The sequence below is a fragment of the Lacerta agilis genome, chromosome 3 (assembly GCF_009819535.1).
Source record: "Lacerta agilis isolate rLacAgi1 chromosome 3, rLacAgi1.pri, whole genome shotgun sequence".
Lineage (NCBI taxonomy): Eukaryota > Metazoa > Chordata > Lepidosauria > Squamata > Lacertidae > Lacerta > Lacerta agilis.
Window position 1 is genome coordinate 71,074,166 of NC_046314.1, and position 144,179 is coordinate 71,218,344.

At 40.8% G+C, this 144,179-nt stretch overlaps 5 protein-coding genes across 8 annotated transcripts; 2 read left to right on the forward strand and 3 right to left on the reverse strand.

The window, feature by feature from the left end:
* Positions 1 to 7,481: 7,481 nt before the first annotated feature.
* On the reverse strand, positions 7,482 to 68,631 carry WDR27 (WD repeat domain 27). The gene is made up of 25 exons (XM_033144218.1): positions 68,363 to 68,631; positions 67,615 to 67,813; positions 66,800 to 66,941; positions 65,433 to 65,557; positions 65,086 to 65,199; positions 64,642 to 64,693; positions 62,752 to 62,822; positions 61,704 to 61,815; positions 60,694 to 60,826; positions 59,650 to 59,753; positions 59,083 to 59,150; positions 57,258 to 57,391; positions 56,576 to 56,643; positions 55,455 to 55,533; positions 54,633 to 54,707; positions 54,270 to 54,376; positions 53,891 to 53,980; positions 50,388 to 50,509; positions 49,403 to 49,536; positions 47,241 to 47,338; positions 46,489 to 46,610; positions 40,517 to 40,614; positions 37,947 to 38,049; positions 31,921 to 32,019; positions 7,482 to 8,053 (listed from the first exon to the last, which is right to left on the reverse strand). Exons 2-25 carry the CDS (start codon positions 67,804 to 67,806, stop codon positions 7,652 to 7,654), a joined length of 2,844 nt encoding a protein of 947 aa, XP_033000109.1. The 5' UTR covers positions 67,807 to 67,813; positions 68,363 to 68,631; the 3' UTR covers positions 7,482 to 7,651.
* Positions 68,632 to 73,963: 5,332 nt separating this feature from the next.
* On the forward strand, positions 73,964 to 77,346 carry C3H6orf120 (chromosome 3 C6orf120 homolog). 3 transcript variants are annotated; one of them, XM_033144222.1, is made up of 2 exons: positions 73,964 to 74,065; positions 75,874 to 77,346. In XM_033144222.1, exon 2 carries the CDS (start codon positions 75,879 to 75,881, stop codon positions 76,437 to 76,439), a length of 561 nt encoding a protein of 186 aa, XP_033000113.1. In that variant the 5' UTR covers positions 73,964 to 74,065; positions 75,874 to 75,878; the 3' UTR covers positions 76,440 to 77,346. The 3 variants fall into 3 exon arrangements, with proteins under 3 accessions (XP_033000113.1, XP_033000112.1, XP_033000114.1); XM_033144221.1 differs by lacking the exon at positions 73,964 to 74,065 and adding an exon at positions 74,441 to 74,534; XM_033144223.1 differs by lacking the exon at positions 73,964 to 74,065 and adding an exon at positions 74,848 to 75,036.
* On the reverse strand, positions 76,615 to 94,254 carry PHF10 (PHD finger protein 10). 2 transcript variants are annotated; one of them, XM_033144220.1, is made up of 12 exons: positions 94,102 to 94,254; positions 91,747 to 91,853; positions 90,893 to 91,023; positions 89,740 to 89,817; positions 89,043 to 89,176; positions 88,775 to 88,924; positions 87,550 to 87,659; positions 86,220 to 86,370; positions 85,635 to 85,787; positions 79,719 to 79,827; positions 79,290 to 79,478; positions 76,615 to 77,535 (listed from the first exon to the last, which is right to left on the reverse strand). In XM_033144220.1, the coding sequence occupies exons 1-12, from the start codon at positions 94,168 to 94,170 to the stop codon at positions 77,450 to 77,452; spliced, it is 1,467 nt and encodes a 488-aa protein (XP_033000111.1). In that variant the 5' UTR covers positions 94,171 to 94,254; the 3' UTR covers positions 76,615 to 77,449. The 2 variants fall into 2 exon arrangements, with proteins under 2 accessions (XP_033000111.1, XP_033000110.1); XM_033144219.1 differs by having other exon boundaries at positions 89,740 to 89,823.
* Positions 94,255 to 96,276: 2,022 nt separating this feature from the next.
* Positions 96,277 to 100,692, reverse strand: TCTE3 (t-complex-associated-testis-expressed 3). Its single transcript, XM_033144224.1, has 4 exons — positions 100,484 to 100,692; positions 99,017 to 99,226; positions 97,875 to 98,033; positions 96,277 to 96,392 (listed from the first exon to the last, which is right to left on the reverse strand). Exons 1-4 carry the CDS (start codon positions 100,577 to 100,579, stop codon positions 96,282 to 96,284), a joined length of 576 nt encoding a protein of 191 aa, XP_033000115.1. The 5' UTR covers positions 100,580 to 100,692; the 3' UTR covers positions 96,277 to 96,281.
* On the forward strand, positions 100,692 to 119,918 carry ERMARD (ER membrane associated RNA degradation). Its single transcript, XM_033144225.1, has 18 exons — positions 100,692 to 100,747; positions 101,955 to 102,123; positions 102,460 to 102,599; positions 103,314 to 103,418; positions 105,926 to 106,015; positions 106,789 to 106,886; positions 107,340 to 107,476; positions 108,281 to 108,395; positions 109,455 to 109,557; positions 110,372 to 110,401; positions 111,008 to 111,076; positions 111,901 to 112,071; positions 113,570 to 113,653; positions 114,306 to 114,385; positions 115,302 to 115,430; positions 117,131 to 117,340; positions 118,186 to 118,299; positions 119,416 to 119,918. The coding sequence occupies exons 1-18, from the start codon at positions 100,742 to 100,744 to the stop codon at positions 119,576 to 119,578; spliced, it is 2,013 nt and encodes a 670-aa protein (XP_033000116.1). The 5' UTR covers positions 100,692 to 100,741; the 3' UTR covers positions 119,579 to 119,918.
* Positions 119,919 to 144,179: the final 24,261 nt, after the last annotated feature.

Below are 144,179 nucleotides of genomic sequence, written 5' to 3' on the forward strand. Positions count from 1 at the left end.
GGTGGTGCCTTCACAATTCCAAATGCAGAAGCTGATTGCACCAGCAGCTGGTCCTTATTTCCATACTGGCAACAGGATAGTATCTAAAAGCAGAAATCTAGGTAGGCGGGCAGAGGAAACGGCATGTGGCCCACAAAGTTCTATACCCTCATAGAAGAAAGGAAGTTGTCTGTCACTGTCCCCACTCCCTTCGTCTGCTGTGTAGGAAGCAGTTGTCTCACTCTACCAAATGGTAGGACCCAGCCTGCTTGAAAGCAGGTTTCAAGACCACCACCATTTCAAGAGTGGCACTTTTTTTTCTATCAAGGGGACAGCTAACATGAACTATGTAATACGGTGAGAATTCAACCTACCACTTACTGTACTTCATCTGTCACGAGGTGAAACTATTCCATGGATGGGCCTTTGTCTGGGCCCTGAAGCATCCAGGGCTTACTTGGCTCTAGCATCACACTTGACCTCACACAAACTTTAAAGATCAACTCAGCAACTGGAACTGTGGGGACTCTGTGGTCTTCCCAGCTAGCTGTAAAATTGTTTTTGTTTTGTTTCCCACTATACATTTATGAGATCAGGCTACCAGTGTTCACTTGCCTTGTAAAAGGCTGACTGGCAAAGAAAAAGAATTAACCAGAACTGGAATTCAAGCAATGTTCAGAACATGGAGGTTCTGTGCCATTTCAAAATTGAAACAAGGCTAATTCTCCCACACTTCTCCGCTATTTTTATTAAGTGTCTTAGAAACAACTTGAGACAATTTATCCTTCATTAGTAGCAGCACACAGGAATTAAGCATTCCTTTCTTTAAAAGGCTACAGTCTTTCCTCTGCTAATTTAATTGTTCTGAGAATCATTGTGCAAGAATAACTAGCCTGATAATTAATTTGGTTTATCTTTGAAAATAATTGGGGGAAATTCAGGTCTTTCGGAGTTTTCTCTGACACACCTTGGAGAAACCAAGTCACAGTGAGTTTGCCTCCACCCTCTCTGCCAACCGCAGCCTGCTATCTTACCAGGCAAGCTTTCTCATGCAAGGGGTACGACTGGCAGAGGGGAGGGTTGCCTAGCAACAGATACGCCATATAGGCTTCACTTTTGAGGCTAGGATGCATGCTCAAGAGCATCTTTTCCTCTTGGGATGCATGGGTCTTAACTTGATCCACCGTGCAGCAGCAGTAAAAAAGTGAATCACATGCTAGGAATAATCAGGAAAGGAACAGAAAAGAAAACTGCCAGTATCATAATATTATTATACAAATGTATGGTGTGGTTACATTTGGAGTACTGTGCACAGTTCTGGTTGCTTCACATCAAAAATAATACTGTTGACTCTCAAAACTCATATGCATGTATCTTGTGCAAATCCAGCTTTTAAGTGCTTAACCAATCTTTTATTTTAAGGGGGGCGGGATAAGAGGGAAGTCAGAGGGGGTGGGAGAGCAGAGGAAAACCTCCTCCCTTTGCAAAGTTAAGTTTGCTTGGAGAGTGGATAATTTATACGAGGGCTGGATTACCCTTGTATTAATACAAGCCTGGGTTGAACTTCAAAGAGAGCCAGTGTGGTGTAGTGGTTAAGAGCGGTAGACTTGTAATCTGGTGAACCGGGTTCAATTCTCCGCTCCTCCACATGCAGCTGCTGGGTGACCTTGGGCTAGTCACACTTCTCTGAAGTCTCTCAGCCCCACTCATCTCACAGAGTGTTTGTTGTGGGAGAGGAAGGAAGAGAAAGGAGAATGTTAGCCGCTTTGAGACTCCTTTGGGTAGTGATAAAGCGGGATATCAAATCCAAACTCTTCAAAGGAGGTCTGGGTTACACTTGTATTGGGGGTGCATTTTCTGAAGTGAAGAAGCTTGCTTTCTGAGCTATTCCAATTCAGTCTGAGTACAGTATTTGCCTTTATAGAACTCTGTGTGGGAACAAAACCAGAATTAGTTAGCTCTGTCTGTCATTGGTTTAGGCTCTGCCAGTCATTTGTTCTGGCTCCACCTACAGTTGGTATCCTTGCATTCCATGATAATGGTCCCAATGAGCAACAACTTCCACTGAATGAGAAAAATGCCAATCCATAGGTGAAAAGCTATTATTGTCCTTAAGCAACTTTCAACATGGTGTATTAAAAACAACAACAACAAGAACTTTGCACTGCCTTTTGTCCTTAGAACTGGACTTCTACTACTCATTTGATGTCTGACTTGTGCAGGCTCTCTTTGAAAGAGACAGGTCTGCCACTGTCACATATCTCTCAGTCATAAATTGATACGATGATTTTCAATCAGGATCAGACCTTAGCAAAGGAAAATTCCAGTGGTGGAAATCAAATGTTTGAACACTGTAGCTAGAGCCATACCACGAGTGGCCCTGAGTAAGTATAGGAAAGGAAGGAGACATTAAACAAATTATTAGTGCAACATGCAAATCATCTCAAGCTTTCCTCGGAAAACATTTCATTACAGAACCACAGTGACTACTGCAAAGCTACCATATTTAAGAAACAAGCCTTCCCAGGAGCCAGAAAAACAAGCTGCTGCCAGTTAATTGCCAGTTATACAATAAATTGTTGATTCATGATGGCGGAGTACTTTCCCTTGAGTTTTATTTGTCCTATCAAATAGATACACAAAGTTAGGCAATGCACAGTATCTGTGGAAAAGGCAATTGTGCATCATCCAGTATTTCTAGTAGTGTCCAGTATGGTGGAGGAGCAGGACTGCAGTTGGTAGGAGTGCTGGAATGGGTTGTCTCCTTGTTGATGCTCTGCCCCATCTCAGCCCCATCCAGGCAAGTATAGCAACACTGGTGTCAGAAGTGTAGCTCGGCAGCTCTGCCCAGCTGAATATTTCAGTTAGGATACTACTGAATATTTCACAGGCAGACATAGGCACTTGCTTCTAACACCCTTATATTCAAAGGAACAGGGCTTAAGCTGCACTCGGGATGGGTGAACCGATCAATTATTTTTTCTTCAGCTTTCACTTTTCCAATCTTAAATCCAGTTTACAAAATTTCTGCATCAGTTTGTGATTTTTTTGTATTAAAAAGCCATCACAAAAAATTGTCAGCATTTTAGTGCATGTCTCCTAATATATATATTTTACTGTATAGACAAAATAATCTAATATACACATTTTACAAGCGATTGCCCCTAATGTATTTTGTATGTTGCTTTCATTTATATATTTGTTTCTGTACATGCTAGTATGCACTTTTTTCTACATTTTCTTTTTGCTGGAGGACTGCATCATAAAATTTGGAGAAATGAATTCTGAAGGATAATGTGTTTTGATTTGTGTTTCAATTTGGAAAGTGTAAATTGACTGAACCAAATTTATTCCCCATTGGCAATCTCTCTCCCCTCCCTCACCAGTATTAACCATTGCTGAAAACTCCACTCCATCTACCTTTTGCTATATTAATTTACTTTGAAACAGCATGACCTGAACTGTTCTAAAACCATGTAGTTTGTGCTTTTGGTTGTAGTTATAATGAAAAAAGTTAAATGTGTACTTAACGTAAATTTCAATTTTCTGTGTTCTAGGACATGCCAGTGTTCAGCATTGGGAAACAGAGAAAGTCATTCATCTTCAGTAATACTAGCAGGAAAGGCTCCCTTTCTTTTTCCAGGACCTGATCTGTCTAGATACAGCAGCAAATGGTCTAGAAACAGCAGCAAACTCTCAAAAAAGGAAAGCCACCAGTGGAGCAGGATTGTCTCTTTGCTTCCCCCATTTTAGCCAGAAACTGGGTATGGGAATTCCTTGCCATTTCCTGAAGCTAGGGAACACCTCCCAGCTTTAGACAATGCACCAATCTCTCTCCCATCTTAAAGGGGCCAAAGCAGCCATATTGCATGAAAAAGATTCACTGATGAACTTCAAGGTGGCATTAAAAGTAATGATTTACAGCTGATTCACTGTCAGCAGCAATCACCTATAGAGTGTAGTGGCACACAAGCTAAATTCTCCTTCTTATTATATTTTATATGTTCATACATTTATATCCCAACTTTCCTATTAATTATCCAAGAAAACATTAAAAATGTAAATCATTAAGTCATCAAGTCATAAAACATTTCTTTATAAAAACAACCACCATACAGCAAAAAATACAATCAATGGGTGTAATACTCAACTAAAGAAAAGGCAGCCAGGAAATTTATTATTTGGCATCTGGTGGAAAGTAGCATAGGCACAACACCTCTTTCCACAATTAGAGTGCCACAACCAAAAAAGGTCCTGTCTTCGGTCACCACCTGCCTAAATCTCTGGTGGCAGGGGCATCTGGAGCAGGGCCTCTAATGAAGAGCACCAAAATGAGTGGGTTCACATTTTTATTTATATCCCATACTGAGATCTTCAGGGTGGTCTGCAATCAAAATATCAGAAAATGTAACAATGGAAAAGGAACAAAATTAACAGCAACAGATGAATTATGGGTAGACCAAAACCTGTCAACAACCCTCCCCATAAGAGACGATAAATTTTTGCAGACACCCTGGCTCTACTCATAGCTATTGTGAATCTGTAGAAAATGTGGAGAGAAGACACTCTGGGATGAGTCAACTGTTCGTGAAATCAATAAGGGCTGGATCCAAGGTTTGCTTTCTCCAGAACGGCACAGGAAGTGGCAGTTGGCAGAGGAAAGAAGAAATTAGCAAAAATCATCTCTCCTATCCTTTCCACTGACAGAAGCATCCTGAGTGGAACTCTTCTCAGAGGTTACTACCACCTGCGAAAACAAACTCTGGATCCAACCTGTGTATTAAACCAGTGTAGTCTATATCCACAATTGCTATTCCACTTTAAAGGGAAAAGAGCCACAATCGTGCATTTGATTGAATGTCAATTCACACCAGATTGCCCTTGTGCGATCAGCAAGTGTAAGAAAGGTTCATATTGTCCACAGAGGAAGTTCCAAAGCCAAAAATTCACCTTTAAGTGAACTAAAACTTCCCTTCTCAGCAGAATTCAAAGACATGTGGGCATTTTTAATGTAACACTGAATAAGCCTAGTATAGCAGACCAATAATATGACTGGAAACTGCTCTTTCGACAAAGATAGGCTTATGAAATGCCACAAATTATCTGAAGCACAGAACCAGATGTTTGACTTTGATCAGTGTACATAAAGGGTCAGAATCATTAGATTGTGTGATTCAGAATGAGTCACTATTACATAGCTCCTCAGAGCTTCAGCTACTTGTTTTACATTATCAGTAATATGCTTTTATAACTCCCTTGAGAAAACCAGCTCTGTCTACCCTGTATCTGCATTGCTCTGCTGAGCTACTATAGACTATTGATTTGTCTCAAAACAGTGAAGCCTGCCACTTGACAAGCGTTCCCAGCTGTAAGAGCAACAGCTGACGGATACTAATCCTAGAGTGAACATCTGACGATAAGAACTTCATTACAAATCATTCTGACAGTTTCCTGGATGTAAAAAATGTAGCAACCAAATGTTCCTTTGGTTATTATGCAATGGTTCAAACACTGGTGTGCAATAACTGTGTCATTATTTTGTCAGAATGTGTTTTTCTGCCCCATAGTCGCTGATATCAATAGAAGCTTTAGGAACCAAATTTAATACCCTTGCTTTCCAGAACAATCAGCATGATTGGTACTGCCAAAATATCAGCCGCCCAGAGCGGCTGGGGCAACCCAGTCCGGTGGGCGGGGTATAATAATGCCATCTAGTTACCCCACTGTTGCCACTGGGATTTTCAGTTTTGCTACACATTTGGGCTCTTGAACCTTCCCCAAACCAGCCGCACAACTTTCAGCATTTAACCACTATTTTCATCCTGACAACCCTTCGGAAGAATTTGTGCACACGCCTACCTATATCGCCCACAACTAGAAGGCAAATAATATAGAATTAAGCATAATTTTCAAATGGTTTGCACCAATGGAATTATAACAACTAGTGTGTATATAACACATCCATCCATAGTGAACTGCTCTGGATAAATGGGGTCTGAAGTGTGGTCAAAGGAATTTGCAAAGAATGCAGAAACCAATTCTACCAAAAAGAAATACTTTTCAAAGTTACGTGTTTTTTTTCAGTGGGATAGTTAAGCACATTCACAATATTGTCCCAGTGAAATAAAGATGGATTAACAAGATGACTTTTGGATAGGTTGGACTTTTTACTGGTATTGACATTCTTATTAGAATTGGGCTTTCTTTTGGGAAACTTTTTAAGAATGGCATTTATTTCATTAGATCTATTCTGAGTATGACTTAGTCAGATCCAACTCAGTGTGTGCAGCTTTTTAAAGATCATCCTCAAAATGCTCTTCAAAATTAGATTAAAGAATTCATGTAAAAGTTGAATATACCACAGTGACATATTTAGCAGCCTGTTGCGAAATAGTGCAAGCCACATTTTCCGTACTGGTTCTTAAGGAGCCAGAAATCCAGTGTGATTTGTCTTCCAGAGTCTTTATACATGACAAGGAGAAAAGGACTGCATAACATTTAGTCTTGAAAGATGTTTGGTATCATATCCACTGGTGTCTGAACTATAGTAAACCTTTGCTTGTATGTCTCGATAATGCTCCGAACCTCATATTTCCCCACAAGTTGAATCAACAGGCAAGGACACAAATGACTGAATCACTTTATTATTGGGCATAAGGGTTTAGCCAAGAACGGTACAAAGGTTTATTTGTTAAATGTCTGGTTGTGGAGATAACTACTGAAATCCCAACAAACTACAACAAAAAGTGTATATATGCTGCTAGACACCAGAGTTCTTAAATCTTACTTGATGTTTCCAGACAAACTGCACTAGGATGGCTAGAGCTATTAATAATGGGATACAACATAATGTTATACATCTACCTATTCTGTAGCACTTCCAAAGCTGCAGTCCAAGGTAGCCTGAATGTAATAATGCTCTGCAAGGACAGTGGCAGAACGGACTCTGTACCCTTATACAAAATGACTTTCCAGCAGAGCAGACCTTGGAGCAAATCCCAGGGCAGACATAATCTGGAAGCCTATATTTAAAACAGAAAAGTGCTGTAACTTGCCCAGTAACCAAATCTCTCCTTTCTGTCGGGGAGCCTTATTCTGAAAGTAGCAGAGCCAAGGAAGTCAAGGCTGACAATCCGGTAGGAACAATTGCAGTTTCCCATCCAGGGTGGCTGTGGTGAGCTGTAATTCAAAACAGAAAACACATGATTGGCATAGAATGCTTTGTGTTGAATAATGGTTGACCAAAAGGCCTAGCTACCTTATTAAATCTCATTATAAAAATTTAAAAGGCATCTGGAATTTACTTTTCATGTATTATGTCCATGTTTGCTTGGGAAGTCTATTTTTTATTCGGAATTCATTTTAGTTGGTTCCTATGGTGTAAATGCCAATTATTACTACCAAGATAAAGAACCGTGATGAGCTGGAAATCCAGTGCTGCCCTTCTGCTTGCGGAACAGCTTTTGATCCAACAGAGTGAACACTACCATAAGAGAACAGGTTATTTTGTCCTATTTCCGCTTCCCCTGCAGCCCTCCACTCCATCTCCCCATGGTATTTAGGTGGTTTCTGACATATAAACGAACCAAATGTTATGCTATATGTGGAGATTGGTTGGGGGCTGTTGTTGTTGCTGCTGTTTGCCATGTAAGTATTTATAAGCTGAGAACCTTCAAAATGGAAATAATAGAAAATCAATTTTAAAAGCCTGAAGAATTTTTTTATTGCTAGAAATTATAAAAGAAGAAGAAAACAGTACAATGAAGCAAATTCCTAAATATGTCTTTGGAACAATTAACTGGCTTGCACTTGCATGGATCATGAAAGTTACTAAAAAGCCAATTCTAATTCTTTTGTATTTTTCACTCCATACATTGGCAGCTGTTATACAAAGGGTTGAGAAAATGAATCTGAGTACATTTTGAATTAATTCACATTTCAGTTCAAATATTCTGGTAAAAAAGGAAGGAAAAGGATAACACTTACTACTACATGTCTGTGACTGTTTTCTAGAATTAATGGCAGTAGCAACATCAAGTGGAAAAAATAAAGTATTTTTCATTGTCCCATGAGGCTAATGAAAAGCAGAACACAAGGAGCAATGGGAGTATTGAGCCCATGGGGTGATGGGTACAGTTGTGATGCAATCTGCTTGTGCTGGTGTAGCCCTCCCTGCCCCCAAAACACCTGCAGGTCATTTTAAGCAGCCAAGCTTGGGCAAGCCCCAGGGTTATCTGGGGTTCCTCATGGCACTGTATTATGCAATATTTGTAAAGGCTAATGCTGTTGAGCAGAGCAGTTGTGCAAGCTCCTAGCCCAGAAATGCAACTTATTCTGTCTCACAGCTGAACATAAGCCTGGCCAGAAGTTGGAATCCTGTGCCAGTGGCACCCTGTTCTTTTACAAATCAGCACAGGCCCAGGAGCTGCTGAGGCTGCTCCAATCATCACATCTGTTGTTGCACAGATGTTGAGTTCTCAGTTGTTTCTGATTTTATCTGTTCACAGTCAATGGGTGCATAATTTGCAATGAGTTTTTTATTAACGTTTTTCACAAAACAGTAAAATAGCTGCAACGAAAAGTCACCGGGTGCATATTAATGGCATGGGGGTTGTGGACCACAACTGAAAACGCCTGCTTCTATTGCAGCATCTGAGACCTGATAAAGAACGCATGAGTCCTTTTTGCAGCTGTTAGACAGTGGTGAACCTTTTACAAAGACTCATGGTCTGAATGATGCATCTTGAATTAAAGAATGTGCAGTATCATTTATAATACTTTCATTTTTAAACTCCATCTCTGCACAGGGCACATAATAACAAAGTTTTGAAATTTACTTCAGGAAAAAGTGCATTGCTTCTCATATTTCTGGGTGTTGTTGGTTTGGTTTGGTTTGGTTTGGTTTGGTTTTTAATTTATGAAGGCTTGTATCTCACCCATCAGTTATAGGAATGGCCATTATAGCTCCATGATATTCATTATGGTATAGTGCCCTCTGCTGAAAATCCAAACATAAGGAAATGCATACAAACACAGTTGCAAAAAGGGAGTGGCAGAGTGGTGCATAAAGGTTTTTATTTAACTCACTTTCCTGTATCTCTCCTTTCCACCCTACAACTATTGAAGAATACTATTGTTTTGTTCAGCTACCTCTCTGCCCAAACAAGTAGCCTGAGAGATGAATGGACTTTTAATATATATCTATATTATTGCTTCTTGCATCTCGATGTTCACCCCTGCTAGTGTTGATAACACTACTTCCAACTCACCAGTCCAGAAATTCTCATACTGGCTTCATGTCAACTTTTTTGAGTTACCGCATTTTACTACTGCTGTTTACATCACATGAAGCAGCAGCACACTGCAGAATTGCTGTTTGGGTGGAAGTGACTTCCTCCTGCAGAACCACTTAGGCCCTTCTCCTCTACCTTCCTCCCCTGCTCCATCTTAAGATGTTACAGTGGATCTGTGGGAAGGAAGTTTACGCTCAACTTTCTATCCACTGAATGGGAATATTAACGGTGCTCATATTTGTTTTGGAGCGGGGATGGTGTATTTCAATGTGCACCTGCCCAGCTCCAGATGTAAAAAAGACTGTTCTCTGCATTTCCTTGAATGGGTGAGGGCTGAACTGCTTGCCCTACTGGAGATGGCAGAGGAAAGAGGGAACAAGGCATAAACAAGCAGAGGGAGGAGCAAGACAGGTCAAATGGCCATGTAATGGGAGGTGGAGGATTAGCAATGGTAGGTGATATGTGGAACCTTGCTTGTCAAGGAGACCACAGAAAATATCTGATAGCTGGCTGCACCATCCCCATAACTATCTAATAACCATTTCAGCTCCATTATGGAATGGCATTCTGTGAGTAATTGCTCTGTTAAGAGTTTTGGTTAATGCTTCATTTCCTTTTGATGTTTCTCAAGCTTCCTGCTTTCTTTATGCTATTTCCTTTGGTTCATTTATGTCTTCTTTTTGTTTAAAGAATTACTTTCATGCATTGCAGATGATATTCAGTTGCATGTCAGGCCAATCCAATAAAATATGGTGGTAGTAGAAAGTCATTTTTGAAGTAATTTGGGCTATGGAAATTGTGTGTGTTTAAACTTTAAAGTTATGAGGCGGCTGAGGGTGTGCGAGTGTTCTTGCTGCAAATTGTCCAGTATTCTAGGGAGTCAGAGACCCTGGAAGGTATTGCTTGTATAGTGCATGAGAGCTGGGTGATTTTCTTGAAAGTATCTTCTTTTAACTTTTTTATTTTTTTATTTCAGCTCTCAGGCACTCTACAGGAAACCTGAGCCAAAGATTCTGCATAATGCCTAGAGAATGTAGAAAACTCTGTTCAGATATGTATGCTACCTGATGTCTCTTAGAGATTATGAATATTGCCCGGAGAATGCATAAAATGCAGTCAAGCTATTATGGGCCAGATTCAACTAAATAGTTGTGCTAGAAGAAGCAACACAACGAGTTCCACCAGCACAACAGGGCTTTCCTTTATCTCCCCATGCACCCCCAATTTGGTTTTGGGGTGGTGGTGAGAGAACCGACAAAAAAGCATGGAGGGGGGAGAAACTGTTCCATCTGGCAATCAGAAATGCTTGTGCTGACAGAATGATCACCTTAGTGCAGAGGTTTTCAATCTTTTTAAGTCCACAGCTCCCTGTGGGGCTCAGGAGCCCAGTTATGTCACTCTTTGCCTGCAGAGCTGACAGGCTCTCACCCTTTTTCAAACACCCTCCCTTGGGGAGTGTTCCCTGAGCCTCCTCTCCTTGGGTGTCCTCTGGGCAGACGCTGCTGCCCCCCCCCCCCCGGTCTCTGAGCTGCCCCCTCCCCCAACCCAAAGACAGGTGCCTCCTCATACTGCCCCACAGGGGCCTGGGACTTGTCTGTCCATTCCCAACAGCAAGGGTTGGAGGACTGGCTGGCTGGACTCCCATGCCTGCTTACTTGCTTACTCTGAAGCCACCTCAGCTCTTGGCAACCAGCACTCCCTGGCCAGCCCCACAGGCACCATTTGCCTGGGAAGCTTATAGCTGGGGCTGCTGCAACAAACAGCTATGCAAGCTTTCGGGAGGCAGAGACATCAGAGCAGGGAGGGAAGGCAAGAGGGACAGAGGCCAGTATTGCCTGTGGCACCCCTGTCTATCATTTAATGCGCCCCAGGGTGCCACAGCACACTGGTTGGAAACCACTGCCTTAGTGCAACACTGAATGCCTCCCTAGTATTCTCCAGGATCGGTGAAGATTATACATATTGCCTGGGGAGTGTACAACTCCCCCAGACCTGTTGGAAAGCATTGGCTGGGAAATGTGCATATTTCCCTCTTTGCAGACAGATTCTGTATACATTCTCCATGATGCATGGTGAATGCACCCAATGGCTGGTTGTTATGCTCATTCGTTATTCAACTCACTTTACCCCAACATATATATGCACAAGCATATCTGCAAATAGAGAGTATGCATCTGACAAAGGTGTCCCCAGCTATAATAAATCTGTTGGTTTTAAAGGTGCCTTGGGACATCTTGGCAAATTTTGCTACAGTAGTTTAATACAGCTACCCATTCAGAATAAGCAGTGACTTGGATCTCAAGATAAATTTACTTAAGAAAGTTAATGTTTCTCACCTGCTTTTTACCCCTGCAGACATCTGTGCCTCCTATAAAAAGTTTCCAGCATAAAAAGGCTTGGGAGGAAAAATGTGAGATGGAGGCTCCTGTGGCTAATTGGACACCCCCCCCCCCATCCCTCATTGTTCAGGAGGGCCTCCAATTCTCTAGAGAGATTTGCAGGGGGGCACAGATGACTGCATGTGGGGGGCAGGAAACTCTCCATGAACTTTCTTAAGATAATTTATGTTAGCATCTAACACTGCAAGTCTAACCATGCCTACCCTTAAGTAAGTCCTAATGAATTTGATGGGCTTGGTTCCTGGTAAGTGGGCTGATTGCAGCCTAAGCCATTTCCTGTCACAATATTGTTCTCATCACCATAACCAATCGCCATCTTCCAGCTAGCATAAATTAGGCTCCAGAGGACATTGTGGTTAATGCAGTCATCATAATTTGCTTGCTATGCTATCTTCTGTTATGTTCAGTAAGCTTCTTGTGTGGTATATGCATTCATATTAGTGTAACCTAACAGACACCTTGAGGTATGTAAATTACTTCAGGTATTTTGCCCACTCTAGTTTTTTCTCACCACAGAAAATTGCCTTCTTCTGTACTACACAATAATTGTGATTCTCCCGTTCTGGCTTGCGGTGTAAAGAGTTTAAAAATATGTAATGGAAACAATGAAAATGTATAATGGTTTGCCACTCACATTTGTAATAGCCATTTGTGAGTCTATAACATGTATTCAAAATTCACATGGCTGAAAAAGTATGGACTCAAATTAAGTTTTTTTTTTAAGATGTGCTTAAAAGAACTCTAATATGTCTTCTCTTTTGGTAAGACAGCACTGTTTTCTAACGCTGTTAATATGACATCATTCTCAACCTGATATTATCTCCCAAGTAATGAGAAAAACTGGGGGAAATTATTTCTAAGAAGGGGTGGCTACAGAGATGATATATAATTTCAAACTTTCACAAATTCTGTCCCTTGATAGCCTTTGCCTGGATACCAGTTGAAACCTAGATAAATGGTGAACTCCTTGAGATCCAACTTTTGTGTCATTCTAAAATTGTTATGACATAATTGCTTAAACAGTAAGGGCTTTTGTGATTATATGTAATTCCAGAAGTATGGTTATATTACTTAGGGCTAATACACAAATCACATTTTGAGGCAGTTTTCATTTAGAAAGAATGTGGCAAATCAGGATCAGACCTTAGCAAAACTTTGAAACCGTTCCATCAGACAGAGGTATTCTTGCTGAATAGAAACATTTTTATGATCAGACATCAGACTACTTCTCTGGACACTTTTTGCAAATCCTAGTGATACTTAGCGGTTGCCTTTTAGCGGCATCTATTAAAGCTGAAGCTTTCTTCAATGTATGATGACAGACATTTGGATTTTGAAACTGCCACTTGGTGAAAATATAGATTGAAAAGTGCATATTGAGATAGAGTGATATTGGTACAGCAAACCACAATAATCTGCACCAATGTGAAGAAAATAAGTTTTATGCTTTTGCTCAAGACTTACATAAGCTCAAGAAAATGCTGTTATTCTAGGAAAGCATAATTCTGCTGAAAAGCATGGTGAAATGGTGGTTAGACCAAAATACCAGGCCTCTTGCTCTTGAAGCTTGATATGACCTGGATTTTCAAATGAACTTGCTAATTTATGCCCTTATCTGCATGTCTGTAAAATGGGGATAGAATCTTGAAAGGATGGGAAAATAGGCACCAAATGAATGTATTCTATGTGTGCACATTGTTGGAAATAAATGTGCTGGGCCAGCATAAAAACTGAAATTATAACTGCTTGCTTCTCAAAAAAGCCAGCTCATCTATTTTTGTTACGATAATATTGAAGAAAAATATTAAAGATGGCATTTCCATCTAAGAATGAGTGATAGCTATTGTTAGTATATGGTAAACTATATTTCTTTCAGCATGAAAAATACAACAAATATTGTAATTTGAGTAAAATGCAGATATATTTTAAGTGATTACTCGTTTCAAAGTAAGAATTATTAATCAACTAAAATCCTTTGAGCCATTTGACAACAAGCTAAGATTCACATATGACTAAAATCTTACAGAGCACTTGACAGCTTGAGGATGGATAATGTTAGAACAGCACCCCTAAATTGTCAAGCAAAATGTGCTCCTGTAAACCACTAAGAATGACTTCATATATTAGCCAAGGAAGACACAGAGCCTGTTATAAGCAGAACTAGCATTTCTGCAGTTTTACAAAAATAAATTAACAGTGTCAATGAAAGCAGTGTCATCTCTAGCAGTCAAGCAACAAAAATGGAATTTTGCTATGCTTCCAAAGTAATCAAAACAATTCAGTCCCATGCTAAGCAAACAACTAAAAAAATGCACAATCTCCTTAATATAGCTTGCTGTATGTTTTCAGACCTTATGGTCTGAAATAACTTATACTCAACAGCAGATGAGGACAAATATATACGGTTTTATATGGCTAAACTTTGTCACTTATATAAAAATAGGTGGATATCCTAAATACATAGTTGCTTAACAGGCATTCAAGGAGCCATAGGGTGCAGTGGATCTTCCCCTCTGTCCATGGAGGGGGAGGTCCACCACTGGAGGCCTCCTTGTTGTGACCACAGAAACCTCTACAACCCCCCCCCCCTCTTCTAATGTCAGATGTATAAGGGAGGAAAAAGAGGCATGCCAGGGGATTGAGGGAGGCCTTAGATCTGCAAGATCCAAAGCCCCCTTGTGCCATTGGCACACCCGCAAAACAGCAAAAATCTATGTACCAGTCATGGATATGGAGTAGTGAATTTCCCTCCCATAGGACCCAATGGCAGGAAAATTTGAAAATCAAAAGAGAGATTACTGTAAATATCCAGGTAAGATCTGCCCTCACCCATGATTTTGCTTTGGCCCATGTAAGCCTGGCAGACTTTGGATATGGTGATTCCTCTGCCTTGGACTCTCCCCTTCCCTTACAGTAGGATTGATCTATCCTGAAATATGCCTTCCCATATTTGTGTGGTAATTACCTAGTATGGTAAAGTAAGGTAAAGAACCCCTGGATGGTTAAGTACAGTCAAATTCGCTTTCAGGCTAAGGGAGCAGGCGTTTGTCCACAGACAGCTTTCTGGGTCATGTGGCTAGCATGACTAAACTGCTTCTGGCTCAATGGGACAACTAGACGGAAGCCAGAGCATAAGGAAACCATTTACCTGCCACAGTGGTAACTATTCATCTACTCACATTGGTATGCTTTTATGATTACCTAGTGCTGAGGTGTGAAGGGAGGGGGGGGGGAAGAAAAATTCAAGGAAAGTGTTTTTGTCATAAAGTCCCCTGAAAACAACCAAACTAGTGGAGGTGGATAGAGAAGCATGTTAGTAACTGCTTTTCCCATCCCAAACCAATCTAGATGGCTTTAAAAGAGGATTAGAGAAATTCATGGAGGAAGAGAAGGCTATAGGTGGCTACTAGCCAGGAGGGCTGTGCTCCACTGTCAGAGACAGTAGGCAGGCTCTGAATGCCAGTTGCTAGGAATCACAGATCAGGAGAATGCTGTTGCACCCAAGAAGATTAATCTGGACAAGATGAGAAGCTGATGGTAGGTGGTAAAATTTCTCTAGGGCATGGTGGTTCCACTATTCTGGATGGAGTCACTAAGTTGTCTTAAAATAATTTATTTTTGTTTCACTGGATTTGCTACACTCACCTGGGGTTCTTACTGGAAAAAATGGCTTAGAGATTAAGTGAATGAACAAATAACTATGCTACATATGTTTCTGCAGTTTATATTTCTAATGTGTGAGTTCACATAGATGTTACTGCTGCTGGACATATATTCTTAGATGTTTCTGTCTGCCTCATTGTGCCCACATCATAAAAATTCATGTTATTACTGAGCCATCCACCTTCCTTAAAGGAAAATATTTTGCAAATCATGGCAGAGTCAGCAGCCAAACTATCATCATATACAGCCCACAAAAATATTGAATTTATGAGGAAAGGGTACTGTTCCAGGAAGAAAAAACAAACTATGTTTAGCAGTGCTGAGCTATAATTATTCCAAACTGCCTTTTGTATAATAGATGCCTTGGAACTGTATATACGACTCTTAGCATCTATCAACTGCAGTTGTGTGAAAAAGTCTCAATTAGTACAGCTTCAGGTTGTGAAGAAGACTTAAAACTTTCCAGCCAACCAATGAAATCCTCAATTCTTCTCTTTCCTAAGTGACAAACTTGCTGGGAGACACAGAATAAACCTATTAGAACAGTCAGCATCTCTGTGTGTGGCCCCAGTTCTGTTAATGAGGAGACCATTTCCAGTAGGGTTTCAGGATTAATTTGACGACTGAAACTCCTTTGGTCCTACTAATGAACAATCGTGGCCAACAGGTAATTTGGAGAAAGTGTCATAACAATAACAGTTTTGCAACCTCAAGAAGCTTATCTTTTAGGATGCCTAGACATAGGTGCAAAAGGCACTCTGTGACTGTCAAGGACTGTTAACCAAAACCCAGGGTCCAGATATTCAGGGTCTGTCACCAGCCCTGGAAGGGATACTGCCACCACTCTTTCTGCCCAACCATCTTGGGTCAGGAGACTCCCAGATCTTTACACCCTCTGATTCTAAAGGAGCACCCTCTGATTCTAAACACAGCTCTCTGCTCCCTGAGCATCAGAGTCACCAAATTACTCAACAGCAAGTGACTAATACTGGATTTAGTATCAAGGCTTCAGTCAGACACTAATTTTAAATGAAGTGGACTTATTAGAAAAGATGGCAGCATAAAATGAAACCAAAATACTCAAAGTCTGATTAACTAAGTAGCTGGGAATTATAAACTGGAACAGAGCTTTCCAAACTTGGATCCACAGCCATTTTTGGACAGCAATTCCCATCTCCCCTAACCACTGGTTCTGCTAGCTAGGGATGATGGGGGTTGTAGTACAAAAACAGCGTAAGACCCAAGTTTGGGAAACCCTGAACTAGACTAAAAGAATAGAGCCAACATTCTAATTCTATACATGCTAAACAAGGCTATTGAAGTTTATGTAAGTCTTGGTAAGTTAGTGAGGAAAAGCCAAGCATGTCTGCCAGACCAGCAGTTTTCTTCACTGCAGAGAGTATCATATTCTGCAGTATAAACAAAAGGTTTTGATGTTGAGTCATTATTCACAAACATTAGGCCAAATATTCATATATAAAATGAGCCTAGATCTAAGAGTTTCTGAGAGTTCACAAATAGGAGAAAAACCAAGAAAGGCTGTAATCCCATATACACTTACAGTGGTAACTCTGGTTGCGAACGGGATCCATTCCGGAGCCCCATTCACAACCTGAAAGGTCCGCAACTTGAAGTGTCGCATCTGCGCATGTGCGTGGTGCGATTCGGCGCTTCTGCACATGACGTCATTTTGCACTTCTGCGCATGTGCAAAGCGCCAAACCCAGAAGTAACCCGTATCCCGTATCCTGTGACGAATGCAACCAGCAGCGATCGTAACATGAGGTATGACTGTACTCAGAAGTATATCCCATTTAACACAGTGGGATTTACTTCTAAGTAGAAGTAATTGCATACAATTGTGCTGCAAATTGCCTGAATTGCTGCACTACACTAGCAAGTGAATGACCCGTTACCAACACAATGTGACCAACATAATCATTCATTGACAAATAAATACAAATAAAACGACTCCAAAGCAAGACCCTGTGCTTAACTAGACATTCATAAATTGCAAGTCAGCACCAGGTCTTTGTAAGAAGTTGTAATATCTACGGTACTTGAATTCATACTTGCCTGTGGCAACACCCTAATGATTTGTTTTCTTTTCAACACAACATTTATCATTTTCTCTTCAATTTCCTTGTCTCAAATGCAACAATAACAAAGTTGCCAAATGAAGCCAGTACTTTAGTGGCTGTTTCTGATTCTGTGCTTTCTTTAAGGATACTCACATTTCCCATTGGGGAATAATCTACTGCAGGCATAGGCAAACTCGGCCCTCCAGATGTTTTGGGACTATAACTCCTACCATCCCTTGCTAACAGGAGCAGTGGTCAGGGATGATGGGAGTTGTAGTCCCAAAACATCTGGAAGGCCGAGTTTGCCTATGCCTGATCTACTGTGTTTTGATAAAGGCATACTCTAAATCACTCCATGTTGACAACACATTCTGCTGATTGTATGCCTTTCATGGGATTTACATTTCAAACATCTCATTGAGGTCTTTTTCTATTCCTCTATGTTTTCCTCGATGACAAGCAAACATGCTTGAAGTTTTTCCATGTTTAAGGGGTGGTGGTGGAATCAAATCCATTGTGCACCACTGCCTGTCCTCTCAAAACTCTGTCCCATACAATTCTTTTGGTAACTCCATCATGTGGTCCTCTGCCATGGAAAGATTCACTCAAATTCCAGGATTTGTAAATGATGAAGTCACTGTGGAATACCTGTTCTTAAAGTGGGCAGCAGCACCATCAGTCCATAGGATAATGGGTCTAATTTCAATGCCATGTTTTGCATTGAAATCTGGAAGAATTCCAGTGAAAGAGAATTGCTCAGTTGCATCAAGGACAGCATACATCTGCACTTCTTCGCCAGTCACAGCAGTGTAAATTATTACAGAAGTTCCTTGTTCTGCAGTCCAATGAGCCTGCACTGCTTCATTCTGATACTTTATGTAATAATTCTCTGCAAAGTCAGTTTGCAGAATCAGTTCACTTTGCCACAAATTTTTCCTTTTGGCGCTGAAGCTCTTTTGCTTGTCTACATATATTGTATGCATGCTTCAATATTTTTCTCGTTTGACTAAACAGCATTTGTTCTATTTCACTCCAGGTAACAGACTGCAGCTCTAGTTTATCTTCATTCCACTGATTTACCAGAATCTTCTCTTCAATACTGCATAGCTTATCCAAGTTGCAACTTTGGAATCTCTGCATCCTACAGTCTGCTGAGTTTTTATCACACACAATCAATTCAATCGGTTCTTTAATTTTCTTTGTTCTGTCTTCAAATTTGCATGCTGCCAAAAGACAACTTAAGTTCTCACAATAAACACAGTAGAAAACTTGATGATCCTTACTAGAGATTTAACTTAACTGCCTCTGGATGTAGTTCACAAACTTTTGAAATCCCAAAGGGGTTTTGGGATGCTCATTACTATATATGTCATTTTCTTCTTTCAACCAGTATACCGAAGAGTTGTTTGTGTACTTCCTCCTTTCCCCCTTTTTTCTGTTTTTCAGTTTTGGTTTCTTTCTTTTTCCTGACAGCTGGCAAGATACACCATCCCTTCTACAGAAACACTGTACAGTGTCAGTAGTTTCCACAGCCCCCATCTTTCTGCTAGGAGCTCGAATATCACTCTTCTTTTCAAAAGCATTTTCTCTTCTAATTAGTTCTCTTACTACAAGTTGTTTTTTGTGGATTGGGGGGGATGAACTAAAGAAACACGTTTTATGACTTTACAAAAGGTTTGGTGTGAAGCAAATGACACTTCAGTAAGGTTTGTTTGTAAAAAAAATAAGTTGCACATTTTGGTGCTATGTTTGTCAAAAGAACTGTTACATGTAAAAACATCTCAGCCAACATCTCAACAGTTTTTTTTTTTTAAATGATAACAAATTCAAAAAAGAAAAAGCTAAAACATTCAGATTTTTATTTTCATTTGTTGAAGGGGCAGGGAGCGTGTGTTTTTTGTGACCTACATAACATGCTGAACAATGTAAGTTTTGTTGTCCTAAGCGTGTCTGATTTTGTTCCTAACATTAAAAAAATTATCTATGTGCCAAAGAAAATTGCAAAACTATCAACTCAATAAAAGGTCATTAATCTATTGTCTATTTTCTTGAAGAAGTCTTTAACTAAACACCGGGGGGAAACTAAATAAATTTTGAATTACCTTGTATGTCATACTTCTGGTTCTTTTATTCACGTGTAAAATGCCATTCTGAAAAAAACTGTTGCCATATCATGAAACTTTGGGAAATTATATATGAATATGAAAAATGAGTCTGTAGGTTGCCATTTTCATGGAATTATGCAGCAATGAAAATGATCCCAACAGAAAATGAAGGTTTTCAGCATAGAATGTCATATCAAACCCAGCAACTTGTCTTATATGTCCAAGACTTGAGGATCACTCAAATACTAGATAAAGCTCAATTCTGCAAGTTTATGCTTTTCTTTCTCTTTCTCCCTTTCTCTTTCTTTCGTTTGAAGGGAAGGTGGAAGGAATGACACATGAGGGGTTACTTTCAATACTTTTTAAGGATTGGCCCAAGATTGGTTGCAATTTTTAAAGGTTTTTTCACTCTACATCTCGACTTCAAGTATCACAACAATGTTCACTACGCCATACTGTAACACAATGAACATTCACAATAATAAATTCAGTAAGTTGTCTCAAACAAACAAACAAAAAAGCAAAATTGCAAAGAAGTCCAGTTTTTTGTATAGACAGGAGCCGGTACAAAATCAATATACTGATTTTGCAAAAGGAAAATATAACTGTCATATAATTCCCACAAGTATATTCTTGGGTCAATAGCCACTAAGATAGGTGACATCTAAAATTAATTCAGAATTTCTAACTCACCCTGCTTCCAAATATTATCTAATCAAGGCCAGTGGTGTTATAATGAACAAACACTTTCTTCAGGATCCTTCTGGTGGGTTCTTGGTTCCCCAGGGAGTCAGAAGTTACAGCTCTCATTCAAATTCTCCTCCAGATCTTCTTTAACACGGGTTTTTAGTGCCCAGACTGTACTTTCCCTGCTCAGCAGGTCACCTGCTGCTTCTCACTTTCTTCACTGATCTCTTTCCCTTCCTTTCCTTCCTTTGTAGCACTTTAAGCCCCTCAGCTCTCAACAAAGCTGTCTCTCCATCCCCTGAAATGGGCTAAGCCGCTCTGCTCCCCCACAACTGATGGCCATTTCTTATACTGCCACAGTGCACATGGGAATGCGTTCCCTGAGCTGCTACCACTCCAGTGTTCTACATCTGGCCCAGCCATGTTTACATCTGGTCAGGCTGTGCAACACAGTGCAGCCCAGAGACTGCCACCAACATGCCTCCAACTCACATTCTTTAAAAATGAAGTTAAGTTTATTTTACTGAATTTAATATAATAATGAATAGTAGAAAATGATTTAAACGAGTACAAATAGCTGGCGAGTCAACTGAAACACAGGCTTGAAAACTGCAGTTCTCACCATACCTACTTTCGTATTTCAGCCACACCGACTTGAGGGAACAGGAAGTAACTAATGAACTGCTTTAAAAGAAAGTGACCAGGAATCAGATACTAATAAAAAGAATAATAGTCCAAAAATCTGTGCAAGTGCTGTGCCAGTCCCTACTGGGAGGTGTGGTGCTGAAATTGCATTTTAAGACATAAAAGTAGCCTGACAAAAAGCCTGGATGGTAATCTCACAATGGAGTTTTTTCATAAAGACATGCAATCTAAAAATGCAATCCAAATTAATACTACAGTTCTATACATGTCTACTCAGAAGTAAGCCCAATGAGCTTAATAAGACTTATTCCCAAATAAGTGTGCATGGAGTTACAGCCTCAGACTTTCATCCATTAGATCAGCAGGTTTGAAACTTTCCTATTTCCAGTAACCCTTTCCCTATCCAGATGGCCATGTAATCTTTATATATGTCTTCCAGACAGCTGGCTAGCTTTTTTATACATAGATTTTTCTATAAAATTTGATTCAGCTCTTCAGTGAAGGAATATTCCATTGACTACCTGTCATTTTGTATGAGTACCAAAAGGTGAGAGCATAATCTTGCAAGGATGGCTGGGAAAATGCTTAGCAGAAATGTTTATGACTATAAGAACACATGTTTTTATTGAGCATTTTATGATCTGTTGACATCGTTTTCAAAAATATTTTTTGTGCCTGGAATAGTACAAAACATTCTAACAAATTCATCATAGTTTCAATTAAGTTTCTTTTATTTTTATATAACCACAAAAATGTATTTATTCAAAAGATTTTGTAACAGTGTTTACAAACAGGGTCAAGCTATTCATTTCATAGAAAATGAGTATGGGGGGATGGAATTAGGCTTACACATTTATTTATTTATTTATTTCTTCTTCTTAAATGAAAGATGAGAGTCCAGGCACCCTGCTGGTGTTGCAAATGCCACCACCTCAACCTCAAATTTACCGCCCCGGGCAATTGTCCCATTTGCCCTCCCATAAATAAGTCTCTGGTGGGGCACAAAACTTAAATCTGCATTTGCTTGTGAAGCTTACTTGATAGTTTTAGAAATCTCGCTACCTGATCTACTTCACAGTGTTATGTCACAGAAAAAATGCTGTTGTTTTCCCTTTGGATGGATATAAATAACATTTGTAGACATGGAACTAGGACAGTTGATATGATGTAGCATAACCAAAGGCTTCTATCCCTTTAAGAATTCACCAAGAAGGGCAAAATTCAGCAGGTGTCATTATTTTGTTCCCTGAAACACTTTAAAGTAAGGTTCTTTCAAAGAATTCTTCTGCCATCTTTCAAACTCCTGGCAGAATCATTGCATATATTGAAATACCTGATTTGAGGTCCCCATAAGGAAATTTTAGGGTACAACTAGATGGGACATGGGAGACCACTCCTGGGTCTGCTAATTTAATTGGGGGAAGTAGCACCAGAGGTGGGATGTGTTTAGTCTCCCCCCCCCTGTGCTATTTCCTATTTCCTAATCTAAACCACACACACAACTAGCTACCTGCTACTAGCTCTGTCGGGCTAAAAGAACAGATACATCAACTGTGGGAACGCTCAGAGATGAAGAAATGCAACCTAAGAAAGTTGTAATGAATTTCTGCTGAAAGAATGTATTTATTAATTGTGGCTTAAAGTGGCATTCTATCTGCATGAGCTGATCTTGGATACAGGGAACATGATGTACCCTAAATTTATCTTAAATTGTTTATGATTATGTAGAATTTTGTCCATTGTCACCTATATGGTCATAATTGGTTTTAAAAGACTTCAATTTAAAATCTGTAAATCTGTACACCTTTCTTGGAATAAATTTGATTGCACAAAGAGGAACATATTTCCAAGTACACATACATGGGATTACACTGCACTTTCCCCCTCTTATTTGCTATTATGTTATAACTGGCATATAAAGTTAGAACATCTGGCAGAAAAGAAAACACAACATTTCAAAACTGTTAAGAGCTGATTCTCTCCAATAAAAGTACAATCTAGCTTGAGAGAAAAACAGCCAACCCAATTGTTTTTGGAAAGATGCAGCAGGGTTTGGCATCAATACTTTTATGTTGAATGATTTCATTTTTATAAGATTTGCAAGGAAAACTGCTTCCTGGTGTTTATTTTCAAGGTAGGATATTGCATGCAAAAATTATATGTGTGCTGCCTCACAAGCTGCACATAAATAATATATTCTAGAGATGAGAATTTGCTTCAAGGCCCCTCTATTTTTCTATCTACTACATTGTAACTTTGCCCAATTGTTAGATCTTCAATTAAGTTTACATTATATGATGTCTAGAGATGCTAGTAAAGTTCTTCCAAGCCAAGCTCAGGTATGAACTTTGGGATTCACGGAAGCCTGCTTCAAACAAGAAGTAACTTTTTTTTGAAACCCTTGAATTCTTCTCCAGCTCAGATGAAAATCCAAGCTGGAGATTCATGTCTAGTTCTCCCCGCATCATCCTTCACCAGCAACAAAAGCCTTCCCTGTTAGTTAGCCCTTCAAACATCTGCCCTACTTCTCTTTGCTTCCTGTCAAGTGGTGATTGTGGGAGGGTAGATAAGGGAGGGTTTCCCCCTTCCCTCTGTTTGTGATGCTCTGGGTAGCTCTTTGCCACAGAACAAATACCAAGGGAATATGGGAATAGTAGTTCTCCTGAGAGCTACAGCAATCTCCCATAATACCCAAGGCTTTGTGCCACAGTGCACTACCACCTAGTGGAACCCGGTAACAGGGGTAGAAGAGAGAAAGGAGAGAAAGGGAATCTTCCTTCTCTCGTTTCTCCCATGTACTGACACGGGAAAATAAAGAGACGTGAAGAAGAGTATTGGGGGTGGGGGGCAAAAAGTGTTTTCAGTAATAACAAGAGCTATTAGGGACATTTTTCTGAAACCTCTGATTGGCTTGGAAAAATTATTAGCGCCCATCCAATTTCCCCTTACAAGAGGTAACTCTGCTAAAGCACTGGAGAAGCAGGAGAACGCAGAGGAAGCGTTGCTAGACACCACTCCAAGTGCTAAACTGGTTTTAAGGCTTTTCCAGTTAAAACCAAAAGCCGCACACTGAGGATCATACAATGTGTCATAACAATATTTTTAACGTAGGGACAATAGCAGTGAAAAAGAATGAAGCAGAAGTTATTATCTGCAATCTCCTTCATTTGGAAAATACAGACAGTAATTGACTTGGGAGAACATTCACAAATTGTTTGCTAATAAAAGTGCAAAGGAACAAACTCAATGTTCTAAATCGCTGTGGAGATTTAGTTGGTCTCTAAGGTACTACTGGAAGGATTTTTTTCATTTTTTGTGACTAAATCGCTGTGTTACATGACTTAGTACCGCAGAAACTAATAAATCCACCATGTACAAAGATTTACTCAGTACAAATATGGTTGAAAGACTCCAAATGGCACACCCTATTGATGTCATATTGCCCTTGGTTTTGTCGCAGCTTAAATAAGCCTCACCCAGAAGGGTTGCAATCACAATGTCAAAGGGAAAGATTTTGTTGTGACATAAATGATAACATTATTAGTAAGCAGTTATTACTGAAAGAAATAAGTAGTAATTTCTGAAAGAAGCAGTATTCAATTTTTACATAATCTAGTCTTCTGATCATATTTCCTTTAATAAATAAGATGATTTAAATTATTCCATGCTGTCTAGTCAAAATATAAATGTTTATTATACTTTAGTTATTGCTTCTGATGTCTTAGCATGCTTAAAGCCTCTGAGACAAAATGTCAAGTGTATACAACCAAGATAACAATATTAAAGATAACAAAAATCATTCCCCAAAGCATTCTTATTTGAGAGTCCTGGTAAAATCATTCCACCTGATTAAAAGCTAGATCTGTCAGTTACACAGCTAAACACCCCAGCTCTTCCTAATCCCTCTCACCCCCCTGGTCTTTTCTTATATGACAAGCTTGGGAAGAAACATTTCAACACTGTGTGCAGTTTTTTAAACACTGAAATCTCCAAACTGGCCTGAATTGCTTCAGAGGTCCCTGATTTTATTTGTGGCAATTCAGAGGGATCCTGCTTCAGGTCATGCAGCTCCTAAATACTATCTTATCAATCCAATTCAGCTCAAGATTCGGAATCTGTCTAAATGCAACGCACATCCCTAATTTATCTTTTAAAAAATGGGTGAATCTGTATGTCCCAAAATGTGTCGTGGCTACTTCTCTTATATTAGAAGGACATTTTAATTAATGCTGTTTTCACCCCTGTCCTTCCCTGTGTTTTCTATTATAAACAGCAATGCTTCCTTTTACTTCCGTCTCTCTACTTGCCACATGCAAAATGGTACTCCATTTCTACTTGATAAATTCTACTTCTTAGAAACCATTACAGTGGTACCTCGGGTTACAGACGCTTCAGGTTACAGACTCCGCTAACCCACAAATAGTACCGAGGGTTAAGAACTTTGCTTCAGGGTGAGAACAGAAATCGTGCAGCGGCAGCGGGAGGCCCCATTAGCTAAAGTGGTACCTCAGGTTAAGAACAGTTTCAGGTTAAGAACGGAACTCCAGAACGAATTAAGTTATTGACCCAAGGTACCACTGTATATCATAAAGGTGACTTAGAGATTCCCTATCTCCAATCTACCCAGTTTAGGTCAGCTGTGAAGAGGCCACATGCAGGGGCGTTCTTAGCCCCTTGGCTGCCGGGGGCGGGAAGCCAAGAGACACCCCTGGGGGGCGGGGCGTGCGTGCGTCATGACGTCATGACGCATGCGACGCCCCGCCCCCGGGGGTGCCGGGCGGCGGATTCAGGAGTCTTTGCGCGCTGCAAAAACTCCTGAAGAAGCCTCCGCCCGGCGGCAGCACCCCTTCTTGCCGCGGCTGCTGGAGCGCGCAAAGACTCCTGAATCTGCCGCCCGGGCTCCCTTGGCGCAGCGCAAGTCAGGGCAGGGAGAGGGACGGGCCACCTCGCTGGCCCGCCCCTTGCTTCCATGCCGAGCTGCGCCGCTGCAAGGGGGGGCTATTTTCGGCGCTGCTGGGGCGGAGCCGCAGGGGCGGCCAGCGAGGGGGGGTGACACCCCTCCTCGCTGGCCGCCCCTGCGGCTCCCCCCCCCCGCAGTGCCGAAAATAACCTACTTTTTTTTAAAAAAAAAATCCCAGTGGGCGGTGTGGCGGTTCGCTCAACCTGCACAGGTCCCCCAGACGTTTAACGGTCCGTTGATACCTGCACTCACCACTTTATTACTTAACCGCTGCCACCAACCAGTTTGTCTGGTATTTACTTCACTCAGTTCAGTCAAGGAGAATATTGGAACAAAACTGTTTTATTTGAAGTTTAGTACATACGCATGTGGTTTCTGAATAAACAGTACTTTCTTGGTTGTGTTCTTGTTAACAACAGTGCCCAACGATTTCTCCCACCCCTGTTCCTACTCCTTCCCTTGCCACCCTTCTACCAGGCACTCAATACCCACAACAAGCCCCCTAGCTAAAGACCAACAACAAGCCTAAAGACTAAAGAACCAAAGACCCAACGACCAAAGAACTAAGAACTAAAGAACTCCTTTCCTTCCCCGGGAGGGGTTTATATAGCCCACATAACTCCGCCCCCTCAAGGTTCTTACTGGTTTTTCCCTTTTAACACCTTCTATGCCAATCCGAAGTTTGGTGAACGCCACATACCTCCCCCCTTTAGAAAGTTTGATTCAGGAGGGTACACTTTGCCAAGTGACCTCCTGATCAAACTGCATGACACCTTAATTTAAACAAACATTTTCTATGCTTACTAACCTTAACCTCTCATATCCTACTGGCATAAAAATTGTGGTTATTTGTTTTTTATTATATACAATAGTTCATGCAACATTAGGTCTTTAGTTCATTGCAAGAAAAGTCGTAACTGTCCATTTTAACCTTTGCCTTTGGGTCTTCGGGATAAGGCATCTGCGATGATGTTCAGGATCCTTTCACACTCCTTATTGTCCTTAAATGCTGCAAGAAGTATCTTTCTCTGACACCAGTCTTTTCTCTGCCGTACCTGATGGGATGCAAGCTGTCTTCCTCTGCTGGATGACACAGTCCACTCCGTTCCTTGCACTCGAGGCGTCTGTAATGATTGTGGATTCCAAGCTGTGTGGAGTCCTTGTATCTCAGGGTCAAAAGCTCTCTTGGACCAACTTCTCCCTCCTTCTGGATCTCTGTTAAGGGTTCACGCTCGAGGTCTTGTACACACATCTCCACGTCATCAACGGCTGCATAAGAATTGGTTGTCTGGCTTTTAAACGTACTGGGAACTGTTTTCATAAGTTTATGGATAGCTTCTTTTTTAGTCAGCTTGCTGAAGCTTTCTATACCAGCGTGATCACTTAATGAAAGTAGGCTAAAAGCTCTGATTGCTTATTGCTCATAACAATCTCCTTTGCTGTCAGTCCATCTTTGCTCTGTATCGATTTAACAGTTCCCACTTTGAGCAATTTGAAGACTACTTTTTAAAGTCTTTGCTGTCTTGGCCACATTAACGCTGTGTAACCACGTTTATCTTGGACATTTATTTGTGTTGCGTAAGCAGCAGGGTACCCATCTTCCCACCACACAATCTCTAGTGTAGGAAACACTTTCACTTTCATAGAAAGTTGATGGGACACCATGTCAGCTATAACTTCCAGGACGTTTTTCTTTCTATATTTCCAACTGCGGAATGGTTTAGCATAAATACGACTAGTTGTTCTAACTGATCTCACAGATAGGTCACTGGTCACACTGCAGGTATACCCTTCTTTACCAACTTCACGGGCTTTTTCAACAACGTGCCTACTGTAGTCTAGATTGGGTTCATGGTTTAGTGACTTAACTGGCTTTGAGGCATTCAGTTGGACACTATGGATTTCATCGTCCATCCTGAATGTCAGGTATTTTGTGCTATTAATCCCCATGGGTGCGCTAAACACACTGCTGTGCGTGTTTTGCAGGATCTTGCCCCTATATTTAGTTGGAACCACCAATCGTTGTTGTAGCTCACCACCACCCCTTGCTGGGTTGATAAGAATTTCTCTATATAATAAACCTTGGTCCAACTTAAATTGTTCTGGACTCTCAGGAGTTAAGGTTTTATTTACCTCTGCCGCCTCAAAATAGGGTTTTAATTCTAAATCCTCCTTTTGTTTTTCCATAAAGCTTGAGGCTTGACTAATAGTCAGGGGAAATAAAGAAGCGTCTCTTGTTTCCATAGACACCCTTCCCCCCAGCTGCTCTCCTTCCTTAGTGGTTACAGCAACTGTATCACTTTGTTCAGGCCTGTGCAACAATAACTTCCCTTGTGCTCTGGTGACTACAAAAGCACTCCGCACATGTTCTACTAAATCCCAACCAATAAGAACTGCGGTGGGAATCTCTTCAGAGATCGCTACTTCCCACTGTCCTGACCAACTCTTATATCCAATTTTAACTTTTGCCATCGGTAGTACCTCAGGTTGTTTGGAAATTCCCTTTATTCTTATAGTCTTCCCGGGAATGATGGCCTCCGATTTTACTATATCAGGGTGAAGGATTGTGATTTGTGAGCCAGTATCCTTCAGCCCACAGTATTTGTTTCCCTCTACCCAAATGTTTTCCCCAGCACTTTGTAATAAGTGTTCATCATATAGGATGGTATAACAATGTAGCACCTTGGCCTCAGCTACCTCATTAGGCCCTTGCTCAACTGTATTCCAGTTGGTTGCCATGACAACCAAATCAGTTGGGCCCTGCTCTACAGCCTGGACACAAAATGTTTTCTTTATAGTTGTGGGACTATTTATTTTCTCTTTTTCCTGCCAACATTTATCTTTCCGATGTCCCTTTTTCCCACATTTCCCACAAAAGATTTCAGGAGGATCTGTCTTGTTGGGTTCATTAACTTTTCCCTCAGCACTTCCTGATTGTAGGGATGTCTTTTCATTGGGCCCCTTCTCTGAGGAGTAATTTCCCTTAGTGGAGTCTGAGGTAAATTTTCCTCGATTTTGTTCAGTTTTATTTTTATTGTTCTCCCAATTCCTCCCCCCATATATGGGTCCATCATACACATAGTCTCGGATTTCATTAATTTCATCTCCTAACCGTGGAGCTACTGCAATGCTTGTGGGATATCTATCTTTATATTCTGGGAAACGTGTTAACTCTATTTTCACAAGTGTTTGCCCATTGGTATTGTTACTGTTATTCTGCTTTTTTATTGCAGTCACTTCCAATCTCCTCATCTCCAATTGAAACTGCATTTCTTTTTCCCACATTCGCTCCTCTTTCTCAGATTTCATTTTTTTTGCTTCTAATTCCTGCTCAGCTTTTAATTTTTCTTTTTCCTGCTCAGCTTTTAATTTTTCTTTTTCCTGCTCAGCTTTTAATTTTTCCAGCTCTAATTTGAAGTTATATTCTTGTACTAATTTCCACTTTTCAAAATCCTCAGAGCTTTCGTATGAGGTTTCTCTCACTGGGTTCTTAGTCTTTTTGGGTGGCATTTTCTTAAAAATAGGAGTTCGAACAGTCTATTAAAGAAAAGAACGTGTTTCTCTCTCTGTTTTCTGGGCTAGGTTCTCCAAGACTATGGTCTCAAAGTCACGCCTAAGGTTCTTTCTCTAACCTTTTCCAGCGTACTTTGCCCCGACCACAACTTAAACCTTTCTGCCAGAATAACTTTTGAGATCACCAGTTCTTAATTCTTTCTCAGCCTCATGGTGATCAAGAGTCTCCACAATTACACCCTAGGACGGGATAATATCCTTTCCAGATTTATCCTCTCCCCCTTCCAGGTGTATTGCTCCTCTCTTTCCAGTCACTGGACTTTTTGATCCCACCGCTGTGCCACCACTTGTGGCGGTTCGCTCAACCTGCACAGGTCCCCCAGACGTTTAACGGTCCGTTGATACCTGCACTCACCACTTTATTACTTAACCGCTGCCACCAACCAGTTTGTCTGGTATTTACTTCACTCAGTTCAGTCAAGGAGAATATTGGAACAAAACTGTTTTATTTGAAGTTTAGTACATACGCATGTGGTTTCTGAATAAACAGTACTTTCTTGGTTGTGTTCTTGTTAACAACAGTGCCCAACGATTTCTCCCACCCCTGTTCCTACTCCTTCCCTTGCCACCCTTCTACCAGGCACTCAATACCCACAACAAGCCCCCTAGCTAAAGACCAACAACAAGCCTAAAGACTAAAGAACCAAAGACCCAACGACCAAAGAACTAAGAACTAAAGAACTCCTTTCCTTCCCCGGGAGGGGTTTATATAGCCCACATAACTCCGCCCCCTCAAGGTTCTTACTGGTTTTTCCCTTTTAACACCTTCTATGCCAATCCGAAGTTTGGTGAACGCCACAGGCGGGGCTGGCCCCCCATGTGTCACCCCAACAGGGGTGCTGCACGGGGCCCCCCCGCCCCCTCCGCCCCCCCTGCGACGCCCCTGGCCACATGTAAATCTCTTGTCTTTAAGAGCTTTCTGCCTCACAACTAATGCATTATTGCAATCACAATACAACTTTGAGAATCAGGATGCTTGTCTTTTAATAAAGAATCTTGCAGTCTTTCACATGATGGAAAGCACACAGCAAGCTCAAGAGGAATAACCTAATTTAATGCCAAGTCAAAGCCAAAATTTGGTGAATAATGAAAAGAAAAACGATTTCCCCCTATCACTACAAAACGTAGCTTACTTGTGGAAAATTACATGCTACTGATGATTAAGTGAACAGGTGGCAATGAACCAGAGAAGAACAATGTTTTCATATATGTCTTTCTTCTAAACTTGAGTTCTCCAGATGTTGTCACCAGGGAAAACAAGCTTTTCCTAGTAGCCAGTAAAAATTCAGTAACTCGTATTTTTAGACCCATCCAATACTACTTATATCCAATTATAAATAATTTTTTATGATTTCAGCCCTAAAATTTTTGCTGTCTAGGAAACTTGTATTGGATGTAAATTTCCCTATTGACCAGTGGGTAGGTACCTCCACAGCAAAATTCAATATAAAACGTCCTCTGTCTGTAACTGAAGTGCAACTGTAACTGAAAGGGGGATTTCCAAAGTTACACTAGCTAAAATGACCCACTTAAATGACAGCTAGATTCAAATATCCTTTCCCTAATGACAAATATTATTACATTAATTAATTAATTAACCATTTAATTCTAAAATAGGCTTCTAAGCAGTTTACAAGCTTAAAAAAATTACACAAGTTTATACAATATAAAGATTCTTAATAAATTAATTTAATTAATTAACATACACAATGAAACACTCCCTTTAAAACATTCATATTGCAATGCCTACTTGGTAATCAGTCAGGATATATTCAATTAAAGTACAGTTGTACCTTGGATCCCGAACGCCCTGGAACTCAGACATTTTGGCTCCCGAACGCCGCAAACCCGAAAGTGATTGTTCCAGTTTGTGAACATTCTTTTGGAACCCAAACGTCCGACGGAATTTCCACAGCTTGATTGGCTGCAGCCAATCAGAAGCCGTGATTTGGTTTTCAAACATTTTGGAAGTTGAATGGACTTCCAGAACAGATTCCATTCGACTTCCAAGGTACAACTGTAACTTTTATCTAAAATACAGTCACATTTCTTACAAATAATCAGTTATATTAAATTGTGAAATGATTGGATTTCCAGAAATGTTGTAAGTCACCAGAAGTGGCATGCTGGGCGGAATGGAGCTGGTATGTTAGCTTCCTGGCAAGTAGTCACTGTTGCTTACTGGGAGGAATAGGGACAAGGTGGTGCAAGAGATTTCAAAATAATTCCGATTAAATATATAACTACTGTAATTAGCTGCACCATAAAAATGACATAACTTAGCCTCTTAAAACCTGACAAAGGCTGTGGTTTTTACCTGACAGCTAAATGAATATAAAATTGGAGAAAGATGCACTTCAATGGGAAAGTCATTCCACAAACATTAATAACTAAGGCAAATATAATTGACCTTTAATGATATTAATAACAGAAAATACGAGGGCACCGGGAAAAGCAATGGGAGAAAAGCAATATCTGATTAATACCGAAAGCAATTAGAAATTAAAATTCATAAATGAGAAACAAAGAAAAATACCTGAGGAGATGAAGGGTTAAAAGCCACATTGATGACAGATTCTGTGTGTCCAGTCAACTTATGGGAATAAGTGCTTGAATGCATCTCATATATATATGCCTGAAAGAAATAACACACAATTAAAGCTGTCAGAAGACCTAATGTAATTTGCATTTTGAAAAAACAACAACAAGCAGGGTTCAGTAGTGTTAAAAAAAATCATATCAATTTCAGTCACTGAATCAAATTTAAGTTTGGTCAGAATGAAAAGTATTTACAGACGCTTTTTCATCACACTTTATGTTACAATATATTTACAATATATAAATATAATTGTAATGTTAGTAATATCTCATGTAATTCCAAAAATAGTAAACTGCTTTTCCATTATTATTTTTTTACAATGACATGATTTTCACCGAAATAAGCTGAGAGAGCACTATTAGTAGCCTCTCGTGGATAAGAAGCACAGCTAGTTAACAAGGAGTCATACCTTCAGTGTAGGTGTTACGTATTCATTGGTCTGTGTTTGCCTGAGCTTGAGTCTAGACTAAGGAATCTGAGCCCTTGTGTTCTGATTTGATACATGGTATCTTATCACAGAACATTTCAGGATTTAGGCTACTGCCATTGGCCCTTAAACTCTGAGTTATGATTCGCAGCTTGGGAATTAAGACAGCCAATCACGTTGAGAGTAGGAGTGGCCTAGGCCTTCAGAGTATATAAGCAGTTGCTTTACCCCCGTTGTTCAGTTGTGTTACTTCAATAAAGGTTCTTGCTGTTATCACTATGGGAACCTGCATACACTTCAGTACGTAACACACAGGAGGATCCAGTCCTTCAGGGAATTATATAGGTAAAAACTATCATCTTGAATTCCATCTACAGGTAAACTGATGGTCAGTGCAGTTGCACAGTCTCTCTGATATATCCTTATCATAAAGGTGGACTTTCAAATGATGCTTTAAGCAGCTCAGTGTAAAACACATTACACATGTAATTTCTTGAGGCTAGAAATATGGTGCTAGTTTCTTTTCAGAAAGAACAAGTTACAGGCTTCACACACTGCTGCCACACACACACACACACAATATTAGAGGAAGACATTCATCAAGTATATTTATACTCTATCTTTTTATCCATCCAAATGCAGAAGACAACTTATCGTCAACTTGTGTCAGTGCTGAGAAATGCAAAGCCTTTTCATAGGCCTTGTGAGGCCCAGTGCATTGAAGAAAATTCCACCTACATGGGATTGTTTGTGCCATATACAACAGATAACCACTAGTAAGATCATGAGGCCTCCTTCATCTTGGTTTCCACTCAGTAGTAGCAGGCATTTACTGCTTTCTGTCCCCCACGTCTTGATTAGTTAGGTTTAGGTTTACGAAATTTATGTATCGCTTCCTGCTAAAAAAAAGACCTCTCAAAGTGATTTACAACCAATGATAAAATCATATGTTGTTCTACAATCATTACTAACCAGTAAGAAATTCTGAGGGATAAGGGTGAGATCCCGTTGTTCGGTCCCAGCTCCTGCCCACCTAGCAGTTCGAAAGCACGTCAAAGTGCAAGTAGAGAAATAGATACCACTCTGGTGGGAAGGTAAATGGCGTTTCTGTGCGCTGCTCTGGTTTGCCACATGACCCGGAAGCTGTCTGCAGACAAACGCTGGCTCCCTCAGCCTATAGAGCGAGATGAGCGCCGCAACCCCAGAGTCGTCTGCGACTGGACCCTAACGGTCAGGGGTACCTTTACCTTTAAGAAATTCTGAAATACTAAATTTTCTGGAATATACTAAATGAATAGCAGTTACTCTGAAAATCCATCAGGTATGTGAATTTAGTGGTAGAAGTTACACATTTCCTTAAAACATCAAGTTATAAAGAGAGGGAAAGAGGCATGAAGGAAATGGAGAAATAGTGAAAATTCACATGTGCATATAAATCTGGTTTACTAAAGCCAAAGTAAATTCACTTTTTCATATTTAACCCTATTCCTAATAATAAAAATGACTGATTCAGAAACTACTGATATTTCCTTTTCATCTTTGCCCCAGTTCAGCTAGAAGTAAAAATAGTTTACTTCTACTATTCACATCCATATGGCCTCCCTGAGTATGTAACCTCACACCTACTTCTGTTTCCTTTTATTGGAAATGTACAGATTGTTCTCAGCACATTTTCAAAATCAGTTAGGTTCAAAGGAGAATTTCCTAGTGTCATTATGTTAGGGCTACAAAAGAGAAGCACCAAGATATAAATTCTTTCTAGAGAGATATATATATATATTTCTAAGTAGATAATGAAATATACCATCTCTGTGAGCTGAGCAGGGACACTATAATACCATATAAATTGAAGATGTGTCCAGTTACCATCCATTTTCTAGTTTAATTTTCTATAACATTGTAACAAGAGGCTGAAGATGGGGTAAACACACAGAACAACACTGTGTATCGCTGAATACAGGCTTGCAGCTCCTCTTTGCATGTGCAGTCAGAAACCTTAGAGCAGTGATGGCCAAACTTGGCCCTCCAGCTGTTTTGGGACTACAACTCCCATCACCCCTAGATAACAGGACCAGTGGTCAGGGATGATGGGAACTGTAGTCCCAAAACAGCTGGAGGGCCAAGTTTGGCCATCTCTGCCTTAGAGGATGATCGATGGGCATTTTAACTATGAATTTTTGAAAAACTTACACACACTCAGGAAATGTTACTGAAACACTGCTTCAATGTTACTGAAGCACTTTCTTAAATGTTTCACTTGTGCAATACAAAAACATGTCGCCTTAGAAGAAACTAAATGGCAACTTCAACCCAGTCAGCTGATTCTCAGACAACAAACATGGAGTTTTGTTTAATAATTCTATTGGCCTACCAACAGAATGCAACACCCCAATGCTTACCATCATGGTTAAGGGATCAGAAGCAGGTTATGGAATCACATGCCACCTATCTCCATGGAATCAATTCTCATCCCTGGCCTTAACAATGGTTAAGGATTATGCCATCTCTAATCCTAACTGCATTACAGTGGCAGTTCTTCAAACACTGGTTCCTGCCAAACTAATGTAAATCGTGTATATGTGTGATTTCAATTGGAAAACAGAAGGTTGTCAAAGCAGCAGGGGAAACAGGCTGTATACTATAGCCGGTGTAGGTTTCAGTCCTTAAGCTGGAGTAGGGCAAGACTGCACAACAGGGGCCGCTGCAGACTCAGGTCCAAAACATGATAGCACCGAGCAGTATAAAGCAGAGGTCAAGCACAAGATCTAGAGGTTGGCAGCTAGAAGACAGTCAGAAGATTCCAGGAGCAAGAGCTGAAGGAATGTTATATAACCAACACCAGATGCACATACTTGAGTCTGTTCTAAAATCCCTTACTCCTGTGGAATGCCATTACTCTCAAGAAATCCTTTACTCAAGAGTCAAGCAGTGACACTAGATTCTCAGGTGTGCACTCTGTTGACCAACAGCTGCCTGGGCTTGGACCTCCTAGCACCATTTCTATTGAGGATTGGAGGGGGATGACTCAACCTTCCCTTGACTTGACTGTGGACTAATCTGCCAGAGGTCCTTCCAGGGCATCTCCTAGAAGCCAACCTTGGGGGGGGGGGGGAGAGAGTCATTCCCAAAGGCTTGCTCATCCAAATCTTGGGTCACTGGAAGGGCAGGGTCCTCACGAAATTCAGGGGTCACCATGACACTGCTAAAGGAAAAGCAGCAAGCAAAGAAAAGGTTCAGCACTCCTTCTTGGCCTGCCATTTTCCCACTTGAAATAATCCCTAAGCCCCCTTTTTACAGGTGTTTGGTGACAACCAGTATTTGAAGCCACAGTTATCACATATTATTCTGGCCTAAACCTCAAATGAGACAATCAAGAAACAATGCATACTTTCCAGAAGTATACTTTCATATCCCAGTTTTCAGTGTTCATGATAAACATTTGTACTTCATGCTGGACATATTTATTCTTTTTGGCTTCTTCTAAGCATTACTTTTCTTCTCTGTAATGTTAGTAATTCTCATTCCTCTGGCCAAAAAAATAGGATATTAACAGTCTGCATGAGGTGAGAATATTCTAGATAATTTAACATCACTATGCATGTCATGGATGACCTCTCAGGTCCCAGGGCAAGGTGAAGGTCATCCAGAATGCTCCTATCCATTATTTAAGTGTGTGTAAATTTTGGAACCAGACACAAGCACACCATCAACTTAACTCCCAGAGTATGGTCCGAAGGCACATGAGACAACAGTAAATCACTTCAGGAAGCAATTTATAAATGAAATGAATAATAGTAACAACCATGGTGAAGTTAAATAGGTCTGAGTTTGGTCAGTGCTCAGATGGGAGACCACCTGGGAATCCTATGTATACTAACACCTTAGAGAAAGGTGGCATATAATTAACTAGACCAACTAGCAACTAAGGTGGCAATTCTAACTACACTTATCTTGGGAGTCAGCCCCATTGAATTCAGTAGGGCTTACTTCTGTGTAGGCATGGTTAGGATTCTGCTGTAATTTTATTTTCCAATCCTCCTCCCCATGAAACACTTATTTTCCTGAATTCTTCTATGGTACTTTTATAATTCACAACATTCATAGAGCTAAGGCTACAACACTAGAATTAAAATAATAGCTTGGATTCAACAAACTACAAATAGAACAGCACTTTTAGACCCCTCTTCTTGGCTGCAGCCCCTGTAGCCTCCCAGTGAATTGGTGGTAGAGTGGTGAGGCTTCCTCAGGAATGGTTTGGAGAATGGAGAACTCTTAGTTTATAGCTCCCCAACCTATTTTTACAAGGAGAAAACAGGAGGCAAAGCACCTGAAACTCTTGTTTACAGTAACATGTCCCTGAATCAAGAGGGAATATGGTTTCCATTTTGTTTTTAAGCAGTGCAGCAAACACATATTCTTCCCCATCCAACACTTGTGGAAGGCAGTTTATGATTAATAGCCCTACTTTTATTGCTTCTTTTGGCTTCTTATTCATTACACATTTCTTTAAAAGAAGAGGTGAAGCACTAAACTCTCTAAATGGAACTGCGTATGTCACAAAAACAATTGTTGAAAACGTAGAGGAAGCTTATATAACAGGATTTCTGGATTCCACTATTTAGAGTCAAGAATAATATCACTGTTGGCCAATAGAATTGATGGGGAGATGGGAGGGAGACCCTTCTGCACAGAATCACATAATAAAATCCATATTGGGTGAACAGGAAGCTATTCCCACTTAATCTGGGTCGGTAAACAGTAATTACAAGAGGCAAAGCTCAGGATGTAGGGCATGCTCCTGCCTAAAAGAGGTAGAAGTGAATTATCACCCATCACCACCTTGAGGAGCATCCTCAATTACATTATTGTTCCCCAAATATACTGAGGAAAACCACAGAACATTCCTCCTAATTACATACATACTAAAATACGTATCTTGCCAATTTGGCCTGGCTCAGTTTCCTCATAGGGGTATCCCAACCCCTTCCCATACTTCAGAGCACATGTAATTACTCTTCAAGAACATGCGTAGCCTAAGCCACAACATCTTATCTTTTAATGTGCTGTTTTTCATTTTATTTTTTACACTATAGTCTTGTATATATCTAGGGTAAAGCTTTCAAAACTTGCTTTAAACTTTCTTTCCCATTCCCTGCACAGAAAGCTGAAATGGCAGCCTATGTTTTCACGATATTTAAATTTCAATTTCCCTTAGTCCTGGTCTTCATCTTTCTACCTACTCCCCAGACTCACACCTGGATTTTCCAGACAAAGGTGTAATTTCATATAAACAGATGCATCCTCTCCATGAAACAATAAAGTAACATAGCTAACTTATGAAATATGCAACAAGTTCCAAAATCCAAATAAACACAAAGATGTGATGGAATTCTTGAATTTAATTCAGGGGGGAAAAGAATCAATTAAAAGGCCAACAATTCCAAATTCCTGTAAGTTCAAAAAGCTATAAGAGGTCACAAAACTTTCTGTATTTACAATAGCATATATACACTAGAAATAAACTACTAATACATACACATTTATCTTCAGATCCACAGGCAATGAATTGTCCACAAGGAGAAACAGCGATTCCACAAGGGTGACAGCGGCTACTATGACCTTTGTAATGACGTTCACACCTTCAGAAAGGGTTTAATTAAATAAATAAAGTACTACTTCTTTTTAAAAAAATAAACAAATTGCATTAGAAGAAGGTTCACAACCTCTGAATATTTCATTCAACAGTCCATGGCGTACAATAGAGATGGTCTAGTGAAGATTAGTATTTTCACACTGAGGGCCCACAGAATTTATAGAATTATAATTCAGGGTCTAAAGTCTCTACAAGCCCTCTAAGCATACAGTGGATATTAAGCCCACTAAGTCAATGACCGCTGGGGATATATCCCACCAACTAACACAATCTCACTATGACATCACATCAAATCAAATCAACTAATGCCACTGAAAGAGACAGTGTGGAAACAGAAATAAGGGAGGAGAAAACAAAAAACAGGAGCGGAAAGAAAGACGCTTATAAAAAAGACTTGACAACATTAATAACACATCATACAGCAAGGCCATTAGCTACAATACAGTTAAACTGCTTACCCAGATTTTACTTTTAACTATTTTACCATTCAACTGCTTTACTTATATTAATGTTTGAAAAGGAGGCAGCAGATAAGTGACCTGTGAAAAACTTTCCAATTTTTCATGAATTGTAGTTAGACCAGTTGATTGCAAAAACATAAGGATGTAACAGAGTCCAACCCCCAAAGTATCTCATTTTATTACTTTTTGACATTTGGTAGGGGTAATAAACCTTTATATTTTGGCACGTTCTTACAAACTCTCTTAAAAAAAATAAGATTAAATTATAAAACAATAACCAAAAAATCAACTGATATTAAGCTGGCCACCATAGTCTTCTAAAGCAGTTTTTCAAACACACTTCACTTCTACATCCTCTACAATTCAATAATTTACACTGTTCTCCCCATATAAGTTTTTCCTGTTCTTCTGCTCTAATTTGCATATGAAATACTTTTCAAGTCAGATAATATGAAATAGGTTTTCAAGATTAACAAGGTGTGTTTCATTACTTAATTCCAAAGTTCCATTGCTTTAGAATAGGATTCACCTCCACATGTGCTCTTAAATATATATAGATTTTAAAATGTGACTTAAACCATCACCCTGGTTAAGTGCACCTGTATTAAAATGTTCCTGCATTTGGGCAGAGCAATCCTAATCTGCCAAGAGGCAGATTTATTTACTTATTTAAGTTATTTATATATCGCCCACTGCATAAACCACGGGGCTATTTAGAACAGGAAAACTGATATTCTAAAATGTTGAAGAAATGTAACATATACACACCAACACCTCTTGTGTAAATTAAGCTGCATCTTAACTGCTCCTGGCTGGGGGAGGAGGAGTGTAAATCTTCATTTTCTGCCCTTCCATTGACTCTCACGGCTTAAATGTCAGTTATACTTGCATTTTTTTATGGTGTACACCGAACTCTGTAGGTGGGACCAATGAATGGAGTTAGGGTGCAGCGTAACTCTCCCTGGCTGTGACACTCTCATTTCCCACTCTTAACAAGCACTGTGTTTGCCCTTTACACTGGCATAACTTTTGCCTTCTTACCTTATGGCAAAAAGGTTTTCTCTCAGCCAGTGTAAGTAGATATACCAGGGTAAGTCACTTACACCAGCTGAAGGTCAATTCAACTAGGCGTGTGGGGATATGCCACAACCTAATCTCTCCCAGATGGTAAGGAGCCATTAGGATGCAGTTTAAATTTACAAAGAACATATACCCTGTTTCTCCTAAAATAAGACATAGCCATAAAATAAGCCATAGCAGGATTTCTATGCATTTGCGAAATATAAGCCGTTCCCCAAAAATAAGCCATACCCCGAAAATAAGCCATAGTGACGTGGTACCTCCCATTAAAACAGCCTGGAGAGGCGTGGCTATGCAGCGTACCGATGCGACACGGTTAAAATAAGACATCCCCTGAAAATAAGCCATACTGTGTTTTGTTGAGCGAAAAAAAATATAAGACGGTGTCTTATTTTAGGAGAAACACGGTACTAGCACATCTGCCTTCTGGCATAATTGACTGGCTGGGATTGCTCTGCCCAGCAGCCTTCCTCAATCTGGCATCCTCTAGATGTTTTGGACTCCATTAGCTCCAACCAGCATGGTCAATGGTCAGGACAGATGTAGTCCAAAACATCTGGAAGGCTTCAGGTTGGAAAAGGATGGTTTGGAGTAAAAATAAATCTGATTCTATATACTGTACTATAGAGAGTCTACTGGTGCTTTGGACTGTAACTGTTATTCTATACAAAACGTAAATTTGCAGAATCATCAGTACATTTCTAGGCATATGCATACACATAAATGTTGAAAAGAATTCACATAAACATGATGGAAAAAGAGACATATAAATTGAACATGAGGAGAAAAAAATGGGCTTCGCTGTTCACAAAAACAGAGATTATCCTAGATTCATAGTGCCTAGTGACAATCCAACCACTTTTGTCACAGTTAGCATTTGCGCACAGGCTCATACAAATAAACTGTTGTTACCTCAGTGTTCTCAAATCCCAGAGCTTGATGCCATCACCAATGGCTGTTGTTAAGAAAAGATTGTAAGCTTCATATTGCTGACTGCTAAAAGCTGATCCCTGCAAAACAATAGTTTAAAATTGCTGAGTCCTACGCAAGAGATAATATCCATTAAGGAAATTGCACTAAAAATTGTATATGCATCATAGCAAAGGCTGAACAACTTCACTTGTTTGCAACAGCTTTCACTTACTGCAGCAACAGCTTCTGAGAAGGCTAGTTGCTTGAATCACCAAATTAGAGGTATTATGCCACAAGCAAAATAAACCAATTCATTCACATTAACAGGAGCTAAAACACAGACAATGCTGAAGTAAAGTGTAGGTAGGGAAAACATTAGGAAGAAACTAAGAGGTTATTCCCAGTATACCAAATGTGGAAAGTATTGGCAATGAGAATTGAGATGTCTTCCAATAGTTGGCATTGACAAAGGGATATTTTCCTTCCTGGTAAAGGTCATATAAATATTAGAAGAAATAAGATCCGGTATTACCAATGTTGTGTTTTCTTACAAAGTACAGTAGTAACTGTGAGCCCTTGCCATTAATAGTTTATAGCCATTTCATACAAATATGCTATGAATTCCTATTGATCTCATTTACAGTGCAATTCTATTTGTGTCTACTCAGAATTAAGTCTCATTGTGTACAATGAGGTTAAGTCCTAGTCATCACTTAAACATTAAAGTATCAGAATTCCAGTGGCTTTTCCAGATGGAGTTCTGCTGTGGGATTGTTGTGAAAGAAAATGGTCCACAAATTCTCCCTCTCCAATACCAGAAAAATGAAATGACTACCTCCAAGTGACTGGTAAGGAAGAGCCAGCAATTATATTTATGATAGTTACTTTAATTTAAGAGACAGTGTGATTCCTTGGCTAATGTTGGGCTTTGAACTGGGAAACCTAGATTTATATTCCTGTTCAGCCTCAGAGACATTGAATAGTATTGTGGAAGCTGTTAGCTGTGATCCATATATAGGACCTACATAAGCAGCATTGGAGGATTATAGAATCATAGAATTGAGGAGTTGGAAAGGACACCCTACAACACAGGAATCTCAGCTAAAGCATCCATAACCGATGGCCATCCAAGTTCTGCTTTAAAACCTCCAAGGAAGGAGAGTCCACAACCAGAGCAAGAGAAAACATGCTCCATGTTACACGTGACAGCCCTTTAGACATTCTGTCTCCTGCAGCATTAGCAACCTCCTAGTTTGCTGTCATCTGCAAAGTGGATGAGCACTCCTCAATTCTTTCCTCCAAGTTGTTGGCCCAGGACAAATCCCTACAGTACCCCACTTGTCACTTTCTTCCAGGATGATGAGGAACCATTAGTGAGCACTCTTTGGGTTTGGTCAGTCAACCAGCTACAAATCCACGTAACAGTTACCTCGTCCAGCTCACATTTTACCAGCTTCTCCACAAGAAAATCATGGAGGACTTTGTCAAAAGCCAAACTGAAATCAAGGTATACTATGTCCACTACATTTCCCTGATCCACCAAGCTTGTAATTCTATTAAAAAAATAAATGAGAATTGTCTGGTATTACTTGTTTTTGAGAAACCCATCCTTTTCTACGTTCTCACAGACCGCCTGTTTAATTATCGGATCTAGGATGTTTCCTGGTATCAACATTAAGCTGACTAGTCAGTAGTTACCCGGGTCTACTCCCCACTTTTTTTTGAAGATGGGGACAACATTTACTCACCTCCAGTCTGCAAGGACATCACCTGTTCTCCAAGAAATCTCAAAATGGTACAGACTCTCTGGGATTACATCTGCAAGCTCCTTTAGTGCCCTTGGGTGTAGCTCATCAAGCCCTGGAAATTTTCATTCATTTAAAGTAGCTAGATGTCCCCTACTTATCCTACCAGAGGGATACTGAACCAAGGAAATTCTGTTGGTAGCCCTAGTCCAACACAGACTGAGGTATGCTTAAGCCCACCAATAACAACAAGCTTAAGAGTGCACTTTACAACTGTGCTGGATCATGGCCTTTGTGCCCAACAACAAAACAATTATGGATTTTATACGTAATGATACCATAAAAGGAAAATTGGGGCATCATGTTGCATTAAAAATGAATGATTTATTAACTACAGGCAGCTCTGATAATTTTACATAAAAGAGATTGTCTGACTTATACTAATATGATGTAAAAGTCAGCATCTCGTCTATCTCATCAACATGTAGTTGTTATAGGCTATGATCCAGAGAAATATCACTTTTGCTTTCGGTGGGATTTCATCTTTTTTATTCCTCTAACAGCAGCCTTGCAAAGCTTTTCCATCTGAAGGGACTTGCTGGAGTGTGGCCATAGAGTTTTACCACTAAGCATTTTACTTAAAAGTTTTAATGTATGTTACAAAACGGCAAAAGTTGATTTAGGATTGTAATCTTCAATTTTCCATAAAAACAAGCTCCAATTTCTCTCCCCATATGAATGTGTGTCCACAGCTTCAAAATGTGCTCTACTTAAATAACTTGAAGTCACTTTGCTGACAGAGGAAAAAGAAAAGCCAGAAGAAGTCAAAGCATCGATGTATTACAAATAATACTGCAGAAGTTTAGTAAAGTGTTATACCAGACCAGGCTCTCAGAAAACCACAAAACCTATGCTAAAGTCATTCTAAGGAACTGCTTTAAAACCACAAAAGAAAAGACATTCAGAACTGAGGACGGATGGCTGTCTGTAGCTTAACCAATGAGCTTAAGCACAGCAGGAAGACAAAACTGGGCACGAGGAACAACTACCGTACAATATCCCAATGTGTCTGTAATCCCCAAACTCCTTGTATATATTGCTAAGACAACTTGGCAAATTAGAAAATGCAGTGAATTCTGTGTCATCTGCCCAGGATTGAAGTGGAGAAACAACCCTTTGTTTAGAAAAAATTACCACTATTCCAAGGTTAAATCAGGGCCTATGGACATAACAAGTCAATATAAAAAGTCAGTTTATTTTTTATACAGAGACATCTTTGTATATAATTGTTTCTGAATAAGTGTTAATAGGGAGGTCTTCTTTTCATTTCTTTCATTAAACACTTATATCAGAATCTTGCACATAATCAGCTCACCCAGCTGCTATAGCTTTTGCAATACCATTCTACTTCCTATGAAGCTTTTCCCTACAGGGTTGTTTCTCTAGAACAACCTTCCCCAACCTAGTGCTTTCCAGGTGTTTTAAAATACAACTTACATTATCACTGCCCATGCTGTCTGGGGCTGATGGGAGTTGTAGTCCAAAACATCATGAGCAAATATATTAGGCAGCCACATATGACATTAATTTTACTCTCCAGTGATTGAACACCACAACTTATGTTCTACAGATCGCAGAACCTGGCAACCACCATTAATGAGATGCCAAGAGCATTTTACACAGGATTACCAATGGCCCCATGCAAATTCCGTTGAATATTGCAAACTCAACTACAAGCATAAAAGTTCAATCGATTCTATATCTAGTATTAAGTAGGACCTGAAGTGCTGAATCACAATGTAAACAATGTCTATTACTGTACTGGATTTATTCCATTATTTCCTAGTATTTTTTAGCTCTTATTATGATTAAATATCTATCCTACCCTTCCAAAGGAGCCCAGGACAACAAACACAAAAGCAAAAAACAACAATTAAAATCCAAAAACAATTCTAATGCAGACGCAGACTGGGAAAGATTGTAAAAAAAAATAACCATAAACCATAAAGGCAGACACATAAATATCAGTACACAAATATCAAATTGAACAAATATGCATCTTCCTTTCACACTTTCCTGCAGGAAATCTGGCATAGCCACAGTGAAGTGTGAAGTGACCCTCAGGGCAACTTCAAACATTTTCCCTACACCTCGGTGGTGTATAATATTTGGAAACCTTGCAAAAACAAGTTCTTCCTCTCCCTTCCATGTGTCATCTTGCTGAACAGCTTCTATGTTTGTAACATGAAAGGGGACATATATTAACAGAACTCCAAACATTAAAAAAGCTTGCAGTTCCTTAACTGTGGAGAAAGCATAACCATTGAAGCAACCAAACAAGGAAAAGTTAAGGAACAACCAGCTCAAATTGATGAGGATACCACAGGTAAACCAGGATGTGGTTCCACGATATCTCCTTGCCAAGCCAAACGTTACCCACCATGTCAAACTGTTCTGAACCTGCGTGCTCACATGGATACCACTAATGTGTCAGGAGCAGGAGGCATGGGTGGAAACAGCAGCAGAAAGCTGCTGTTTGGACTTAGTTTCCTCCACGTGACTGATTATGCAACTTTTTAATGGAGTTTGTTCTGTTAAAATTAGCAGACATCTAAGAGAATGATCTAGTTTCATGTCATTGAAATAAAAAATAAAGTCTACATTACAGAATAATTAATTCTCAAAACTGCATTTAAAACCTTGATTTATAGATTAACAAGAAATATCGGAAACCACAATAACTGTTTTGCACTACTGAAACTTAGAAGGTGGAATCTATTTAAATTAAATTTGGGAACATTTCCCCCTTCTGACTACCAAGCTTCAGCCAAGAGTGAATTTTTATATTCGTTTTATAAATACAAGAAGAAAATTGGGATTAAAATGGAACTGCTGACAGACCATTTTTTATAATAGCAATGTTGTTTTAGCTCTAATGCCTATCCAGCATTTTAAAAATCTTTTAACTAAGATTGTGATCTAAGCATCAAATATTTAGAAATATGCTTAACTGAAATTTACTTCCAAGTAAATATAAATATCAGGGTACAAATCAATGTTTGCAAGCTACTTGTAAGAAGCATACTGAAGTAAAGCATGCCAACTGAGCATGGTGTGGTATGAGTTACATCTCAAGGGACTGAAGATGGTGGCTGAAATCCAGTGAAGCATATGTGTGCCAGATGTGTGTAAACAGCAGAACACAACAGCCCCCACAGTGGCATATCTGAAAGGGATTTCCAAAGTGGTTTACCCAAACAATCCTAACTAGGGCTGTGCAGCAGTGAAGTAAAATAGAGTGGAGCAACAGATACATCACTGTATCCCAAGCCCCGCTACCTCACACCAACCATGGTTAATGGGGGGGCACTCTGCCTCACTATGCCCACCCAAGGCTGGCATAGCTGGTGAGCTTTGGATCCAGCACATCTAAAACTGCTGGTGCCTGCCTGAAACACCATGTTTTGAGGCCTCTCACTTCCTACCACTGGCTTTCAGCACTTGAACTGCACTTTTAATTTTTCAGCATGTTGTTGTTGTTGTTTAGTCATTTAGTCGTGTCTGACTCTTCGTGACCCCATGGACCAGAGCACGCCAAGCACTCCTGTCTTCCACTGCCTCCCGCAGTTTGGTCAGACTCATGTTGGTAGCTTCGAGAACACTGTCCAACCATCTCGTCCTCTGTCGCCCCTTTCTCCTTGTGCCAATTTTTCAGCAACGTGCACACACAATCATATGAGCATTCATAAATGGGATATATGGACCACAATCAATAGGCACTCAAAACTATCCTTATTTAATCCTTAATGTTCTGGAACATATGTGTAAAACATGTCATGATGCTGATTATGCCTCTGGCAAAGCAGATGCCAAATCATACAGCACAACACTGGCTATGCCGCTATATGCCTGGCTAATAGAATATGCAAATTAGCACCAGTTCTCCAACTCACAAAATATTCCCCGTGCTAAGTCATGGTGTTGCTTTTTTATCATAATCATGGTCATCACAGTAGAGAGTAATTCAGATGAACTACTGTAGCAACAGGCTAGAGAACGGTGTGGGTTGAGAAGTAGAGCTTGATGCTTCCCTGTCCAGTTTATCAGACATGTAAGATTCTAAATCTCTCCAAGAAAGGGAGTGTCATTATGAACAGGAGTCTTTCATGCTCGTCGCCATTTAGAATATAAGCTTTAATTAAAATTATTAAGAGGTCTGAAGCTTACCTTGTTTTGGCAAATCTGGTGAACTGATCTAGAATGAACATCCGCTATCACTGCTGCACTACAACCCACATTGAGGTCAAAGACTTCTAGTGCTCGATTGCTACCAGCTGTCAGTACAATATCTGTTATCTCTGTAAGTTAAAGTTCTGTTAATCTGTGTATATATATGTACATCTCGTTCATATGCAAGGAAAATTTACACTACATTTAAATAAATTAAGCAGTTTTGCCTGACTTCACTAGCCAATGTTGTTCAACACACTGGTAGAAATAGCACCAATGACCAAGCTGCATCATCATAATGCATGTTTCTAAATTTATACTAGTAATGATTTTACAGCATGATAATAGCAGCATAGTAAAGCTAATGGTTTTGCTTTTTATATTAAAAGATAAAACTATCATATCATTATATTAAAGAACTGAAGTTAGCTAAGGCTGCAAACCTACGCATGCTTACTTGTGCATAAGTTCCACTAAACTAAATGGGACTAATTTTATTTATTTATATTTAACAAAATTGATATACTGATAGTAATAAAACCTCAAAGCAGTTTACAGAAAAATATAAAACATTAAAATTTATCAATAAAAGATATATTTTTAAAAAAAACATTCAAAACTAATTAAAATGAACAATAAGCTACAGATTAAACCACATAGTAATCGTGTTAAGAGGCTAATGCCAATTGTTCTAAATGAAATGCTTCTCACTGAATGCTGAACATAGGTAATAATTGATAAGAGGATACAAGAATAGAATTCATTTACTGCTGAAAGGCTGGTAATTTCCACTGTAGATGCCATGGGGAATTTCTGTATTGATTTACAAATGCTCTTATTTCGGTATCTACAGAAATAACATCAAATAATAAAAAACAATGAAATAAACAATGAAAGATTTTAACAGTTCTTATACTTACAAACATAAAGTAAAAGATATCTGAGTAAAAATATTTTACATAAATATATTGTTATAATATTAAAATCTAGTGTATATCTCAAAGCACTGCATCAGTTAATTTTCTTTTGTATTTCTGTCTATTCCTATTATTGGGAAAAGGAAGAAGAAATGCTTGAACTCTTGGTCCAAATGCACCAATCTGGCATGTGTGACTATGGCATCACAGATCAAATGCCACAGTTCACTGTTTTTATGGAGGGAAGGAAGAAGTGAGTGGATAATTTAGACTGTGTTAACATGTTCTTCTAATTAAGAGATCTAACACATTCCTGAAGTTTCTGTCTATAGTTGCACTGAATCTTTTCCATGCAAACATTTTTCCAAATCTGACTCATCAAAGAACTGAGTGAAGAATTAGGTGAAATGGGAGTAATAGCATAATGGTACATAACAAGCAAAACTAGCGGGAAAGCGAAATAAAGAAAGCCACAAACAAAACATCAGGACAAATTAAACTTTTTCTTTTTGTTTCTTTACTTATATCAAACTTGGCTGTCAGGATAATTTGTGGGTGTTTAAATTCCTGCCCCCCCTCTCTCTCCTTCTGTGTCTGTGTGCTATTGTTTGTTTGGCATTCAGCACTGAATTAAATCCAGTAAAGGAACTAAGCACAGGCAATGAAATCAGTTGATCTGTTAAGTAAGTGAAAGAAAAAAAATGTGATCCTAGTAGTTATAAATAGCATAATCCCCCCCAAATAAACATCTTAAGACATCTGAAATCAATGAGATTTAAACTTGTGTAACTTTGGTTGATATATGTGTGTATTAACTTGTTTGTATATTTAAAATTCCTCACATCCAACTGCTAATGGATCTATACCCTGATGAAAAGTGCTTCATTACTGTCCACTGATTAAATAATTTTATCTGATTAAGCACCTGCCTGTAAACTGTTTGGAAGAAATCAATACATTAGGAAGGAACTGTGAGACAGCTTTTGTTTTTTACATTATAAGATACTGTTCACTGATGAAAGGCAAGGCCATCTTTAATACCTTCTTTTTCATTCCTTACATTAACACAGGAACACCAAATTAGCCTCAAAAACAGACTAATTAAAACTTGCTCTCATGATTACAATTGATCAAATCATCAACTAAACAGGGTGGGGAACCTCAGACCCAGCACTCAAATGCAGCCCTCCAGGTCTCTTTTTCTGGCCCTTGGGATTCTCTCCAGGCCACACCTCCTCCCAAGCCACTTCTTTCTGCAGACCACATCTTTCACCAGCGTAGCTTCACAGCCTCAACTGTTTCTGCATGCCTGGAATGTGTCGTTGCTCTTCTAGATGTGAAGAGGTATGTGAGGCTGTGTGTAGAAACTCGCCCACTGTGCAAAGGTAATGTTTATATTCATTGATGACCCACCCACTTTTGCCTCTGGCTTCACTCATCACTGGCATGTGGCCCCCAGATGGGAATGTGACCCTAGAGTTGAAAAAGGTTTCCCCATCCTAAACTATAACTTTTGTTGATCAAACTGATCAAGGCTGCAACCCTATACACCTAGAAGTATGCCCCATTGAACACAGTGGGGTTTACTTTTGAGTAAACATGCATAGGCTTGTACTGCAATTTGCAGCCCTAGAAATAACATAGAATAATACTTTAGCAAAATATGCCGAAAAGACAGTAATGATTCCAAAGTAGTGTTGGGCAGAATTAATTCTTAGGTACAATTAGATCAACTGCAATAGAATTGAATGTGACCAGAGGCAATTTTCATGCTAACAATATTCCTCTTTTTATTTTCTGATGCAAGATGTAACATTAATAGCAAAATCTGATGCATGTTTATTAAAAAGTCCCACTCTATTCCATAGCACATTCTGCAAAGAACTATCCATAGGGCTGCAGTTTTATTTTTTCCTTTTTCATTACTTTATTTAGGTGTCTTACAGGATCTAAAGAATACTTGATATTGCTAAGAATCGTAAGATTTTACCTACCGTTTCATCTCATCCTTGCTGGTATCAAGGTAGCATCTTAACATGTGAAACTCTGCTCCACAAGTCAACAATATAAATGTATCTATATAATAAAACTGTGCTGATCGAATGGATTTATGAAACATTTCCTTTCCCTAAAAGTAAAATATATATAATTAACTATGTATACTGTATAATTTTCAGTCAGAAAAATACAGATGGTTTCTTTATGGCACACTGTCAGATTACTTCCTTTGTTAATTTTCTGACTAACAGGTGATTTTTCTAAATTACAAATCTTGATTCATCTTACACTGTTGTCCATTTCTTTATATTAGTCAAGGCCCAAAGCCCTAAGAAAATACAATGTCACTCTGAAAATCCATTCATTTACAAAGAATCTAGTCTGACTTCAGTCCTCTTTCCCACAATAACATTACATCACAAAAATTACAATGTCCTGAATGCCAACCCAAAGGCAATCTCTCCTCAACCTCTTTATGACAACATACAATCAATTTCTTCTTCTTTGCATTCTCTATATTAGAGGAGGAGAACCATTTTTCAGCATTCCCTTCTTGGCAACTTTTATGGAGCCACAAGTGAGCATTGGGTGGGGTCAGAAGCAAACATGGACAAATCACAAATCTAAAATTTACCTTTGTACGTAGACTACACACTCACATACACACCTCTTTCCCCATTCCAGGCAATGGCACATGATGGAAGTGGAGCAAGTGTAACAATTTAGCAACCATTTTGAAATGGCACTCAAGTCATAACGTGCTCATGAACTACAGCACACACAGTTTTATGTGCTTGATAATTTCAGTGCCACCAGTATTGATAACTATAAATGTTAAACTATCCTAGAATTTTTTTCACAATTACTAAGGTGGCAATTGGAATTATATTCCAAACAGATACAATTGGTATGCTTTTGGGGTGCAGGCATCATAGAGAACAGTACCCCAAATCTATCTAACTTGCATGAGATGTTTATTACCAGACATAAAGCAGGTTCTGCACTGCTGACTGACCAGATCCTTAATGTTCTGTCTTCAGAAGATGAAACAAGCCAGTTGTTGTCATGGCTCCAACCAACTGAGTTAATAGCACCATCATGCCCTAACAAAAATAAAGGAAAAATGTTTTTGGAAAACAGGTCTGTCATATATTCCTAATAAATCAGAAGACTCCCCCCCCCCCCGAAAGATCATTGTTCATCTATGAGAATTCTTATATATAATAATGTATGAATTTATGTAGAGATACAAAGAGGGGTTTTAAATAATTAAATTAAAATTTCAATCCACAAAGGAAAATAATGGGTTTTCTATTAACTAATAAGATACCTATTCTTCCCACTGAGGTGGACTTAGGGAGAAATGTAATCAGTGTGGAGTCAGCCATCTCCCTTATTTGTCAAAATTCCCATCCTGGACAACTAAACTGCTTCAAAACTGTCAATTACAGAGATTGTTCACCAGAGCAGGAAGGGCAAAGAAGGGATTCATTGGCCTTACCAATAAATCCCTTTTCTTTTTGTTGCTGTGTACAATTTCACCCTCCAATTTGAATTCCTACTCCCTATAGGCTTAGGTATCATCAGGCCACATACAGGCTACATTTTCCCCTGTAAGCTAAATATTTTAGAAAATTCTTTCTAGTAGCACCTTAGAGACCAACTGAGTTTGTTCCTGGTATGAGCTTTCGTGTGCATGCACACTTCTTCAGATTCTTCAGTATCTGAAGAAGTGTGCATGCACACGAAAGCTCATACCAGGAACAAACTCAGTTGGTCTCTAAGGTGCTACTAGAAAGAATTTTCGATTTTGTTTTGACTATGGCAGACCAACACGGCTACCCACCTGTAACTAAATATTTTAGTGAGAAGAGATGACTTGCCCATTCTTCATTTTGTTAATTCTCATGTCCTGGTACTGTCTTTCTTGTAGAACTTTCTTTGGCCATAGGAGGTTTACTCAAAACTTGCTTGTTCAGAGGAGAGGCCATTAGCAGATCAGAGACTGATCACAACATGCCGTTAACCAAATATTTATATAAATTTCCCATTATGTAGGGAAATCAATTTTCTAGTACTGGAATGCAATCAGTAAAATATGCAATGGCATAATGCTTCTTTCTGGCTCCACTAGGATGCCTGGTTTAACAGGCATGGAAACTGACGTTAAATAGCTAGTATCTATGTATTTTTCCATTTATGCAATTGCAGTCTGAGCTGGTTTATACTGAAAAAAGTATAAACATAAACAATTTTTTTTGTTTGCCCTTCATGAAAATTTCTCAAGGCAATTACACATCCCAGACTTTCCCAGTATTGTCAGCCATTCTTATGGAAAATCTGACACCTGAGAAACCAAGAAAATGGAATTTCCCAACCCTACTTAGAGCATCTCTAAAGCCTGGGATCTGGGGAAAGAAACAAGAATAGCCTGATTCTGCCCACCTGCCCACAGCTGCTCTGACTCTATTTAAAAGCAATTTATTATTATGAAAAATTCTGAGGCAGAGATATAAATACACATAGCAAAAGTATGAGATTTGTGACACACTTGTTCTTGTTTTTTCAGAAGCCTAGGTTTAGAATCAGAGAAGTCTCTGAATGTTTTACTTTATACACTTCAGTAATATGTTTAACAGAATATACAGTGCAGTTGGAATTTTACCATGATGTACAGGAATATATTCCCTAAATTTTATTTCAAGTATAAAGATTGCCTCCGACTACAGTTTTTTTTAGCCAGGCATTCTGATATAAACATACTGCAAGTTGGTAGCAGTATAAAAGCATAGTTAGCCTAAACCTGTTGTTGCTACAGTGTTAAGACTGTATCATCTTTAATTGTGCTTCACATGCAAATCAGAGTTGTAACTGAACTGCAAGTTTCATCAACACTTATGGAAAAAATAAACTTCTCTCTTTACAAAGGGAAGACTGGTATTGTAGAACATTAATTTAGCAACTTCAGTTCAGTGTGGCCACTTCATTTTTCAATCCTATAAACTGTAAACGAATTCAAAGTGTTAAAAGAGCCGATCTAACATCCCATTGTCATAACTCAGCACACATTATTTACAAAGGTGAAAACTGTAAATGTTAAAGATACAGTATTTTAAAGTCCTAGACTGCCCCCTAGTGCACTGAATTTAAATTTGCAATATATATGTATGCATTTCACTTTTAAATTTATACGCTGATTCTCCATTTTTGTCACAACCAATCTCCATTAGCTACGAACGAAGGGTTTGAGTCTCACTAGTGTAAAATAGGGCCAAGCTGAAATACTCCCCTTGTTTCTGTGAGTTTTCGGGGGGGGGGGGTTGAGATGTAAACCTACTGAAAGCAGTGGGAGACCTTCTTCAGGGCATTGCTAACCAACAGCCGTTATTGTTCTTCCCAGGATCCCCTGGAAGTGGTGTCATTCCAAGGCATTCTTGGTTGAGGTGGTGACTCTACTGGCAGCCTTTATTTTTTTTGGCAGCCACAATTTCCCCATGGGATGCCTTAGACAAGGCACTGTTCCCAGGCTTTTGGAATGACAGGGGGTGGCGGCAGAGGATATTGTAGTCCCTGGTGGGCAGGCACTGAGAGCAATTGTGCTGCTGCCGAGCTGGCGAGACTAACAGGGAAAATTCAAAACCAGCAGGACCAGATTTTCCTAAAGGACTGGAATAAATTTATGTTGTATCTGAAAGACAATTGTAATTACTTAACATCACTTGCAGGGTTGCAAGACGTTTTGTAAGGAGGACTTTATAAATTATTGTGAAAAGCATTAAGATTAGCTCATGTAAGATTGGATTTATAGCAATAAGCATAGTAATAAAATGCAAAATCAGAAAGAAATTTAGAAAACTGTTAGAAGGGGTTGAAGGAAGTCTTAGGCTGTGATAGCCAAAGATTTGTTATGCTTTGGAGTTGTTGTGTTGAAAAATTTGTGCAAAAATCAATTTAAAAATTATATTAAAAATAAAATAAAAAAGAGAGCAGCTCTGCTGCTACCACCAGTAAAGATGCCCACACCTCCAAGGAAACTCTGCTTCCACAGCCCCTGTAAGCTCCCTTCAAACCTTTTCAGTGATTTAATCAACCCCTGAAAACAAACAGAAGAAAATTCAACCTTCCAGTCAGGTTTGGCAATATAAGACAAAATAGGTAAATTAGTGGAAATGAAACCGAACATGGTGGCCTTCAATGTTCTAAAATGAAAAAGAAATCATAGCAATAATATACAGTACTAGCGCTAGTAACAGGTAGTATAGTAAAAACAACATTTGCTTAAAATGCTGTATCTTGCACTAATAGGAATACCTGCTTAGGGAAGTTTTAAATCTGTGATATTTTAATGTATTTTAATATTTGTTGGAAGCCGCCCAGAGTGGCTGGGGAGACCCAGCCAGATGGGCGGGGTACAAATAATAAATTATTATTATTATTATTATAAATAGAAGACCTAAGACTGAAAAAGGCTGGAATTAATTTACCTGAATAAACAGTTGGTGTTCCTGTAAGATTTGAATTGAATGCCAGCAAAGTTTTGTCAGCCAAGCCACAAGCCAACAACTCTCCATCCCCTGTAAGAATGAGTATAGGAACTTAATCTGATAATTCTAAACCATGAATATACCAAATCATTTTTTTAAAAAAATATTGTAGTTATATATATGCTGCATTTAAAGAATTCATCAGAAGTCAATGGGATGTATTTCTGTGTAGACATGCATAGGATTGTGTAGTCAGTGCTGAAAATCAAGGCAGGCTTGCTGTCTGAATGAACCTTAATGAGTCCTATGTACGTAAAAATGATTTTTAACAGGTGAATGCTGCAGACATCTAACGTAATGCATGAACATTTTTCTATACCTGAATACTGAATACAGCATATAGAAGTTGGCTTATCAGCTACAATAATCTGTCTCTCAGATTTGTTTGGAGGAAAATTGACATGTGGATATTCTTCTTTATTTCGTCTTCAACAATAAAGAAACAGAAGAACATTTAAAAAGATAAAAGTACAAATTGTGATGTACAGTTAAATGTATTACAATTAAATTTACAATATCCTCTCATTGACAAATGTCAGTGTAAAAGAAGTTACATACTGCTAAAGTAATTTTAATGCCTCTTTTATTTGGAATCCCCCCCACTGTGTAAATGCAGGATAATACTAGTTCTGCTTCAGTGTCATTAATCCATTTGTTCAGAAATATCATTTTTATTGCTTACCGTTTGCAACTTCTCTTGCACTTCAGTTCCAGATTGTTTTGCTTTGCATTGGTCTTTGGAGAGAACATGGTCATTCTGCAGTGGAAAACAGTGAGCAATAGTCCATAGGGCCAAACAAGACCTGACAATAAATGTCTCTTTGCATTTAATGTATAGGTTTGTAAAAGTGCAAACACATCAGCTAGGATACCATGTTTTCCTAGCTCACTAGAGACAAGTGAAAATAATGTAAACGTCCAGTAACTTCATTTTCTATGAATTACGAAATGATTGTAACATTTTGGTGTTACTGTTACAACAGTGAGTTGAATCCAAAAGTTCTCTTCCTCAAAAGGAAACTTCACAGAATCTCAACTTTCATTTTTTTAAAACAGTTTCTAGTCTTTATGGCTGCTAAGCTATGCTTAAAAATGTATAGATAATGCCTGCTGAAACCTCAGAAGTCAGAGATTTCCAGGTGACTGAAAGGTTTCAGTGAACTACATATTTCCTAGCCCCACCCCATCACTAAGAAATCCAAATAAATTATGAAAAATAGTGATATTTGTAGACCAAGCTATGCAGATTTTGCTAAAATTGCATAATTTTAGACTTACAATTTTAATTTATTTGTGAATGTGCCAGTTTCCTGAACAAGCATTTCTTTAAACCTTAGTTTTAATAGTGGCAAGCTAATATTTTTTACTCTGTAGCCCATTTTACATTACATTTTCCATATGTCATATACGCTGTGACAGTCATGCAGCTTCTCTTTCTACAATAAAATTTAAAAATTGATCTCAAAACACTAAAAATAATTATACTGACATAATATGTACTCACTGTGGCGCTGATGTGTAACCTGAGGACTTAATTTTATTATGGAAGACCAGCGGCTGGTCTTTTATTGGGCCTTTTGTACCTGAGTTTAAAAATAAATAAATAAATAAATAAATGTTACAATTAAGGAACAATAAATAAATATGTTTAACACATAGTTACAAATATGAATACCCAGGAAGTTCAGGTTACTTTGTTTCAGTTTTTAAGATGTTGAATTTCTGCTATATAATTCTGTCTTTTAAAAGCATAATTATTTTTAAATTGAACAAACAGGATGCTCTGTGCAACAGGCCTGAGTTCCAGACTGCAAATCTGCAGTCCCTGTTTGTGTAGCCTCCCTCACTGCTTCAATTGAGGGGAATGTTTCCCATACGTACCGGTATTTATTTTGTCTCCAGTGCAGAGAGCATTAATATTATTTGATTTCTTATACACAGCCCTTCCTCTAATGTCCACAGTGACTAATAATAAAAATAATACAAAAACGAAACAATACAAAATATCATACTGTATAATGTCAGCATTACATTATACATAAGATGTCCATCCCTCAATGTTCCAGAAGTCTACAGGAACAAATAGGTTTTAAGGTTTCAGCTGAGCAAAAATAATGTGTGGGTCAGCCTGATCTCAAGACTGAGGAGGTTTTAGAGCCAGGTATCATCAATGACTAGGAAAAATCTTGCATCAAGTAGAACTCCACATGTACATGATCTTGCATCCAGAAATTATTGCTGGATATACTGGAATAATCTGATCTTACATCAACTTACCTGGGAATATCTTCTACCAAAACATTTATTTATAAATTAATATATAATCTAATTCTTCAGTCCAAAAACCTCAAACCAGCTAACAAAGTCAGCAATAAGAACAGAACAGAAAGAATACTAAAAAAAAGAACAGAAAGAATAGCACATCCCCAGAAAAACAAACTAACAGACAAACAAACAAACAAACAAAAGATGACTGGTTACCACCCCAGATACCTAGTCTGGTACCAGCTGTGTTCCCAGGTGGTACTGGGTCTTAACACATCCCTTTTGGATGCTTCTTCACCTCAAACAAAGAATAGCTATTTAAAGTAAGTGCCAAACTAGTTGAAAGTTTACCAAACTTACCTTTTTTACTTACAAGTTGACTTTTTTCTTTCTTCAGGCACAAAGGAGAAGTTGGCAGAAGAGAGCACCTAAGAAGAGACACATTTCTTTACCCTGGCTTTGGACACGGGAGATGTGCATTTTTAGGACCCACCTTAATTTTGTAATCATATGCTATTTTAAATTGTTTTTAACATTGGGCTTCAATTGTTGTAACCCACACTGGGATGGGTGGGTTAATAACAACAAGTCTAACAAATCAGAAGACTCATATATATAAACCATTTATGAAAGAGCAGTATTAGTGACTTTGGGGGACTGCTAGAAACACTGATTTCCAAAATCATGAGCTTGAAAATCAATACTTGAAGCTGATGATTACAACCCATCAACCCAGAAAATCACAGGAGTTTTGTGTTGTAATTTCACTTGATAAAATCTGGGGCAGTATTCTGGTATCCCGTCCTTTCCCACCATTTAGCACAACATGGTGGTATATCAAAAAGCCACATTTTCATTATGCAGCAGGTAATCCCATGTAAAAGGAACATTAGCATCTGGGATAGAAGCACTAATGCAACAATCCCCATATCTAAATGTACCCTATATCTATCAGTTTATCTTCTAACCTGTGACAGATGCTAGCTGTATGGTGGAATGGGTAGAGATTCAAATAAAACCAAGTGACTTAATGATTCATTACCTGGCAACTACAGAAAGGCCTTTCTCACTTCTACTTAAATGGAGTTCACTCTGCTGGGATCTCAACAGGGCAGGAACATTAATCTCCAGTAAGGCAATTCTATTCTCAAACATTGAAGTTAGCAAACAGAACACCTGCAGAGACATGTCCATGAAGCATTTCTCCCTTCAAACCAAAATAATGCCAACATAGTAAACAGTAATCAGTTGTTTGTATCCTAATGTCTGTGGGCGGAGTTCGGCTCATGGAACAGGACTTTCCCATCTCCCCTTTCTGTGCATCCCCCTCAACACCTCTGAAATCCACCCTTCGGGACAATGTGGGATGTAGTGTGCAGGGCTGCAGAAGGGTAGGGAAATTGGTGAAAATCAGGAATCCTCACACAGGAGACCTTTGGATCCAAGCCATTAGAATTTGTAAGACACGGGCTATTTCAGTGTCATGCATGTGTGTATGAAGCTCTGCATTCATTTTACTTGGGACTTGTCTACACCAGAGTTCACTGTGTGTTTGCAGCTGTTTGCCTTCCCATTTAATCTGCACAGTCCACATGACATTACTCTCTAACAGCACCAATCTTGATGCTTTCCCCCTGTAAACTGAGGTTTACCTGATACGGGGATAATCTGATGAACTGGGGGAACTGAACAACAAATTTGAGGTCACATACTATTTGTTTTGATGTTTCTGGGTGGATGGATCAATCCCCACTGTCTACTACTCCCTTTTTCAAACCTATCCAAGCCTTTAAGGTTACCAGATTTTTTTCAATGAATCCAGGGACACTTTTAAACTTCCTACTAAATAGATGGATTTTGTCAGGGGGACTGTCCCCGGGAAATGGGGATGTCTGGTAACCTTACCTACTTCCTCAATTCTTTCATTTCTTTTCCATTTGTACCCCTATTTCCAGCGCACTACTGAACAGAAGACTGTAGGCTTATACATATATTAATTTTTATCCCTCATATATTATTATATATAATATATAATAATAATTAATATATAATATATAATAATTAATATATTTATATTAATTAATATTAATTTATTAATTATATTAATTAATTAATATTAATTAATATAAATATATTAATTTTTATCCCTCATATTTGCACAAAACTAGAAAACTGCACAAGCAAATTCACAATTGTCTGACTGTGTGCTTTTGCACATTTCTTGTTGGGAAAGTGTTTTCTAAAATATAAAAAATAAAGATCTATGCGCAACTATATACACGCACGCCCTGTTGGTACTTTATTATCAAAATAAAATCAACAAATGAGAAGGCAGGGACAAACACAAAAGGGAATGCCTACTGGTATGAATAAGAAAGATCGAAGTTGCTCTGCATATACAAACTTGTGGTGTAGACTAATTCAAATAGGAAAAATGTGGATTGACAGCTAAATAATGCTCAAAGGCAGAGAATCCCAGATACTTTGGATAGCAAAATTGGAAAATATTTATGCCTTAGGTCTGGGAGAACTGTAGCTGATTAGAGCTAACACAACAGAGCTAGTGATATAAACCAACAGCATAATTCTTTTTTTATTAGTATTTCAGTGTGGGATTTTTTTATGACTTCTGTGAAGAATTGCATCACTACTGCTATATTCTCCATCACTGCCCACTATATTCTCAAAAAAATTATTCTTTGGAGAGACAGCATAACCTTATCTAAAAGTGTATCACATATGTGAGGTTTGCTTTCCCCCCAAATTTAAGGTTCCTCTAAATTTTCAGTTTCAAGGAAGAATAATAAAAAACTGTGCTATAAACAATAAAAAATAATATTTAAAAATAATTTCAATACTGTACTCACCTTGCCATTGATTGCCTTCCTCATTAAAGCACATGATCCAGCAAACTGAATGCTGAGGGCACTGAAATCTTTACACACACAAAACCCAATGTTATAAAACGTTTTTTTCCTTTGCTATTATAGAAAAGTTCCACATTAAATTAAATACTGGCTACAAGGCTTTCATCATATGTATGGTAAGTCAATATAATTCCACTGATTTCATCAACCTAATGCCAACGCATAAACTTCCAGTGCAATAACAAGTCAAACCTGCTAGCAGACAAGCACACCTCTGTAATTCTAATTACCGGTAGCTAGTAGAAACAGAAACAAGACAGTCACACATGAACAATGAGCCTTGGGTTAATGTTTGCACAACAGAACTTCTCCCTCCTTTCCTGTCCCCTGCAGCTCTCTGTCCATCAGCAAAATCTGCTCCAAAGGGGCAGACTTTGGGGGAGCACACAGAGAGAGCAGAGAAAGGAGAATTTCTGTTGTGCAAATGGAACTCCGCTTATGCAGTAATGGATGCAAGCCCCTGACTTTCCATATGTAAATCACACCAAGCTGTAATAATAATCATACCTCTGTAATGTAAAACAGCTTCCAATTCAAAATTTGCCATGTTAATTATGAATAAACCAGTAGAGCTTCCTATCCACAAGCATCGGGCATTCATGGTAGGCAAACTAATTGAAAATAAAAAGAGAAATCGTGTGTCTATTTTTTTTTTTAAATGGCATTCTCTTCCTCACAGATACAATGAACACATGAACATGTGTTCTTCCTTTCAATTAGGAACATTTAGGATTTCAGAAAGAAGATATTGATGATTGAACCTAGGACCTTCTGCATGCTATAGCCTGCTAAGCTATAGCCTGCACTTTAAACTATGTTTATGTTTATGTTTAAAAAGAAAGGTGCAGTGTCAAGATGATGAGGGAGGGAAGTTAGGAGAGAATAGAGTGGTTTTATGTGGCTCATCAGCTGCATAGATATAAATGAACACCGACATGAAGATAGTAATTTAAGGTTAGGAGTTATGATGCATTAAGTGTGAAATTTTATTTGTAATTTGCTTATTCAAGGGTTTGACACTACACATTATTAAAATGGCATGCAAGTCCTCCATACAATGTCTTCAGATTACATTAAAAAGTCATCACCTACTATAAAATATTACGGTAAAGGTAAAGGTACTGGACCATTAGGTCCAGTTGTGTCTGACTCTGGGGTTGCGGCGCTCATCTCGCATTAATGGCCGAGGGAGCTGGTGTACAACTTCCAGGTCATGTGGCCAGCATGACAAAGCTGCTTCTGGCGAACCAGAGCAGTGCACAGAAACGCCATTTACCTTCCCGCCGGAGCAGTACCTATTTATCTACTTGCACTTTGATGTGCTTTCGAACTGCTAGGTGGGCAGGAGCTGGTACCGAGCAATGGGAGCTCACCCTGTCACAGGGATTCGAACCGCCGACCTTCTGATCAGCAAGCCCTAGGCTCTGTGGTTTAACCCGCAGCACCACCCATGTCCCTACTATAAAATATTACCTACACAAAATTCTTATTATTATTCTCTTTTACATAACATACAATATCAAGCAGTGAATGAAAACCTAGCGCACTTACCTGTGTTCTTCATCACCTACATTTATTGACCTGTCACAGAGTTCAATTCTGAGAACTGGAAAGGTAGTTTCAACTGTTTCTTCTTCCCTTAAATCATTTGAAGTATACGCCTTAGAAGGTTTCTGAATCTCATCTAGGGGAAACAGACAATGCCTATTAAACTAGAAACAAGTTGTTTAAGACATTTAACGAAAGTTAGAAGCAATAGCTAAGTTCATAGCTATGCACTGCTGCTATATAAAGCCCTAAACGGCCTCGGTCCTGTATACCTGAAGGAGCGTCTCCACCCCCATCATTCAGCCCGGACACTGAGATCCAGCGCCGAGGGCCTTCTGTCTGTTCCCTCACTGCGAGAAGCAAAACTACAGGGAACTAGGCAGAGGGCCTTCTCGGTAGTGGCGCCCGCCCTGTGGAACGCCCTCCCATCACAGGTCAGGGAAATAAACAACTACCTGACATTCAGAAAAAACCTGAAGGCAGCCCTTTTTAGGGAAGTTTTTAATGTTTGATATTGTTGTATTTGGTTTCTGTTGGAAGCCGCCCAGAGTGGCTGGGGAAATCCAGCCAGATGGGCGGGGTACAAATAATAAATATTATTATTATTATTATTATTATATAACTCATCTGGCAGAGCTGTCTAGCCTGGGAAACTTGTGCTAGCAAAACACAGCTCCAAATTAGCTTCGATAATACAATTTTCAACTAGTATAAGACAATTTCTGTGTACACAGCAAGAGATGGTATCATACGGTCAATTGACTGTGACTTGGGAGCTGACAAAGTTCACACATATTCACATTATAAGTAAAGGCCTCCTTCAAGATCAGTCTTTCTGAGCTCTCTATTTCAGACGCTGTCTTTATTTGTGTGCCTGTATTATCAATTCCTATGACATCTGGATATAAAGTTAATCCAGATTCATAAAAAGTATCTATATGAAAAATACATTTTAACCATGTCATTGGCTAACTAGTAATATTTTAAAATATTTTCCAGAAGCATCATGTTACCCAATTGTTCGGATTTCCTTATTTTGTTGTAAAACTTTTCTCTCTCTTTCTTTATATTTATATGCACCACACAGCGATACTGATGCCCACTAATCAAGCTGAAGATCCAAAGCTGAAAGAGAGAATAAAACTATAAACTAGCTTTCTGCACTTCTCTTTTAATAAGTAAATGTTTCTGGTATTATCATCTTAATACAGTGGTGTGGCCAAATGCCAAATCCTATAAATATAATAAATTTTATCTCAAACATAAATTTCCATATTCTCCAACTTGTTCAGGAAATGGTATTTTGGCAACCAACTTTTTTCAGGCAATCAGCTCAAGTTGACTGTCTTTGATTTGGGCTAGATTTCTTCCTATATACCAGGCTTCCTCAACCTCGGCCCTCAGCCCTCCAGATGTTTTTGGCCTACAACTCCCATAATCCCTAGCAGGACCAGGATGGTGGCAATTGTCGTCTCAAAACATCCAGAGGGCCAAGGTTGAGGAAGCCTGCTATATACATTGTGCAGACCCCATTGGAGGATTTGTAATGCCTCATCACAATTTAGGATTTGCATAATGTCTGGGGAGGAGAACAGAGCGAAAGAGAAGTTAGGTTGCACAACAGCAATGGCCATGGCATAGGAGCAAAAAGGGAGGGACAAACAGCAGAAGTTTAAGTAAAGCTGGGATATAGAGGAAGAGAGAAAAATGGCAGTTTTAAACAGCAGAGATTTGAGCAAAGCAGGGATGGAGGGACACAGAGTAAAATGGCAGTTTTAAACACCAGAGGTTTGAGTAAAGCAGGGATAGGGGGCAAACAGTAAAATGGCAGCTGTAAATAACAGCAAATGTTTGAGTAAAGCAGGGATGCAGAAGTTGGAAATGGTGCTTAGTACTTAACATGTGTGTGGGGAGGAAGAGGCAGAAACTTATCATGTGGATAATGCATGTGCAAAGCAGGTTGCACAAAAGGAGGTGAGAAGAAGCAAGAACATAAGGATGTAGATGAAAACAGGGGTATACAACTCAAATTACATGTCAAATTCCCAGAATGCTTCTTACCTGTCCATCTGCACATCCAGTGATAATCTGTTTATTTTCTTCATCAATGAAGAGACTCAGAAGAGGAAATGCTAGAGAAAAAGAGGCAGAAAATATGGGAAAGAAAAAGAAATAAGGAACCAGTGGGACTAAACAGAAAATCCTCACTATCAAATCAATACAACAGTAAAACACAGAAACAAAAAATAATTAATACTCAATATAATTTTGCATCCCAATATAATGATATTTTATGGATACAGGAACTCCATAGCACACATAGCTGCAACATCACATAGCAGATCCAATTGAGTGTTTTCTTTTGAGATCTGCTGTCTCCGCTGAAATTAACAGGATGGCACTTTGGAATGGAGAAATTCTACATATGCATGAAAATATATGTGAAGACTCTGGGTCATGGCAACTAAGTACAATTATTGCTGTCACTGGGAGTAGCATGGAGAATGGGAGTAATGATATGGAACTGAATGTACGGTATATTGCATTGTGTTGTTCTAACAATTTCTTGTTGCTTTGTTGTTTTCATCCAAATACTAATAATGGAATGGATTAAAATGATCATCTCTTAGGCTTTTTCAATTAAAAAACCCAACATGGAATCCAATTGGTTATCATATAGAGAACTTTTGTCTGTGGAAAATAATAGTGTACGGATAAAGCCATATGAAGAACTAAAAAACAAGCTAACGGGCTGGTTAGAGTACCACCAATTGAATAGTATATTTGCAACAGACATGAAAACACAGGGATTTAACCAAGAAAAATCTTGGCTAGAAAAGGAGGTCGTTCAAAATAACACCAAGACGTTATCCAAAACTTATGATTTTCTGCTGGAATGGAATTTAAAGGACGAGGAGATTAAGAGCGTAATGATAAGGTGGGCAATTGACGTCGGTTACAATATTGAATTTAATAAATGGTCGAGGCTTTGGAACAACGGAATTAAATTTACAGCATGCACATCACTTAAAGAAAATTTGTACAAAATGATATACCGCTGGCACCTCACACCAATTAAATTGTCGAAATTATATAAATCAGGAAGTAAAAGATGCTGGAAATGTGAGGAGAAGGACGGGGAATATTTTCACTTGTGGTGGCCATGTGACCAAGTAAAACAGTATTGGCAGAATATATACAATGAACTCAAAAAAATACTTAAATACACGTTCAAGAAAATACCGGAGGCTTTCCTCCTAGGAATGGTAGGGGGTGAGATAAAGAAATGTGATCAAAAGTTTTTTTTGTATGCGACTACAGGGGCGAGACTTTTACTAGCACAGGTCTGGAAACAGAAAACAATACCAACTGTGCAGCAATGGCAACAAAAAATTACAGAATATATGGAAATCGCAAAAATTACAATGAGAGTCAGACAACAAGGGGAAGAAACGTTTAGAAACGAATGGGGAAAATTTATAGATTATTTGGACAAGATTTGTAAGATATGAATGGATGTCATAAAACACTCGGCGTATAGATAGATAAAAGAATATTTAAGAAATAAGGAAAGTTATCTAAGATAAATACCAGAATGTGAGAACAAAAAAGAACCCGATAAGGGAAAACTTTATCAGTGGTAAAAGGAATTGAAGTGCAAAATATAGAAAAATGATTTAGAGAAGACATAAGAGGGAAGAAGGGAAGGGATGGAAATCTTAAGTGTAAAAGATAAGAGCGATATATATTTTTTGTAATATAAGTTTTATACATAAGTTGCATTTATAAGTTGTATGTTGCATCCTGTTCTTTTTTTGTCAAATTTAAATGAAAAATCGATAAAAATTATTTACAAAAATAAAAATAAAAAATGATCATCTCTTATGTCAAGTATTATTCTATATCAAAAAGAGGTTGGTTGATATTGATTCATTATTTTTAAAAGCATACCTGTTATTACTGCTGACTGATATATTAACAGTCCAGTACAATAGTCCCATACCTTTTGGGAGGAAAACATGGTCAGTTTATATAATAATGAATGTAACCAATGTAATACTTTATAAAAGCCACTTGATTTTTCTATTGATTCCATGGAATGGGAACAGAAGCCCACAGACCAAGCAATGGAGAAAAATTAATTATGACTGAACAGTAGCGTTCAGTTTTAATATCTGATCATGGAAAGCAGATGTGAAGATTATATAGTATAGCCAGTCTTTATTTTCCTTCTTCTAATTAGAATATTCTTTATAGTAAAACAAAGCATATTAGCACTATATGGTTTAATATTTGAGTGCTTCTCCTTTTGTCTTAACATCATACTAAGCCTCACAGCCTAAGCCAAAATAAAAATATTTTTTTAAAAAAAACCAAAAAAGAGAATTTCCTTGCCTTAAAACTTCTATCTTCAGAAACTGATATAAGTCTATTTTTTTCCCAAGGACAAAACTCAGCAGCAGTCACTGGAGCCAGGTGGCCCTCCAATTCAGCAAGTATAGCCTCATCCTGCAATTGATCCCAGAAGAAAAACAGTTAAAATTTCAAAATAAAATTGGTAGTGTTTGATCCCAATAAATGTGAGAAGTTCAAGCAATATACTTGTCCATCACTTGTGAAAAATACAGCTACTTGATGGACAAGAGTACAACTTGCTTTCAAATGATTTCTACTTCTTTTATGACAAAGATAGCTATATTACAGTATCACACTGTGGTATGTTTGACAACATAGGCTCTCACCTTTGCATTTAGCATGTATATCCGATTGCCAGCACATACTGCCACTGTCTTATCATCTGGACTAAATCGAACATAAAGCACCATTCCCAAAAGTGTTCCTATAACAATGCCTTCTGGCATTACCCCTGCAATATTTGAAACATAACGCTAAATTATCATGACTATTTGACAAAACTAAAACTTCAATAGTTATGTGAAAGCTAATAATTTTTAATAGCATATAACGTCATATATACATTTTAATGGACTAATTAACACACTGGTGTCTCAAGCAATGTAGGCTGCAATCCTAACCATGTCAGCATAGAAATAAGTCTCACCTAATTCAATGGAGTTTACTTCTAGGTATGTGGGTTTAGGATTGCAACCTCAGTGGCGTAGTGAGCCACTCGGCCGCCTGGAGCGGCAAACGCAGGGGCACCCCCTGGGGGCAGGGTGCCGCTCTATAGCGTGCGTGCGTCATGACGTCACGACGCATGCACTATAGAGCAGTGTTTTTCAACCTTTTTTGGGCAAAGGCACACTTGTTTCATGAAAAAAATCACGAGGCACACCACCATTAGAAAATGTTTAAAAAAATTAACTCTGTGCCTATACTGACTATATATAAAGTAATTTTTCAATTTTTCCCACGGCACACCAGGCAACATCTCGCGGCACACTAGTGTGCCACGGAACAGTGGTTGAAAAACACTGCTATAGAGCACTGTCGGGCGCGAGCAGCCGCCGCATGGACAGGCTGCGGCAGCCCATTCGGGCTGCTGCTCGCGCCCGGCAGCCTTGCGAGTTGCCGCGCGAGCAGCCACCACACGGACGGGCTGCCTGCCGCTCCTGCCCGGCAGCCCGGATGGACTGCACAAATGTGGACATGCACAGTCCGTCCAGGCTGCTGCACATGCGCAATCTGGCCGTGCGGCAACTCGCAAGGCTGCTGGGCGCGAGCAGCAGCACGGACAGGGTGCCGGGCCGCGGGGCTCAGCTTGGGCGTCACAGGGGGGTGCCCAGAGTGTCGCCCCCCTACAGGGTGGAACAGGGGGCAGAGAGCACCTAACGCCCCCACCTTGCTACGCCACTGTGCAACCTATACAATTCTATTCAGAAGTAAACCCTAAATACTCTGAAGTAAGTGGACAGAATTACAGCCAAAAACATACAAAAAAACCTCTGTACCATTGTTCTTTTTTTTCCTTCTGTAATACAGCAAAAAGACAAAACTAACAGAAATTAGTTTAAAACTCAACAAAACCTTCACTCAGCATCTCCTACAATCATGGAATCTTCCCTCTTGATAAGCTCCATTTCACAAGCATAAATCAAGGCTGGTTAGGAGAATCCTGCCCACTAAATTTTTATCACAAAGTGTTCACCTTGTAAAAACTTCTTCATGCATTCATCCAGATTCCACACTATTACGTAGTCACGTGAAGCGGAGCAAATGAGGAGTGGATTGTCTTTGCTCCCAAATGCCAATGCAGTAATTGAATGGTGATGCCCTAGTAAGTGTAATGGCTGACAAAATTTGGTAATTTGAAATAGTTATAAAATATGCAGCTAATCAATCAGTTTCTTCCAAAATATTCATTTTAGTTATACAAACTATCTCTTGATCTCGAGTGATTTATAGAATTTAAATACAAACATTTCAAACATATATTAAAAATATATACAGCTAAAATACCTCCAATCTAATAACCAACTAGCAAATATCTGCCCACTTTTAAAGGCTTAGCTTTTTCAGGGAAAGCAACTCATTATTGAGGACCAACATGGCTGCTAATTTTATTAGTATCAAATATGGCTATCAAATAAATGCTGCCCTTGCTTTTTCACCCCAGATGGTAGTGACCACCCCTTCTGGCTCATATACTATATTGCAGGCATAGGCAAACTCGGCCCTCCAGAGGTTTTGCGACTACAACTCCCATCATCCCTAACACGAACAGTGGTCAGGGACAATGGGAATTGTAGTCCCAGAACATCTGGAGGGCCGAATTTGCCTATGCCTGCTATATTGCCTCCTAAGCAGTTTCCATTCATTTTCAAAGAATTTGCACAGGAGCACTGCACAGTGGATTGCATTCTTTGGAACATTGTTGTTGTTCTTGTTAATAAACATCTTACATGCCAATCTTACGGATTCTTGAACATAAACTAAATCCTCAGAAAGAACTAAGTTTTTAACCTGGCGGTCAGGATCATCAGTAGTATTCAAAATACAAAGCTCATTCCCATTCAAAGGAAAAGCACAATAATGCATGCTACAAGCAAGCTGGACATGTGATTCTGGCACTTTGGATCTAAAAACTTGTTTTTCAAGAACAATGCTGCTGCTACATCCTTCTTCAGCAAAACACAGGTCCACAGGGCTTTCCATTGGACAGCTGAAATAGACACCAAATTAGCATTTAATTAGAAATGCCTCATTCATTAGACTGCAGCTACATTCACAATATTTTAAAATATTAATGATGTTGAAGTAAAATGTTTATGATATTTAATAGGAAAACATAGCTAAATAAGCACATAATTATTGACCCCTTTATTAAAGGATAATAAATATGTAAGAGTAAGACAAGGGCAAAGCCTCATAGAACGCATAGTCATGACTTTGCAGAGAAGAATTCAGACCCATAGACCCATCATCTTGGGGGGGGGGGTAGCTGTGGGAGGATTTAGGTATCCTGTGCCCAGTTCTGCAAGCAGAGTTGCTCAGTCATCAGCAAGGGAGACCCAGCAGCAAGGAGTGCTCCAATGCACCCACCTATTTCAACCTGGTCTGCAAAACCCCCCAAAAGAAATGAAATTTTGCCCAATTTGATTTCAAATCATGTAGGCAAATGAAGTGTTTGTCTTCAGATCAGGGTTTGCAGGTGCTGCTGACCAGCTGATAATTTACAATGCAAATATTTACATCAAACACTGCTGCTTACCAGTTCCAGTTAAAGTACTGTGATGTCTCAAGACAGTCAAACTTTATCCATTTCCAAGAGTGAAGAGTGCAGTGTTTAGGACTGCCATATCACCATGAATGTTTGGTTTTCTGGTTTGTTTTCCTTTCTTGAAAGACCATAGTCATCCAATCATACACAACTGGATGAACATAAAATGCTGGAACTTCAGTTGTGCATTCCATTTTTGCCCATTTTTTATTTTGAAACAAAACGTGGACAAGCTGAGCTTTGTTGCCAAAGATGGGTAACTGTGAAAAGAGAACTGCTGATGATTAAACTTCAAAAAAGCAGTTTAGACAGATTAGACAGTTTCAAGTCCCTTGTTGGCAACAACATAGCAAAAGCTGACAACAAAGGATTTCCATCAGTGTTGCAGGACAGGCAACAATTTTCTTATATGTAAAAGAATTCAGTCTTTTTAAATTTTATCTTCGGTGCCAGTGTTCTACAAGAATTCAGGCTTGTTCAGTGCAATGCTGTACTAAATTATTTTGGCATCAGCTTTGTATGGGAGGACAGAACAGTATTTGCTTCCCAGGGTGGCTGGTGGGTCTCAAGCAGACAAGTGTGTGAGCAGGGGGAGGATTTTCTCTGGAACTGCTGGCAAGGGATTCGCGAATCACTGTGCTGTATGGAATTTCAGCAGCAGAAACAGAGTGCGGGAGAGGGGCTTCCTTCTCTCTCCATCTGTCTAGTTTGCAGGTGCCAATGGCTCCAACTCCCATTAGCTCCAGTCAGCGTGGCCTGGGATGATGGAAGTTAGAGGGCACCACCACAGCTGCACTCATGGGCGTACCCAAGGGGGGGCAGGAGGGGGCACCTGCCCCCCCTAGAAGCAAAAAATAACAATAATTAAATGGTTATTGGCAGCCTAAAAGGAAAAAAAGGTCTCCTAAAAAGATCAACTACCGGTCTTTCTCCCCCTCCCAAAATCTAAATAACAATTGAGCTCTGCCGACTGGCAGCCGGCCACTGCGTGTGGGGGGGGGGGTGTTGCGCCGGCTGATCGTTGCAAAGGAGCTTTGGAAACAGTTCCCCTGCATGGTGAGTTGCGATGGCTGAGGATCCTAGGAAACTGAGTTTTTCAGCCATTTGGGGGCTTTCTGTTTGGGGGGGGGAGTTTTTCTGTTTTTTGAAGCTGTTTTTGTTTGCTGTTTACACAATATGGTCAGTAATCTAAAACGAACTGAACCCCTAAAAAAGGGGGCATTCCTCATCCCCAAAAAGGTCAACAACATTGAGCTGAACCCCAAAAAACAGGGGTAGATCACTGCTGAAAGTAGATCACAGTCTCTTGGGAGTTGGCCACCCCTGGTATAAGACATGTAACTAGAATAAAAATTAAAAAATTCAAGCAAATAATTGTAATAGCTACCGTAATAAAGCACTGCTATAATTATATATAATTTTGCTAAAATTTTGGTTTCATTCGCCTTTCCGTGCTGAAATGTCACAACCTGAACGACCATGGCTTGGCCCCCCCCCCCAGTTTTGATCCTGGGTACGCCCCTGGCTGCACTCACCCCAGGTCAGTGTTTTTCAATCAGGGCTCCACATCTCCTCACACCCAGAGGTCCTAAATAAGAAAAAGACTCTGCATTTTATAATGGTGACATAAATTATTACCAGTTTTCGCTTTGTTTTGTTTTTCTCCTTTATATATGGGAATGAGAAGCAAGAGGAATCGCCGGCTGCTTCCATTGGGCAGTACTGCTGTACAGCAAGACTGCCGCTGAGAGAGTCTAAGGCCTGGCAGACATGAGTTCGAATTCTCCACTCAGCCATGAAGTTCACAGGCCAAGGTGACGTTGCGCCAGTCACAGTTTCTCAGCCTAACCTACCTCATGGGGTTGTTGTGGGGACACAATGGGCTGGTGGGGAGAGAACTGTACACCCCACCCGGAGCTCCTTGAAGGAAAGATCTAAGACTAAGTGCAGGGTCGAATTTAGGTTTGATGAGGCCCTAAGCTACTGACAGTAATGGGGCCCTTTATATGTCCAGCTGTCCTTTGTCAACAACAAACTGTCGCTGTTTTTTTGTGTTGAATATATGGTATATGGTAATTATGGACCTAATAGGTATCTAAAGCCATTTGCACATGTTGCCATGCAACCAGTCCATGCAGAATGTAGGCACCCTATATATAGACATAAGCAAACCAATTATATTTTAGGGAGCAGGCTAGCAGGCAGGGCCCATGACTTACTTCATAGGAGCCTGCACAACACAAAACACTGTTGCTGTATGTAGGTTTTGTTTTGTTTTTTATCTTATATTTTGGAAATGTACATCCAGGTTTTTTTCCTTTAATTTTTTTGGGTAGCCCCAAGAGAGTGGGGCCCTAAACTATAGCTTGTTTAGCTTATACATTAATCCGGCACTGTCTAATACAGAGCCGAAAATACTTGGGGATTCTGGCGTCCTTTTCCACCTGGCAGCGGAGTCCTTCACCATGGCTCGTGGTGTGAGAACTGGAAGGAGAAGAAGAAGCGGCCCCCTTCCCTGAGGTGGAGCAGCCCATGGCCCTCCTGCTGTGGAGGAAACGAGAGCGACGGCGGTTCGTCCGAACGCAAATTGCGCTGAGGCTCTGGCACTTGGCCGTCGCTGGATTCCGCCACCAGACCGTTGGGGGCGTGGCCTCCCGCAGGAATACTTACGTCAGCCCAAGCGCCGCGCAAGGGACGTTCAGTGATTTTCTTCTCGGAGAGCAAGGGGGCGGGGCTTGCCCCTTCCTAGCCCTGCGGACACAGGCGATTAGCGGAGAAGGAGAAACTCGGACTCGAGTCCGCCTCCGCCTCTGCCCCACAACCACCACCCGGGTACAGCCTTGGTCCGTCTCTCTTCGCCGTCCGCGGCTGCTGTGGAGACACCTCGGAAGTGAGGGGCCAGGGAGGAGGTGGTTCTAATCCTTCCCCAGCGAACGGTCGAGTGCGGGGAACAGTCCGGTTTCCTAGGTTACAGTGACGCCTACGGCGAGGCCGCGAGGCCAATTCCAGCCGCCGCCTTCGCGTCGTCCTGCTCTGAAGTTGTCAAATGAACGGAGGTTAGGTGACCACACGTGCGCGCGTCCGCCTGCCCGCCCCTTGTAGCAAGGTTCCTGCAGATTTTGCATCTCCCGCGCCGGGGAGGGAGAGACATTAAGAGGCCGACTTTCGACCATGGCTGCAATCCTATTCACATTTATTTGGAGTATGTCCAAATACTCAACACTGTATAATTTTATATACACAGTGAGAACAAATTAGAAATGCCCATCGTGCTGCTAAATTTCTTGCCCACTCGTATGTCAAACTTTTTAAAATTAAGGAAAGTGAGTTCATTAGTTCCACTGCAAAGGGGGGGAAATGTACAGTTGCAGAGTTGCAACACAGAAAACCACTGTTTTAGATCCACTGCCAGCTGACAGGTAAGAGCTGCATCTGTGCCTACCCATTTCTTCACTTGTATCAGTTTACTCTCCATAGCTATCAAAGTGAACAGCTATAACTGCATGCAGATAGGGGAAGTCATACAAGCAACCAAGGGTGCAAGGAGCTGCTGGAGCAGCTATGGCTGACTTGTTTCTCACTTGAGATCAGATAAACATTTGTTCTTGAGATCAGATAAACATTTGTTCTTCAGGTTGCAGCATAGCAGTGCTAGACTAACAGGGTTGAGGGCATTATATGAATCATTTCATTTACTGTAAACCTGTATTTCTGTGCAATGACCCCGATCCAGAGAGCCACATGAGGCAACAGAAAGCTGTGCACTACATTTTAAGTGAATGGATAAACAGTGCCAATTAATTCTTGGTGTACAGGTATCTGTTGCCTCCTGTGGTTCTCTGTGTATAAACTGCCACAAAGAAATACAGACGCTTTTAGAATAATTCATGAGATGGCGTTTGGGATGGCTGGAAGTGGGGTGCCCACACTCCCAATAAGACATTTTAAATGTACTGGATGTAGCAGATCATATGTGCAACACCTGTTTATTTACATTGGATTCCATTGGTTGGCTCAGGACAACTAGATTTAGGACTTCAGTATACATCCTATTGATTTCAATTAACTTGCATACTTTTAGTAATTGAGTGCAGCACTCTAATACAAAGCAGCCCAAATGTTATGTTTTTCATGTCTAAATTAATCTTCCAAATCTGATTACTGTACCTACAAAAACAAAGGACTAACCTTTTCTAACAGAAACCATATATGCCAAGGAAAGAATATCGAAGTCTAATATTGTGACCATTTATACACCATGAAATTGGAACAACATGTGGCTTCCATCTTCCAATAATATGTACTGATTTAAAATTTATGGAAAGAGCCCATTCTAAATCAGTTGACTTCTAGCAGTGCTTACATATTTGCAATTGCATGCATTTGCCCCCACTATAAGGGGGTGGAGTTGGGCACTGCAACTGCTAATATATTTACCAAGGAATTAAAAAATGAGAACCAGATAAGGAGCACCCAAAATGGCTGGCAGGTAAAAGGTATTGCCAAGAACATTCCTGCCAGTGGTAGACTACAGTAACTCCAGAGGCAAATGTTTTGGAAGCAGAGTTGGACCCTGGAACCTTTGTGGGCTCTTCTGCCATCTCATGATGTCTTTCTTGCTCCCAAATACCCACTTAGCAGTCACAATCACTCAAGTGCTTTATGCAGAAAGCAGGTTGCGCCATACTCTCCAGCAAAAGTTATCCCCTAAGTCTTGCTGGGTCTCTTGTGATTTGTGGTCATCTGCCATCAAGGGTGCTCCATAGATGGAGATGCAGTGCAAATAAAAATATACCTGACATGGGGACATACTGAATATGGGTCTCTGGGTTGTAGTTATTTTTCATATTGAGGGATAGGTTTTTTAAATAACGTTTTTCTGTGCAACATTGTCAGTTTGAAGTCCCACTACTGAATCATGACATCCCTTGACGTTTTTGTTACTGCTTTTGGATAACTCCCAACTTTTTTTTTTTTTTTTTTGCATATGGGAAGACTTCTATTTTCGTCTAAAATCTTTCTATGCTCTTGTACCTGACGTGATGTATTTCGCTGGTCTTTTTCATCCTGGCCCAGACCTGCTATTAGTTCTTGCTTTCTTTGCAACAGCAATGCGATTTCTCTGTGTGAGAAAAAATAAAGTAGCCAGCTAATGGCAGCAGTCCGTGGTGCCAAGCACATCGCAAACAAATCACATGTATCTAAACGGGTTGCATTTGTATAAGGTATTTATTATGTAGTTTTACGTATAATTGTGGTAAACCGCTCTTATTTTCATTGTTACTAATAGCGAGGTATAAATACTTTTATAAATAAATAAAATACACAGCGCACGGGCTATTCTCAAGGTTTCAAATATTTTTGAAAGAGTCCCGCACAGCTGAATCCACCCACGTTGCGTCCCTTTGGGGCCCGGTTACTATGGCGACAGTAAGTTCCGTCCCCCGCCTACCTGCCGCCCCTCACTTGCCCCGCCCCACTTACCAGCCTCGGCGGAACGAAAACCAGCAAGACTAGAAATAGGCCGGGGAGTTTCCAGCCTCAAATCTCGCGGTGTTACATCGCTGCGTGCGTCGCGCGCGGGGGCAGGCGGGCGGAGCTGCGCTCGACACTCTTGTCAGAGGCTCCGGCGGCCTCTTCGATGGTGGCTGGTGGGCGGTGGGCGAGCGGAGTGAGCTGGGGTGCGGCGCTAGGGTGAGCGCGGGCTCGGGTCGGGAGGTCGGCGGTGGGGCGGACGCTTCAGCAGTTGAGGGGCTTCCCCTTCCTCAGATTGCCACTTTTTGCAGCGGCGCTTGAGTGTAGGGGCGGGGAAGCTTTTCGTTTTCTCTTCCTCCCCCCCGGCTGCTTCTGGGGTAGGTAAAGGCCGGTGAAGAAGGGGGGGGGCTCTTCCTCCCGACCCCCCGAGAGATATGTGAGGGAGGCAGGTGGCGGGGGGGGGCAAAGTCTAAGTTCAAAAGTGAGCACGTTCTCCCCGCCCCTTGAGGTTCCCGCCCACAATGCCTTCTCTCTCTCTCTCTCGGCCCCCACCCCCACCCCGAATTCCTTCTCGGAAAGTTCGGATAAATATGTGTGCAGAGTTCCACAGGTGGGGTCGAAGCACCGCTGTCTCTGCTTCTCTTTCGAGACTGGATGGCAACTCTTTCCAGGGAAAGCGAGGCTGCTGGTGGGTTTCCCGGACTTCACCAGTCTCAGGGAAGATTTGCACAGGTTGTCGTGCCCAGTTGAAGGTGCCAAAACATGGATGCAGCGGCACGTGCGGTGGGGCAGAGTTGTGGAGCTGCCAGTGACAACCGATGTTGCCGCTGCTTCTCTGGACAGGGTTGGGGGGGTGACCTCGAGGGGCTCCTGTCCGGATAAGCACAGCAACACTGGTGTCAGAATGACAGCTCCTCCTACCCACTGCATTGGCTGCTGTTGAAAAGCCATAATTGACTTGGGCCCCAAAGATCTGAAGGAGTGCCTGCCAGTTCCCACAGCGACCTGGCCAGGTGTAGCCTTCAGGTTGTGAAATAACTTCATCACTAAGGTGTGTCTTGTGGCATCATTATATGCTTTTGGATTTTTGGTCAAGATGCACCTCTTTATCCAGGCCTTTTAGCCAAGTGGAGGACTTCCCACCTACTATGTTGCTGTCCTGTGCTGCTGGTTTGTTAACTGTGTTATTGGTTAGTTTTGTGGATTTATTGTATGACTAGGGGCGTTTTCATAAACTGCCTGGCTGGGACCTCATGATGAAAGGCAATTTTGTCTCTTCTTGAAGCTGTTGTATACTTGTAGTATTCTGGCCTGTGTCCTTATTTCCCAGTTTTTGTGCTTCTTATAACATTGGCATGTCTTTTTGCTATTCAGAATTTAATGAATTTTAGCCTTTATGTAGGACTAGCCTATCTATGACACCAATGCAAAACCTGATCAATATCTTGTGTAGTATTCTTTGCACTCATGGTAGCTTCAGTTAATGCAGAGACTGCAAAATGGGGCTCTGGGGCAGTGGAGGGAAGACTGAGCCAGCCTAGAATCCAATGAATTCTGAACCACACCCACTGCCATTACTTTACAGTATCAGACCTGGCTGCTGTGCGTGCTTCTGGCTGGCATAGCAGGGTTTTTCCCTACCACCACGGTTTTTCCCTACCACCACCTTTCCATGAGTAGCAGGGCTTTGGATGAGGTGTTGATTGCACTGTGCTGGCTGGCTGCAGTTAAGATTGCTCAGTGTTGTATTTAGTATATCTGCATTATGTGTAGCTTGGCTCTTTGTGCCATTTGGATTACGGTACCTTGTTAACTTTACTGACTGTCTTGCATTGGTGTACCTGTGCAAACTATTATGTGAGAGTAGTAGTGATTGCTAAGAGAGCACAAATTATTACAGCTACTTACAATGAGACAGTATGTTGACTGTCTACAAATATTCATAGCTACTCTTGGAGAAATGGAATCTTATTATTTGACAGTATAATTTCAAGTGACAGAACAAGATTTTTCTATATCCAACACAGGTGTTATGGCAGTCTACTGCAAGAGGGTCCTAGTAATACTGCTTGCTTTTCAAGGACTTCTAATAGCGAGTGCTTATAATGAGGAAGAAGACGTACCTGAAGAATGGATTCTCCTTCATGTGGTTCAAGGTCAGATTGGTGCTGGAAACTACAGCTACTTAAGGTTAAATCATGAAGGGAAGATAGTGCTTCAGATGCAGAGTTTAAAAGGGGATGCAGACTTGTACATATCTGATGTGACCCTTCACCCCAGTTTTGATGATTATGAATTGCAGTCAGTAACTTGCGGTCAAGATGTCGTTTATGTGCCAGCGCACTTCCGCCGTCCAGTGGGAATAGGGATTTATGGCCATCCCTCTCACCTGGAAAGTGAATTTGAAATGAAAGTGTACTATGATCAAACAGTTGTGGAATCTCCATTTGGTGGTGGCTCCTACAACCCAGAAGATACAGATTTGAACCAGAAGCAGTTTCATGCAAGAGAAGATGAGTCTCAGGATGAAGAATCAGTCTTCTGGACTATACTAATTGGAATATTAAAATTAATACTTGAAATTCTGTTTTAGATTCAGAGCTAAACAACTGGTCTGCACATGTGAACAATATAGACAATTGAATGAATGCTATTATGTGAGGGTTAGTACCTAACTGATACTTTCTTTGCCAGGGAGGGGGAAATAAAGCCATAACTAATTTTGTATTGTAAACTTTTCCCACAGGTACACTGCAACAGGCACAGTATTTGTATACGTTTTCTCTTAACTGATCAGGGTCAGATATGAATTACAGTTCACTGTGACTTTGAATAAAACTGATTTTCTATACAAAGATTTTAAGAATAGTAAAAAGACTAATCTCCATATAGTATTTCAGCACATTTCAATTATAAATACTTTAACCTCTTCTGTATGAATACTAGGAGCAAATACCGTTTTTAAAGGCTAGCAGCTTTTGGAACATGAACGCCATTTAACTAAGGCTGCTTTCATATGATATAACATCCTAAAAAAGAAAATATGAATTCTCTTCCTTTTCTTATGGTTTGAAGGGAGAATCATTGACTTAAGAGACATAATTTGGCATGACAAATATAAGGTCTACATGATTTCTTGCTGTAAACCTAAATTCATTATATCATATGACATTTGTACCACTTGATGGGGTTTTTTTTCTTGCCAGGCATTAGTACTCTGCTTAGAGGCAACTCCCATCAGAAAACAGTAATTGCCAACTAGTGATTCAGTCCTTTTCTTTGAGCTGGACAGAGAACACAAGTGATTGCTATGCAATAAATATAAAGTCTGTTGTGCAATGACTGCTATGCAGCAGCACTGTATCCATGAAACAATTGATAGATGTACAGAATTTCAACAGGGCACTTTCCCTCTGCATGGGATTTTCAAGCAAAGCTACTGGAATAGAATGTATCCTTCCCTGTCCTCCTAAAATTAAAAAACTTTATTTGTTGAAAAACATTTTGAGTGGTATTCTTCCTTATACAGAGTGGTAGGTAAAATAGCACCGATTTTAGCACTTGTTTCTGTGCAGTTATATACAAAGAGTGTAAATATTGATTTTAGCCTTCTTTGCTGTTCTTCCCTCTTCTTCCTCTGCCTCTGGGTATTGGAGGTTGTCTTTCGCAACAGTCACAAATCCAGCGACCTACAAAATTAGAGTTGTCAGTTAACAGTAGAGCAAACATCTGCTACTATAAAAACGTCACTCACTTCAAGTGCTTTTGGGGAGCAGAGTACACAAATGTTATTAAGATTGCAATCATATGCCCACTTTCTTGGGACTGTGTCCCAATGAATGATGTGGGACTTGCTTTCAAGCAAACTTGCTTTTAATTTGGCTGTTATTTTTCAATTTCATGCAACTTAAATTTCAGGGACCTTGAAGATTTTTTCCTCCTTCCCCACAGGCTGGTAAACAGATGCAATAGTGGGAAGAAACTGTGCTTGCTTCTCAATTCTTTATATAATATTCTGAAAGCTATTCAAGGTTGCATATACCGGTGACACTCAAGTCATGTGAATTGTTCAAGTAGTATATGCTGGGCCTCTTCAGTTTGTTTACTTAAATGTCAGTACATCACTTAATATTCATGCTGTGGCACTGAGAATGATTCCCTCTGAGATTGAAAAAGCACACTATTGTTCATTCCCTTAAGTAAGTTTGAAACTAGGGACAGCAGTACCCTACTTGATTATTTTCCCTAGGTAAATTTAGATAGGGACTCATTCAATGTGCTATAGGAAAAGAGCAAAATAGTGAATGAGGCACAGTGGGATTGGGTTAGCTTTAATTTCCTTTGTCCAATGAAGAAAACAGTTTGTAAAGTATAATTACATGCCTGAATGGATTTAACACCTGCTGTTTGATAAAGAACCACCTACATTTTTTGCTAGCTTCAAAAACTTGTTCGATTTACGATGTGTTTCTTACCTTCAGAAAAGCTTTCAGTGGCTTTCAACACTGACATTTATACTTGATTAAAGTCACATACAGTGATGCCCCGCTAGACGAAAATAATTCGTTCTGCGAAAATTTTCGTCTAGCGGGTTTTTCGTCTAGCGAAGCGGCAATGACAGCCGCGCTTTCGCTAGACGAAAAAAAAGACGAAAAATTTTCGTCTTGCGAGGCAGCCCCATAGACTTTTTCGTCTAGCGGGGCAGCCTCCCGCTAGACGAATGCCTTCGTCTAGCGAGTTTTTCATCTAGCGAGGCATTCGTCTAGTGGGGCACCACTGTAACCTTAAATTACACATTGGGTGTGGGATTAGAGGAGGGGGAAAAGAGAAGGTGTCAGTTCAATGAAACTGCACTGCCAAACCCATTGAGAATAATTTTCATCAGATGTCAGCTTCTCTCTAGTTAAGTTTCTGACATCAGACTTCCCATCTCCAATCTTTTTACTTCTTTCAATGTTTATTATTACCGTGTTTCCCCGAAAATAAGACACTGTCTTATATTTCTTTTTCCTCAAGAAGACACACTATGGCTTATTTTCAGGGGATGTCTTATTTTTATTACGTCAGTTGCTGCCCGTCTTCTTAACCGCTCCGTGTTGGTGCGCTGCATAGCCATGCCTATCACTATGTCTTATTTTCAGGGTATGGCTTATATCACGCAAATGCTTAGAAATCCTGCTACGGCTTATTTTATGGGTATGTCTTGTTTTCAGGGAAACGGTATACTGTTAAATCCTAAATTGCAAACACTTTTTATGAACAATAATTGAAAGAGTAAATGAAGTGTGTAAGAAATAGCTGCCTCCAAGATTTCACTAAAATAGATACAAATGACATACAAAATGTTGAGATCTGAGCTTTCTAAAAGGAGTAAAGCAAGATTGTGCTTCATTAATCTTGGATCTTGGTTCAATCTCTGAACAAGAGTAACTTATATAATTACCTGTTGGAATAGCACCAAGCCCCACACAAAACGTATGATAGCCACGGTCACACACATCACAGAACATCATTTCTTCCTCATGGTGAGGTTGCCCACATATAATGCATGTTTTACACTCCATACATTGCCAAGGGTAGGTCTTAATTATTGCAACAAGCTCTGCAGACATATCCAGACAGGATGGGTGGCCTAGATCAAAACCAGTATCATTACTAGAATGGTCAAATGAAGCATCTTTAATGAGAATAATTAAAATGGTTTATTTCACAGAACATTTTGAGTTCATTTCAACATGTCAGATATGCTAAATTAACTTATTTTTAAAAATTGCAAAAGCATTAGTTTGATTCTACATTTCATGTTGTTCTTTAAAATGGGTCATCACTTTAAATATTTAGAGATTTATTCAAAGCAGATTCTGTTACTTACCACTGTTATCACACTGGGAGCAGTGTATAAGTGCTTCAGCCTTCCCTTTCTTGTTGGACTCCTTACCCTTCAGACAAATTCCACATATAGCATTTGGAATGGCCTTTGGCTGGAAGGGTAGAAGAGGGCTATAAATTCATTCCAGAAGAATTGAGAACAGGTTTTTGTTTTGTTTTGTTTTTTAAAAAAATGTACTTATTTTAACCTTTATAAATTAATGACCTTTGTGAGTGGTGTGGATCAAAGGGAATGATTAAAAATTGGCAAGCATTGATTATACTGGGAACAGAAATGAACAAACTATTCAAAGCATGTACATGTATAGTTCACAAAATGTATCCCAGCCTAAGAAAGCGTATGTAATTCAAACTCTTTCATTTAAAAATGACAATCAAATGATCAAATTACACAATGAATATGAATTTTACAAAGAAAAATGTGGATAATTTCTAATAATATTACTGTTTGTCTATAGCCTACACATGATGCATGAAAATCAGTAATGTGGGAAAGTGCAATTCATATTATTTGAACTATAAATATAAAATATATATGCTAAATCATATATAATGCTTTTTGCCTTCTACAAAGAGCTTTGGCAAAACATTCTGAACTGAATTAATTAGCAGTTCATAGTGTTGTGTGTTGCCTTAACGCTGAAGTCTTGCAAAGAGCCACTGGCAACAATGTTATTGAGACCAGTGAGATGATACAGTATACAATAGAATAATTCATAGTAGTTTAAAGGTGCTGTCTTAACATCAACTCAAACAAATGACCCAGCCAGCCTAGTATTTCGCTCCTGAAAGGCAGATCTTGAATCTAAAGACTTGAACTTCAGCAAAGCCATAGGCAGAAATGTTTCCCAGCACAGCTGAGTCTTGCTGATTGAAGCCTGCTAGGTTATCTCATATTTATCAGTTGAAGCCAATGCCGAAATGAAGCAAGCTGCAATTGGACACTTAGCTGTGGGCATGTGAAACAAAATCTGACTCCGTCGCTAGCAAATATAAGATCAGAAATAAAGAGCAGGTTTTAAATATATAGCCAATTTAGTCCCACAGACTGCAGCCTGTTTGGTTTGTCCCGACAACTGTCTGCACTTTCAATGTGCAAAACACTGTCCCCTTTTATTCTTTGTCCTTATGTGACAAAGAGATGGAACTCTAGCTCATACCACCCTTGAACAGGGTAGATACCAATTCTATCCCTTATGCAATTGAGTTTGCATACAGTATTAATTTCTGTCTACATACAAGGGCAGCTTCTGCTGGCATTAAGAGATACTGTATGTATCTGTACCTGAAACACCTTGTCATGTTACGCTAGCAGAATGGGAACCTCCAAGTGTGAACTTGCTTATTTGCTATCACTAGAAGTTTTCACTTTGAAGAAGAACCTTATTTACTTAGCAAAACAAGCACCAAAACATCTGAACATATCCCCAGCTTTGAAAGAGAGAGACGTGTGAGCAGGTAGAACTTTGCAAAGCCAATAAGGAAAGAAGGAGGAGCTTTAAACAAATAAATGTGGAATGGTCTCTCATGCTAGTTTTCTAAACATTCAGACAATGAAATGTTAACAGCTACCCTTGCTAAATACATATCCCTGTCAGTAATTTTTTGGTTATGCTGAGAGAAGCAGCATAGATTTGAGATGTTCTGATTGCTGTTAAGTAATGAAAAGTACTGGTTTATAAAAACTTTGCTTATCAAATGCAGAAAAATAGGTTCTTTAGAACTTACTGTATAAGCAAAATAAAAGTGAAAAATCAAACCTTAACACTGATTTTTTTTAACCCAGTATTTCCTAATAATTTCTAAACCACAGAGAAGTACATACTAATAAGCCTTAGTCTGATTCCCTAGAATATTTGAATATCTAAATTAAACTAGGGCTTCAGAGCACTTTAACTTGCCTGGCCTCCAGAGGTTTGTTTAAATACCCACAAGGCATTTATAAACAGCTTGTTTTCCAAAAGATGACAGAAGCATTCATGAATAATTTTTTGCTTATTTATTTTTTAAAAAAAGCATAGTCCACCTGTTTTATACATAAATATAATTGAATGATAAAAGGATACTAACATTCACAAATGTCTCTACAAAATAATAAATACCACGAGAAAGAAAACATACATATAAAAAATTTCTATTACCTATTCTACTCTTACTTTTATACCTTTTTATACCCTGCGCCTACCAACAAAATATTAAACCTCATTCCTGCAGTGATCTCCCTCTTGTATTGCTACATTCTATGAGTAATGTTTGTGTTTTAAGTTATATCAATATAAAACAAAACAACAAGTGCACTTCTCTAATTCTCTTTACCATATGTATATTCTGCTGATGTGGTACACAGTAGCAACCTCTCAGTCACCCAAAGCAAAACAACCTTTGAGTCACTAGATCTGTGCTGTGGTATGTGCAGTTAATACTATGATACTTAAATGCGAAAACACTGGTGAAGGTGCAGTTATTAATAATGTTTTCCCCTAGCCCTAGTTCCACAAAACTAGGAGTAAAATAGTCACAGTGTACTAAAGACCCTTCAAAGACACTGGAGCGTTCCCCTATCAACATGAAATAGAAAGGAAAGCCTGTTCACATTTCAAAGCAATTTTAAGTGAAAACAGAAAAATAAAAATGGCTTTGCGGGAACACTGTTTGACATATTGTTCTCCTAATCATATTCAACTTGACAAAAGAGGTGAGGGGGAAAAAGAGTTCCTGGCTTGCTGCTCCCAAAATTGGTTTTATGACAAAGGCTGCAATCCAGACACAAGATTAAATCCCACTGAAAACACTGGCCTGGTTCATATGTAGCATCCCTGGTCCAGGGTTTAATCCAACTAAATCTTACTCAGAGTAGACTCATTGAAATTAATGAACGTAACATGATTAGGTCCATTAATTTCAAAAGGTTGCTCTGAGTAAAACTTAGTTGACTATCACCCCTTGGGATTATATCTGACCAAGTCATACTTGGAATGGATCCACAGAAATAAATTAACTGCATTTATTTCAATGCTTTGCAGATTCCATGAAGATTTCCTGGTGGGTTAAACTACAGTTTCCAGGTTTGGCAGATGACAGATGGGGAAGATGGAGAGCTCAAACTCTTCGCTTGTTCCCACTCCAAAACCATGGTTTCTTGGACCAGAAATGTTACACTTGAACAAGACCAATGGAATTTCAGCAGCTAAACTGTAGCTAAATCAAAAATAGCTTACAAGCACACCATGTTTCCAAAAATTACTTTGCCAGAAAATAAGTTCTTCCTGTTTTCATAGCAACGGAATGTAAATTGGAAAATTCTGGGATGGGGGAAAGGCCAAGTCAGTCTCTTGCTACATGCTCAACTTAACATATGTGCAAATCTCCCTTATTCTGAGAAAAGAATACTGCATATGCAATTATAACGGCCAGTCCTTCATCAATTGCAGTAAAAATTAATGGCTATATAGGAATGGTATATCATGAGGTGGAAAAAACGTTTCAATAATAGTAAAAGTTAAACAGAAGTTAAAAGGAGAAAAACTCTTAACATTTGCTTTCCGTGGCATAATAACAGTATGCCCAGATATTGTAAATCTTCTTAAGCTTGAATTTTAGTTTTAGAGTGAATATTGTAATTTAAAGACTGGTAAAGGATGATAAATGTGTAGTGCATGTTGCATAATAAAATCATATATTCCTGGGACAATAGTTGAAGTCCCATTTTCAGCACATAATGTATAAAAAAATACCTGTTATAGATAGATAGCTATCTATTTGTCATGTTTTAATCAGTTCCATAAAATCTATCATGTGTTTAAAATCATCCTGGCCTTACATTCAGGGAAGTGTAAGTTATAGTGAGAATAGCCATAAATTGTGAGGGTGGGTGGGTGGGTTGTTGGCATCATTGTGTTTGTGCTGTCTTCCTGGGGCCCAATGCACCAGGAAAGACTTCAACACCAGCACCATTGAAATGAATGGCAGCAGCAAGAGCACAATAAGCATTCATGACAGGAGATCTTGCATAGAGCTTTCCTGTGATTTATCTAGACTTACTAGAATATGCTTTTGAACCAGTGACCAGCAATCAATAGGATCCATTTTTGAATCCAAGTACTGAAAAAAGATAGTTGTATCTTTAGCAGTCACAAGCCTCGATAATCACTTCTTTATGCTATCCCTTCACAATGAAAGACTAGTCAAACATTTGCTGAATCTTATGGACTTTGTTCACATAATACTTAAAGTTCAAAAATGCTACTAAGTCTTTCAAGCTTCATCTTTGGATTTCATAAAATTACATTACTGGCATGAGTTTAAGTCTGTAATAAAGTAAACATTTTGCAATGCAAATATGTAAAAATAGACATGTTCTGCAAAAGTTTAAATCTCTTATTTGCATCATGTAAAATTATTCATGAAATGAGATATAGATGACATATAACATTTCTGTAATATAGTCTAAAAGTATGCATTTATCCTGTTAAAACAATATTCCTGCTGGTCTTTTCCAACAAAAGCTGTGCAATGCAAACTGGAAAGTGAACGGTTTGATTTGGGGGGGGGGGAAGCAATTAAAATAAATGATGCAGTTTGGTAACAGTTCGCAGAACTTTAAAATTAGGTTACTTGTGCTACACAACTTCTCAGGCTAGACATTGTTTAACAATCATGCTGGCAACTCAGAATTACCATCCTTAACTTTCTTCCTGTACCCTTTCCAATCCACATGCCTTATCTTTTTCCAACTATAATATAAAGCAAATATCCCATTGGTTTCAATGGAAACCAAATAGCTTGCTTCTTATTTTCCTTAACACTAAACATGAATTTCCACTGAAATATGAAAAATACTTTTAATCCTAAACTGAAATCCATCCGTTGATAATTACAAAACTGGATGTAATAATCACTGTTCAAACATGACAAGTTTAAGATAAGGTTCTGAGATTCTGAACCTGTTAGATACTGCCGCTTCCCCACTCACCTCTCTGTGCAATGCTATCACAAGCAATCTCAGGATCACATACTTTCTCTCTACCCCCCCCCCCATTGAACACACAACGTGACCGCAGCAGGAGATCCCATTTTTTAGTCCACAATCTCCGCTACCCTATGATACGGAACCATTTTCTAAATTACAGAGTTGGATATCTATACACTGGCAAGGTTAGGGAGATGCTCACATTCAAATGTGGAGACCTTCAAGTTTAGTCATTATTCACACCATTAGGAGAAGTGGTATGGAGGAAGCATGTGAGTCCCAAGAGCAGCTCCTGACCCTCACTGCCCATAGAGGTAAGGGTGAAAAAGTATTGTCTAAATGGGTTCTTACAAGGTTAGTTGAACATTTCCCCTTGCAAACAACACTGTAGTGCTGCTCAAATCAAATCTAGGTTCCCAGCATCCTACATTCTAGGGAAATGTTAAGATTACTATTACCAAATCAATTTCTAAACAGTTAAAATGCTTTTGACCTGTAAATAGTTAAGAAAATATATGTGCAAAGTTTTTGCAACATTTTTAAAGTCCAGTCCACACATGAGCAACGGGATATTTGATATGTAACTATCTACCTTATAATGACAATAAAAGAACAGAACACCCCCCCAACACACACACCCTGCAAAACGAGGGGAAACTTCCTTTATAATGGGGTTTCATGCTACAGTTGCTTAGGAACCAATTTAAGTATAGAAAATAGAAGCCACTCCACAGCCAGGGTAACAAACAGTAAGGCCCCAAGTAAAATAAAGCAACAGGAAGTAAAGAAGCAAACAGGAATGCATAACAGGAGAGCAGCTAGCCAAGTATAGTAAGCAGAAGTTCCATATTTTTGAAAAAACAAAGTTAAATGTTTCAGGGAGAGAGGCTGGTCAGTAAAGAAGCTGAGTCAGGGGCTTTTTTCTTCTACCTTGTACCCAGGAACTGACTTGGATACAGATCGTTTGGAACCCTCTTTTCTTGGTGTAGAGTTTTTCTCTCTTGTTTTTTGTCTTCCCTGAATAGGTTCCTCCTGGTTTTCAGGGGGGCATTCACCTTCAGAAACATTGCCAGATGAGTTGTCCTATAACAAAAGCACCATCATTTTGTTGGTTTGCTTAGAGTGGACAAAGGAAAAATGGATCTCTTTCTAAACTTCAAAGCCAAGAGAACTTGGCTTTCTTTACTCTGAAGAATAGGGCACTTATTCACCACAGAGGTACCCAATGAAATAACTAATAGCCCGGCCCTTCAATCCAGCGCTCTGTTGATGGAGTGCTAGGATCACATTTAACAAGTCTTAAGAATGGCACAAGGTTAATTGATTAGACTTCAACCAGAAACAACAATAGGTATATCGATAAGAATACAATTCAAAATTATCTCTAGTGCTTTATTCTTACAAAACACTTGGATAACAATAGTGTATTTATCCTCTGTATTTTTGAAGTTTCTGTTTATCTATCTAGCTATATATGAAAGCACACATACATAGGCAAACACTACTTTAGCTCACCGAATTGCCTTTGATTTTCCTCTTTTCATCACCACGCTCTTCTGCATCATCAGAATCTCCATCACTATCCAGTGCAGGTAGCTCTGGATCTAAGGGAGGCTCATAAAGAGCTGTATTTAGTGGCAAATATCGAAGCTCATCTGGAGAGTATCTGAAGTGAAGAAGTAATTATTTCCAGTACCATTTATATAGATACTTTGATACACTATGTGTGGCAATAAGGGATAATACAAACAGGCTGTACCTCAAAAACTACTTTTCAGTGATGCAACTATGATGAATAAATTTGTATCTGAAAGGTCATAATAAAACAATTTTATATACAGTTCGACTTCATGCATATGCAAAATCACCACATAGTCAAAAGCTGCTGGGTGGAAGTGGGGGAGGCCCCACATGGAGGACTTCCCTGTGTCTCCACTGCCAGAGGAAGAAGGATGTGAAATAAGTGAGGAAGCAGTGAAGGCACACGGGGGAAGAAGAAATCTGGCTCCCTTGGAGGCAAGATAAGCAGGGAAGCGGTAGAGGCATAAAAAGGAAGAAGAAACCTGGTCTCCTCCGCTGCAGAAGGGAGAAGAAAGGTAGACAGGGCGAGAGGCAGGCAGAAGCTGCAGCTTCATCCCAGATCCACCCCAGCATTTTTTATTCTGCCTACATCTCTCTCTGTCCACCTCTGCTCCATTCCACAACCAAGGGAGTCAGGGTTTCTTCTTCCTCCATTTGCTTCCCTGCTCATCTGCCTCTGTCAGCCTCTCTGTCCCTTCTACCTTAGTCTCTCCCCCTCCTCCACTACAACCATCCCCAGGATGGCCACCGCGTTTGTAACAGAATTCATGCAAGTAAAATGTGTAAAAGCACTGTGTATAAAGAGATATGTTCTGTAGACCCTACGTACTGTACACCATTGCCATGCCATTTGGAGTGACACAGGAATGTTTTCTCATTTGCTAAAAGCCTGATCCTCTGAATCCAATCTAAAGTACATGCTAAACAAGGTAACTCTTATATTTTGTTATTCTATATTTTTATAGAGAGGTAACTAAGCCAGGTTTGCCAAGCTTGCCCTTTAAAAGTATGTCATTCCCTTATATATATTTGGGTTTTTTTATTTCTACAAGCTACATTTTCCTAAAGCAATAAAGAATTAGTGCTTGTTTGCTTTTCCCACCATGTTCACAAGAACTTTTCCTTTTCTGTTGTGACTTTTAGATTGCAAGCTGCTCTGACAGCCTTTCCTCCCCATTGGCTGAACAGCAGGGTAAAATGCTTTCAAGAAATAAAAACAATCAGATTCATCAGAGCAAATGTATTTCATTATTTTTACAATTACCTTTTATAGTACTCCTGAAACTGGCCTGGTATGAGAGACACTGGATAAGGACTAACCTTTGTCCTTTCCGTAGGTAAGATTTTATATTTTCCTTGAGGTACCTGGATAACCTGGATTGTTAACAGAAAAAAATAAAAAGCTCATTTCCTACATTTTAGTGGCTTGCTTTTCCAAATGAGTATTTAGCTAGATTCATTGGAACCATGAAATTTCCGTTGCCAACTCACCCTCATGCATAATGCATCATATAACCTGAGATTCAATTCCAATAGATTGGATAAAATTACCAGATCTTCTATACCCCAAGGAGTGGATCACATCCCAAGGAGTGGAAATTCTGTACAGTGAGGCATTAGTATTGCATGCACCCCCAGGTACATGTTAAATATTGTTGCATGCATGTACAGATATATTTATGTGTTTTCTGGATCACAATGGTATGGCATATGCATATTGTGTAGGAATATCTGTAGTGTGACCCTCCATTCCACATCCCAAAATTTTGCCTTGTAATTGCATCAATCTGCCTAAGAGGGGATTAGGGCAAGCAGATCCATACTCCTAATCGCTTTACACTGTGGCTGAGGGGCAGGGAGAAGGGAAAGAAAATGGTCCAAGTTCCCCACTCTGTGTACAGAATTAAGGCTCAAGAAAAACACCTGAAGTGGCAGTTTTCCTATGTGCTCCCATGTTTAAAATAAAATAAAATTCCTTATCGTTTCCATCAGAATACAAAATAAAACATAAAGAATGAATATTTCTAAAATGCATTAGTGATCTGAAACGCTGATTACTGCATTTTCATATTTCTTTTTATAAACAAAAAGGGAGCAATTGTACTGGAAGTGAAGCAATATAGGGATGACAAAACCTTTTTTGTGCATCTCAAAGTATCAAGAGTAAAAGAGGGTGAGCTCACAGTGATTTCAGTCTGGAGGAATTCAAAACCCAATCAAAATAATGTTTCACTATTGTAAACCAGTGGTGACTACTGGGCTACTCCAGAGGGTAGTGGCAAGATCTGAGAAAGTCAGTTCCCTGCTCAACCAAGAAAAAACTGGATAAATAACTTCCAACTATATTCTCTCTCCTAAGAAATATCTACTCAGTTTTAAATAAAATGCTGTATTTTCCAACACCTCCCCCTCCCCAAATCTGGCATCTTTACTATAGGTAACAAGAAGCTACCTACAGTCATTTGAGCAAAAAAATTAAGCCATCCTACATGTGTCTGTAAATCAAAATAGGCCCTTCTTTCTTCCATTCGTTCCCGGTTTAAGTTGCTGTTGAACTCGGCGGCTTTCTTGGCAGCTTTCTTAATGTATTCTGGAACTTTACTTGCTTCAACTTTCTGTGTGTTCTGCTGTTGCATTTGCTGAAACAGGTTTTTTTCCATTAGTTCACAAGCTGTAGAAGCTATCTATCCCAAAAGACATTTAATATGTTCCAAGACTGTAAACATCTTCACAAGTAAATTTGGAGACAGAACTTACAGAGTACTCTTTATAGTGATCGGTTATTCGTTGGCGTTCTTTTTCTTGAAGTATGACAGAGTACTCAGCATGTTTCGCTGGGTATTCTTTAATCATCAGATCAATTACTTCATCACTGCGTAGGGCTGTGAGACCTAGGTTACATCAAAAAGTAACTTGTGCAATTTCATTACAAAATAAGAGACAAAATTAAGGGCTTTGGGGGTTTTAGTTCTTTTTAAATATTTGTAGCCATCCTAACTTAGAGCATCAGTGCAGTGCAAAGTGTGTGTGACAATTGCACAATGATTGACCCCACAGAACTTTGGAATCAAGTTCTGATATCTCCTGCTCCAACTGCTGTATTGTTTTATTGTCTATTTTAATTATGGATTTTTACATGTTATATTAGCGTAACTGATTTTTATATTTTGTAAACTGCTTTGAAGCCTATACTGGCCTTAAGCAGTTACATAAATTAATAAATAATAATATAATCCTAAAGCTGAGCTAAACACATTACATATTTTCACAGTTTATTCCCAATCCACTTTAAGGAGCAATGAAGTAATAATATTTTGAATAACAGTTTCCACATCTTCAGAAGTTTATTGTTAAAAAGGTAAAAAATGAATAATCTCTCCTACATTTTACTCTCTTGGAAATGTTTACATACTTTATTTTTTTTAAAGGAAAAAAATGCCCCTTTTGTCCTTACCTAAGGTACACTGTGTTTCTGTAATGACATTTAACTCTCTGAGGTAGAGTTTCTCTTTGTGAGATAGATCTCGTCTTTCTAAATCTCCAGGAAAAGGGAAGAAAAGTAGTAAAAAAGAAAGTGTAAAGGATTTTTGCAACCTCTCCAAAAGTATAAAATAAATATAGCTGTGTTGTAGTTAAATTTCACTCAAGTACTTGTAATAGAAAGTTACTGCTTCTGTCACAGGAAACAATAATAAGAAAACCCATGCAGGGAATATTATGCCTTTTGCCTCTACCAAACCTGAGAAGCATGTTGGGCGGGGGGGATGGAAGTCACGACTGCTTTCCCTAGCTCACCTTTTCACCAAGTCAAGCAGGGGCAAGTCTACTTACACACAAAAAAATGAGAATGTGCTGTAAAAAGCCCCCTGCTCAAATTAAAGGTAGCCACAGGAATTCAAACAAGTTGCAACAGAAGAGATGTGAGTGACTTGCCCATTCACCTGTTGTGCTTTTTCTGCAAAGTATGAAGCATGGACTCATACATCATCTATGCAGCAAAATGCACACGTTCCAAGAATACGTGGTGCTCCCACATCCGATCATAAAGTAGATGTGCGATTCCACAATTGCACTGGAAGTACAATCACTTTTGCTTCCTTTGTTGCCACTTATCCTTCATGCTCACAGTCATGTTGAGAGGAATGTCCTCATTGTTCCCTTATTGACACAGAGGGAACCTGAGGTTGAATGACAGTAACTGGCTCAAGACTACCAGCAACAATCTGTGGAAACCAAACAACTGAAATGTTCATTACTGTGAATAACAAATAAAATATTATCTCAATTATTTTTTATTAAAGGGTTTAAAAAATGAAAATAATTGCTTAAAACCCTCATCTTTTCAAAGTATTCCAAGTCAGGCACTCAAGACAGAAGACAAACATTACAAAAAAGTAAAACATGTTTTCATAGATATCAATGAACAAAGAGACAAAAACCAAATGTGCCATTCTCGTATAATACATTCCCAAAGGAAGCTGAGGAATTCTGCAGTCAAGAGCAAAATAATAGGAGCCTCAATAGTCTAGATGAAAACACATTCATACATCCTCTTGGATACACATTTGATTTGTAACACTTCACATAAAGATTTCTAACATTAATACCTGGATATTTTCGCTTAAAGGAGGTCACGCCCAAGTATTCACTGACTTGCTCTTGAAGCATATAGTATTCTCCAGTTTCATCAGGTGGCCATTTGTACTCTATCAGGTTTTCAGCTGGAAAGTAGCTAAAGCTAAACACATAAAGATCAAGCTTGAAACAATCAGTGTTTAATTAATTAATTCTTAAATTTATAATAATTTAACTATACGTCCTTCACCCGTAGATCTCAGAGCAGTTCACAACATAAAAATGAAATACATAATAAAAACAAGAACAAAAAACAAGCAAACCAATAACCCTCCAGTCCACAGTCCATCATTGTATCCCACATGCCGTTTTACTTGCTCCATAGGATTACTTGTTTGTTTATTTAAATTGTTAACCACCTGGACATGCTTCAGGTGGAATTTTTCTTTTTAGAATATAAATTTTAAAAACTGCCCTTTATTTCATGGACTATGTTCCAACTGTTAGATGTTAAACTGCCTCATTTGCAGGTTAGTCATGGTGTCCTATAATATGCTGCTGCTTTTTATAAAAAAACCCCCCAAATTTCGACTTTCTAGGTAGAATGAGGCAACTAAATAATAAGAGGCACAGTTCCAGTGTAACTTTTTGAGAAAGAAAAGTACTTACAATCTATTTTCAAATTCCAATAGTGACCATCTCTGACTGCATGAGTACAAAATTTCAGAGCTCTAGTTCATGGGGAGTTACCCTAACAAGCTTGAGGGTAAGCAAGTGAGGATCAGACATATATTTCCTATCTCTATTTAAATGATCTGAAACATATTGGGAAAGGTTACATACTGAATGCATCTAGAGAAGAAAAAAACAGAATGCATGATAATACCTAAGGTCCTGACTTGAAGTTTCACAACTTCGTGAGCTGTCCCCTGAGCCCATGCGTCGTCTTTTTGATGGTTGGCTGCCATCATTTGAATTCTCTTCTGTATCATCCTACATTAAGAGCAAAGCGACAAATGTTGAAAAGCAGAGCTCCCAGGACTTATAACACATACTCATCAGAGACCTAGATTTTAATTATTCTGGATTTTAAGACCCTAAATCAAGACTGGGGAACGACCTGCCCATGGCATACATCCCCATCCAGTCTGCATCCTCTCCTCAGCCTCAACCCCTCCTCCCTGGCCTACAATCGGCGGGTGTCTCTTGAAGCTTCCTCTCCCTTTTTCTGACAGAAATGTGCAGGAAGCAAGCTCAACTGAGAACTGCCACTTCATGGCCCAGAGCAATTTGAAGCAGCAGCTCCTGAAGCTGGGATGGTGGAGAGAGGCAGGGTGGCCCTACCCACCACCAGAAAGTGGTTTCCAGCAGATTACCACCCTTGGCAAAAAGAGAAAAAGGTTTCCTGGCCTCTGCTTTAAATAGTTTAGGATCTGACTATTTGTTTCATTTATTTACTTACTTACTTACTGCATCTGTAAAGCCATAACAGACACTCTCTAGCTAGCTCACAAAGACGAAACCAAAGATTAAAGTCTAGTACAAAATTATTAAAATAGTAATAAATTTAATAACTGAAACACAATTTTAAAAGTTTAGATTTCAGTTTTGAAATGCTCTCCAACTCCAACAATTTATGTTATTTGTATTACAATTTGTATTCTATGGAATTACAATCACTACAAGAAACAGAAAAATCATTATGTGGTCTGCCAAGCCCACTAGTACTGGTAATTTTCAAGTTGTCTGTAGGGAAAGAAGTTTGGAAACTGTGGGAATAATACACTGTTCAAGAATCTGTGATAATATAACAAGGTATGCTGGGGTAAGAGGGACTTCTTGGATTAAATGCATTTTATGGGATCAGACTACAGCACATATCACTGAGAGTGTGAGATATAATTATTTGCAGAAGCCGAAAATATTCTGAAAGTATCATGCTGCCCCTAAAGGGAAAGATATATGAGGTTTCAGTAAGACATAAATCCTAAATATACAAGCTGGAAAAGAATCCCATCAGTGGGACATACTTCCAGTAAACAGGCTTGCAGAGGTAGATAACCATATGGAAAAGACAGCAACAAGAGAATCTACTATGTATATGAAAGTGAATTACCAACACTAGAGAGACCAAGAAACAAAACTCAGGATAGGGCTATGCAGATGAACTGGCAGGTTGGGTTCTTATTTGTGGGGAGGGGGGTTACCACCAGAAGGTAATTTATCTGCCACCCCATGGTGTCCCCCAAAGTTCTTTTACTTTCTCCTAAGTGAACATGGCCATTCACTCCTATAGGGGGAAATAAAGCACTGCATTTGCGATTCTGTTGCAGTGATGGCAAAACCTATTTTGACACTGCTGGGGAATCCTAACAGGAATCCCACAGTAGGATCCTATGGTGGAGAAGCTCTCTAAGCCACTGCTGTAGATCATTTGCAATATGTAAGTCCACTTTCTCTCTCTCTCTCTCTCTCTCTCTCTTTCTCTCTCTCTCTCTCTCTCACACACACACACACCTTCCATGGGAACATATTGCGAGTGAAATGCAAATGTCGTGGAGGAGTTGTAATGAGGATAAACCAAGGGTGGGCAGGGAAATTGTGGCCCTCGAGGTGTTGTTGGGACTCCGGCTTCCATTAGCCCCAGCCAGCTTGGCCAATGGTCAGGAATGATGGGAGTCCAACGCCATTCGGAGGATCGCAGGTTCCCCATCCCTAGTTATGCAGCCATACGCGCAGCATCAACTCTTTAGTCCCAGCAGCAGTACAGCCTACAGGCTCACGATGAGGAATAATGAAGGGAACCTTGCAGAAACCGAGCAGCATCAGAGCCAATGCGATCCTGGATACAAGAACCACTGGACGCCCCGCGCTCCCCGCAGGTGGGGAGGCAGGGGCGAAATAAACACAAAGCGAAGGAGGCAGTTAAGCGGGAACTTCAAGGAAAGCGCTCCTGCCCATCCGCTTTGGAGGGGGAGGCCGGGGGCGCGGAGGCTTTTGGGAGACTCGTCTCCAAGGCAACGGCAGGGGCGGAGGCTCCTTTCGTTTCCTCAGGGATGAGCCCGGGGGCGGGGAGGCGGCCGAGGCAACAGGGCCGCTCGGTCGGTCGCTGTCGAGAGTCCTTCACAACCTGCCGTTTCTCACCGGAGGTCGCCCGTTATTTATTTATTCTCCCGCCCCAGCAGGCCGAGTCGCCTGAGAGAGGACGGCCGCCTCCTGCTGCTGCTGCTGCCCCGCTCACCTTGAGAGACTGGGCTCCAGGCGTGGCCGGGTCGCTGTCACACACCCGCGGGGACAGGACGGCCGCCATCACCAACACCACCGCAGCCGCCGCCGGCCACGGACGGACTGGCGCGGCTAGAGAGGCTCTTTGTCCCCGCCCCCCCTCCGGTTTCTTTCCTGGAGTCCTGCAGCGCCTAAGGAGAGCGCCACCTGCCCGCCTGGAGGTGGTAGCGCAGCCGCCGTCGTGACATCAGCCCCGCCCCCGTTCGCTTGGCTCTTGGGGGCGGAGCCTGTGAAGCAGATGTGCTCCCTTCGCCTCCTCTACCGTTGGGTGATGGGAAAGGAGGCCTCTCGGGTTATTGGACCAGGGTCCAGAGTTGAATCATAGAATCACAGAATTGTAGAGTTGGAAGGGACCCCGAGGGTCATCTAGTCCAACCCCATAGATAGGATCTCCCCTGTCCCAAAGTTTGCATTTTTATTTCATTGCTTCATTAGCACTTGCAGCCCTTTTCTCCAAACTCTTGTTAATGTTGTTAGTTTGGATCCAGAAATACATGTGTGCAAGCCTGGCTTGCTATGGCCCAATTCTGGGGTGGGGGTTCCCTCCTTCCCTTTCTCACACCTCCCACCCAGCCATGACCCCCACCATCTGGAAGGGGCCCCCAACTTTCAGGAGAGCTTTTCCTGGAGGACTGGCTGGTGGAAAGAAGGTGGTGCAGGGAATTCTATTTCGACAGCCCCTCATTTCTCAGGATTCAGAACCTACTTATTTTATGTTGTCATATTGGACAGGTGGCAAAAATTGGCCCTTATATCCTAGCTCGATGATAGAGATATGCAGGAGGTATGCTGTTTATTGTCGCCAGAGTGGATGAGGCACTCATGGTATCAACGCAAAATCAAGTATTTAGTGCGGCCAGTCCTACAACATGGAATGCTCTCCCCATGGAAAATCTTGTGTTCATATTTCTAGAGACTATTTCTAGGGTCGCCAGGTATTTTGATGTGGTTGGCCAGGTCCTTAAGATTTAATATTTGCTGTATAGTTTCTATCCAAGTTAGTTGTATATAAACATTTGTATAAATACATTTTTAAAATAACATCTATGCATAACTCTGACATACTTCCATGTTACTTTGTTGCAGCAAAAGCAACAAAAAGTATTGTGGCACCTTAAAAACTATGAAATGTTTAGTAGCATAAGCCTAGAAAGCAACATTAATCAAATATGTCACTAATTTGGCAACAGTTCAGGCTCCTTGTCTACTATAGTGGTTTGCACCATATGGGATACTTACAGCCATTTCTCACGACAAGGTGCACAATAAAGCAAATGAAGAACATAAATAGGTTTGGTTTTTTTAAAAATCGAAAAATGTATACAAACCATGCAAAAGAGGAGTCAGCATAAAAAGTGCACAACTAGAATCAAGTTTTGTACCGGTAACTGTTTTCTGAAAGGGCTTGGCAAGCAGCAAAGAATTCTGTTGTGAGTTTGGGGTCTGCATGATGCTTGAATCCCTTCTAATTCTTGGGGTCCCAGATTCAGCAAGGGGTAAAATCTAATGGAGGATTCCATGGTTGAACTAGGCAGGAAGTTCCTTTGTGAGAGTATGGCCATAGTTGCCACTTAAGGACCACCATTAATATAACAAAATAAGTGATTGTGCCCTCTGGGCAAATGGGGGACCTTTCCCCCTCTTCACCTGGCTTGTACTTAGGACAATAACCAGGGCAGTTGCTTGTGAGCTGAGAGCTAGGAGCAGGCAGAAGATATAGAGACACAGCCATGCTTGATTTCTGCTGGAAGCCAAGGCTGTGACTATGGGAGAAGCAAGACCTTTTGGGGTGTGAATGCTGTGAACCCCTCCATCTTAGGCTCAGGTTGTATATATGTGTAAATAAACTATATATCATACAACCACAGTGTGCGCTGTCTCTCATGCCAAGGAAACCAAAACCTGGGTAAGCTCCTGGAATCCCTGGAATCTTGTACCACTCAAGAGATCAGGGTGACATGCAACAAAACTATTAGTATCCAGGTTGTTGTAACACCCTCCTGTGAATTAAAGTCACTCAAACAGCATGTCTAAGGGGGGGAATAACCAATATGAGATTTATTTGAGCAAAATATAGCATATGATTTTACAGAGCCACAGGAGTGTTCTCTTATTACAGTGGTTGTTTGTGATAGGTCACTCATAATAGCAAGCAATGATCAGAGCTATTATAACAAAATCCTCAGTTTCATGTTGAGCTTGAACCCAGGTGTCCATTGCAACATCCCAGACCCATCTGCTGGCAATCTAGAGTGGGGGGAAAGAGAAAATAATTGCTCAATTAGCTCAACAAAAAATTGAAAACAAATACCTTTCTTGCAGCAGGAGATCTTGCACAAGGGATCAACTCCTTTACGGGCTTTTTTTTTTTTTTTTACAAAATTATCTCTGAATTACAAGCACCACCATTTCAGAAGGGATCTTGAATAATTTCACCTGCAGATGGGCATTAATTTGCATTTCCAAAATCAAGCTAAAGTAGTTTTAATAGCCCAAACAATCTTAAATTCTGATCACAGACTAATGGAATTATTTTGCAACATGCACTCAAAATATATGAATCTCTTTGCTTCCATATACAATCATTTGCCATAATGGGCCTTACATTCACTGGAAGAGCTGATCCAATGTGCATCCCTCACTCATAGCTTCTGCTTTAACAAATTAGCTAAAGGAAATGGCACATATTACACAGTTACTTTAGCATAATTTAGAAAAACGCAGGGGAAAGACACATTGATAGATGTTTATGGAAAGAGTAACAGTATAGAGAATGGATGTTGGTCACAGCCACACCATGCATTTAGTTCACATCTCTTCCCCCAAAGAATCCTGGGAACTGTAGTTTATCTCTGCAGCAAACCATGTGTATGGTGTGGATGTGACCATGGAGATGTTTTCCTCCTGCACTGTGGAAGTATTTTTCCATATAGCATGTAATGAATGGAATTTATTTCTAGAATCGCTACAAGATGTGGGGATGGTTTAAAAATACATAGGCTACAATACAAATTCCTGGGCACTACTAATGAGCAAGCAGCAGAGACTGGCCACCATCTGAATGCAAACTCCTAGATACATCTAGCTAGCACCTATCTGGAAGCTAAATGCTGGACTAGATGGGCTTTACTAATCTAGTAAAGTAACTTAATATTTCCATATAACTAGAGCATATCAACAGGTGATCTGTTTTAAATGTTTTAGGTGTGTGTATGTGATGCAAACCACTTTGATTCTTTTGGTGAAACACTGATTTTATTTTTATTGTTTATTTCTTTACCAACCACACATTCATATAGAATATTACAAGGCGGTATGCAAACCAAAAACAACAGTATTTCAATATAAATGCCAAGCACATCAGTAAGAGCCGGTTGGCAACGAGCCTTGGGTTTGAAAGGCCTGTCTGAATGTACACAATTTTTAGAAGACATCAAACAAACAAGCAAAAATGACTCCTGCTGAACCTCTATTGGCAAGAACCCCACAAGGCAGAACCTGCTGCACTAAAGGCTCAGTGCCTGGTAAAAGCCATTGGGGGGGGGACCATCAAAGGTGCCCCATCAGAAGACCTGAGCAATTAAGTGGGGAGCATAAGAAGACAGGTGGTCCTGATGAGCTTTCATCTCAGATGCACTATTTGACATGGCTACAGTGCAGAGGAAAGAAGGATTTCTTAAGCAGTAAGGTTTTTGGAGAGGGTTGTAACAAGAGTATTTCTTTACTCACATTTACTGACTGACCAGTCTTTTCCACAAGAAATACTTGGACCACATACTTGTAACGGTCATAGTTCAAATCCTTGACAGCCGCTAATAAATCTTCTGTAAGGCTTATACATATCATGGAGCCATTCTGACCAGCATATTTAAAATCTTGAAGTTTGCTCTATTGAGAATTAAACACAGAGTTGCCGGTATTTGTATAAAACACATATCTGTTGAAGTTTGACACTCATTTTAACACCCATATTTAACTATAGTTCTCCTGCTAATGATTTTTACAATTTCTTTTTGTAATATTCATAAGGGAACACTCATACCCTCACTCCACGAAGCAGAAACTTAAGAGGCTTGATTCAACAGAAATCTTGTACATTTTTGCAACCACAGTATTCAAATATTTTGTTTATCTCAGTCAGTGAAACTGTATGGGAACCTGCATTAGCTCTTTGTACATGTATCAACTTACGTACTAGCTTATGAGCTGCGTCTTTGTGATCGACTTATTTGTTTGTTCTTCTATCCCAGTGGGGATGGCCTCTTGCCAAATAATGAGTTTCTTGAAGCAACAGGTTACCATAACTTCTCTATAGAAGCATATTCAAGGATTTATAGGGGTTCACATTATCACATTCATTATGGCCCTTTGGGACACTGCCACAAAACTACCTCAAGCAAAGTGTTCTTCCTAGAAGGTGTACTTCAGATTTTTATGCACAATGACTTTTATTTTAAATGGAAAAGTCCACTACCACCTCCTGCACCCTTTCAGGTATTAAGATCAGCAGAGGGAACTCTCTTGGTACCAGTAGTTCCACAGCCCTCAGAAGTTCTGGTGGTGGCGGCCCAGAAGAGGGCATTTTGTAACCTGCCCTGCCTTTCAAATTCATGTAAATATTTTCTTTGAGTACAAAGGTTGTACATAAACCAAGACAATTTGAATTGTTCCTTAAAATCAAATTGCATCATATTAACATATAATAAAAAATGAGACCAATACCTTTACTATAGTAAACAATAGTCTCTTATAAACCAGTTTGCATGGTCAGATAATTTTTGAGGCATTGCGCAACTGCCAGTAGTGAGTTTGTATACTGTGTATAAAGTTTAGAAGCAGAACTAGTGCACCATAACAAATCTTAACTCTACCTTTAAGATCTCTTCAGCTTTCTTCCTCATTACATGAGCCTCACATTTTCTATAGGGTTCCATTCTGTATGTGTTCGCATATTTTGGTCTTGCAAAACTAGCCTTGAACGCCAAGAGCTCATTTCTTGTCATATCTGTAATAGACTCATCATCTGGGTCAAAACCTGGAATCTCATGGCTTGAAGCTCTGTGTCTCCCAATCTGTGAAGGCTGGAATGCCCCGTAATTAATTTAGGAATCAGTTATCACACTTTTAGGCTTCAAAATAATAATAATAAAGTTATAAGCATTATCAAATAAGGCAAGGTAACAAAATTATCCATTTGGCATTCACTGTCAACTCTTAGAATCATAGAATCATAGAGTTGGAAGAGACCACAGGGGCCATCCAGTCCAACCCCCTGCCAAGCAGGAAACCATCAAAGCATTCCTGACAGATGGCTGTCAAGCCTCCGCTTAAAGACCTCCAAAGGAGACTCCACCACACTCCTTGGCAGCAAATTCCACTGTTGAACAGCTCTTACTGTCAGGAAGTTCTTCCTAATGTTTAGGTGGAATCTTCTTTCTTGTAGTTAGAATCCATTGCTCCATGTCCGCTTCTCTGGAGCAGCAGAAAACCACATTTCTCCCTCCTCTATATGACATTTAGTGAAAAGTTTATCTTCAACATATTTATCCACAGTCAAAAAATAAAAAAATAAAAAAATCCTTCCAGTAGCACCTTAGAGACCAACTAAGTTTGTTCTTGGTATGAGCTTTTGTGTGAAGAAGTGTGCATGCACACGAAAGCTCATACCAAGAACAAACTTAGTTGGTCTCTAAGGTGCTACTGGAAGGAAATTTTTTATTTTGTTTTGACTATGGCAGACCAACACGGCTACCTACCTGTATATTTATCCAGTTTCCAACACTGAAATCAATGGGGAGCTTTGTTTGTAGCAGGCAGAGAGGTAGACTCAGGCTGCATACACACCCAGACCCTCCAGTGTCCCTAATTTGCCAGGGGCAGTCCTGTATTTACAGAAGCCATTCCAGTTTCTGATTAGATCCCGGAATGTCCCGCTTTTCCTTAGGACGTCCCTATTTTCATCAGAGAAATGTTGGAGGGTAGGGAGTTATCCAACCCCCGAGCCATCTAAAAGCAGCCGTGTATGGGGAAGTTGCACAAAGTTGCATGGAACCACCTGTGGCATCTCAATACTGCTAAGCTGACTCAATAAACACGTGTTAGTGTGCAGGTCGATCAGGACTCAAATCACCACTTAGTCATGAAGCTCACTGGGTGATCTCAGGGCTTAGAGGAGAACTATGTACGAAAAGTGAGAAAACAATGCAATCGATCACTCAATGAAATCAATAAATATCGCAGTGGGGGAAAACTCATTGAGGAGAACGTTCTGCCCCGCCCCACACTCAACCAATCAAGGCGCATGCGCACTTTGGACAGCCGCGCTCCCCGCCGCTTACCCGGCCCATGAATTCACTATGCTTCCTCGACGGCCCCGAGTGGTGAGAAGCGGTACTGCTCCGTCTTTTCTTGTTTTTGTCCATGGCTTTGTCCATATTCGCTCAGGCAAAACGGGGCGGGGCGGAGGGCGGCAGCCTCTCACCAGCTTTCCGACCAAGCCGCCTGATAGGACGAGCGTTGCTCGAAGGGTTTCCCTTTCCTCGGTGACGTCACCAACCGCGACAGAATTGACCGAGAACTGAAAGAAGCTCAAAGGAATGGAGGTACACTAAATGTGTAGAGCTAGAAAGTGAAGAGTCGCACCCTCCGTCCGGGAAGGGAGCGCAAGTGCGGGAGGGTGGATATTTAATTCGCGTTCCCCTTGCTGTAACCTGTAGCGCTCCACCTGAGGGGCGAGGGCGTATATAGCTGCCTCTGCCTGCAGAGTTGCTATCTTCTGACAGGTGTGGAGATCAGCATAGTAGGTGGTTGTTCACACGTACACCAAGCACAGACTCCTGCACTGCAGGGCTGATGTAAGCCAGGGTCACAAAAGCGGCTCACCGCATTTCCAGGGCTGGACTTTTAATCCATGCTCACTTTACGCAAAATGCGTCTGCATCTTGTACTTGGTTATAAAATGCTGCTGTCCGTTGTGTTGTTTCTCAAACCAGCTTCACACTGACTGACTGACTGACTGCCTGACTGCAGTTCTTAAGCTGTTCCTAATCCAGTCCCTAGTCAAGTTGTGAAGAATTGCATAGGGTAAAGAGAACTCGGTTCCATCAACACAGACAGAAATGAATTGGAACAGCCGGTGGGAAGAGCTGTAAAACAAACCAGGGAGAATAACAACTCCACTGTGCTCTAAGGTGGTCATGTGGATACATTCTTAGTTTGTACAGTCAAACCTCAGTTGTCGAACATAATCCATTCCGGAAGCCCGTTCGGTTTCCGAAATGTTCAACAACCGAGGCGCAGCTTCCGATTGGCTGCAGCAGGAGCTTCCTGCACTCAAGCGGAAGCCGTGTCGGACGCTTGGCTTCCGAAAAACATTTGAAAACCGGAATACTTACTTCCAGGTTTTCGGCGTTTGTGAGCCGAAATGTTCCAAAACAGAGGCGTTTGGAAGCCAAGGTTTGACAGTACACAAATGTGGTATAAAGTAGGATAGCCAACCTTTGGCCCATCATATATTGCTGGACTACAACTCTCATCATTTTTGACTATTTACCCCTTCTCACCACTCGGGGGCATCGAGCTGGGGCTAATGGGAGTTGGGATTCAACAACTTTAGGAGGACCACAGATTAGCCACCCCTGAAAGCAGCAATTTTGGCCATATGCCACATTTTCAAAACATATATTTACAATACAGTACTGATGTTATACAGTGTGTTGTAGCCGTGCCTGTTGTGAGTCTATTTAAGGGAGTACCACAGTAGTTGTGTTGTTTTATACTATTTTCATTATTTTTCACTTCTCATTTCAGATGCTGCTAGTTGATCCAACCTCCACTTGCCTCTCCCCTACAGTGCACTACATGGTTTGTGAAGCTGGATTTGAGATAAAAGCAAACCTTTCTATTAGTAGCATTGTGTCCGACAAAGGTGAGATACACTGGAGAACAATCACAGAACACATACAGTATGGAGAACCAGGTATGTGTTAAAATGGTTTGTGGATTGGTTAGCTAAGGTTGCAATTCCTAAGTATGGTTTTGTGGTGTAGGCCCCATTAGACACAGTGAGACTTACTTCTGAATTAAACACACGCAGATGATTGCACTGCAGATCCTAGAACTTGTCTACAAGTTTTCAGGTAATCATTTTGGGCAAATTTAATGGAATTAAGTGTTAATATAACCATAGCAAACATATATGTCCTCCTTTTACACAGACACTGCCTTAGAAAGAATTCAGGGGAAAACTTTTCTTCATAAGCACATGAGTTTATTGATGCTATCCTTGACTAGGCACTGCTTTTTTGTTTTTCAGATCAAACTGTGGATTATGTAAAAAGTGTGAGGTCTTTAGGACCTTTGTGTGAATCTCTTCACTTACATCTGCAGTCCCTTACCAGGGAGCAATTTGAAGACCAGTTTGTGATCTGGTTCCAGTGGACAAACTGCTCAGAGGTATGACATACGAGTCCAGAGAGCTAGATAGAGACCCTTACCTCTCTCTTTCTGTCCCTCTTGTGTGTATGTGCATGGACCAACACAGCTGCCTGCATTTTTGGACTCTTTTGTGGTGTTGCTGTAGTGTAGGCTTCCTCAACCTTGGCTCTCCAGATGTTTTTGGCCTACAACTCCCATGATCCCTAGCTAGCAGGACCAATGGTCAGGGATGATGGGAATTGTAGTCACAAGACCTCTGGAGAGCCAAGGTTGAGTAAGCCTGTCGTAGTGGAACTTAGTAGCTCTCCCCATGAGATTTACAGATAATTTATTTAATTTAGATCCTGCCCTCTTTCTCAAAGGGCAGTAAATAACATCTTAAAAACATTCTAGTACAGATGCAGACTGGGAAAGATCTTGACTCAAAAGGTCCTTAAAAGAGGAAAGTCTTCAATAGGTGCCAAAAACTCAACTGTGTTGGTGCCTGTTTAATTTTCAAGGCGTGGGAACTCCAAAGGGTAGATTAAACTAGGATACAAATAAATTATGGAGTGGGAAGACTCTTTCCTTTCGTAATACTTGAAATGGTAATAAAGAAATGCTTGTGAATTTTTGTTCTTAACTTTAAACTGCATTTGTAAATTTATATAGGTGTTCTGTTCTCTCACTTTAAATGTGTTGTGGGAAAGTGGCACATGACTACCCTTGGTTTTCATTTCTCCCAAACGGCAGGTATTTCTTGAAACGTTTGCCGCTATAAAGAGTCCACATGCTACTACAGCCATTGCACTGAGCTTAATGAAACTTACAGCATGTTTGGAACGAGCCTTGGGTGATGTAAGTGCTAAAATCTTTGGCTCTGCCAAGCTTTAGGTGAATGAGGTCTTTTTGCACTCAAAGAAACAGTGTCTCCCTTCTTTTTTCTGATAATCTTAAGGTTGCAGGTTGAATATAATTTTCAGCTGGTTTCAATATTTAGGTGTTGTGAGATGCTTGCTTACAGATGCTTACTGTGACCTTGTTCACATGTCACTAATAGTTGGACTAAACTGGTTCAAATGTGAACATGCAGCCTGATGGTACACACTGCTGAAATTGCAGGTGCTTTGCTCCGTCCTTGCTCCTGCCGTTCTGCTGGCAGCTAAGTAATGGTTTGGCTTAGCTTTACATCTTAACCGGGGCTCATGCTTTGTTTCTCCCCAGACAAACCATGAGCGATAAGCCAAGAACAAACCTTAGCTGCTAGCAGCACAGTAAGAAGCTGCAGTTTTGTGCACATTCACATTTTAAACCATAGTTTAGTGTAACTGTGGCTTAAAGGGACATGCAAAGAAGACCTGTAGAAGTGTATGTAGAAAGAACCAAGGATGTCACTTGTTGCCTATGTGAGCAGGGGACCCTACCATCATGGATGAGCAGCAATATGTCTGCCGGTGGTGCATGCCAATTGCACTGTGTCTTCCAGGAGCAGGAGCTAGTGAGGCCTGGGACATTGGCTGTCATGACGAGGAGGAGCAACTGTGAACCTAAGGGGTGGAGGGAAGATGCTGGGCCAGCCCCTTTCCTCAATTCCTTCCCTTGGAACTCTGAAGAATAGACTAGGATTGCTGCATCAGAAGAAAGGGTATGTGGTGGGGCAGAGGGAAGAGATGTCTAGCCTCTCATTTCCCTTCCTCCCCACACCCTTCGCTTGCCCGTGTGCAGAACCTCCATGAATGGTTCCGGAAAGGTTAGCCAAAATGATCAAGGGGGTGGAACAACTCCCTTATGAGGAAAGGTTTCCGCTTGTAGACATCCAATGTTGGGAGATTCAGGGTGGGCAAAAGAAAACACATCTTCACACAGGGCATGGTTGGTCTATAGATGCTGGACTATTCTGATTATTAAGAAGTAACTCAAGTAACTCACTTAAAGGAGCCCTTCTCATAAATTCTAAAAGATTAAAATCATCTTGCTTTTCTTTCTATGTTCCTGCACTAATAGCTGTTTGATACTTCCTTTTTTTTTTGTTCAGAAACATTCCTAAGTTTCGGTTCAGTTCTTTTCTCCATAGTGCCCTCTAAGAAAAAGTTACTGTTGCTAATTTTATGTCATGCTCTCAGATTGATGGGATGTTATTATTTTGTGCCGTTTGTTGTTTAGTCGTGTCCGACTCTTCGTGACCCCATGGACCTGAGCACGCCAGGTGCTCCTGTCTTCCACTGCCTCCCGCAGTTTGGTCAGACTCATGTTGGTAGCCTCGAGAACACTGTCCAACCATCTTGTCCTCTGTCGTCCCCTTCTCCTTGTGCCCTCAATCTTTCCCAACATCAGGGTCTTTTCCAAGGAGTCTTCTCTTCTCATAAGGTGTTCTCGAAGCTACCAACATGAGTCTGACCAAACTGTGGGAGGCAGTGGAAGACAGGAGTGCCTGGCGTGCTCTGGCCCATGGGGTCATGAAGAATCGGACATGACTAAATGACTAAACAACAACAATTATTTTGGGCCGTATTGTTAAACTCATTCACTGGTAGTCAAGGTCTGGGCATGTGTGTGAATGAGTGTTCAGAAAAGATAGACTCTTGGTTGCTTAGGGAAAATCCCTGCATACTTCATCAAGAATTTCATTTTGATTGACTGTCAGCAAGACATGGAAAACTAAAACCTGGGATCTCTGGTTTGTAGATTTTGTTTTTAATGATTCTACTGGGCAACTACATAGCACGTCTGTGGAAAATCCTCAGCCAAGTATTGTTTAATGGACCCTTGTCTTTACGTATGATGGTGTATTATTGCCCCTTACCCAGTCCTGCTCCACACTACTTGTGGGCTGGGCAAAGCTTGTCCAGTTTTGCCACCGAGCATCAGAATTGCATTTTTACTAATGAATAAGTTCCACCAGTTTCGGTGGGACTAGTAAGTCCGCTTAGGATTGCATTACATGTCCCCTCCACGCTTTTCCATTACTTGTCCCTTTGTCAGGAACATCAGTCGTACGTTCTTAATCCATTGATGTCCAATAATGGGGCTAGAGATGCTTGGGTAGGATTCACATCTTCTTTCCTGACAGATAAAATCAAGGTTTACATAGTTCCCTTTGTCCCTTCTCTGACCAAGTCAGGCCCGTGGTCCATCTAGTTCAGTATTGTCTTGTGTTGACTGGCAGTGGCTCTCCAGGATTTTAGACCAGGGATATTCACAGCCCTGCCTGGTGATGCCAGAGACTGATTGTTTTCCAGTGTTGTCTTGAGATTATTCTTTTAAACAAAAAGAGAGATAAATGTTTTGCACAATGCTTTAAACAAGTAAATTGATTTTCCATGTTTTGAGAAGGGAAAAATGTGTTCTCTTGTTTTGATCTCCAGGTGTTCTTATTAATTGGCAAAGACTGCCCTTTTCTCCTGCGAGACTTGCTTGTGTCTCGAGAACTTGCCACAGTCTTTGGGCAATCAGTGGTGAGTGTCTTGCATGTGGTGTTTATTTTTATTCACAAGCTTTTAATTTTTGTCCATTGGAGTTTTAAGACTCTCACTGTCATTGCTGCTTAGATTTCTACGGAATGCAGAGAGCCCCATACCTTTTGACTGGGCTTGGTAGCCAGCTATTGTTTCTAGGAGCATGTGAGGCTCTTCTGTTCTACTACTTTCCACCCAGTGAAGAGGTTTTAGAGGGCAGAAGCCATGGGATCTGGGTGTGCTGAAACCCAACATCAGCACTTGACATTTGCTAGGGCCTGCCAGGGCTGATGCATTGCCATTTCACCCACCCACCAGCCTCCACTTCAACAGTGGAGTGGCCCTACTGTAATGAGTTGCAAGCCCAGCTCGTCACAGCACTACTGAGCAAGTAGCAATGGTTACGCAGCAGCAGCAATGCTATGATGGGCCAGAATCCGGCTCATTACAGCTCTGTTACTGCCATATACTGTTACTGCCCTGTTACTGCCATAGGTTAGAGGGAGACCAGTGGTTGCCCCATGCCTTTGTGCTCAGGTGGGAGCAAATGCAAGTAGGAGGCTGCAGTAGTGCAACCACTTGGAGGCCAAAGTGACAGCATCTATTTGTCTCATTCAGCTCTATGGGGGCGGCATGCACACCAGCAGTAGCCTGGCCAAGGTCCTTAAAAATCTGGAGCTGTTTGTAGGTCCGGAGCAGCCCCTCTCCTCCAATCCATGACACTGATGTTATGTCAAAGTTTGAATCCGTTTCCTATATTTTGTTAAAATTAGATGGATGTTCTCAGAGTGTTTGTTGGATCTCCGGATGGTCTCAATCTTCGTAATATTCTGTGGCATGGATTTGCATCACCCCAGGAAATTCCTGTGAAGTAAGGCTGCAAGTTATTTATTTATTTGTGGGTGGGTTTTTTTTGCGGGGTGAGTTGTCTCTCTCTTACTGGTCATAGCAGGAACACAGTTGCACCACTGGAAGAATGCTGGATGAGTCCGAAAGCTCATACCAATAACAAACTCAGTTGGTCTCTAAGGTGCTACTGGAAAGAATTTCCTATTTTGTCTTGCAGAAGATTAGGCTGCTCATATCCCATTGAAGATACAAAGCACCTGAAGTGAGAGCAGGATTGCAGCCTTGCTCTTTAAGTTTCCTGAACACTATTGCTTGGGAGATGTTTTAACAGTGTGTTTCTAGATCAGCCTTTGCCAACCTGTGTGCTGGCTGGGGCTAAGGGAAGTTGTAGTCCATCAACATCTGGAGGGGGCACCAGGTTGGCAAAGCCTGTTCTGGATATTTCTAATTTTATTGTATATCATAATTTCCCTAGATATTCCTCTATGCTGCTTTGTTTAACGGCAGGATTGGGTCAACTGCTAAAGACTTACCTCCAGCAAACTCAGTCTACTTTAGTTCATCGACCTTACGTATCTTTCAGCAACTTGAAAGAGCTGCATGTTTTTCCAGGTGAGCATGTTTGTTGCAGCTCACCATTTGTAAAGGTTTACTCGGACGTATTATGCTTCTTGAACATTTTCTGTTTCTCATAAGAATTTTGTCCAGATCCAGAAACTTCAGTTTTTGTGGGAAACCAGGTTTATGGGTGCAAGTTGTGTACTGGGTGTTAAGAAATCTGTTGTAAGGAAAATGCCAGTTTGTGCTGACCCAGTCCTGTCCAGATTTAAGAAAACCTCAGACGTTTAAAAATTATGCTGTTCTAGCATGCATTTTAAAGATCTAGTGACTATTTAAGCTTGGGAAGCATCCAAGCCCACAGGTAGATGAATCTACTGGATTTCAGTTCCTCTCAATTTTTCATTATTCCATTCTTAAGTTGAGTTCTCCATTTCTGTTTCTGGAAAAAAAAAATCAGCAGCATTTCAGTGCACTTTCCTCCTAGTATATACATTTGTATAGGCAGACTCCACTAATAGGCTTTTTTGTAGGTTATTGTAGGTTATTTTGTAGGTTTTGAAGGTGCCGCTTCTTGTTTCTTTGCTATGGGCCTCACTGAGCAGCAATATTAGAGCTCACCATTTAACTTTGAAAGGTTTCTACATACAGTAGTTAACTGAAGACCTGTTAGGCTACAGATCTTCCTCTGGTGGTTGGAGTCTAGGAAGAAATGGTTTGTCTCCGTTTGTTCTTTTTTCAGTCTTAAATTCACTTCAGCAAATTTCCTCTTCATCCAAGGTCAGATTTAACACGTCTTGTTACTCCCATCCAAGGTGACAAAGTTTTATACCCCATGTTCTTTTCTGCTCTTTGTAGATCTTGATCATGAATTGCTGTCGTTGGCTGATGAATTAGTAATCAAATCAAATATTGTATTAAGAACCATGTTGCCTTTTTGGATTACTGCACTATTGTCATTTAGACAACGCAGGTAAGACGTGTAGCATTTTTTCCCTAGTCTTCTTTTTTGAAATATATATAAAACCAGTTTAAGCAGAGATTTATTCAGTGCTTTTTTCTGGGGGGACGCATACCCCTAAACATTTTGTGAATCTTAAGTTTGGCCTCATTGAGGGGTGGTATTTCATTATGAGTAGGAAAATGAGTGTACCCCTAAATATATATATTTTTTAAGAAAAAAAGCACTGGGTTTATTTATGTTAGGATCCTGGGCATCATTTGTTCAATTTGCAGGCTTCATTTGCCTGTTTGTCATTGGCTGCCACATTCAAGTAACCCAAGCAATCAAATGTGATATGTAAGAGCTATGACTTCCCTACTATAGGAACATAGGAATCTGCCTACTACTGAGTCGGAGCATTGGGCAGGCCATCTAGCTCTCTAATGTCTACACTGTCCTAAAGCAGCTCTCAAGGGTTTACGATGGAGAGCCGTTTTCAGCACTACCTAGAGATGTCAGAGCTATACCACTGTGCTACAGCGCTATCATGAAAGTGGCTCTTGCTTTCCACAAAAAGGTTTGCCCCTTCAAGGTATCATTTGAAATACTTTGATGTAAATATGCTCTCTTGATCTTTCAGTCCAGACTGCCCATGGACAGAGTCAAAGAGTTTCCCCGTTGCCTCAGACAGCCACTTGGATGCCCCCATGCTTCTAGGCCTCTCTGAAACCCAAGGCTATAGCAGGGGTTCCCAGTCTTTGGGGGGTTGATGAGCACATTTGGAATTTTGTCAATAGGAAGTCTCAAGGGTGGCCTCACTAAACATCTGCTATGGGAAAATGTGCCCCCCAAAGACTGGGAGCCCCTTATAAAATAGCTGTAGAAATGAGTAGACACAGCTGTTCACTCACTCACTCACTCCCCATTCCTGTGATTGCATACTGCTTCCACTCCTCGTGCCTTTATTTCAAATATCTGAGACAACAATATCCAGCCTGAATGAGGCTCTTTAGGTTCTTGTGTTTCAGTTTTTCATGAAAGAGGAGAAATGTGTAATGGAAATCAATCTCGCTGTAATATTTCTTTCAGGTATGCAGACTGTGTTATACTGTTACTACCTCAGCTGGAGAGTGGACTTAGGTTGCTTTTCACAAAAGTTAATAAATGTCCTAGCAGACTAATGACAGCTGAGGTAATTTTTTCTTTTTCTTTTTCTTCTTAAAAAAAACAAAAACATTTAATTTTCAGATTTTAAAATTTACAAGCAATTGTCACACAACCAAAACAAAAAGAGAATTCCATAAATTCCCAGGGACCTCCCTCCTCCCCTTTGTGGGTCCTTATGTTAACTTTTTTCTTCCTGCATCTTCTCTATTAATTCAATTCTATTAAATCTCCATTACAACCATAGTCCAACGTTAAACTACAAGTGTCATTCCAGTCCTACTAATAATTTTAATTGTTTACAATGACAGCTGAGGTAATCCCTCCCTTTGTTGGTCACTTCTTTAAAAAAAAACCTCTAGTCACATTTACTTGGACTCTGTTATTAACTGGTACTACATACTGGTCCAGTTTGAATGTACAGTTCCCAGCTTGCTAAACCATAGTTTGGCAGCCAGGAATGAATGATGAGACCACACACCCTGCCTATTCCCTTCCTCAGTGCACGGATTCTGATTAGCTTGAACCACAGTTTCCCCTTAATAGAGGGTAAAAATCAGCTTAGCGCTGGGATAGTGAGCAATTTTATTTTGATTCATTCATTATTTAGAGTCTTGTGGAAATTGTCTTGGAGGGGAATAGGGGTCTCCCAGCAACTCTCATCACTCTTAACAAACTACGGTTCCCAGAATTCTTTGGGCGAAGCTACAACTGTTTAAAGTGTTACCATAGCACTTTAAATTATTGTGTGAATGTGGCCAGAGTATGACTTAATTTAAATCAACCTGTATTTTCCCTCCAGAAATTAAACAGTAGTAACATTTTTATTTTCTCTTTTCTAGTCATCTTCTCTTTATACCACTTTCGATGAGGTAAGTTGGCCATGTGGTTCATTGGAGTACGTGACATGATACTAGGGACACAGGTGGCGCTGTGGTCTAAACCACTGAGGCTCTTGGGCTTGCCAATCTGAAGGTCGGCGGTTCACATCCCTACGACGGAGTGAGCTCCAGTTGCTCTGTCCCAGCTCCTGCCAACCTAGCAGTTCGAAACATGCCAGTGCAAGTAGATAAATAGGTGCCACTGCGGCAGGAAGGTAAACGGTGTTTCTGTGTGCTCTGGTTTCCATCACGGTGTTCTGTTGCACCAGAAGTGGTTTAGTCCTGCTGGCCACATGACCCAGAAAGCTGTCTGTGGACAAACGCCGGCTTCCTTGGCCTGAAAGCGAGATGGGCTCCGCAACCCCATAGTCACCTTTGACTGGACTTAACTGTCCAGGGGTCATTTACCTTTTACCTTTTGACATGATACTATAGTTGGTTCGTTGAAGTAGTATGGTTATAAAAAAACTGGTTTTTTAAAAAATGCAGGATGCCTTATAAATATGTCTTAGTTATAAAGCTTTATATTAATAAAATAGTCTGGCAGTCTTTAGTGCTTTGGGTTATTTGACATTTGTATCTATTTTTTATATCTAGATGCTAGCAAAACAGTTGCATAATGAAGAAGCCAATCAGCTTCCTTTAGTTCTTGGTGAATCAGCAATGGTAAGATGATGGATTTTGGCTTATTGAATTTGAAATGAAAAGCCCATAGCCTTCTACGGCTCATTTATTGAGTAATAAGTGCCAGTAGAGTTTACTTCTGAGTTGACATTGCATAGGATTGCACTTGTGGGTATTTTGTAATAAGGCAACTCACTTTTCCAACACGGCTGGGCTATCTTGGGTGTTAATTTTTATAACGTTAATTCATTATTATGTTAATTCATGCAGCGCTAAGGTATAAGTAACTCTTTAAATACTGTAGGACTTGAGTACCTAAACGTACATTCTCTATGAAGTTCAGTGCTGAATATTTGCAGCATGGATAGAATTAAAAGATCATTAGAATGCTTTAGTATGGAATAAATGTTAAATGGTGGTAATAAAGTCAGCAATACTGACAGGGATGTCGCCTTTGCTGATTTTGAAACTATTCAACAGGGATTTTGTATGTTGCATCCTAATAGTGAAAGGGATTGATTTTGTATAAGAGACTATTCTCCATTTGCAGATCTGCAAACAAGTTGGCATGTGCCAGTTAAAAGTGTCTCTGGCAGCTCTGAAGAATTGAACAATGAGAAATAATGAGTTCTCAAAATGCTCATTTTTGAGCAGATTTTCATAATCATCTATATCAGAAACTTAACTTCCAGTAGGATTTTGCTCTTGTAGAAGGGAAGCAAACAAATGTTTGCTCTGGCTTTATTTCCACCCTCTCTGGATTGGATCTAGAAATGTTTTTCTGCATATCAAAGGCACCTTGCCTTCATAGAAAGGCTTTTTCTTTTCTTTTTTACATTTCACACTACTTGTCTTCTTTTTTGTAGGAATTTCTTTGGGATTTCTTGAACCACCAAGAAGGCCCACGTGTTAGAGATCATCTGAGCCACGGAGAGAGCAGCTTTAATGTCTTCCCGAGAGAAATAGCCAATTCAATTCTTGCATTTTCTATTACCCTCCTGTGCAGATTTTCCAAAGGTGACATAGGTGCAGTCAAGGTAGGGGCCAATTTTAGTGCAGCAAGACCTATTTACGTTAAACCTATGCTTCCTTATACCACAAATCTGGAAAGATCTGGATTTGAAGACTGATCTTATCCCTCTGTCATATGACATAGGCATTTCTTTTATGGGCAGAGTGAGCAGGATCCAAAGTGCCATGCATGGTTCCACTTTTTACAACTGGTCTGTCACATTCCCTAAAAAGTTACATCTGAAGGTCTGGAGACCCTCCTGAGTAGAATCTGATTTTGCACAAGGAGCTACTTCCAGAAGAGAAACTCAGCAATCCCTCTGTGTCCCTAAATAAATGCCTTGGATACATGCATGGGCCTTTTTGGATTGTGACCAATGAGCTACAGCTGTAGTACAGACCAACCTACCCGAACCTGGTGCCATCCACATATTTTGGACTACAGCTGCTACCATTCCAGACCAGTAGCCATGGTGTCGGGCTGATGGGAACTGTAGTCCAAAACATCTGGAGGGCAGCAAACTGAGGAAGACTAGTATAAACCATACATGTAGATAGCTTACATTATTTCAGCTATCTTAACATTGGAAAGATAGGAGCCATCCCTGCTCTGCTGTCCTAATATTTCTGTCGACTGGTTTTTATTCCTTTTCTTCCTTAGTTGTATTCATGCATAGTTTTTTCAGTTTGCTCTTCATCCATTCATTCTGGCACATATTACTAGATCTGTAAATACTGAAACAGATCTATGATCAAAATGGCACTAGGATATGGGATCTTCAACCCTTTTCACTCATGTTCCCCACCCCCCAACTATTAGCCCTTCCGCAGCAAAAACAAAGGATGATTTAGATTGGGAGAAATGGGGGGGAAGGGTTAACTATTCCCAACAGCCTTGGTCTGACCAAAGTCTGAACCCAACCATACCTACTTGAAAAGTTAATTCGAAAGCAAACAAGGAGATCCAGTCACAGATGCTTTATGTCCATTTTTGTTCTAAACATGGTTGATCCACAGGAAGGAGAAGTCTTGTGTTGCAAACATGTATAAGTTTCATCAGAATCCATGGCAGTGCATAGTAGTTGATACCTTATATATATATATATATATATATATATATATATATATATATATATATATATTTGTATCTAAAGCATCCTCGGTTTTATCCAGACTTGCTCCCTGTGACACGAAAGGCTCCTGTATCCATGGAGAGAACTGGGATCCAGCAAAGGCTTCCCACTGGTGGAACAGGAGCAGTTTTCATTTATTCTTGACACCGCCTTCCATGCTTTTCAGGGGTACAGGGGTCTGCAGGGGAAAGGAGGAATCAACAAAGGTCCCTTCTCACCCCTCATTTCCTCCAGCAAAAGCACAAGTCTGGATCCAACTTCATCCAATACCTTAACACTGTTAAGTACAGTACAGTTAAGCCTCAGCGGAATTGATTGCAGTACTATCTACAGAAAATAATTCAAATATATTTACATTTTAACCATGAATTTTAATTTATTATCAAACCAGGAACACTCATTCCTAAAACCACTTATGAGCTGTGCAGATTGCTATTGTTCCCAATTTCATCCAGTAGCGCAACTTAAGAAACAGGTATGTTGCCTTTATCATCATCTTTGTCGTTCAGTAGTGAGTTTATCTGTCTTGAGCTTTGAAATAGACTGAAAAATAGCCATTGGCCACATCCACGCCATACAATTAAAGCACATTGCTTCCCCCAGTGCTGGGGATTCGAGCTCCGTGAGGGGTAAACTACAGTTCGGGATTCTTTGGGGAAAGATGCACTTTCAACTGTCCTGTTGAAGTTAGTAGGAGACTCAAACGTGCATACAGAAGAGGTTTGTGTGCTACATGACAACACCAAAAGAACCCAATTGAAAGTTATAGACTGTCAGAAAAGTTTAATCAGGAATGCATTCATAGCACATGTGACTTCAGGTTAGTAAGGTCTGCTAAAAAGTCAATGGCAAATAAAAGTGTTGGGCTGAATCCTAAGAACCAAAGCTCTCAGAATAAGGCTTTCTGATCTCTTCATACTGCATGCCTCAACATTGCCTAAAAAGCCAGTCAGGAAGATCAGGGGACCTTTAGTGGTGATGTGGGATATGGGGGGCAGGTGGGTTGCAGAAGGGGGCAGGAGCAGTGAAAACTGTAGCCCTCCCTTTGGGCTAATAGGGCTGCAAATTTCATCTACTTCTGTCTGAAGGGAGAGGAATTGTTTATAGATCTCTTTTTCACTTTCTAGGTACTGAAGTGCATAAAAAGCATTCATTCATGGTCTGTTCTCCCTATAATGCCTGAAGAACAAGTTCAAGAAATTGGAAGGTAATGCCTGTTTCTCCTGTTCCTTTTTGTGGTTAGAGGTGTATGTTTGGGTGTCAGATGAGAAATTATTAAGTCTATTCTTTCTTGCAAACCCTTCTTCCTATTTACATAATTCTAGACTGCTGTACAAGGATTAAAATGTGGAGGTAGCTGATGAGCAAGACATTTGGTTAGTTTGAAAACAGATACGAACTGCGTGTTGCGTTCGTCACGGGTTACGAATGCGCCGAACCCGGAAGTACCGGAACGGGTTACTTCCAGGTTCAGCAGCTCGTGCATACGCAGAAGCGCCGAATCATGCTTTGCGCATGCGCAGAAGCACCAAATTGTGTCACGCACATGCGCAGACGTGGTGCTTCAGGTTGCGCGGTGCTCATGTTACGAACGGGGCTCTGGAACGGATCCCGTTCGCAACCAGAGGTATGACTGTATATGTATGTGTTTAGGTTGTCTGTCCCATCTTATTTTTAGGGCTCATGGCAGGTCACTGTGAAAGCAAGTGATCGTATCAACAGATGATGCATCCAAACATTTAGAACCTTTGGGGCTGCCAACCTGTCATGCTGTAAGAGACCCCTGTCTGTGACCATGGTAGGGAAATGTTGAGTGAGTTAAAGCAGCAAGACTGTGTAACCTTTTTTAAAACACACACACACACACACACACACACACACACACACACACACCAGGCCACCATCTCAGTCAGCATCACAGTCTAGGATTTCATCATCTTAGAATTTGGGAGATAACCAAGGATAACACACCCAAGAAGATATTGGTTGATTTGAGGTCACGCAAAAATAGAATTACTATTTGTTTGATAGCTCTTTTTGTTCTAAGTAATACATATTTGAAGAGCTCTCAAATAAGATTCTGAGAGTGATCATTAATATCTTGCTTTTCTTTTGTTTTTAAGGTCAGGGAAAGATACTGATGATGTTCCTTGTACGTTTGCGACTACCGATATTTTATCTCAACTACAACCCTACTTGTCTCAAAGTATCAGACTTCCAGGTGATCCTGTGGAGGAGGTTATAATTGAGAAGTAAGTTCTGTATCACTTTCACTGCTTTTTGTCAAATCTGAAAGTACACTGCAGTCCCATGACTTACCTTTTTGATGATGCTTTTTGTCAGCTCTGGAGTTCAGTTTATATTAAATATAGGGACTGCCTCATGAGATAAGTTTGAGCCATAATGCCCGTGTTCAGATGCTCTGCTCTTCAGTCCTTTCCTGCACATGCCTCAGATGCAGAGCTTACAAGAACTCTTCTTGGTTTGTCAGATACAGGTGGGCAGCCGTGCTGGTCTGCCATAGTCGAAACAAAATAGAAAATTCTTTCCAGTAGCACCTTAGAGACCAACTGAGTTTGTTCTTGGTATGAGCTTTTGTTCTTGGTATGCATGCACACGAAAGCTCATACCAAGAACAAACTCAGTTGGTCTCTAAGGTGCTACTGGAAAGAATTTTCTATTTGGTTTGTCAGAGTTTGCCGTAGCATCTGGACCCACAAACTGATCCCTCCAAACAAAGATGGGATGCGTGTGGCACTGTGATCTAAACCACTGAGCCTAGTGCTTGCCGATCGGAAGGTCGGTGGTTCGAATCCCCGCAACAGGGTGAGCTCCTGTTGTTCGGTCCCAGCTCCTGCCAACCTAGCAGTTCGAAAGCATGTCAAAGTGAAAGTAGATAAATAGGTACCACTCCGGCGGGAAGGTAAACGGCGTTTCCGTGCACTGCTCTGGTTTGCCAGAAGTGGCTTAGTCATGCTGGCCACATGACCCGGAAGCTGTACGCCGGCTCTCTCAGCCAGTAAAGCGAGATGAGTGCCGCAACCCCAGAGTTGTCTGCGACTGGACCTAACGGTCAGGGGTCCCTTTACCTTTACCTTTACCAAACAAAGATTGCAAATTATGGTTTGGCTACATTCATATATGACAGTAAACCACAGTTCAGCATTACAAGAATAAGCCCAGCCTCCCTGAGCTTGCATGCTCCCCCTTCCTTCTCCTCCTCCACAGCATAGCCACAAGGAGGGGATTGAAAGTTCCCATGCCCCTTTTAGATTAGCCACAGTTTAGCATGCCATTCAAGTCCCAACATGCTATCTGATTATATAGATGGAATAGACCAGGGACGTCCAACTCCCAAGAAACTGCGATCTACTCACAGAATAAAAAACTGGAAGTGATCTGCCCATTTGCAGGGTGGACAGGTCAAGGTTGTTGACCTTTTTTAGGGGTGCAACTAAAAACTGTCAGGCTGCTTTGGGGTGGGGGCTGCGACATTAATCTATAAACAATAAGTGGTCCCGCCAGTGGAAGCTCCGTTTTTTGTTCTTGAAATAGTGCACGGATAAAGGAAAGAGGGAGGGGGAGGGGCCGAATGCTCCTTTCCCCCCGCAGAAGAAAATGAGCCCGCGATTGACTGCAATCAATTTCTAACAACCGGGTGTCGATCTGTCGATCACAGTCGACCTGTTGGACATCCCTGGAATAGAACATGTAGATGGAATTAGCTGGCATTGATGACAGGCAGAAGCCATTTATTATAAAAGAGGCAAATGTGATTGTTTCTTCAAATTTATTTCATTTGGAAGAAACAATCAGTTTGCCTCTTTTTATAGCCCATGGATGTAGTTTGCACTAGAATTAGCGTGCATTTATGGCAATCGGGCTGAACATTAGTTCTATTTTACAGCAGCTAAAAGAACACTGAAGAAATAAGATACATTTTGTGATTTAGGTTATTGGCTGATCTCTGCAGCAAGCATGTTCATGTCCTCTTCTGCCCACGATCTGTCCTGGAAATTGTCGTGGTGCTTCGTCAGATAAGCAGCCAGTGCCACCAAGTGTCACGTCAAGTCATTTCCACTTGTGAAACGAGGTACAAGCAGTGGATAAACAAATCGCTGAGATCACGCCAGAGGCACAACTATCTGCGCATGAGAAGGAGGTGGGGTTTTCCCCCCTTTACTTTTGAAGGAATGGGAGTGAACGTGTAATTGAAAATGTTTTCAAAATAAACAATTTGTTAAACAGATCAGAAGTATTACAAGAGAGAGAGAGAAATAGACAGAATGAGTGCGTATAGTATTCTAGATCTGTATTCATATACACATGTGCATATATATATCACAACGACTACATCCAGACTTGCTTAATCCCGCTGAAAATGAAAGTGGGACTTGAGTCATGACTATCCTGTCCCATTGATTTTGATGGGGCCTAAATGCAACTGATGTAGTCTAGATTCTTACACAATATATATAACACAGAGATAAGCTAATAAATGAAGTTTGTGTTCTGCAAGTATTTCTCTGTGTTTCTGACTGAAGCTGAAAGTATCTCCAGGGCAGATAGGCAGGCACAAATGTTCAGGATAAGAGGGCCAGCTTAGTGAAAGTAGCTGAAGGGATACAAGGAGGCAGAGATCTGGGGGGAGAGAAAGAGAGATTGTCTGTTAGCAAACAGCAGAAAATCTCTCCTGGCCGAGTGTCTTGAGCCAAGTGTTGCAGACTAACAACCTTCACTTACCGGTAATCCATTTAACGTATTTGACATTAACATCCTTCCAGCACCACATAAAAAGTATAACTTATATGCTTGCTGCTGCTTTATAGAGTCTTTTATGGTGTTTATTGCATTTTTTACTTCATGCACTTAAAATTTGTACGCTGCTTAGAGACTCCTCATGGTGCAATGAATTAATAACAGCCAGAAGAACAGTATAACAAGATGTTTTCTCGTTGGCTTGATTGTTCCTAAGGCTTTTGTTTTCAAATATTTTTCTTCTTCTAGTATTAAATTTCTATCTCCGGTCTTGCAACTAATTTTAATCTTGATTACGCTGGAACTAATGCATGTCCATACTGCTCGTGAACAGAATGCTCCTGGATATCAACAGTACCTAAAGTGAGTACATTCTAGCTTTAGTCAAGTCATACACAAAGCTCCTTTCAACCACTGATTATTATCTGACTGTTTCCACCTAGTGATTTGTAATCTTTGACATTTCTTCATCAGCTGCAATATGAGGAATGAGTTGGCAGCAGTCTCAGCATTCTGGTGCAGGAACAAGGTGGTACCACCAGTATCTCAGTACTACACCTCTTAGTTGTTGTTCGGGCTTCGAAAAGGACCTGGAATAAAGATGTTGCTTTGTTTTATTTTTTAAATGTATTTATTAGCTTTTTTCAAAACATCAACAAAACACATACAATAAACCCATACAACAACTACAAACACACCACAAATACAAAAAGAATAACTATACAAACTACAAAATAATACAAAAATGAAAAACAAAAAAATTATTTGTTAAAGACTGCTTCTTTCCTTAACATTGTTACTTGACTTCCTCACGTCTGCCCTTCCTGCGTTCATTGTCCTTCATCTTTAGTAATTTCTTTACATTGTACCAACCATATTTTCCAAAAAATCTTATCTATTTCTTAAATTATTTTCTTAATTCATTATTTCACATTTCATTAACACTTAACATAATTCTAAATCTGCAGTCTAACATTTCTTCCAAGTTCTTTCTAAATTTCAATCTTACTATATTTTTTCAAATACATTTTAAATTTCTTCCATTCTTCTCCCACTGCATCGTCCCTCTGGTCACGGAGTTTCCCGGTCATCTCAGCAAGTTCCATATATTCCATCATTTTCATCTGCCATTATTCAATCATTGGTAGTTCCTCTGTCTTAGAGTTCTTAGCTATCAAAATTCTAGCTGCTGTTGTGGAATACATAAATACAGTTCTATAAAGATGTTGCTTTAAATGCGTGACTAAATTTAACATGACTGGGTGTTTCCTTCCCACCCCCACCCCCAACCCCCTTTACAAATTGCAGCCACTGGAAGGGGGCAGTGTGGTTCCGAATTGTCTTTCTGCAACTGCAAAAGCGATGCAATGATGGCTTTTCCAGGGAAAGCATCCGTTTGACAATATTGTTTAATGTCTTAAGGTTTTTGAAAAATGCTTTCTTTATTGGTGTCACAATTGTGTTTCCTCTTCCGCACAGGTTTCTAAAGGTGATCTTGAAGTACACTGAGAATCTGGTGACTTACACAAGCCCGGAAAAAAACAAATGGGAAGAAGCGGCAGAGCTTACGCAGAATGCTTTGCTAAAAATCAGAACTTTCTTAGGGAAGCAGCAAATGCTTGTGCAGTTGGCTAATTCCTAATGAATGTATGCCTCATTAGACCTTTATAGCTTTAAGTTTAATGGACATGTCTGACCAGTTTCTACACCTGTCTCGAGTTCACATTGCCCAAAGTTAACAATCAGCAACAGTCTGCAGGAGGTGTCTTTTTCCTATTAGGATGAATAATGAAATTTGTGGGCCAAGAACATGTTAACTGAGCCAGAACTGGGTATCAGCCTGACTCCTCCTTTTTCACAAGGTACTGTTCATTTGCTCTGCAATGTATTTTATAATAACGTGAATGTATTCTGCCAACTCAGAGGAGTGTAAGACACGTTTTTAAAATTCTCTTAATAAACTCCCTTGATTTTGTTTTTTATCTTGCCTTTGGAGTGGATGAGTTGAGAGAAACAAAGTACCATCAGAAGGCACACATGACGTATGCTATCCCTCTTTGCTTTTTCCACTCTTTGATTAGTGTGTATATATATATATTGATTTTGTATTTTTAAAATTCAATATTAGTTTAACTCCTGTTGACCAAAGGAAAGGTTCACTCTTCTACAACATCTGTTAACAGCTAGCTTGTAAATCCTGCTTTGTCATATATCTTGCCTATTAAGGTACAGCTGCAATTAACAGGAATATGCACAAGGTGGCAATGTTGCATAACTTAAATAACATCTCAGTTTTTCACCTTTGCATCTGTTCCTGCCCAAATGGTGACAAATTCTTCTTCACATTCTATAGACCTTCCTCACAGGGATATTTCCCACCCCCCCCCTGCAAATTTAAAATGGAATACCACTATGTTCAGTTTCTTTTGTGTTCTACAATATTCTCTCAGCTTAAACTACCTTACAAGGTCATTTGATGAATAAAATGGGGAGGGGGTGAAGGAACTATGTTCACCACCATGGGCAATTTAGAGGAAAGGTGAAATAGAAATAAATAAAATGTGTAAACCTGACTTAGATGATTTGCTAATATTCACTTAATCGAGGTGATCTCATTTTCTAACAAAGTGCTAGTCAAGCGTTTCTCAGTCTTTATGAAGCAGTTTCTCTCCCCCCCCCCCCCACTGTCTTAAAATACTAGATTCTCCCATGCCTATTCCCAAATATACAAACCTAACTGGGGGTGCTTCCAGGTGGTAGCTGTTTTTGGTGGAATTCAATCAAATTCAGATTGCACAATTGCAGTAGACTGAGAGGCCTTGTGCAACAAATCTACTTTCACCCAAAGACCAGACCTTTTTCCGTTAAGGAAAGTGACATGGAGGGGAAGTGTGGGATAATGCTTCGTCACATCATATAACCTCCGGGCAAACCAATCAGAATAAATGCTCATTAAATAGCCAACATGGTGTAATCTCCCTGCAGACAAGCCATGATGAATGGGCTCAATAAACGGGCAATTTGGTAGCACCCAGTTATACACGTCTATCTCCTGTCCCCCTCATGGTCAAACTCGTATGGGTGGTATTCAGCTATGCTTTGCTCAGCACAGACCTATTGAACTTAATTGACCTAACTTAGTTGTGTCCATTAATTTCAGTGGGTTTCCTCTGAGTAAAACTCAGTTGAATATCAGCCTATGCAAATACCCAGCCATGCTGTTCTTCCACCTGGCTACTGCGTCTCTTCGGTGCAGCAGTAGCCCTCATCATCCAGGGTCCTGTGGCAAGTATTACATGCCTCCTTTCAGCAATCCCACCAGGATTTTTTGCAACCCCACACTTTTTTTTTAAGGCTCCTGAAGCCTTCACAGGTATACAAAATAATTCTGAATCTTCCTCCTCGGCTGATGTCCTGTGTTCTCTAGGGGTTTGTCCTCCCCTTCAGCTGGAGAAGCAACACGCTAGTGCCGAAGGTAGAAGATAATAAGCAAATAAACTCACTGTTTTGATAATTGGTTGCTCTCCTTCACTGAGGAACCATTTTCCTGAGGAAAAGTGTGATGGTAAATAACAAGTGTGAAGGTGACGGAAGCCCACACATGAGCCCTTTTTGCTAAAGCTGCGCCAAGAATTCAAAACATTTTTTCAACCACTCAGGTGTTTGAGGGCAAAACCCTCCTGGAAAAAAAATGTAGTGTGCAGGGGAGAAATATGTCTGAAATATTCACGGTGTTGCCACTTGACATTATGAGAGAGCCAGTTTGGTGTAGTGGTTAAGAGCGGCAGACTCGTAATCTGGGGAACTGGGTTCGCGTCTCCACTCCTCCACATGCAGCTGCTGGGTGACCTTGGGCTAGTCACACTTCTCTGAAGTCTCTCAGTCCCACTCACCTCACAGAGTGTTTGTTGTGGGGGAGGAAGGGAAAGGAGAATGTTACCCACTTTGAGACTCCTTCGGGTAGTAAAAAGCGGGATATCAAATCCAAACTCTTCTTCTTCTTCTTCTTCTTCTTATGAAGTGGCCAAGAGTTTTCTCTTCCCATTGCTTGGTTTTTGAAAAAGCCCTGCAATGCTCGCATAGGTCCAAGGCTCCATCCGCAGCAAAAGCAAATTTAGGGCAGCACGACTGGTTCTGATGCACTAGGGTGCTGAGCCTAGGGAGTGCTGAAGAGCGTTGCTACTATGACATAGTGAATTGAAGAGAACGGAAGGTAAGAGGTGGAGGGGTGCCGGATTTTGAAACCAAAATCTGCCCCAGTCCACAGCTTCCCACCAGCCGCACGTCCTGGTGAAACACAGTAAGATAAGCAGCAAAGTCTCTCAAAAATTCTTGCGAAGTTTCTCTCTTTTGCTTCTCATTCCATTCCCAAACCCCAAACACAACAGATAAAGCAGCAAAAAATTGGTCCCTATTTTCGCAAGTGGATACTATTTTTAGGAAACACTCTGGCTGTATATTCAGTGCAGTTAGTGCAAAGGAAATCCCTGGTTTTGTGCTGCCTGTTCATCAGCACAAAATTGTGTTATTTAATCTGCACAGCACTGCCGGATCCTAAGAGCAAGAGTGGTGGTTGCACAGTGATGTGTCTAGCTTCAAGCAGCAGTATTTGGTTTCTTTGTTTTGTTTTCGTTTTTAGCAGCAGTATTTGTGATGGACTACCCTGGCTTGCATCATCCATGGTTTGCAGAAAGCATGCCTATTTCTCGCTCTTGTCCTAGCAGATAAAGGTCATTGCCCTCCAAGCCACCACCTTAAGCTTGGGTGGCAAATCTGCTCAATCTGCTGTACAGAAGATCAGATGAAATCGAAAGCAGTAACAGATTAATAGAACAATTCACAGTGGCGATGAGCTATTTTACTGCACTTGAATCTTACGTCTGAAAACTATTAAAAAGTAAAATGAAATGAATCATAGAGTTGGAAGAGACCACAAGAGCCATCCAGTGCAACCCCCTGCCAAGCAGGAAACACCATCAAAGCATTCCTGACAGATGGCTGTCAAGCCTCTGCTTAAAGACCTCCAAAGAAGGAGACTCCACTACACTCCTTGGTAGCAAATTCCACTGCCGAACAGCTCTCACTGTCAGGAAGTTCTTCCTAATGTTTAATGAAGTCTCCTAATGAAGACTAAGCAGGCTGCGAGGATGAATGAAAGTCATGCAGGGTTAGCGTGGGACTCGGAACCGCTCAGAGTCGTGAGCCAAAAAAACCAAAACCATACCCAGTGAAAGCCTTTTGAACAGTTTACACCATTAATTTTCAGGCTTCAGTTTTGCTTTATCTGTGCTTCTTCCCTGTCTTCCCACCACCATCACCTGGAACAAGACTTTGCTTTCGGCCAGTCACAATGTGGGGTGTATTAAAAGATGTTTTAAATGAAAATGTGTTCTTCAGAGGGTGGCAAGCAAATGAGGGGGAACAATAAGCGTCCTTGGGATTGTCAGCCTCTGCCTCCGTGCTGGGTGTATTATGTATGTTATTATGATGTGGCAAATGGGTGAACCAACATTGAAGACTCAACCATTTATTTGTCTTAAATACATATATATGAATCTGACGATAAACATCTCTGGGGAGCCAGCTGAGGGACAATTACAGAAGTGATAGCCATTAAATTGATGGCATGTCTCTGGCCTCTTGAATCGTATGCTGTAAAAAAATATATATGGATGGGGTATATTTCATGGGATGAATAATAGCTGGGGGAGGGAATAAGTAATGGTTACAATGTGCAGATGGGGTTCAGCCCCTGCCTTGTCTCCCTAGATTTAGGATTGAGTGTGGTGTTTGTATAGTCCTCTTCCCATCGGAGGCTGATTTGAATTCAGACTAATCGCTGGCCCCTTGATCAGGAAAACCCTAGCTAGGAGAATGGAGAATTGAAACTCTGAACTTTGCTATTTTATAAGATTTTTTAACAAAACAGAGCCTGGACCATTAGACCTTCATTTCTAAGCTTCTCTTCTCTAAAGGGAATGAGACCGGTCCATCCAGTCACCTATTTATTCATGTACCGCCTTTCCAGGAGAAAATTGCACATCAGATGCGTTACACTGCAAACAGAACAGCACCAATAGTCAAACTGCAATACAGAACAAACGCAACGTTGCCATTTCAAAATGCTCAAGGCAGCTGTTAGAACAGCAAAAGAAAAAAGAAAAAGTGGGGGAGAGGAAAGGCTGTAGATATTGTTGGAATTCTTACTCTCTAATGACACTGTTTGGCTTTTATTGTGCCCTTTATTGTTTTATTGATTGCAAGCTGCCTCAGGCAAATGGGAGGAGGCAGGTTATAACTGTAAAAAGAAAATAAAACCATTGATAAAAATGTATCCATCTCTGAAATAATTTCCTGAGCTAGGCCTCCGGCGAAACCATCAGTCACTGTGCTAATACCAGAAGGCAGACTGACATTTTTTCAGAGGCAATGTTTTCCATGTGGTAGACTGAGGCCTATTCACACTTGAGGGAATGGCTGTAACTCTGTGGTAGGGCATCTGAAGTTCCTGGTTCAATCCCCAGCAGCTCCATGTAGGGCTGTGAAAGAATTTCTCCTGAAATCCCCGACAGCTGCTGCCAGGGAACCTTTTTCCGCCTGAGGGCCAGGTTCCCAACTAGGCAGCTTTCTGGGGACCACATGCCAGTGGGCAGAGAAATATATGTAAATTTTTGCATTCATACAGCAGGATACTATCTAAATATACCCCCCCCCCCTCTATCAATCATGCAGACAAGACAGAGGCATCATCAGAGTTCAGTATGTCATTAAATGAATTAGAATGTATATTCGGTTTAAAAACCCTCACAGAGGGGAATATGGCCATACGAACCCAACCTCATTGAGATCTTTACTCCTTCAAATCCCCTCTTGGCTATTCCATTTCACTTCCTACTTTCTCGTCCCATGAAAATGTGGCAAACAGATCTAGCCTAACCATGTCTACTCAGATGTTAGTCCTATTGAGTTCAATGGGGCCTGCTCCTGGGAAGATGTGGTTAGGACTGCAAACCAGCCCAGTAGTTCCCAAAGTCCTGCCCACCCCATAACTTCAAAATTACTGAGGATCTCAGTGGAGCACTTAACAATTTTTCTGCCTGTTTATCAGGCTAGATGCTGAAGTTTTTTTCAAAATAGCAAAACTTTCCACTACGGACCAACTGAATGAAACTGATGGACCACACTTTGGGAACCCCTAAGGCTAACCTATAAACAAACAATGAACCATGTTTTCTTCTTCCTTACCCCCATCTTAAACTTAAATAGAGAGATTCCTCTTCCTCCACACCACCACTAAGTGTGTGCCCTGCCCTGTGCTGACATGATGCTCTGTGTGTGTGTGTGTGTGTGTGTGTGTGTGTGTGTGTGTGTGACGTTTAAACAAGAAACCACAATGCATCCTGTAATGGCATGATTACTGTTTTACAAAGGAGAGCAGGTGTGCCCCGCTCAAAAGATAACCTATTCCCCCATCTGCCGATAAGACAAATGATCCAAATCTTGCAATTTAGTTAATGTTTCTCTCTTTGGCTTGCTGTGTACACAATAGCCTGCTGGATAAACTGCCTAGGACCGTGTGCCACTATGTGTACAGTGCCATAACTCGCAGCATTATCATCTGTTCACCTGCTGCCCCTTCTCAACATCCTTTTAATCATTGCAGAGAATTTATCTGCATGTTAGTGTTCTGCCTTCTTCTTATTAAAAAGTCGTTTTCTAAGCAAGGACAAATCGTTTAATAACACAACTAGGTGGGCTTTCCATCTGATCTGAGTTATTTTTCCATTATGCTTACGTTTAGACAAAGGTATTGTTTGACTTGGTGAAGAAAGTTAATCCCATCTTTCTCGCACACAAAAGCACACTTGAAAAAGCATCTTGGCCTTGCATGGGCTGATTTATTGATTACCTTTCCCATTATACGCAGGGGACTTCTTGATGCTTTTGAAGGAGTCAAGGAACAGCTGGTCCTTTATCTCCTGACAAGACTGAGATTTATATACCAGTGTTTAACGTAGGAAGATATTTCACCTAATGTTATTAACCAGCATTAGAAAGAGGACTTTACCTTCCATTTTGACCATGATATTATTCTCCTTATTGCTTTAAACCACCTGAGAACATGAGAATCGCCCTGCTGGAGTTGAACAAAGCACAACCAGATCCAGAGTCTTGCTTCCTACAGTGGGCTAATAGATGCCCGTGGGAACCCCAAGAGCAAGGCATAACCACAATAACCCTCTATCACTGCGGTTCTCCAGGAACTAGTACAGCCAGGGCAGCTGGTACACACTGAAAAGCTTTATCCTCCATGAACTTGTCTAACCTACTTTTCAAGCCTTCCAAAGCTGAGTACACCCCCCATTAGCCACAACCCACATCTATCCTGTGTGAAATACTGCATTTTCCTAAAAAAAAAAAAAAAAAATAGCTTCAGCTGAATTGAGAAAAAGAATGGCTTACCTGTGTTTTAAAGCATAATCCAAGTTGGTGACCATCCTCACACCTTGTGGCAGTGAATGCCATAGTTCTGCATGAATGAATCATTTTTGCCTGTCCTGGATCCTCTACCCCACATTCAGCTTCATTGGATTGCCACACTTCAGTTTGGTGTAGTGGTTAAGAGCAGTAGACTCGTAATCTGGTGAACCGGGTTTGCGTCCCCGCTCCTCCACATGCAGCTGCTGGGTGACCTTGGGCTAGTCACACTTCTCTGAAGTCTATCAGCCCCACTCAACTCACAGAGTGTTTGTTGTGGGGGAGGAAGGGAAAGGAGAATGTTAGCCGCTTTGAGACTCCTTCGGGTAGTGATAAAGCAGGATATCAAATCCAAACTCTAGAAAGATAGGATAACTTCTTTTTACTGGATAGAGAAGTGTCAGCAGTGGTGTGCGGTGAAATTTTTCATAGGGGAACAGTTAGGGCCAGAGGCGGCAGCTTGCGATGGGGGGGGGTGATGTCATGCATGTGACATTGTGACATCCTAATGTCACACACTTGAGCATCGTGCCTCCCTAAGCCAGTCAGAAGCTTCCCGAACTTTGTGAAGGAGGTGCCAGGGCTCTAACAGGATGCTTGTTATGTACTGAGTTGAATAGGATCCAAACTGCAGCAGTCTGATTGGTCCTAGAACAATAGGATTGAGATTGCAGCAGTCTGACTGGTCCCAGAACAATAGGATTGAGATTGCAGCAGTCTGATTGGTCCCAGAACAATAGGATTGAGATTGCAGCAGTCTGATTGGTCTGCAGGAGCCACCCAATCCAGCTCCAGGTGGAAGTGAATCCGCACTCTGATTGGCATACAGGAGTATCCCGGAATTAGCCAATCACATGGGGCCCATTGTGTAAATAGTGTATATAAAGCAAATGTTTTGGGGGAACTACATTCCTCACTACTATGAGCTGAATAAAGAGCATGAAAGTCACACTGGACTCCGAGTATCTTTCAATGCTGGAGCCCTCCTGCCTCCTTCCAAAAGCCAGATGGGCTTTGGGAAGATGACAGGATGGATCTTGGACCCATCAGAGCCTCATACCTCCCTCCTTAAGCCAGGCAGAAGCTTTGCTGGCTCCCCATACACGGAATGCTCTCCTCAGGGAGGCTCGCCTGGCACCTTTATTACATATCTTTAGGTGCCAGGCGAAAGCATTCCTCTTTTCCCTGGCCTTTGGTTAAATAAACAATAGATGGTTTGGGGGTTATTGTTATGTTTATTATATTTTGTGTTTTTATATTGCAAACTGCCCTGTGATCCTTGGATAAAGGGTGGTATGGAAATTTAATAAATAATAATAATTAATGTATTAACTATGCTAATGCATTAATGCAATGACATCAGTATAAAGGGTTTGTGTGTTCTTGAAATGCTGAAAACTGGCAGATCAGGCCAGCTTTTCTCCCTCTAAAATAATAAATGCATCAAGCATGTGAGTAGCATTTGTAATGTGCGTCCTCTGAGGGGATTTCTCTCTTAAGTATACTATAAATGGAAGCTTGTTATGAACGTAAATATTAATTATACATTGAGAACCAGGAACTGTTTTTACTAGGAGCTTGTTAGCTTGTTAATTATCATAATTATCATACAAGAGAAAGGGGAAGAAAGCAAAAGCAAGAGACTGTGATTAGCGTTGGTAATTTGCCTTGTCTTTTCTCCTTGGTTGCCGTTTTCATTCGGGGGGGGAAATTAATTCGGTGGAATCATCACTGGCTTCTTTATGTCCCCATACACATCTGCATCAGGCAGCTTTGTTCCGGCTAAAGGCAGGCTGAATGCAGACTTGGCACCCTTCCCCATCTTTCTGCATTGTGCCATGTTTCGCGTCTGATGGGCAGTGGCAAGCTGGGTGTCTTTCATCTCTCAGAAACGAGAAGAAAATAAATGAAGGCCCTTTTGCTGTTGACTGCCATTTGCACAGGTAGTGCAATGCACAAGTCTCGCTTGGTGGTGGTTGGAAAATAGCAAAATTCCCCCCACCCCACCCCTCCAGCGTGCTGTGGAGGGCGGTGCAAACCTCTTTCTGACAGCTTGCACATTATTCACTGTGGGGGAAATCACATTTTTCTAGTGCTCCAAACTGTTATGGGGGGGGGCGGGGGGGGGCTGGAGTGTGATTTCTTCAGGTAGGATGTGCAAGCTGCGGGAAGGAGGAAATCAGCACTCTCACCAAAAGACCCCCTTAACGCTTGAAGTGTTACTCAATCTGAATGCATGTTGTGAGAAGAATTCAACATTGTGCTAAGGCACGTATTGTGCCAGGACAAGCATTTAGCCTTGCCAGGTGGAACAATGCCCACTTCTCTCTCCCCCCCTCCCCAGTTCCTGGGGTGCTCCTGACCACCTTAGAGCTGATTTTGGGGCTGACAGAGGGGGCATAAGAGGAGGAGAAGGGGAAAGCCCCACTCAGGGCCATCTGAAGCATGTCCGACGCCATGGTGCAAAGATCCATCCGGCTCCCTCCCCTTTCTCAGAGTTGTCTACTTTTTTTTAGGGCTGGAGGAGGCAGGCAGCGCCTGGAGGGCAGCTCCTCTGGTGGGGAAGAGGCAGAGGCTGGACGCGGCACTTCCCGGCTCAGCTGGCCGCTTTGTTCCCCAGTGGCCACGGCAGGCAGCACACTGAGAGAGCGGGCCTGCGCCCAGAGAGCGAGGGCACATGCGCCACTGCTGCCGAGCGCCGGCTCAGTTTTTTCCCCTTTTAGCCTTCTGGCGCCCCACAGAATTCAGCGCCTGAAGGCTAAAAGGGGAAAAAATGAGGTAACACTCGGCGGGAGCAGCGCACACACCCTCGCTCACTCAGTGCGCTCATTCAGTGTTCCTCAGACTCTTGCCTGGCGCCCTCCAGAACTTGGTGCCCTGGCGCCCTGCACTACTAGCTGCTATCGGTAAGACAGGCCTGGCCCCACTGTGCAAGCAGAAGTCCTTGTGCAGGCCTTCCTATAGCTTTCAAACACATTTGAAGCACATTCTCCTCCCTCAGAGAATTCTGGGCCCTGTGGTTTGTCAAAGGCTGCTAGGAAATGTAACTCTATGAGGAGTAAACTACAGTGCCCAGAATTCTTTGAGGTGTGGCGGGGGGGGGGGTGCACTTCAAATGTGTTTTAAAGGTACAGACAGACATAATGTGCCATCTTTAGTGGCAAATCTTCAGCTAGAATATAACTATTAAGTGGTGCTCATGACAACATTGATGATGAGAAACAAGAGGCCTCTTCCATGCCTGCTTTGTTGTTCTGTCTGCCAAATTATTTGTCATGTTGTTGTAAGCAAAAAATGGCTTATCTCCTGAGTATGCCAATAAAACTCAGAAACATTAGGAGTTAGGAGTCCAACGTTGTTTATTGCAAAGCAATAGGTTACAGTCGGATCATTCCGCTAAACTGCAACGCCGCCCGATGGTTCAGGAAGTGGTATTTATAAAGTTTCAAACAAAGCATTTCAGTTTTCACCAATCATGTACATCATTACCTCATTTCATGTTTAATACACATGCGCAATACGCGCTGGCAATTTATGCTGATTCAGTTCTGATTCCCACCATTCTGTTACATTGTGTTAGCATGCATGTAGCCATTTGCACCATGTAGCAATTTATGTTCTAGCTTTCGGCTGTATCTTTGTGATTCACATATTAGCTGTATTCCTGCCCCAATGGGGGGGAGGCAACTTGCAAAATCATCAGTTTCGTAAAGCAACAGGTTACCATAACTTCTCTATTAGAAGCGCACTCAAGGATTTCCACGGCTACACATTTTCACATTTATTGTGGCCCTTTGTGCCACCACCACAATGTCACATGCCCAAAGATAGTCAGGGTTCAGGCCAAGCTCACGTCCAGAGGTCAATTGCAGGCTTCCAAGCATGTCTGTCTGGCCCTCAAGACTTTCCTCCTTGTTCGCCCTGCTCCACAACTTCCTTGAGAGTTTTGGCCCAGCTGGAATGTGTCCTCAAACTATGGGAATACCTCTCGCTCACCTACTAGTGGGAGAAATAGTGTGTGCCTGTGTGCAGAAATCTCTGACGCTAGCCTACTGTTCAAAGGTAAGAGTTGTGTCTGTTGCTCTGTTCAATTTTACCTCTTCCCTCCCCCCCCACCATGTGGCACACACCCCTCCCCAAAGGTTGCCCACAAGAAAATGTGGCTCCTAGACTGAAAAAGAAGATCCGCTGCTGGTTTAAGCCTCAGTTCTGTATTTCTTGCTTTATAAAAAAAAAGTCAATGCCAAAACACAATGTCCCCTGCTACAAACTCCTCCTTTAACCAGAGTAAGTACCACCACCCCTGCCAGGTGAGATTACATGACTGATTTTAAAGAGGAAAGATACAGTACTGTATACTCTGATTCCTTTTTTAAATATAACACCTATATCGATCTATCTCCATAATTGCATCTTCAAGTTGAACACTGAAGGGCAAGGATTATCCAAATAATCCCCAATGAGTTATTAGGCTTCCTTCTAGGAGCACTTCAGTCAGTAGAGCATGAGACTCTTGATCTCAGGGTTGTGGGTTCAAGCCCTACACTGGGCAAAATATTCCTGGATTGCAGGGGGGGTTGGCCCAGATGACCCATGTGGTGGTCCCTTCCAACTCTACAAGTCTGTGATTTTCAGGCCCTGTATCTACATCTTCTTCACCAATGAAGTGAGCAATCTGTGATGGTTCTAACATAAAACATAACCACAATAACTACAAACACAGGCAGACAGTTCATGGGATTCCAGGTAAACTGTTGATCAAAGGACAAGCAATTGGCACCCCAGTTGTAGGGCAAAGCCACCTGACACAATATCTATAAGGAGGGGGCAGGGAGGAATAGAATCATAGAATCATAGAGTTGGAAGAGACCACAAGGGCCATCCAGTCCAACCCCTGCCAAGCAGGAAACACCATCAAAGCATTCCTGACAGATGGCTGTCAAGCCTCTGCTTAAAGACCTCCAAAGAAGGAGACTCCACCACACTCCTTGGTAGCAAATTCCACTGCCGAACAGCTCTCACTGTCAGGAAGTTCTTTCTAATGTTTAGGTGGAATCTTCTTTCTTGTAGTTTGAATCCATTGCCCCATGTCCACTTCTCTGGAGCAGCAGAAAACAACCTTTCACCCTCCTCTATATGACATCCTTTTATATATTTGAACATGGCTATCATATCATCCCTTAACCTTCTCTTCTCCAGGCTAAACATACCCAGCTCCCTAAGCCATTCCTCATAAGGCATTGTTTCCAGGCCTTTGACCATTTTGGTTGCCCTCTTCTGGACACGTTGCAGCTTGTCAGTATCCTTCTTGAACTGTGGTGCCCAGAACTGGACACAGTATTCCAGGTGAGGTCTGACCAGAGCAGAATATAGTGGTACTATTACCTCCCTTGATCTAGACGCTATACTCCTATTGATGCAGCCCAGAATTGCATTGGCTTTTTTAGCTGCTGCATCACACTGTTGACTCATGTCAAGTTTGTGGTCTACCAAGACTCCTAGATCCTTTTCACATGTACTGCTCTCAAGCCAGGTGTCACCCATCCTGTATTTGTGCCTTTCATTTTTTTTTTGCCCAAGTGTAGTACTTTGCATTTCTCCCTGTTAAAATTCATCTTGTTTGCTCTGGCCCAGTTCTCTAATCTGTTAAAGTCATTTTGAAGTGTGATCCTGTCCTCTGGGGTATTAGCCACCCCTCCTAATTTGGTGTCATCTGCAAACTTGATCAGGATGCCCTCAAGCCCATCATCCAAGTCATTGATGAAGATGTTGAATAAGACTGGGACCAAGACAGAACTGGCATGGCTCTAACCAGCAGTAGCAGAACTGGCATGGCTCTAACCAGCAGTAGCAACTGAAGGATTAAATCCCCCCTCCCAAATTCAGTGAGCATTGCAATTTTCTTCATAGCCAAGCAGTTACCAGATGATTCAGTTAATTAATTAATTAATTAATTAATTAATTTGTACATTTCTATCCTTCCCTTCCTTGCCAAAGGTGCTTCTTAAATGGTACTTATTGTGAAAATCAAGTTGCGCAAAACTTAACATTGCCGGAAATTATTGTTGCAGTAGGCATACATTTTAGTGATAAAATAAATTAGGTAATCCCATTACCTTGCCTAAAATTATTGTTGCAGGAATGTACTGAAATTTGGATTACATAATACTCCTGATCAGGCTGAACATTGAACTGTTCCGTGTAAATCAAACCCCTGCATGCTAGACGTTTCACCTAGGGGTCCTTTATTGCATTCTTTTATCTTAGAAAATTCACTTCCCCGTGGCCTATAAAGGTGGGAAAGACGCAGAAAGGAATAACAGTGAATTGTTTTGCTGTTTATCATGCGTTCTTACATTTCTCTCCAATGGGTACACTGCAAAAAACAAAACAAAACCAACAAACCCTTTGAAAACTGCACCATCCAGGCAGCCGTGTGACATCTGGAAGATGCACCCGTCTTTAAAGTAAAGTGGCTCTGCTATAATTAATCACGTTTGATAATTAACGGGGACGTAATTAGATATAATCACCCTGACAACAATGCGCACCTATTTCAACAGACAAGTATTAGGCTTGTCATCCACCTGTGTCTGATCAAAGGGAACAACAGGAGAGTGAGCTATTACTGCGTACATGGTAACAGAGCTGTGGCAGCTCTCCTATTGAGGATCTGGTAATTGATATAGCCTAGCATGGCAGAAAATAATTAATTCATGATATATATAGTTTTTTTTGTTTTTGTTTGTTAAAAACCTCAACAAAAACAGCCCTTCCCTTGCCATCTTGAGCTCAGCTTTCAGAAACTGACCTGTTTGAATGTAACCATTATAATGGAACAACAGGAAATAGCTTTGGCCGGGGGACGGAGACGGGGACGGGGACGGGACACATTTGTTTTTCTGTTAGAGATGGAACCAGCTTAAGTACTTTTAGGGTACCGCTAGCAACACTGTGCGACATGCCCTTGATTAAGGGGTAGGTGGGTGGAGAAGCAGGGCCCTTGTGTAGCATTTAAGATTGACTCTTATCTGAAGACTAAATAAAGATCTGACTACGCCAGTGTGGTGTAGTGGTTAAGAGTGGTGGACTCGTAATCTGGTGAACCGGGTTCGCGTCCCCGCTCCTCCACATGCAGCTGCTGGGTGACCTTGGGCTAGTCGCACTTCTTTGAAGTCTCTCAGCCCCACTCACCTCACAGAGTGTTTGTTGTGGGGGAGGAAGGGAAAGGAGAATGTTAGCTGCTTTGAGACTCCTTCGGGTAGTGATAAAGCGGGATATCAAATCCAAACTCTTCTTCTATGTAGATTTTCCACAAAGCTTGATGTCATCCAGGCTCAGTCTGTCAACATCAGAAAGGAGAGTGTCTCTGAGCTTGTGCAAAGAAGTGTACTTACCACAGCAGCAGCATCCTCGTGGTTAACATTCTGATGGTGAACCTAGGGGTTGGGGAGGAAACTTAATTAATTGTAAGAGCTGTTGCCCAGCAGTGGAACAGACTGTCTCAGGGGGTGGTGAGGTCTCCTTTAAGCAGAGGCTGGATGGGAACATCTGTCAGGGGGGTTGCATCCTGTATTGAAGTTCTAGCATTGAGAAGCAGGTTGGACCAGGTGACACCCAGATTTCCTTCTGGCTCTTACCTGGACTTAGTTATTACCCGAGAAGTGAGAGGGCAGCCCCAGAAATACTGCTTTTATTTTATTTTATTTTATTTTATTTTATTTTGCCACCCACCACAAAATGTGGTGCATGTGGGTTGAGTCTTAAGCTGGACAACTGATGAAGCAGTTGAATGCCTCCTTCAGCACATATTAGACTTGGATCTTCTTAAGGCTGCCAGCATTAACCGTTTGACCAGCTCATATGCCTTTAATAATAATGTGCTCAGTAGACTTTAGAAGCATGTATTGCATACAGTGGTACCTTGTTTCTCAAACGCCTTGGTACTCAAACAACTTGGAACTCAAACACTGCAAATCCGGAAGTAAGTATTCTGGTTTGCGAACTTTTTTCGGAAGCCGAACGTGCTCCGTTTTGAGTGCCACACTTCTTGTTTTGAGTGTTACGCTGTGGTCTGTCTGTTTTTGCTATTTCTTTTGTGTTTTTGTGGTTTTTTTGGTTTGTTTTCATGACTGTGTGAAACCCAGTTCAGCTACTGATGGATGGATGGATGGATTGATTGATTGATTGTGTGACTGCAGTACATTGTTTATTGCTTTCATTTTATGGATCAATGGTCTTGTTAGATAGTAAAATTCATGTTAAATTGCTTTTTTAGGGGTTGTTTTGAAAAGTCTGGAATGGATTAATCCATTTTGGCTTACGTTTTATGGGAAAGCCCACTTTGGTTTTGGAATGGACTTCCAGAATGGATTAAGTTTGAGAACCAAGTTACCACTGTATATCCATTATGCTCGAAAAGCTTCTGGTTTCTGTTGCTTAGACTATTAGACTAAAGAGAAGAAGAGCAGGCTATGCATTTCCCTTTCTGGTTGGTAAAGGTAAAGGTAAAGGTACACCTGACTGTTATGTCCAGTCGCAGACAACTCTAGGGTTGTGGTGCTCATCTCGCTCTATAGGCCAAGGGAGCCAGCATTTGTCCACAGACAGCATCCGGGTCATGTGGCCAGCAAGACTAAACCGCTTCTGGCACAACAGAACACCTTGACGGAAACCAGAATGCACAGAAAAGCCATTTACCTTCTCGCCACAGTGGTACCTATTTATCTACTTGAACTGGTGTGCTTTTGAACTCCTAGGTTGGCAGGAGCTGGGACTGAACAACGGGAGCTCACCCCATCACGGGGATTCGAACCGCCAACTTTCTGATTGGCAAGCCCTAGTTTCAGTGGTTTACACCACAGCACCACCCATGTTCTGGTTGGTAAGCAACCCCTAAAACCTGTGTGGTCCAATTTAATAATAATTTTTAAAAATCAATATGCTGCCATAGTTTAATTGTGTAACTTGATTAATGGCGTAGCATTATGTGAACTGCATGCTATTTATCCAACCGTCTGAATTATTGATTTGGCTAGTCCATCCCCCATATTTTAATTCCCACCCCCATTCAGAACTAAAGCAGTTGTGCTGTATCAGCTAGTAGGTGATGTGCAAACAGATTGTCCAAGGGGCTTAATTTGGGATGGGAATCTCTTAATTCTGTCTGCCTGATTTTCACTCCTTCACCAAGTCATACTTCCAGGGCCCACTTCTCCCTTCGAAAGCATGGCAAGCACTAGATGAACCTCATGGTCTCTTCCAACTCTACAGTACTATGATTCTGCCATTAGGGCACTTAATCATTTCCACACTTAAATGTTTCACAAGACTAGAAATGGAGGAGGGAAATGAAATTACATTATAGCCAGGTCATTATTATTTTTATTATTTATATTATCTATCTATCTATCTATCTGTCTGTCTGTCATCTATCATCTATCTATCTATCTCCTGGGCTGGGCACATATGTTTGAAATGTGCTACACAAAGGCGGCTGGTCCTGACTGAATTAAAAATACTTCTCTGAGACTCCTTTCCATTCTCTCTCCCCCTCTCGCTTTCTTTTCCAGAATGTGAAACGCACGGTGGGGTGTATGTGTAAATATGGACAGATGGCGACACTCAGTTCCAGCTCAGGCAGATTAGTAAGAGAACTTAGTGTTCAAGGGACCAATTACCACTCTGTCCCCTAAGGGAAGAGCATATCAGATGTTTACTGGGGGGTTAATAATAAATGAACTGCAAAAAAAAGAAAGAAAAGAAAAGAAAAAGAAATTGCTCTCCAAACTCCATATTTGGTGTATTCATGTCAGCAGGTTGTAATTAGCTAATTAAATGCCTGGACTGACAGAATGGCCCCTATGGGGGTTGCGGCATTCAAGGCTGCTCCTGAAATATAGGCAGGAAACATCTTGGAATATGTGGTCAGGAGAGCAGTGAACACCTACTATTTAATGGGATGCTTTTTCCTGTAAAGGTTACTGGGAGAGCTGGGAGGAGAACTTGGACAAAGCCTGTGTTTGCAGAACTAGCAGCCAGTTAAGCCAAAGACAAGAGACCATGGAACTGGGGCAGGGTAGGGGGAGTGTCCGTAGAGGAAATGGCAACTTCCCAGCAAGTGCTGAAAAAAATTCCGAGGAATTTAAAAGTGAGCACATTGTAGGAAGCTCATCAACAAAACTGTCCTTAGACAACACTTCAAAGGGCACATAAGCAACTTGAAAGGGCAAGTTAAGCAGAGAAGAGATGGTCCACGCTTACGAAAGGAGACTTGCCTGGCAAGAGGCTCACCCCAAAGTTCATAAATAATATAAACCTCCTCAAAAGGAACATTAAACGTTTCCCATTTGCTTGCTGAAGCAACAGGAAATGAGAGCTGGTGAAAACCCAAACCATGTCAGTTTTATGATTAGCTTGTGCCACCAACCTTTGTTTTAAGTGTTTGGATTTCTTTTATGGAACTTCCTGCTTCCTTAGGGGGAGTACTTTAGAGTAAAGACTTCAAAGATTCCCATGTGCACTGGCTCACAATCCTGAAATGTGGACTTTGGGGAGCCGCAATGTCCACTAAACAAATGGAAGCTGAGCTTTGCATACAGTGATCTGGTTTGTGCATAACACTAACCCATGGTTTGTTTAACCTGAGGGTTTGCTGAACAAGACACAATTAGCGAAGAATTGTCTAACAAACAACCGTATGATTTTATTTTTTTTACCAGCTGCACTTATCTCATGCCTTTGTGACCTGGTGAACATATGGGCTAGGGTGGCCAAACAAATCATAGTTAAGGAAGGCTATCAAGTAAGCTTATAAGTTTATAAGGAAGGCAGCCTTGTTTAGGGAAGCTTTTAATATCTGATGAATTATTGTATTTTAATGTTTTGTTGGAAGCCACCCAGAGTGGCTGGGGAAGCCCAGCCAGATGGGCAGGGTATAAATAATAAATTATTATTATTATTATTATTATTATTATTATTATTATTATTATTAGCAACAAGCTATGGCTTTAGATCATGGTTTGTTGGCAGCAAACAAACCATACTTCAGTTGTTGGGCAGAATGTGTATATAACACTAAGTCATGGTTTAGTATAACCATAGTTTGCTGAACTATGGTTTAACATTATGTGCAAACTAGGCCAGTGAACATCCTTCGCCATGTGCCCAAGTCTTGTCCTGTAAGTGTGGACTTACAATTTATTGTACCAACATTGAGCAACTCTCTGACTCCCATGTAATGATGACGACAGAGTGGTTTATCAACCTGCCTTGACACCTGATACTTCAGTGCCTGGTGAAGCAGTAGAGGACTAACTACCCTATAGACCAGAGCTTTCCAAACTGTGTGTTGTGACACATTAGTGTGTCAGCTGCAGTGTGTAAGTGTGTCACACGAATGCTCCCTGCACTCCTCCCAGGACTGGAAAGGGATTAGTTTAACGTCCACTTTGCTAGTAAAAGTGAATTACTGTGTCACGAAATGATGCACATCTAAAAAGTGCGTCACCAACATGAAAAGTTTGGAAAGCTCTACTATAAACTTTCAATTTATTACCTTACATTTATGTAATGCATTTCTTCCATAATGGAATAGTGACGTAAAGGTGGTTCCCAGGCAATTCCCCATCCAGGCACTGATGAGGCCCAGATCTCCTTAGCATCAACAAGGTGTTAAGCTCATGTGTATTCAGACCATAATTCTTTTCTAAGACTCTCTTCTAAGCAAAATGGTTAATTGTAGTTTCTGGTGGGGGGAAGGAGGAATCTCTAATAGCAAAATCTCCTCACCAAACTATAATCCCCATGATTCTTTTTTTTTGGGGGGGGGGAGCCATAATAGTTACAGTGATATAATTCTTGTCTGCATATAATGCAGGTTTTAGCCTACCTAAGGGCCCTGTTCTTTCTCAGAACCCTCTCATTGTGTCATGGTCACTCACCAAATGCAGTGGAGGTTCATAGAATCATAGAATTTTAGAGAAGGAAGGGACCACAAGGGTCATTTTGTCCAACCCCCTGTAATGCAGAAGTCGTTTTGCCGAATGTGTGGCTTGAACCCACAACCCTGAAATAAAGAGTCTCATGCTCTACCAGCTGAGTTTTGTTGCATTATTGTTTGGCTTGCATGAAAATTACAGTTTTCTTATGATTGGAGTGAAATAGGGGCTGGTAATAATAATAATAATAATAATAATAATAATAATAATAATAATAATAATAATAATAATATTTTATTTATTTATACTCCACCCTTCCCTGCCAAACTGGGCTCAGGGCGGCTAACTCCAATAAAATCACAACAAAAACATAAAACAATTCATTAAAATACAGATTAAAATACAATTTAAAATTTAATCTAGACTGCAGCCTCATTTTTAAGTAGCCCACCAACCACACCAAAAGAATGAAACATCAGGGTTAAACTGAAACCGACCCAAAGGCTACGTGGAACAGCTCTGTCTGAACAGACAGAACAGCATCAAGCTCAGCAAAAATTTCAGCATCCTGATTTTGATGCAAGACCTAAGCATAGTTTCAAATCATAACGAGGACTGGGCTAACCATCTGGGGGACTACAGGCTTGAATATCTGCTTTTGGCTGCATGGTGTTGGCACTCTGTAACAATCATAAGCATAACAGCAATCTCATTTCTCTGAATACTGGCTCTTACGTTGACGAAACAGCACTACATCAGGAACCCTGAGATTTGCAGATGTACAAACAATCCTTTTTAGGGTTTGGGGGGCGTACACCTTGAGGCGGATCCCAAAAACAGTGCAAGGAGCACGGAGTGTGCTCAATGGCCACTGAATGTTGACTGGCTGTTGGTGGCATGGAAAACTGGAAGGAGAGAGGCTGGAGCGGAGCAGCTGGAATTCCGAACAGACAGCAGGCCTACGACCCACAGGTATCTTAAAGGTTTTTTTTTCTGAAATACCGCGTTTTGATGCAGTTTTCCCCATGCCAGCTTCACTCAAGTTGCGAACTGCAGGTTTACTCAATGTGCTTGAATCCCCAGTGTGTACAATTGAATCATTTGCCTGTCCTCCTGGGAATTCTTCTACATGTCTGATGCCAGCAGCATGTGTTTGTGTTGAGCATTCCACTTCCTACCTGCCTGCTGCCTGCCACTTTTGCCTTCTAATTGTGTCGACTCAAAACTAAGGCTGCTGTCCTAACCTTATCTACTCAGATGTAAGTCCCATTGAATTAAATCTTGCTGAATCCCTGGCAAGTGGGTTAGGACTGCAGTTCTGAGTCTTGCTCATTTCACCAGCATACTGTTATGAGTTGGTGAGTGCTAGAGACCCGAAATTCCTGGGTCTAATAGGTGTTATAATTTAATCAATGATTGGAGTGTTAAAAACCAGGAAATAGCCAGTCCCTATGTATTAGACTCATCTATCTCATTCCAGACCCTTGTGTGGTAAGCTGTGTGCTAGACAATGCTAATCTTCTGGAAGCAGCATGTGTTAAAGCCTGGGAATGGGTCATTAGGAGCACACAAAGCATCAAATGGAACTCTGCATCAGATGGCAAAATGAGTGGGGCCCTTTACTCCACAGTTAAAATGATGTGAATTAGAAGCTTGGTGAGGAGTTATGTGACAGGGAAGCAGAAAGGCAGCTGGCAGGGCACAATGGCTGATGTCTGTTTGGATCCCAGGCTGTGCCTATAGGAGAAGCAAGACCCTCTGGGAGTGTCATACTGTGAGCCCCTCCAGCGTAGGCTCAGGTTGTATATATGTGAACTATATATCATAAAGACACCACAGTCTCCACTGTGCCTCCTTTCCAAGAGGAAACACAGACCCTGGGTGAAGAACCTGGAACGCTTCGAATATTACACTGCTCAGAGTTTGGGGTGGCATGCAAGAATGCCCATTTTAATGCTCAACTTCCCCTAATCTCTGCATTTTTTGAAACATTGGTTGGAGAACTGGTCACAAAATTTAGATGTGTGAATTGCAAAGGGTAACTTTGTTTCAGATCAGATATTGTTTTAGTACAAGTTTGATACATTTGGCTTTAAATGCAAACTGAATTGAATAAACCAGGAGCCAGCAAACTTTTTCAGCAGGTGGCCGGTCCACCGTCCCTCACACTATATTTTTTTCGGGGTGGTGGTGGAAATGAACGAATTCCTATGTCCCACAAATAACCCAGAGATGCATTTTAAATAAAAGGACACATTCTACTCATGTAAAAACACACTGATTCCCGGACCGTCCACAGGCCGGATTTAGAAGGCGATTGAGCCGGATCTGGCCCCCGGGCCTTAGTTTGCCTACTCATTGAATAAATACTCACAGGATTCTCTGTTAATTGCTTTTAGATATAGACCCCAGTTTGGGATTGACCATGTAAGGGATGAGGTTTAGATATTTGTATCAAGATACATAACTGAGATTGCAGAAAATAGCCCACTCTGTATTCAGTGTACTGTTTGTCACCCATTCCATGGGGTGATGATATTAGGGAGCACCGTGTAGGGGATCTAAAAGGAATGGCACATGGGATTATCTGTAAAGGCCAGGAGCCTGAGGAAATGAGAACCTTTGCTACTGAAATCTGGCTAAAGATTGCACTTGGAAATAATATTCCAGAACAGCACAGCCCCCGCCGTCAGCTGTGGGCTTGTAATTGCCATATCAGATAACCACCATATATTTATTATTTACTAGCACATGGTTTACTGATGCTCACTACAAGCTGTTAATGAGATGTCTCCTCTAATAACCACAGTGGAGATGATAGGTCTGGCGTGCAATGATCCTGTCCCTTTGCCAAGGGATTTATTCTTTCCTGGCATTAGTACAATCACATACATACTGACAAAAACAAGCCTGCCAACCACCAGTGTGATTCTTGTGCTAGCTGCTGCCTTCAAAGGGTTGCGAGTGGCGCTGTGGTCTAAACCACTGAACCTCTTGGGCTTGGTGATCAGAAGGTTGGCGGTTTGAATCCCCGCGATGGGGTGAGCTCCCATTGCTCTGTCCCAGCTCCTGCCAACCTAGGAGTTCAAAAGCACACCAGTTCAAGTAGATAAATAGGTACCACCGTGCCGAGAAGGTAAACGGCTTTTCTGTGCACTCTGGTTTCCGTCACAGTGTTCTGTTGTGCCAGAAGTGGTTTAGTCATGCTGGCCACATCACCTGGAAAACTGTCTGTGGACAAACACTGGCTCCCTTGGCCTGAAAGCGAGATGAGCACCTCAACCCCATAGTTACCTTGGACTGGACTTAACCGTCCAGGGGTCCTTTACCTTTTCTTTTACCAGCTGCCTTCAAGCACTTGGTGTAAGCTGTTTGCTTACTAGCTGAAGAAGGGACAGAGAGGTATGATAGTTGCTGCTTTTAAGAAAGAGGTGGGAAGGTTGTTGTTGTTGTTCAGTCATGTTCGACTCTTCGTGACCCCATGGACCAGAGCACGCCAGGCACCCCTATCCTCCACTGCCTCCCGCAGTTTGGCCAAGACTTGTAAACTGGATTTAGGGGAGAATATTAATATTTGCTTTCTTCTTATGAATAGACCACTGCAGTAGAGTTTACAGGGCACGTATTGACCCAGATTGCTTTGTCACGATTACACATGCGTATTGGTCCTGCTTCAACTATTTCTGATCATTTTAGTTGGCTTTCAGCTGGCAGGCTACTACATGTGTCCTTTCTACCACCTCAGTTTCACAGAGATGTGATAAAGCAAAATCCACATTTCTCATCATACAATGCTGGACAGTCTCTTAAACCGTTGTCATGTGCAGGGAGACAAAACACTGATTTCAAAGCTTACGCTTGCCCCTCTCCAGCACCTGTCATGGCACACCTGGTAAGCAAAAGTCACTTCAGTCTTTCCATGCATATATGTACAGCTCTGAACTGATCTTTCAAGCCAAAAAACAAAAAAACAAAAAACCCTCAGCACGGATGTCACTTTGTCTAATAAAATGTTAGGTCACACAGCTGCATTCTCAGAGTGGCTTAACAATCCCTCTTCACAGGGAGCTCTGGGAAATGTAGCTCTGTAAGAGGAAAGAGAGTCTGCTATCAACTCTCAGCCCCCTGAACAAGCTACAGTTATTTCATTTTTGACAGAGGTAGAGAACTTCTACCCTGTGGGCCAAATGCAGCCCCCTCCCCCGGCATCTTTGTCTGGCCCCTTGCCAGTCTTGCCTCGCACTCTGGAATACTTTTGTCCGGTTGGAAAGTTTCCTTGAATCGTGATGATACTTCTTGCTTAACTGGATTGAGAGATGAGGGAGGGAGTAGAAATCTCTGGCTTTTTGCACAGCTGGAATGGATCCCACAGTACAGAAACAAGAGCCACATTCATTGCTCCACTTCCCCATGCCTCTCACCCTGCCCAACACTGGCATACACACTCTGGAAGGTTCCCTGCAAGGAATGCAGGCGTTGTGTTGGAAAAACGTCCCCCACACCAGTTTTATGATGTCCCCCTCATCCAAAAGTGGGCCATAATTATTTCACGTATTGAACAAGCACACAATTAAATCACTGCCAAGGTACACCCACAATTGTGAGGTCTGAAGAGATGAAGATGATGCCTTCCCAGCTGTTGCCATTGGCAGAGGACTGCTTGTGATGTCACAGAAGCACTTGGCAGGTGAGTAGATACAAAGGCAGGCCAAGGAGAATGCCCTTTTCTGTTCCCCAGCAGGATACAGCTGGCAGCAACTGTGACATTCAGCAGTGCCCAGTTTTCCTCCACTTGGAGGAAGCACATTGGCAAACGGAAGGAGGCAATCATCCAGCAGCAGGATGCTATGGGGCAATAATAAGGAAAGTTCACTTGCTGAGTGGGATGGTGGCTTGAAGGTTGCTGAAATCCATGGTCAGAAGCTGGTTGGTGTCTAGTGATGGACCTAACAGAAGCTGGCAAATGTTGGTGGGTGGAAGCCAGTGGAGTTTGCATCCTGAAGCTGCTGGATGTCTCATGGTTGAAGCAGGGCTGGTGTTTGTGGATGCAGATTGGTTGAAGTTCACCTTTGGAAGCCAGTCAACAGAAGCGGGTGGATATTTGTGGATTGAAACTGGGGCACAAATATGAATGAATGGAGAGTAAATGATGAGTGAATGTGTCTGCTGGTGTTCTTCTCAGTTGGCATATGTTTGTGTGGGTGTATGTTTGATGCGGGTGACGCTGTGGTCTAAACCACTGAGCTTCTTGGGCTTGCTGATCAGAAGATCAGTGGTTTGAATCCCCGCGACGGGGTGAGCTCCCGTTACTCTGTCCCACCTCCTGCCAACCTAGCAATTTGAAAGCACACCAGTGCAAGTAGATAAATAGGTACCACTGCGGAGGGAAGGTCAATGGCATTTCTGCGCGCTCTGGTTTCCATCATGGAGTTCCATTGCACCAGAAGCGGTTTAGTCATAGTGGCTACATGACCCGGAAAGCTGTCTGTGGACAAACGCCGGCAACCCCAGAGTTGCCTTTGACTGGACTTAACGGTACAGAGGTCCTTTACCTTTTTTAAAAAACTTGCGTGGGTGAATGGGGGATTTCCAAAGTGGTCCAGGTGAAATGAAGCATGCGTGCATGAATGTGATGTGCAAAAAGTGAAATGGTGTGCGTATGGTGTGGGAATTTGATGTGTAAAAGGAAAATGAGGGGCTAAATGGTTTATGTGTGAAAGGTAGATACTCATAAAGAAATTAAACCCATGGAAGATGACATTAGCAGATGAAGTCACCAGGCAGAAGCCAGTGGAAGTGCCTGGGTGATGTTACTGGATGGTAACC

Excerpts from the sequence above, each read along its gene's own strand:
- WDR27 (XM_033144218.1), bottom strand. The coding sequence starts at position 67,806 with ATGGAAAGCCCTGTGGACCTGTGTTTTGCTGAAGAAGGATGTAGCAGC. Across the intron at positions 64,694-65,085 it reads CTGAAGATAGAAGTTTTAAG|GTATGGGACTATTGTACTGG; the intron begins GCAAGGAAATTC and ends TCCTCCCAAAAG. Across the intron at positions 56,644-57,257 it reads GGCCTTTCTGTAGTTGCCAG|GTGCTCTCTTCTGCCAACTT; the intron begins GTAATGAATCAT and ends GTCTCTTCTTAG.
- C3H6orf120 (XM_033144221.1), top strand. The coding sequence starts at position 74,501 with ATGGCAACTCTTTCCAGGGAAAGCGAGGCTGCTG. Across the intron at positions 74,535-75,873 it reads CAGGGAAAGCGAGGCTGCTG|GTGTTATGGCAGTCTACTGC; the intron begins GTGGGTTTCCCG and ends TATCCAACACAG.
- PHF10 (XM_033144219.1), bottom strand. The coding sequence starts at position 94,170 with ATGGCGGCCGTCCTGTCCCCGCGGGTGTGTGACAGCGACCCGGCCACG. Across the intron at positions 88,925-89,042 it reads ATCACTATAAAGAGTACTCT|CAAATGCAACAGCAGAACAC; the intron begins GTAAGTTCTGTC and ends AACCTGTTTCAG. Across the intron at positions 79,479-79,718 it reads CTCCCAGTGTGATAACAGTG|GCCACCCATCCTGTCTGGAT; the intron begins GTAAGTAACAGA and ends GTTTTGATCTAG.
- TCTE3 (XM_033144224.1), bottom strand. The coding sequence starts at position 100,579 with ATGGACAAAGCCATGGACAAAAACAAGAAAAGACGGAGCAGTACCGCT. Across the intron at positions 99,227-100,483 it reads ATAGTGAATTCATGGGCCGG|CCTTCACAGATTGGGAGACA; the intron begins GTAAGCGGCGGG and ends GGGGCATTCCAG. Across the intron at positions 98,034-99,016 it reads AAGCTGAAGAGATCTTAAAG|AGCAAACTTCAAGATTTTAA; the intron begins GTAGAGTTAAGA and ends AATTCTCAATAG.
- ERMARD (XM_033144225.1), top strand. Across the intron at positions 102,600-103,313 it reads AGTGGACAAACTGCTCAGAG|GTATTTCTTGAAACGTTTGC; the intron begins GTATGACATACG and ends CCCAAACGGCAG. Across the intron at positions 114,386-115,301 it reads CAAGTTCAAGAAATTGGAAG|GTCAGGGAAAGATACTGATG; the intron begins GTAATGCCTGTT and ends TTTGTTTTTAAG.